The sequence below is a fragment of the Podarcis raffonei genome, chromosome 5 (genome assembly GCF_027172205.1).
Source record: "Podarcis raffonei isolate rPodRaf1 chromosome 5, rPodRaf1.pri, whole genome shotgun sequence".
NCBI lineage: Eukaryota > Metazoa > Chordata > Lepidosauria > Squamata > Lacertidae > Podarcis > Podarcis raffonei.
The window spans coordinates 38,940,088-39,084,266 of NC_070606.1; the positions used below are offsets into that span (position 1 = coordinate 38,940,088).

General features: G+C 42.3%; 2 protein-coding genes and 1 long non-coding RNA gene across 9 annotated transcripts; 1 reads left to right on the plus strand and 2 right to left on the minus strand.

Moving 5' to 3' along the window:
* Nucleotides 1–857: 857 nt before the first annotated feature.
* LOC128414061 (cytochrome P450 26C1) lies at nucleotides 858–14,199 on the minus strand. 2 transcript variants are annotated; one of them, XM_053388741.1, is made up of 8 exons: nucleotides 13,758–14,199; nucleotides 13,492–13,634; nucleotides 13,113–13,385; nucleotides 12,115–12,339; nucleotides 11,207–11,482; nucleotides 8,775–8,930; nucleotides 5,224–5,787; nucleotides 858–3,020 (listed from the first exon to the last, which is right to left on the minus strand). In XM_053388741.1, exons 2-8 carry the CDS (start codon nucleotides 13,492–13,494, stop codon nucleotides 2,622–2,624), a joined length of 1,896 nt encoding a protein of 631 aa, XP_053244716.1. In that variant the 5' UTR covers nucleotides 13,495–13,634; nucleotides 13,758–14,199; the 3' UTR covers nucleotides 858–2,621. The 2 variants fall into 2 exon arrangements, with proteins under 2 accessions (XP_053244716.1, XP_053244717.1); XM_053388742.1 differs by lacking the exon at nucleotides 13,492–13,634 and having other exon boundaries at nucleotides 13,758–14,193.
* Nucleotides 14,200–18,246: 4,047 nt separating this feature from the next.
* LOC128414062 (uncharacterized) lies at nucleotides 18,247–20,167 on the plus strand. The gene is made up of 2 exons (XR_008330570.1): nucleotides 18,247–18,368; nucleotides 19,365–20,167. It is a non-coding gene; the product is annotated as an uncharacterized LOC128414062 (long non-coding RNA).
* EXOC6 (exocyst complex component 6) lies at nucleotides 18,370–116,039 on the minus strand. Of its 6 annotated transcripts, XM_053388734.1 has the most exons (24): nucleotides 115,759–116,039; nucleotides 91,720–91,891; nucleotides 90,588–90,635; nucleotides 90,403–90,493; nucleotides 89,132–89,177; nucleotides 86,486–86,690; nucleotides 85,942–86,100; nucleotides 85,160–85,228; nucleotides 81,177–81,260; nucleotides 81,025–81,071; nucleotides 80,227–80,347; nucleotides 78,636–78,707; nucleotides 77,914–78,011; nucleotides 77,231–77,336; nucleotides 76,090–76,199; nucleotides 73,821–73,932; nucleotides 73,300–73,434; nucleotides 65,463–65,642; nucleotides 60,107–60,136; nucleotides 53,450–53,591; nucleotides 48,727–48,800; nucleotides 21,466–21,578; nucleotides 20,308–20,319; nucleotides 18,370–19,608 (listed from the first exon to the last, which is right to left on the minus strand). In XM_053388734.1, the coding sequence occupies exons 1-24, from the start codon at nucleotides 115,878–115,880 to the stop codon at nucleotides 19,479–19,481; spliced, it is 2,478 nt and encodes an 825-aa protein (XP_053244709.1). In that variant the 5' UTR covers nucleotides 115,881–116,039; the 3' UTR covers nucleotides 18,370–19,478. The 6 variants fall into 6 exon arrangements, with proteins under 6 accessions (XP_053244709.1, XP_053244711.1, XP_053244710.1 ...); XM_053388736.1 differs by lacking the exon at nucleotides 60,107–60,136 and having other exon boundaries at nucleotides 76,090–76,196; XM_053388735.1 differs by lacking the exon at nucleotides 60,107–60,136 and having other exon boundaries at nucleotides 115,759–116,038.
* Between the last annotated feature and the right edge of the window lie 28,140 nt (nucleotides 116,040–144,179).

The following is a 144,179-nucleotide window of genomic DNA, read 5'->3' on the forward strand; positions in this document are numbered from 1 at the left end:
TCTGACACGGTTCATTCCTGAAAGATCTTGTCCCTGGTGAAAACTTGTACAGAATTTCACCTGGGGGCTATGTTCTCTACAGCAAAGTTACCTCAAACGTTTATTGCTAGTCTGTAGCAGCATGGTGGTCACCACAGTACAATGTTGAACACACAACACCACTATACAACATCTGATGCATCTAGGCTACTTGAGGTGTATACATCCTAAGGGAAGACAGAATTACAAGGACACCTTTGAAGTGCTGCTTATAAGGAAGGCCTTGTTCTCAAGGAGGTGGCAAACATGTGCCTGGAATGCACTACTTCAGACTGCTGGCAGGGGGAGCCCACATGATTCCTCAATTCAAAAAAGTCATGTGCACAAAAAATTGACATGTCAAAAACAAGCGTTCTAGGCTAGCTTTCTATCAGGCATGCCAGTTTTTTGCTTTGCTTTGTTTTTGTATGGAATAGCATTTAATCAAGTAACCCCCCCTGAAACGTGAAGTGTATACAGGTGTACAGCAAGAACTAAACCCCTAACAATACAGTATTTCTTGCTGTCTACAAGTACAGTGGTACCTCGGTTTAAGAACAGCCCTTTTTACGAACGATTCGGTTTATGAACTCCACAAAACCAGAAGTAGTGTCCTGGTTTGAGAACTTAACTCGGTCTAAGAACATAATCTGAATGGTGGAAGGGCACTGGCGGCATGAGGCCTCATTAGGGAAAGTACACCTCGGTTTAAGAACGGTTTCGGTTTAAGAATGGGCTTCTGGAATGGATTAAGTTTGTAAACCAAGGTACCACTGTAATAGGAATGCCCATTGCAGCTCTGCACATTGTAGATTCATACCGCCTGCATGTTTCCTTAAAAAAATCATCTTCTTTCTGAGTTTCTAATTCACAGCCAGCAGCCTGGTTTTCTTCTTCTCAAATCATCCTAAATGCCACAATCCGCGGGCCACTAGAGATGGCAATTCCTAGCAGCAGCTTTAAGCAGATCTCCATCGGAAACGGAAGATGCTATTGCAATATTGTAAGCTACCAAGACATCTTGTCCAACCCATGTCACTAAAGCAGCATCCTACACGCTTGGACATTTGCATGGGAGCTGTCCACAGGTTGAAATTAACCACATATACCGCTTCTACAATTCCACTATCCACTCCTCCTTGGCTCACACCAGCAGCATAACCCACTCACTTTTTTTTTTTCATTTCTATGAAGTGCTTTCATAATCAGCTGGAGAGGGGCACTAAAAGTACTCTTGAGCCAAAAGATTTCCAGAGGACTTCAGAAACACCACTCAGGAATAAGAGATTTTATACAATACACAGCATTGGCCTATAATGAACAGGGGTACAGAATTAAAGGTATGTGCTCATAAGCCACGATCTACAAACCAGTTGCTTTGTGAGTTGGAACTAATTTAAACCCAACCACTGCTATTTGAACTGGGGAGGGGTTTTGGGGGGGCAGAGTGCCATCATTGTGGGAGCTGTACCCTGTTGGCAGTTTGGTCTGAGCTTCTAGAGAGCATCTTGAGCAGACCAATGACCAAGTGAAGCTTGATTAAGTGCATGATCATTGTCTAATGACTTGAATTTACCAAGGAGCCATCACAGGTCAGAATGCCAGAAATAGGATCTATATATCACCTCAATGTTTTCAATGGAGTTGGCTCATACATTCAGCTATGAAGTATGAAGAAATAAGAAATCGAATAACATATATGCATGATGCAAACCATACCTAAGAAATCCTCCCCATATTTCTCCTAAAAGCCTAGCATCCCAGGTCCATAACTAGTCTGCATTTCTAAATGGTGTGAAATTAAGACCAGTCCACAGCAATGCAGTCTGGCAGATGAATCAGGCTGCAATCCCAGGCACACTTAACCTGAGAGTCAGTGCCATTGAACTCCACCTGAGTAGACCTGTATATGTATCCACATACCATCTCCTTCACCTGCCCTCTGATAGGCACTACCACCACCACTCATCTGACAGTTCCCATGCCTGCCTTCCAATATACTTACAGCATATCTATTTGGCAGGCAAGTGGTTGATTGACTTTCCTTCCCATCAGGAACAGACCCACCACTACATTGTGATAACAGAGGAGCGATCTTGTCCTAAGCTGCGAGGAGCTCTGAAGACTCTTTTCCAGGAGCACGTTAGGTCTACTATCAATGCAGAACACTCTCAGGTAACAAACCCTCTACTTGACCTACACAAGACCTACTTGACCTACACATCCTTTGCTTCTCCTAATAGAAAACTGACAACAATGTTTCCTAGGATTCCTTCTGAGACATCTAACTTTGGACCGTGATTTCTCTAACCAGATCCCAAAGTGGCATCGCACACACACACACACACACACACACACACACAAACACAAACAAAAAGTGCAACTAAGAAAGATGCATGTCTCTGAATGGATGCTAATAGGAAACTCACAGCCCATTAAGGACCACAGACAGGGACTTCATCCTTTCCCCTCCCACAACCAGCAGACAGGGAATGGGCTTGCACCAGCTGAAAAAACCTACACTGGGAGAGGACGGATGTTTTGTCCTGGAAACATGTTCTGCCATGATCCTCAGCTGGAAATGCGTGTGAAGTTTATGGTTCTCAAGTCTCTGTCTTGCTGCTTCCGCTGCTTTCTCTTCCCTGCTTCAGAGGATGGAAATAGAGCTGCAAGCCATCCACTGGGTGCACAATAGGCACCGTTTGCATCTTAGGGAAGTGTGCTGTGGCCAGCTCCCAGCGGGCTGTGCTGACCAGTTCAATAGCAAGCAACTTGAGGACCATCTGGGCCAGTTCTTTGCCTATGCAATTTCGGACTCCCCCACCAAAGGGGATATAGTGAAAGCGGACAGGGCCAGCTCCTTTGTGCTCTTCCCGCTCCTCCGGTGGCACCCAAAACCGCTCCGGGTCAAACATGTCTGGTGGAGTCTGATGGATGCTGGCGGTCTCGTGCGTGTCCCGAATACTGTACATCACGCTCCAGCCCTTGGGAATCTGGCAGCCCTGCAGGAGGGAGACAGAACAAAATCAGCACCAGAGACAGCAACCTGCAGAGGGCAGCCTGCAAAGGGAAGGAGAAAGGAAGCGACTTCTAGACTAGAGCATCCACAAAGACAGACCCCCATCTTTGAGGAAGCCTCACAAATTCAACTCACCCGTACCATTACCCTTGAGCAGAAACTCAAGCCTATTAAGATGTTAAGAGACCTATAATGGGCGGTGCAGAAATACCATGGTATCAGTGATGTGTGAATCACAACTTCAGGGAATGTACACTGAAGTATTCAAAATCCCGTTTAACAGTCGAATAGAAATGGGTATGCAACAAATATTTGACAGAAAACCTGTTAATTTCACCCCGCCACATCGACCTCTATCTTTGATGAAGGGTGTGGGTCTTGCAACACCTTGAGAGCATGCTAATCCTAAGAGCCAGGCAAGAATAAATCTAGCTGACACAGCACCTAAAGACTACTCTGCAGCAATGCTTACAATATTTGGCACATAATTTAATTCTTATGCAGTGTGACAGCTCCCATTATTGGTGAGGCATAACTAAAAAGTGATTTCAGGCAGCAGGGCTGGGGAAGACCTCTGCTTGAAGCCCAACTAGATGGGTCTTCAGGCTATGTTAATATTCAAGGGGTGTACAACTTTCGGATGCACATTATCACACTTTCTCTACTATCTGCACATATGCAGGCAGCCAAAGGCAACTTAACAAGCATGTGGTGCTATTTATTGCTTTGAGGTTTTGTGACAATCAAGTCGTATGTACATTTTGCTAAATAAATGCATACTGGACGGCACCTTCTATTTAATGCTATAACAACAACAAGATAAGGCTTGATCCAGAGCCCACACTTTTCTGGGAGTTTATTTAAATATATAAATGAGACTACTACTCCATGTCCTGCACAAGAGGTCATTGATTTGGCATGAATGTTTTGGGGGGGGGTTGTAATGGGAGCAATTTCCTCTTTAAGGCCTGCAATCAAGTTTATTTGAAATGGTATCTGAGCTGATTAAAAGAGCAGTTTAGTAGTTCTGTGAGCCACAGCTTTAGGCGGAATCACCTAGAAAATTATAACTATGAGGAGTTTGTTGCAGCTATGGAGAGTTAGGTCCCTTTTAACCCTGATGTTAAATCAAGTACTTTGCAGGGAACACACTTGCAGCAATCTTTCAGTTTATGAATCTTTAAACATTCTTCAAGCACAGCTTCCATCGCCGACCACTACTCTCCCCAGTAGATGCTCCAATTGCAATACTTGTAATGGCAGCAATCATGCTAATTGGTCTAATGAACATCCAGTGTGGCCATATTCATTTTGGTAAAAGGTAAAGGTAAAGGACCCCTGACAGTTAAGTCCAGTCGTAGACGACTCTGGGGTTGCAGCACTCATCTCGCTTCCAGGCTGAGGGAGCCAGCGTTTGTCCGCAGACAGTTTTTCTGGGTCATGTGGCCAGCATGACTAAGCCACTTCTGGGAAAACCAGAGCAGCGCATAGAAACACCATTTACCTTCCTGCCAGAGTGGTACCTATTTATCTACTTGCACTTTTGGCATGCTTTCAAACTGCTAGGTTGGCAGGAGCTGGGACCAAGCAATGGGAGCTGAACCATGTCGCAGGGATTCAAACTGCCGACCTTCTGATTGGCAAGCCCAAGAGCCTCAGTGGTTTAGACCACAGCACCACCCGAGACCTGAACAATTGCACCCTACCAATCCCCAGCTGTCTGTCTCTTGAGGCACCTGTCTCAGTAATCGGTTCTATGGTTTATTCACTGAAATTTGATGGGACCTTCTTCACAACTCCTTTCATTCTCACAAGCCATCCCAGTTAGCTATCTACTACCAGGGTCTCATGTTCATTGTATCTCTCCCATGCTTCCCTGCCCAACCCCCCATTCCAGTTTCTGCACTCTATCAATCATACTTTCCCACAGCAAACCCCAGGGGCCATTAGGTTTTTAACTTGTGAACCCCAAGTGCCCCTGTTGTTTCTTGCAACATCTTTTGTCCCCAAGTAGGATAAACACATAGCATCACTGGGAAAGGAGGGTGTTTCCCATGATCCCTATAAAGGTGGCTGCCATGGCCCCTATGAAGTGGTCAGACTAACCTTGTCAAACCCAACTCAACCCAGCCCAAATTCCATGCACATCCACAAAAGCAACCCACGCAGCAAGCCGCACAACTCACATCCAGTTCAAAGGTTTGTAAGGCTGTCCTATAGCCTCCGGACACTGGGGGCAGCAAACGTAGCACTTCCTTGATGACGCAATCCAAGTACCGCAGGCGGCTCATGTTCTCCAGGGTCAAGTAAGACTGACAATAGTGCTCATGTCTTTCCAGCTCGCCGAGGACTTGGTTTGCTTCTTCTTGTTTGGCTGCTGAGCAAGGGCAGTTTGTAGTCTCATGGACAGTTCCTTGGGCTGCTGTAGCAATGGGACCCAACTTAGGGACTCTGACTTCCCTCTTTGTCTCTCTGTCTAGTTCTCCTTTCAGCCTGGGAGGAAGAGGCGGATTGGAATCCCTGTCTTTGTTCTCTTTTCCATGGGTGACCAGAGTCTCTGGGCAAGACTGATGGTTTCTCAGAGAATCTCCTGCAGCGCGGCAATGGCACTGCCCGGTGAGATCATGGGACACCAGCTCCTGCTGAATCTTTTTTATGACCAAGGGGTGTTTCAGCAACAGGAGGATCATGGAAGTAGTAGCACTGGCGGTGGTGAAGAAAGCAGCAAAGATCAGTTCAATCGCAGACTCCTGCAAGATAAGCCATTGGGAGAGAGATTAAATACTCTCTTTTTTGGCATGACACCCACAAGCTGTTTAAGACAGAGTCCACTTGTGCGTCCAAGTCAAGCAGGCACACACATTGTGATTAGAATTCAAGTATAACATTGTTAGAGCTTTCAAGCTGGGGGGGAACCAGAAAACTCACATCATTTTTTGATTCCAACCTGGCCTGGAAAACATGAGCATCCATAAGAAATTGTTGAGGTGACAGTTTTGGTGATCAGAGCCATGGGCATAGCCAGGATTTTTGTTGAGGTGGGACAGCCAAAGTTGTGGAGTTGTTGTTGTTTTTTAAAAAATAATAAAATAATAAATAATAATATTTGAGGATCTAGCTGTCCACCTTAGTTACATCATGATCAGAGCTACAGTAAGGGGTTAATTACTTATTAAAAAATGGCTCCTCATCCCAACTGTCTTGGGCTACCAATTGCATCAGTGAATCATTCCTTACAGGCTTGTGCAGTCCATACTTGTTACACATCCAAGCAGTGGTACAGCTGGGCCTAGGACCTTGGGGCAGAAGCTTGGGGCTCCACTCAGCAGAAGGAGGGAGTACAGCATTTTTAAGTGAATTGATGCATGTTACCATCTAAGGATGGTACCATCTAAGGATGCACGTTACCTCCATAAGACTATTAAATCCAGAATCAAGAGCCCCTCTCCATCCATTAAATCCAGAGTCTAACCTGTGACACTCTGGATGCTGTTGGACTACACCTCCCATCATCCCTGACTGTAATCCCTGGCCACTGGCCTCCTGGCTGAGGCTGATGGGAATTTGAGTTCAGGGCCAGACAACCCATGAGGCCAAGTGAGCTGACCACCTCAGGTGACAGGATCCATAGGGGCAGCATATCCCCATGTCAATCTTTCTTATATCATTGTTTAAGCCAGGCTTCCTCAAACTCAGCCCTCCAGATGTTTTGAGACTACAATTCCCACTGGTCCTGCTAGCTAGAGATCATGGGAGTTGTAGGCCAAAAACATCTGGAGGGGCGAGTTTGAGGGAGCCTGGTTTAAGCAACAAATGTTGAAAAGTTTCTCCTTATGCTGAAAAGAAAATATGAAAATTATGTGTGCTCCAATCAATCTCTTTTTGCATTCACAGGAGAAGTGGGGAACTTGTGGCCCTCCAGATGTTGCTGGGTGACACCTCCTATCACAGGAATTCCTAACATTTGGCCCTCCAGATGTTTTCGACTACAGTTCCCATCATCCCTGACCACTGGTCCTGTTAGCTAGGGATCATGGGAGTTGTAGGCCAAAACATCTAGAGGGCCAAAGGTTGGGGATGCCTGTCTTATCATCTCTGGACACACTGGCTGGGGAAGATGAGAGTCCAACAACATCTGGAAGCTGCAGGTTCCCCATCTCTGGCTTACAGAATAGACCGATTCACACACCATCCTAGCAAAGCCAATTTGCCAAAATAGCCATGCAGATGGGTAATCGTTGACTTCAGTGAAGTCACCACCTATTACAGCGGAGTCAGCATGGCATGGCACATACTTCATTGTCTGGAAAGAGGCCTTTCTAGTTTAGACAGCTGCTTATGTCATATGGAATCCCATCAACCAGCTCATGTGGTTCTGTTTATCGTTTGGATCCTGGAAACACTTACTCTGACCATTCCAATCAATTTCAATTGTCAAAACAAGAATGACTTAAAATTAAAATAAAAACAGCACAATCCCCAACTCTATTCTGTGCTTTAAAGATTACTCCTATTGATGTGGTTCCTGATGGGTGATCAGAGGCACAGAAAGAAGTCTCACTTCTTTGAAACTGATTTTTTACCTCTTCCCCTAAAGTGTGTTTGGGACTGTACTGAATTGGCCCTATTTTCAAGAAAAAATAGCTTCTGCTCAAGGCTGCTATTTATAATAATTCAGTTCAATATGATACATGGAGAAAGAGATCTGGTGTAGAGCAATCAAATAAACTCCACTTCAAACCATTTGCTGCAAAAATCTCCACACCCAGCCTTGCAGGGCTGCCATGAGTCCTGATTTTCCAGGCCATGTCCAGGATTTTGCCTCCAAAAATTGCATCTGGATTTTTTTCCCGGAAATCAGTCAAATGTCCTGGAAAACTGTCAATGGGGGTTAAACTGTGCCAAAAATGCCATCAAAAAAGCTTGGGGTGTCCTGGTTTTCACTTTTTGAAATATGGCAACCCTAAGCCCTGGATTCTATTCAGGATAAGTGCAGGAGGCCATATCAGATCTCCAGACACCAGATTCAGCACTCAATATATCCTCTTCCTTAGCTGAAATTAGGAAAGTTTTCCTTCTGTCAGTCCCACCCAGTGAAACCCATCTGTCCCTGTGGCAAGTGGGAGAGGACCGCAGTCACCACAATGACTTCTGGGTGCAGTACTGACATTCATCGGCTTGAGGTAACAGGATGCTGTCACAGTGCTAGAGCTCAGCAACCCATTTCTCCCTCACAAAGAATCCTGGAGGCTGTAATTTGTCAAGGGTGCTGGGAATTGTAGTTTTGTGAAAGGTGAAAAACCACAATTCCTAGGATGCTTTGTGTGTACTGCCAAGAAACCACTTCGAATTTCCCCAAGGAAAAGCGTAATACAACCATAATAAACAAATGGGCATGATCCTGATCCATGCCTGGTTCAAAGTCAATGTGAGTTAACTGAACACCACAGAAAAGATGCAGAGCAAAGATCATGCCAGAAGGAGTGGGAATAATTATTTCATCATATGTGGTTATTATTTCCATAATATGGTTGGAACTAACTTGGAAAGGTGCTTGGAAGTCCTGTGTCTTGCTTGTAGACTGTGTGGGATGGACCTAGAGAAATGACCTTTGCACATGGTCAGAGGCACTTACACCTTTACTACTTCTTTACATGGTCATTTTGGAAAGGACCATGTTTGGTTGTGTGAGCAAGGGGACAACTGTGGCCACTCCAGGCGGCTTAAAGGAAGTTACCTTCAGCTCCTGCATCGTAAATTCTTTGCCATGCTCCTTGGCACTGTTGATAATGAAATCCAGAGCGTCGCTGTGAGCCTCAGGATCCTTCTGCTTCAGTTTCTCCGAGATGGCTTTCTCCATGTACTCGTGTAGCAGATTCCTGGCCTTTATTCCCTGAAGGGTTCAGAGAAAAAACAGCAATGGCTAAAGAGAAAGGCACAGACGCAGACACACACACACACACACACACACACACACAGGTCTAGCCCCTTTGGAGGCCGAAGAAGTCAGAAGTCGCTTATTGCTTGGAACGTTCAGGCAATTTTTTACCGTACTTCTCCAGGTAGAAGCTCATTATAATTAGAAGCGGTGCTTAATATATCCTCTTCCTTCGCTGAAACGGGGAAAGTTCCTGTCAATCCCGCCCAACGTAACCCATAATCAGTGCAGTGAGAAAGGAAATCCCGAGGACTACAAAGCCTTCAGCCGCTGAGCTGCCAAATTTTGAAAAGGTGAACAATAAGAGGAAGCCGGGAACTCCAGCGGTGGGGGGTGGAGGAATCCGAGATCCTGAAAGTCCACTGGTTGCTAAAGAAAAACCCAAATGAATGGCACCACACCTCGCCCAAACTTACGCAAGACTTGCGTGTGTTTATGTGAATAATCCCAAATTATACCAGGAAGGGAATCGTTTAAAGCCTTAAATCGTAAGGCGTCGCAGCCGGTGCAATGGGAGCACGGATGAGACAGTGTTTAAATGGATCAGGCATGAACGACTTTCTGGAAGCAAAAAAAGGAGAAAGGGGAAGATATTCGAGGAGATCTCAATGCCTTTTCCTCCGCCACCAGGCAGCCACCGTGACCGTACAAAGGCACTCTGCATTGACAACGCCTTTACGCCGCAGGACTCAACTTGTTCCTGCCTTTTGTGCAATGCGAATGCGATCGTCTTAACTCCGAAGGAAAGAGTTCAAATGGGATTTCCCTCCAACTCAAAGAATGCTGTTTTGGATTATTGCTTTACTTGTCGGGAGAACCCAATGGATTTCTACGAAACTCGCTCGGGTGTGGGGGTGTGGGGGTGATGAGAGAGCCTTAGGCGATCCTATGGACCTGGGAAATCAATAAATAAGCCCCAATGAGCAGTGAAACTTGGTGCAGGTCTACTCAGAAATAAGTCCTGTTGAATTCAACAGGGTCCTTAGGCTGCAGTCATAAATCTCTGTTTACCTGGGAGTAAGACCCAGTGAATTCAAAGAGACCAAGACGCATTTAATTCAAAGGGACCTAGTTTTAGAGGAGAGGTGGTCGGCACTGCGCGACCCGCGGCCCGCGTCCACGGGCGCCGCCAAAATCCCTTCACAGCCAATAAAGGTCTTGAGCAGAAGCCGCAGAAAGTGCTCCGTTGCAAGGAACCGGGTGGCTTCGACCAGGCTTTGAATCTGGACCAGTAAAGAGCTCAGCCTGCCCAGTATCCTGTCGCTCAGGTTAGAATTGGCACCTGTGCTTTATGGGCTCCGCTGGGTTCCGAATCGTTTGGGGGCTAAATGCAAGGCTCTGCTCAGGTCAGGCAGCGCTCTCCCCTGACCTTTCCGATCTGGGAATGAGAACCAATTTGCGGTTCTGCCGCTTGTCAGGCAGAAAGAGCCTTTTTTGCGGTGGCCCCCTAAGCGTTGCGATCAGTGTTCCAGCACTGCCGCAGTTTGTCCCTTTTAAGCTGGACACCTTGGGCAATTCAGACTTTTCCAACTGAATTTCGCACCGTTCATTCTATATTAGAGTCAGTGTGCAACTCAACATATGTTGCAACGCGTGTGAATATTAAATCCATTTTTTTAAAAAAAAAACCCTTCCTTTTCAAAGGCTTTAGAATAGGCAGGTATTTTGTTTTAATTGGGATTTTGTGCCTTTAAAGTTTGGTTGCTGTCTCATTTGTGCTATAAAACTTAATTGCGTCCTGCTTGGGGGGAAAGCGGGGGGGGGGTTAAAATAGCCTACACAAACAAATAAGCAAGAGGTGCAAGGTGCCTCTGAGCATGTGCAGAATACCTTTCCAGCAGAAAATTATTCCAGCTGCTTGGTCTGAATAGAGGATGGGGCTCCCGAGAGCTCAAAGCCAGAACCTCACCCCACCTCCGACCCCCCAAATGGGCCAGAAAGGGGTCTTTCACTCACTCTAATACTTGCTATTGAGGAAAGCCGCCTTGGGACACCCATAGTCTTGAAAGGCGGCCTACAAAGATGTGAAATATAGTAATAAATAAGGTCTATCCGATGCAAAGGGTAGGGATACAGCCATAAACACACTTTAGACCGGGGGGTCTAGGATTGCGCTCATCAGTGGCATTAGCGGGACTTCAGAACGGATAGGGGTAAGTGATCATGGTCGGAATTAGTTCTTTGGATGGCGATGAGGATGGGGACACACACACATGCGCACGCAGCCCTACCTTCCGCAGCCCGCTGAAGGGGATGTTGAGCGGCAAGGAGAAGAGATTCTCCACCAGCTGCTCAAAGGTCCGAGCCAGCTCCTTGAACTGCTTCTCCTCCAGGCTGAGTCCCAGCAGGATCCGCGCGGCGATGCGGAAGGTCAAGGTCTTGGCGGAAGAATAGACGGCGACGGGGCCCGGCTGCCGGCACCAGCCGCGCAGTTCCCAGCGCACCACCTTCTGGATGCGGGGCAGGTAGCTCTCCAGGGCGGCGCGGCTGAAGACTCTGACCAGGATCTGACGCGGCGAAAAGAGAAGGGAGATAATCGCCGCGGGCGATGTAAAATTAATTGGGGGAGCGGAGCGGTCGCTACTAGGGACATCGTGCCCCAAAGCCCCAGGGCCATTTTTTCCCTTCACCAGTCCCCCAATTCTTTCCCCCATTCTGGTCTCTTGAATGGGCCAGTCGGTACAAACACGAGAACCGCCGAGATTCTTCCCCGGACTATACCACTTTGCGCCAGTTTGAATGCTGAGGTATGGGGTGGGGAAACTTTCCTAAGCTGGGAGACGTTACCTGTGTTCACTTATATGAGAGAGAGAGAGAGAGAGAGAGAGAGAGAGAGAGAGATTGTAAGAATGGGGGGTTGCAACCCCGGCCACCAGCAGTAGCCCTAAGTGGTATAGTCCTAGCAACAACCAAGAGAATTGCGTAATGCGTGGGTCCAAGGAGTGGCTACTGGAATCTGCGACAGCGCCCAGCACAAACTTCGACAGCCAGCTTTTAGCTATAGGGCTCCCCACCCCTAGATATTGCTGGACCGCATCTCTCATGGTTCCTTACCATTGGCCCAGAGGGCGCCTAGGCTCGGTTTCAGGCTCGGCGGCCAAGGTTTCCCTCCCCAGCGACGCGCCCCTCGGCCTCCTACCTTCCTGCGCTGGCGGTGCGCCTCGGCGCTGGCGTTGAGGAGGGTGTGCGAGCCCAGCAGGATCTGGGTGCTGAGCGGCCACTGGGCGCTGACCAGGCTGTGCTCTCCCAGCAGGATCTTGCGCACGTTGTCGGCGCCGCTCACACGGATCACCGGCTTGCCCAGCAGGTGCGTCTTGAACACGGCGCCGTATCTCTGCCGCCGGGAGCTGTGGAAGCTGGAACCCTGCACAGCCAGTCAGATAAAGAGAGGGATGGAGACCCAGGCCTGGACTCAAGCTTCGCAGACAGTTTGCGAAGAAAGTCGACGGTGTCTCTGAGGTAGTGAAGAGCGCTTTCCCCACTGGGCTGAGTCCTCGCAGCTGCTTCTTTGTGTCAAACATATCCTGGTCCCCCAGAAAGAGCACCAGCGGCCCGAGATCGCCTCCGAGGGGACTCAGAGTGCCTTTTCAAAGGCGGAATCGGTTTACTATGATTCCTAAATTTCAACCCTGGGACATGTGAAGAGTGTCTCTGAGCCTCACAAAAGTGCTTTCCTCCCTGCATTGAGGAACACCTCTGGAAGTGATACAGCCTTAGGCGCACCTGCTTGGGAATAAATCCCACTGAACTGACAGCTGGGCAAATGCGTCGTCAAATCATGCAATTGTAGAGTTGGAAGGGACCACAAAGGCCATGTAGTCAGATTCCCTGCAATGTCGGAACCCACGACCAGGAGATTAAGAGTCTCATGCTCTACCGACTGAGCTACCCCTGATTTGCCCAGCCCCCGTCCCCTCCAATTCGAGGGCTTTTGTTTTCCCAATCTGAGAAATGGGCGACTAGCGGTAGGACCTTCCTTTGAGCGGGACACCCTCGCTAGAACTCTTTTTCGGCGCCCTGATCATGTGCAGAGTGCCTCTGGGCTGAGCCCCGGCCCGCAGCCCTGGCTGCGCTAAGCCCAGGAGGCTCATCCTTTACCTGCCCCGCCCTGCCCTGGCCCGTCGCCCCGGTGCTCACCTGGACCAGCCAATGCAGCGTCTCGCCGAAGAAGGGCCAACCCATGGAGCCCTTGGGCAGTGGCAGGGCGCTGGCGCGGTCTCGGCTCAGGCTCCAGCGCAGCGCCCACAGGTGCCGCGCCAGCGCCAGCAGCAAGGCCACCGCCAGGCAGGTGGCCAGCGCAGCCTCCAGCCAGGAGAGCGCATCCTCAGAGGTTGCCACCGGCGGCAGCATCTTCGTGCTCGGGCTGGGCAGCATCGCCCGGAGGAATTCACTGGCAGACTGTGGCTTCAGCTGGAGAGGGAGAGAGAAGGGGAATATTGGAGAGGGGAAATCTGCTACCAGATGCCAGGGCATCCTACTCCGGATTAGGATTCCCATAGAGGTGGGTTCAACTCACCATACTGGAAGCAAAGAAGCCAACCCATCCCCAAAATGCCACTTTTTATTCAAAGATGCTTTTCCTCGCCACCCATCCATTAAAGTCCCCAAAGGAATCTTGCGCAAAGCTTGCGATCCAAAGCGAGTGAGCCCGCGCAAAACCTGAGGTTCAAACCGGGAGGGAGGTGTCAAGGAGACATCCAAGACACCTCTCCTGATGTGTCTCCCCCCGCCCCCCAAAAAAACATAAAAGGAAACCCAGCAGCGCAGCCACTTTGCTCTCACCTCGGCGGGGGTCTTTTCCCGTTTCCACTGCGCGTCTGAAAGAATCGCAACCTCCTTTGAAAGGATCGGGGGAACTACAGCGCACCGTCGTTTCCTTTTGCGGTCAGGGAGCGAGAGGGGGCCATTCTGCTCAGAACCGGCGTGCCTGGGATCGGGATCCCTCGGACCCACTTGCAAGCACCACGAGCCCCATCCTCGACGGTCAGCCCCTCGGCATCCAAAGAGGATTTGAGCGCCCAGGCTGCTCGCGCGTGGGGTGAGGACTCTGAAGAGGCTTCTTCTTCATCCCCCTCGGCCTTTCCCCTTCTCTGCCGAGCTGTCAAAAACCGCCGGCGCTCGGACGCTCCTTCTCCCACCCTTTGGGAGCATCCTTCGCGCACACCCCTTTTAACTATTCTCTGCCTTGCACAGATTTATATAGATATTGGCCAGCCACCTTCGCTGGGGGGGGGGGTGCGCCTGCTGACGTCTCCGCTGCATATTTAAAACGGGGGGCCGAAAGCGCTGCGATTGGCGCCTGAGAGGGTCCGCAATGAAAGGGGGGAGGAGGAGGAGGAGGAAAGCGCTGCTGGGACGGACCTCTCCTGTCTGGGGAGGGGGAGACTCGCCTCGCAGGTAACCCAAGAGCAGCCCACTGGGACCCTACCCGCCCCGCCTGGATTTGGAAAACCAGGCGTCTCATTGGAAGCAGAAGGCGCTGCTTGGACTGGCTCCGGGAGCGATGCAGGACTTTATGCCAGGAGAGCTGAGACCTGGGAATAAGCCCCCCGCCCCTACTGAGCAGGTTAAGGCAATCCTAGACAGGTCCACTCAGAAATGAGAAATGAGCCTTCCCCCCCGCCCTTGAATTCAGTGGGGCTTACTCCCAGGTAAGCGGGCTTAGGGTCGCCACAGGTTAGCTCTGTAATAGTGATTCAGAGCAGGGGCGCGCAGAAAGATCTGTGGGTAATAAGACTTCTTGATAACAAAGCAGTTAATTCACTTCAGTCAGCCCTTTCTAAATCAGCAACCTGGGAATCTGCCTTATACCAAACCAGACCACTGGTATATCTAGGTCATTTTGTCTACACTGACAGGCAGGCGCTCTCCAGAAGGCCAGAAGTCCCAGGCCTACCCGGATTGAACCCGCGACCTGTAAAGCGGATGTTCTATCACGAAGCTACAAAGGTTGTTACCTGGTGGGAGGAATTTGCACTTTCAGAAGCAGTGCGTCCCAAGGTGCTGTGGGGAGTTGCCTCTAGCTTCCTGGCTCCAGTTGGCGTATCTCCGGGTTTAAAAACTCTAAGCAGATCCCACCAGCCTGAAGTCTGTCAACATCTGGTTTACAGAAGATCAGACAGGAACACTCAGCTCGACGCCTAGGTGGCCTTGGGCCAATCATTCTTTCCCAAAGCTACATTGCAGGGTTGTTCGGAGGATTAAATGAGGGGAGGCTGGGGGAGCGGTGCCTCTATCGATCACCCCTCAGCTACTTGGAGGACAAGCGCAATGTACATGGAATAAACCAACTGGGTTTCTTCTGCCGCCCCAAAGAGGATGGCTAGGTGTTTTGTGGATTGGAAGCCGCAGGCGGCAAGCCACGCGTCTCTCCCCGTCACCCCCTGCAATAACCCCTCTGGGCCTACTTTGGTGGGGTGTAAAAGTTCCCTCCGTGGGCAACGGCGAAGCAGAGCTACTTCAGTCCGACGGAGTTGGGTCCTGTCGTTCCAGGAGAAGCGGGACTGCCATTTCAAGCAATATTAAAGAGAGAGGCGAAGACAGGGAGATGAAAGCCTTTGCTTGCTAACTCCCAAATATCACCCACAGGTAGCAATGGGGCGAGGCGCCCACGAGCTGCCCTGCAATCTGTGCTTCTTCTCTCTCACTTTAGTACGCGGATTGTAGCTTGTCGATTCCGGCCCCATCTCCATTTACGCGGGCCGGACTTCCAGCTACCTTAGCTTGGAGGTAGTGAGTAGGGTGAGTCCCGGGGAAGGCTTAGTAACTACACAACCCGCCCCAATCCACACAGCTTTCGACAGGGGGAAGTTTCTACTACCAACTCTGCACCGCTAATACAACGAATGCTAGTGATTCCTATTAGCAAATATTAATAATATGCACCCATGAAGTTCGCAAGGTTCTCTAATGCCTGTGGTTTGCGCCGCTTTCCTAAACATTTGCAGCCAAGTTCTGGGTGGGATGACGCCGAAGCCACGCATCTCTTTTGCAGAGATTCTCTTGGAAGGCGGCAATTGCTCAGCAAATTTATCTCGGGTGCAGCCGGCAAAATTCCTTCAAGGAACCGGCAACGGCAGGGGAACAGCTCTCCTGGAGGGATTAGCGAAGCAAATGCCGCTGCTTTCCAAGCCGCGTTTTGAAGTCACCTTCCAGCTAATTTGCGTCTGCTTTATTGAACATAAAGTTAGGAAATTACACGACACACGTGCTCTTGCGTGGGCGAAGGTCTTAGGTTGCATTTGTGGCAACAGTAGCGGTAAGGGAATTGAACGCTGATAAGTTCATGTAAGCAGCTTGGTGACCCCCCCCCCATTGTATCTCGCCTTTACTGCATATTGTAGAGGTTTATTGCACTTGCTTTTGTATTATTATTATTATTATTATTATTATTATTATTATTATTATGTCCCTCAACGAAAAGACCACAAAGACATGGCCTGCGGAGAGAAGACCCGAAGGCCACAAGCGACGAGCGAAATGCCATCTTAGACGGTGACAAGAACCTCAGGCTGAAAGACCTGAACGACTAGTTTTGAACCCTAAGGCACAGTCGGTTTTTCTTTTCCTGTTCAATCCAAGCGGGACCAGAAACATGCGGGTCCATTCCGCACACCCCATCCTCTCTCCTAATAGCCCAGTTCCGTACTCACTGAACTTGCTGAGTTCTGTCCTCTCCGTCCCCGTTTTTTGCACTTATTTATAATACTTAGACCCTGGCTTCGTCCCGCTAAGAGGCTCTATCTCAAATCACCTTCCTAGCCCCAGTGGTGCCCATAAGAATGGCTAACGAGTGACATTAGCGGAAAAAGCTACAGGATTTTCTCAATAATGGTCCTTTTAAAAAAAAAGCGTCTTTTCTACTTCCCAGATAGGGCTGCCCCTTAGAGATCCAGATCACAGAAGCATCTGTCCTTTGTGCTGGAGCGTGCGGGGCGGGGGGGGGGGGGCTGAAGAAGTGAAGCTGCACCACTTTCCCACCGAGGTGCATAAGTGCGTGGTGCCTCTTTCCCCGCTGCAGCGCCTGCCAGCTCCTGTGGATGCATAAAGCCCGGGTCTGCGCCTTCATTCAAAGTTCTTGCAGGATGTCAAGATCAGAGGACACCTTTCCCTGTTTCCCCTAATGTCAAGGGGACTCTCTGGCTCTCCAGCCATCTATCCTACACCCCAGTTTCCCTGCTGCATTTGTCAAGAAATGATTCCAGGTGCCCGGCTTGGCGCAAAGCAAGCGCGCGGGGCGCTCATCACGTCTCCCAAGACTGTGAAGGCCAAATTCCCGTCGTTCTGAGCTGCTCTGTTGGCTCGCTGAGTCTTTGCAAAGCCAAGATTGTTACAGGCGCGTCCTTAGCATGTAAGAGCAATTAGGGGCCTGGTCGAAAGCCTGTTCTCACAGTGGCCAACCAGATGCCTGTGGGAAACCAGTAAGCAGTATTCGAGCACAAGAACCCTCTCTGTGGTTTCCAGTAACTGGTATTCAGAAGCATTGCTACAGCCATCGTGGGTAGTAGCCATCGGCAACTTAGAATTTGTCTAGTCCTCTTTTAAAGCCATAGAGGTCACCGCTGCCTCCTGAGGAAGCGAGTTCCATAGCTCATCCTTGCGCGGCGTGAAGAGGCGCTTTCTTTGATCTGCCCTGAATAGCTTCGTTGTCCATTCGACCCTCTCATTCCCAATTCCGCCCCCCAATTGCTGGAACTTCAGCAGCAAGCTACCGGCCCCCTTTTTAGCCAGATCTGCAGGCCTCCCTCGCTAAGAAGCAAAAGAACTTACCCGGCTGCCTCATGAGGAAAGGTGGGCTGCAAAGGCCTTGTCGCAGGGCAGATCAAACCCTCCGAGGATGAGGCCAGGCTGGCCCCGTCCATGCCCTTTGGGGGCCATCGGTCTTGGCCAGCAAACCCGAAGCGACAGCTCTCTGTCTTCGGCTCCGATTGATCCTCCCGGCAGCTGCCCCCATCCCTTCCTTAAAAAAAAAAGGCACAACCCAACACCCCCAGAGTTCCTCCCTAAACAATGCACGATTGAATGCAGCTTCAATCTTGTCTCCTCTAATGAGAAAAGAGTGGGAAGAAAAGAGAGAGAGAAAATAAGCAAGATGCTCCGAGGTGCCCTGACTTTCCGGTCGCATCTCCAAGGCTGGTGGACTTGGCTGGGAGGGGGGGGGAATCTTCCCCGGTTGCACACTCCTTGAAATCGCGGCGGCTGCTCCCACAAACCGTAGAGGCCGCCTGGACAGGCAGGAAGATCCGAGGGCGCGGACGATCTCGACTGTGCCTGAGCCGAAGTCAGAAGGAGAGATTCGTTTGATCGAAACCCCGATGAGAGAAGGTCCAGCAGGCTGAGACGCAGCATTCCCCCATTAGAAAAAAAAATGAAACAAGCCACACCAAAGGGAGGGTAAGGTTTATATTACTATATTCGGGACTGTCCAAATAACTTAATACACGGAGCGCATGAAAAAAAGGAAAGAAAGATACATTCTTGATGCAAGTCCCTCGGTTCATTTGTTTTTTTGGAATTTAGGATACATTCGCTTTGCGTTTCGAACGAGGCTGCTCCAGTGCAGAAGTTGAAAATTGAGGGGGACGGAGTGGGGTGGGGAATAGCTAGTCCTAGAAACACCCAGATGGACACACACACACACAGACCTACCTACACAACTACACGCACAACATTGGCATCGCGCTGCCTTATCCCTTACCAGGCAGAGGAAACTTTGGGGGGGCGGCGCCGCGGGGGGTTTAAGAATTGTATATAAAAGTCCCGTCGCTCAAATACCCGAGAAAAGTCCAGTTGTTCAAAGACCACCAAGCCCGGAGTTTTGATTCAGGTAGTTTGGAAAGGCTCTCTACAAAAAAAGGAAAACCCTCTCCTTTTTTGCCCCCCACTACAAAAAAAGAAAAGAAAAGAAAAGAAGAAAATCTGGTATAGAAAACCTGTTGGATCTCACTTAAGGCTAATAATTTACAAATAATACAGGAGAGTGTGTGTAAATATATATATATATCATATTTATATTTATATTTAGAGAGACAGGCAACTATTGAAACAGAAAAAGTTCCTTGTTTTGGGAAATATGACCTCGGGGTTAGTGTAAGGAGCAGCAGAGGCGGATTGCGTGGCAATCTCACCCCCACCAAGTCATTTGGAAAAGGGGAGGGGGGAATCTTGAGGCGTTGCCCGCAGACCGCAAAGAAAGTTATTTACAATCCCTCTGTTGCATGTACAATTTGGCATTTTGCCTTGGTAAATTTACAGCCCTATTCCACCCCTACTAATGTGTGTGTGTGTGTGGTTGTTGTTGTTGTTTTCCTTTTTACAAGTTGTTGTTGTTAAGATAGCATTAATTGACAGCAATGCAGACGCTCAGGTTCTCTCCGGCTGTTTCCCTAGGCCGGTCCCTTTCACAGCATCTTTTCCAGTTGTCCATGGAGCAAGGACCCTAACCGGGGAGAGGCAGGCTTAGTTGTCGGCCTGCGCCCGCCGGTCTCCAGAAACGCCCGGCGTTCAGGAGTGCTGGGACATCCCGTTCACCAAGCCTCGCAGCTGCCTCACCACCGTCTCGATGAGCTTCTGCTTGTCGCGGTCGTTCTTCCTGAACTGGGCGAAGATGTTGTTCTTCTTCACGTCTTTCATTCTGAAAGCAGAACGGGAGAAAAGGAAAGAAACAGAATTTAAGTTAGTTCGTTCGTTTTCAAAAGAAACCCAAATTTCCTCCTTATTTGCGTTCGTTCCCAACGCAAAGGGCTTAATGCCCGCAGCCTCCCCCCCAAATGCGCAAAAAACGGCGCGCTCGGAACCTTTGAGGTTCTCAAGCAGCCGAGTTTATGGCACCAGCTTAATCCGATTTTCTTCCAATCGGAACGGCGGAAAGAGCAGTCTAGGCGAAAACAACAGAGAGACGCGTGAACTTCAAAGGCTAAAATATTTTAGGGTGGCATAAACTTTCCGGGACCCGAGTTCATTTTCCAAATCTGAAAATTCTGAGCTGGGATGACAAAGCAGGATTTTCCAGTGCAAACAAGACTTTTTTTTAAATGGGGGATGGAGGCTACCCTAAATATTATAGATGTGTGGAAGTATCCATGGAATCAAAGGGAATTCTGTTACAATCAGCTGGTTTTTAAGTTACTTGTACAAGGAACAGAATGCAGTTCATTGTAATTCGTATATGGGCCACTTCTTGTAACCATTAAGACACTTTAGTTTGGCTTGAGTTGTTTTTTGTTTGTTTGTTTTTTTAGTCAGCCTTCCTATTAATCTCTTCGAAAGGGAACCTTGGAATAAATTCGGAGTGACAGTAGAAGTAAAACCAAAAAAGTACAAAAATACATACCCTCTGTGGACTCTGCAAAACGTTGGGGCGTTGCGAGGGGGAAAGAAAGAAAACGAATCAACAGTTAGAAAGGAAGGGGGTAGTTTAAGGCGCAGCTAAATATTTATAACGCCTTTACATTTCAGGGTGTAGCTGCAAGCGGTGTGCCTTGACTCCTAAACGCTCTTTCCTATTCCGCATTTGCCGCGAGGCTGAAGCTTCCAGAGAGCCTCGCTGCTTCAACCTAAAGAGGTTTGCTCAGACATAAGTACCATTCAGCTCAGAGGGACTTCGTCCCAGGTGAAGCCTGCCCAGGACTGCACCTTCCTCACTCTTTTCCCCATTTTCAAGGCAGCTGCCGCGATCCTTGGAACAACTAGACTGTAGAGGCATCCATCTTTCTCCCTCTCTCTCTCGATCAAGGTTAGATCCTCAGCCAAGGCCTGCCTGCACTGGGGGGCACACTGGATCAAATGGATCAACTTTTTTGTAGCAATCTGATCTACTACACGGTTAAATCAAAGCACGTGGACTCCTTGAAGGGGGGGGGTGATGTGAATTTTGCATAGCGCAACGCAAGCAAAGACCCCATACTGAAAAGAATCATTTTTAATACTGCAGTTTAGTCACATTTGTGTTGGCGTTTTTGCTGCAGGTTTCTCTCTCTCTCTCTCTGTCTGTCTGTCTGTTTGTTTCTCTCTCTCTCTCTCTCTCTCTCTCTCTCTCTCTCTCTCTCTCTCTCAAAAAGAGTAATTACATCTTTTGGAATAATTTTAAACCAAAAGGTCCTGAAAATCAGGACGTTTACCAATTGCTCCGAGATCCATCCCACACTTTGCCATCTTGCGTGGGCTTCTTTTGGGGGCGCCAATGAAAGGGGACTCGTCCGTCCAAGGAAATTTAGGATGGGCAAATTTCCTAAGCGGGAAGATGCAGATAGTGTCCAGTCCTAATCACGAGAGATCCGGATGGAGCTGTTCAAACTAAAAGAAGTATTTCCCTGTTTGCAAAGGGACAGGCGGCACCTAAGCGCTCGCATTTGGGTTACAACCTAATCTTTCCCTATGCGTGTCCCGGAGGGGGGGTGCCCTAGCATTCGCTCTCCCGCAAGGCATTGGTCTCCTGATAGCGCCTGCAGAGATGGCTAGATGAGGAGGAGGAGGGCTGTGTGTGACTCACTTCTCCAGGAGGGCCAAGGCGGTGGTTGGATTGACGCGCAGGTACTTGGAGCTGGGCTGCCCGTAGTCTGCTAGGTAAGTCGACCAATCCCACACCATGAAGAGATCCAGAAGCTGAAGTGGGGAGGGGGGAGAGGGGGACACACACAAAGTGACGTTAAGGGCCTCTGGGGTGTGGAGTTTCCTCTCGCTCCCAATGGACGTGGCGATTTTACCCCGTCTCCTTCGACCACCAACTTTCATCCCGCGTTAGGAAGAGCTCAAGATGCACAAAACGACACCCCCCCCGGGGGGAGGAGGAAAGAAGCAAACGAAAAAATGGAAATATGCTTCTTTCCTCATTTTAAAGCAAGCCATTAAAAAAAATTAATCCCCCGTTTTTTCAAGGCAGAGAGCCCCTCGGGGCCGCCTAAAGACGAACCAATTTCTAATGGTATGAGATTCATCAAATGTAACATCCACTAATGCTAACCCACCCTCCCTGCTGAAGGGCGCGAAATAAATAAGTAAATAGGCAAAATCGAGCATAGAAGGAAGTCAATCACAGAAAACAGGCACGAAGGCGGGACCTAGAGGGGGCCGAGAGACTTCAGAAATGCACTCCAGACTTTCGATAAAATACGGAGACGTTATAAAACATGTCTATACAAATAAAAACCCCACTGGCATGGATACCCCACATTTTCCAGGGGGAGATGAGCTGCATTTCCAGAGAACCTTCGTTTGTAAAGCTCTGCCTCTATTTCTATTTCATCGTATTTTCCACAGCTATTCATGGAGGGCGGGAGATTGTCTATGCTCTGTGTCATTAATGTGAACAACAATAAAATCACACCAAATAGAAAGAAATTGGTTCTTATTTTGTGGACCTCTTGCGGTTCTAAATTTATATGTCCATTTTTCACGTAGGATCGATTCCCACACCTTCGTGCGCCATTAAGAAATATCTTCGTTTGTTGAGTACTTTTAAGCTTGCCACAAGGCACTGCTGTGTTTTTCTGTTGCAACACAGAACACAGCTTAGTACCCCTTTTGGGGAAGGGTGAATTTCAGCGCTCCGCCTTACAAAGCCTCCGTTTACAAACGCTGTTCTTACACCTTAAAGCGGGGAAAAGTGATCACTCAAGTTCCACAGATAATGCAATCGAAATACTTGTCAATCAGAAAAAATTGTTGGGCACCTCTTCCTCGTTTTGACGGGGGTATGCTTTTCATACCAAAATTAAAACGCGTCTGAGTGGACTAGGAATGTTCGTTCCAATGCCTCTGTACGCCCTGCTCTTCCCACAACACGCTTCAAAAGTAGCCTTTATGAAAAGTACCGGCACAAGGAAACTGGAGGCGAGGAACAGAAGGAGCCGGGTTAAAATAAAATAAAATGGGATAAAATAAAATAAAATCCCTCGGGAGGGACCTCCACCCCCGCTCCTTCCAGCTGCCTTTGCTCGGCTCATAATATCCAGCCGGAGCTGCTGTCAAATCTGCGCGTAATCTTTTAAAAGGCGGCGTGACTCTCGCAGGAAAGCGCCGGGCCCCGCCGCCAATTTGAAGCCCTAATCCCCTCTAAGCCACTTAAACCCAACTTCCGATCCACGTTTCTCATTGTTTCAAAACTGCCAAGCCCTTCACTCGCTACTTGGGGCGCGGATCGTCTTCCTTCCAGCCCCGGCGGTTTCTGGAGAGCAGGTTGTTTTGGCGTCTTTGAAGGAGCCAAGGAGAAGGTGGGGAGGGGTGGCGGGGTGGCCAAGAGGAGTTTCTCGCACGTTTATTCATCTGCTCGTTATCAGGGCTCGGTTTGCCATTTCCTTTTCGTCTTAACCTGGAGACCGTGGGGCAAAAGGAAGGCGCGCGTAGGGGAGGAACGGCGGGGTCCCCCCAGCCACCTACACTTGCGCCGCCTCCGGGGGCTTTTTGACACTCCCAGAGAGAGATTTGCAAGGAGGTCCGGTCTCTCGGCTTCCCAGCGAGAAGGGCCATCCGGGTTTTCCCACGGTGGCCCTCCCAAGTCGAGCGGAATCTTCTTCAGCCACCTAAACTCGAAACCAGTTCCCTCCGGAGGAGGAGGAGTGGGAAGGATGAGCGGCGCTGGATGCCCAGCAGACAGCGGCCGGGGACGTGGGAAGGCTGAAGCTAGAACTGTCTCACTAAACCAGGGATGCTCAAGTCCCATCAGCCCCAGCCAGCGTGGTCCAACAGCTAAGGGTAGAGGCAGGCTAGAGGTTACCCTTTCCCGTTACACTTAGCAAAGGCTTTCCTCCTTCCACGCCTCCAGTCCCAAGGCTGGGACTTTCCTTCTTAACTTACACCTGGAGTTTCATGGGAGCCCAGGCAGGGATGAAGGAGGAGTGGGTCAAAGCGGTCCTGGGACCTGTTTAGGGTGCCATCTTCCCTTGTCACTGACTGCAAAGCCTGAGTGCACTGCAGGGGTGCCAATTTGAATAAAATATTGTGGGGGCCCAGGTAACCCCCACCACACATAACCGATCACATGATGCAGTGCACAGATATCATTTGAATGGGAATGCCCATCAACTGTGGGGGCCAAGCCCCCTCAAATATTTTATTGTGGGGGCCAAAGCCCACACGGCCCCTAGGAGTTGGCTCCTATAGTCCACCATAGATGGCAAGGATGAAGGACAAGAGGTTGCTTCCAGCTAGACTTGAGGCCCGGCTTCTCCTTTGCTTAGAAATTAAAGCACTGCCTGTCCCTCATCAGGTCCAGAGTCAGGGGAGAGGAGATTTCACAAGCCTCCTCCAGCTCATCTCCCACTGGAGGCCGCTTATTTCCATGTTTTCCTAAAAACAGGCCATTCCATAGATTATTGTCACAAGTCACACTTCAGTCCGGCAGACACTACCTAAAAAGCCAGAGTCTCACATCTCTCTCTTGCTATTTGTGCCCTGTGTGGTAGGACAGATGGAACTTCAAGCCAGTGCAGTTTTTCCACATCTGCCTCATAGACCAATTTATAAAAATAAGAGATGTCCCAAATTATGAGTGGGGTCAGAGGACAACATAGGGGAGCACCTCAGCTGGGCAGAGCCATCTGCAACCTTCTTTGAGCCATTTGAATTCTCTTGGCCACAGTGGGCAACTCCTCATTCCTGATCACCTCCCCCATCCTACCCTATAACCTCTTGGCTTTAGAAACTGTAGGGAAAACGAGCCCTGCATTTCCATAGCATGCCAACCCTACCCTTTTCTGCAAGGTCTGAAGGGAAGACACATGTATGCAAACATGTTTTAACTGGTATGAATGTGGGCACTTGGGAGGTGGTGATGATGGAAGGAGGGGGAAGCCGACACCTGAGCAGTAACACTGCAAGCTCTGAAATGTCATTACACCACCCCAAATAAACCTTTAAGTCTGATTGCTACATACCTGGTCTAATTCACAGACCCTGGTTTCTTACCCATCATTACTATTCTTACCCATCATTGCACCCCTATTCTACTCTTAGAAAACAGAAGTAGGAGAGTGTAGTTAAAGTGTCAGAAGGGGTAAATAAATCATGTTTGGTGTCCTTGGATTTTGCTTTAAGAAGAGCAAAATCCAGGACTAATCTGGATTCGTCCATGACCCTACAGAACAGCAATTTCATGTGTAGGACATTTCTTCTGCTGAGCAGCAAGACCCGTAAGTGTAGCATCATTCACCACATGCTAAACAGGTTTCTTGACACTATTCATCTTTGTCGGACTACTCAGTCTATGATAGTAAGCACATTGACTTGGAAGTGAGCATTGGGATTAATGGGTCTTTACTTCCAAATAAGGTGCTTATGACTCAGGAGTTCATTTTTGTTGGTAGTGCATCTTCTTATTTAAAATTAAAGAAAAACAAGCAAGAAAAACAAACAAAATGGCCAGAAGAAGCAAAGCGTGGCATGCTGATGAATCAAAAACCCTCAAGAAAACTGTTGGTATACATCAGTAAAAATAAAATAAAATCATATTCAGGATTTGGAAGAAGAAAGCAAGTTCAGAGGCATACATCTTACTTAACATGCAATTTTTCACCAAAGCTACCCAAAGGGGAAATAAAGGAAAGTTTTATTCAGTACAGTAATATTTGTCCAAGAATCAATTTATGGTAACGTCTTTTTATCTATCACCAAAACCAATATTTTGCCCACAGAAGCTCCATACAAAACTCTCAGCCATGAAACCCTTCTGAAATTTGGTGACGCTCACTTTACTAGCATCACTTTCCAATTTTAAACTGATGTAGGCTATCCTACATAAATGGTTCGCATGCTGCTCATATACATTTGGCTCAGTTTACAGTACAAAGTTCTGGAATAACTTTCTGTGTAAGCTTACAGCAGGAGCATAAAGAGCAAAATCGTACAGGCATCAATGTTTCTGTCCTACAAACCGTATTAAGAGCATGCTGCATTGGAAAGCAATATGACTTGCTCCTAGGTAAACATTAATTCAACAGCAAATCTGAAAATCCCCGCTGTGGAATTAAAATTTCTGTTCTTGCAATGCATCTCAGACTTCATAGTCTCTCCATTTAGCAATCCAGGTATGAGACAGCAAAATAAGATGTTTCCATTTTCTAATGCAGGTTGATTAATGTAGTGGGTTTCTGTATTTGTCATCATTCAGATAGATCAAATCAGTGCACTGGATAATGGAAAGCTTTGGCATAGCAAATGACCTCCCCCTGTTTTCAGTTCTTCCCTTGACAATCTCTAAATTAAAACATTACTCATCTAGTCTCAGAGATGCACAATCTGGTAACGAGCACAACAGGCCACCCATTCTTGCACCTCAACCAATTCGCCTGACCCACCCTTTAATGTGTTTCTTGGTGTGTTTTTATAGTAGACTAATTAGCGCAGTGACAGTTTTTTTCTGGAGCGCCTTCTGACAGTGCAGCTAATTAGGCTCAACCAAACACCAGATTTATTTTGGTGAGGTATACTGAAGTGCCTGTGCTCTTTTTGTTTTCAAACGGAGAAAATTAAAACAGAACCTGCCATGCAGGGCCATCCCTGCCACTAGGCATAACTGAAATGAGGCAACTGCATCAGGTGGCAGATACAGGAAGCAATGGGCGCCCCGCGCACTCATAACTAGCCTGTTGCACCCTCGTGTTTGGCAAAGAGCACCATCTCATTGCCAGTATCAAAATAAAATACAACTGCTAGTCCAGTTGGCTTCTGTAAATGGAAAAGTGGGGAGGGGGGCATTTTGCCCTTTGCCTCAAGAAGCAAAATGTCTTGGGGTAGTGCTGTCTGCCTAGTTATAGCCCCATCCAAAGAGGGTACCATTCGCAGTGTGTGACGTTTCCTGGGATACTGATGCAGCATATTCCCATATACTTTATCATGCCTCTATGGTTGTGTTAGCTACTGCACCACCTCTGCAAGTATCCAAGCAGATATTGGCAAAATGTTTTGCAGAAGGCTGATTAATCAAATTTGGTGTGTGGGTGTGGATGTCACACTTCAGACTATCCTGGTGTATCATCCTTGGATATTCTTGAAAGAAAACTACACATATCCATTCAGATATAATGCAGGCCGACTGTGCAGGGTGGATATTTGAAGAGTAATGCGGGTTCCACTCCTCAGATTTACCATGATCTATGCAAGAAACATTAAAGCTGAACTACTCAAAATACTTCAGATAGTTCCACTGTTTAAAATGACAATGACTTTCACATCCAGTTCAAAGACAACCAAGGATCCTATGCATGTTTACCCAGAAGTCTCCCTCTGTTCCTTAGAGTTTACACTCTTAGGAATGTAGAATGTACAACACGTAGGAGAGGCATACAAAAACCATCAAGAGAAGCAGAACACATTCTGTAAAATGGGCATATTTTTGCACAATTCTGTTTTCATTAGTAATGGGAGAGAGCAGGGAGCTAGGCAGGATGCTGAAGCTTTGCCCCCGGACCACAGAAAAGACCAATTATCCCCACATGCTTTCAAGAAAATTTCTGCAACCACACAAAATGGGGAAATTGCTTTAAAAAGAAAAAGGAAATTGGGAATTCTCAGGGTGCCGAGTGTGCATCCTGCATCTCCCCTTCGTGGAGAACAACCAAACAGACCATATAAATATTGAAAACATAAATAGATTAGCAAAATAGATGTACTTGAATGGCATGCATGGGCCACTGTATTTTCTGCTTTTGGTACATATCCTATATGAGCAGGAACAACTTTCAACGCCATCACATCAGCTCCAGCCTCAAAGAGGAGCAGCAGCAGGAGTGTAAGCGACGGCAGAGGATGTAATCACATCCTATGCTCAGCTGAAAGGTTACACAGCAGCCTCATTAATTCTAGAAAGTTTCTTTTTTTCTGAACGCCACAGCTTTACATGCTGCGGAAGACCAACACGCACAAGCAAATTACATAAGCAGTCCAATTATAAACTTCCCTCTCCCCTCCGGAGGGCAGGTTCAGGGGTTATGTTGGGACAACTCCCGGGTGAAGATGGTGCAGATAGAACAGCGAGCTGCAGCGACAGCAGGATGGCTGTTTGGTGCTATTACACACTTATTCTTTGTCTCACTCGCAGCTTCGCACCTTGCTGTGCGTAATGGACTTTGACAGCATGTATACTGTATGCTGTGGGTGGGCAAGAGCTGCCTTTTGGCCTAGTCTTTGCAACCGTGTCCTGGTCACCTGCATATGATTTGGCACTCAGGCGATGCACCGTCAATACAAGCAATTGGATAGGAGTCAGCATCACTCCCATATGTGCCTGTAAGCCTTTTCAAGGAACATTCGTATGGTGGGAATTGCATCTGATACGAAGAACCTTTCCATCAGTTCAGCTTACATTAATACACACAGAAAGACAGGGTATTAACCATCCTTCACAGCTTCTCAAAAAACAAACAAACAAAAGATTTGATCCACTTTACTCACTATTAACATGACTATTTCATGCCTTCCTGTTTATGGTATGAGGTTTCAAAGGCAGCTGGCAGTAACGTTAGTTATTTTGTCCACACAAGGCTGCAGAAGATAATCAAAGTGGTTTACTGGTACATATATATCATTTGAACTCTCAAGTCCTTGAAATGTGGGTTGACACCTGCAATTGCTATTAGCTTTCCGACTTCCTATGTAGTTGTCATCTGATTAGACTTCAGAGTCAATAGTAAATACAGTGGTTTAAAAATATGTCATATGTTTTAGCCCTAGGCACAATAAAACCCAGGTATTAAAATATCTCTTTAAAAGTATAGTTCTGGGAGTTAAGATGAGGGGGACTGGGCATGCAGGATTTCAAAGAATTGTAATCAGGCTCTAATGCAGCTACTGTGGGGGCGCGCTAGCCGGGTTTTTTTTGCCCCGGTGAATCCTTCAGAGGGGCACCATTGAGGCTCCCAGTCTGTGTGTGCACATGCAAGTGTGTGTGTGTGTGTGTGTGTGTGTGTGTGTGTGTGACCCAAGTGTAATAAAGCCTAGATTCACTCATCGAATGCATAGACTTAATTTAGAAAATGAAGCAGAACTATTTCTATTCCTTTGCTATATGGAATAGGGAAAATACACTTTACCAGTACATTCGTATGCATGCTTAATCAGAAGTCAGTCCCATTACATTCAATAGAGCTTACTCACAAGTGAATAGGCATATACATCTAGGGCATCTAGTATTCTCATTTCAATGAGCAGCTTTCACAGTTAGATCTAGTATTGGTGTGACATTTTGCAGTTATGTCCGTGGAAAGGTCCAGGTTACAGGATCCAAGTAAAAAGATCAATCCTATCCATTCTTAAGGAAATCAGCTCTGAGTGCTCACTGGAAGGACAGATCGTGAAGCTGAGGCTCCAATACTTTGGCCACCTCATGAGAAGAGAAGACTCCCTGGAAAAGACCCTGATGTTGGGAAAGATGGAGGAGAAGGGGATGACAGAGGATGAGGTGGTTGGACAGTGTTCTCGAAGCTACCAGCATGAGTTTGACCAAAATGCGGGAGGCAGTGGAAGACAGGAGTGCCTGGCGTGCTCTGGTCCATGGGGTCACGAAGAGTCTGACACGACTAAACGACTAAACAACAAAGCAAGTTGTTAACTCGCTTCACTTTTTACCTTGCTTAAAACAAAAATAAAAATGAGAGAATTGTGTATAGTCTCTAGTTCAACATTGTTCAGGAGGGTCAGCACTCAGACTTAAATTACAATCTATGCTAATGAATGTCCTATATATTAAAAAAAATCAAGTTATGGACAACATTTGCTTAAATCTAACAACACAAAGGAAAAGATAAAGTGGTAAGTATGCTATATACTGCATCTGAATGAATTAAGGATCAGAAATTTAAAAACCAGCAGGACTGATATCGCTACTATACAGTAATCCATTATACAAGTGACTGGGGAAACCCCGCCAGAAGGGCGGGGTATAAATAATAAATTATTATTATTATATATACAAGATGCTAGAAAGTCACACACTCAGTTTGCTTATGACTGGATATGTATAGCAATCTATTTAAAAAGACTGTCAGTAGGGGCAGGGAACAGGGGAGGCCATTGAAATATATATATTAATATTTATTGGCCATCTTTGGGGGTAAAAACTTGATCGAGTTTCCATAATAAGATAACCAAAGATTTTTTTGTTTTTTAAAGTTATAAAACCATCAATAACATAAACATACATCAATATAGGAGTGTCTGTGTAAGAGAGAATGTGTGGGAATATGCATACGAGTGTGTGTGTGTTTATATATTTGTAAATTAGACACCGTGTGTGTGTGTGTGTGTGTGTGGTTGTGTTCTCGAAGATGTACATGACGTAATGCCTGTACTCTTTTCTGATTTGACTCAAGATGCTACTGTGACTCAGAATTCATCAGAGGAAACAGAGTGCACATGATCATTTCCACTGAAACAGTAGAGGCATATAATCCTAGGAGATTTAAGTCCTGTAATTAATATAAAGGTGGAACAGGAAAAGAATTTGAGGGCAAGTCCAATCATAAGGCAGATACCTCTGCCAAAAATATATTCACCAGCTTACAATTGTTTATGGGGATGTCAGTGTTTTGAACTTTTGTCTTAATTGTTTCCCAGACTGCGGCACACAGATCTAGTTGGTGTGAATACAGGTGCTATTAACATGGTTGTGCTCTACACTAGTTCTCAGTTTTGAGCCTTTCCACATTAGCAAATGTTGGCTCTGGGACACAGTGTTAACCTTAAAGTATTTACTTGGAGTTGCTTTTTCAAAAAGTGGTTGCCCTTTACTGCCTAAATGTATGCTAAATGTATTGGGTTGGATCTAGAGGAAGTTAGTTATGCACTACTCATAACAACTTGAGTCCCAGTGATTTTGGAAGAACTAAAGCATGACTAACTTCCTCTGGATCCAACCACTGATGACTTGCTAGATGTGCAGGTTAAGACCATCATTTTCCATAGATGGAAGGAGCCTGCTGCAACTTCATTACCCCTCTCAAATTCAATGCATTTCTCAGGAAAGCAACTGCATTAATGGTATGTCAGACAAAGAAAAGATGGGGGGAAATTAAGACAATTAATGGGAAATTAATGTTATCTGTCCTCTCAGGATTCATTTTCTTATTGCACCTAACAAAACAGACAGCTAGAGAAGGACAAGAATAGAGGGGCAAGTAATATCATAGTAAAGGAAACACACAGAATCTATACATACTTTAAAAGACGCTAGAAAAAAAGGCATTATATGCAGGCATGTTTTGCATAATCAAAGAATGAGGTTTTAGGATGTCCATCTTTCCTAAGCAATGCTTAGCTAAACCTGAAAGGCACATTCGCGTGCATTTATTCTTTTAAGACACCAAAAAGGTAACAGAAGTGTGAAGTCCAATTTAATGCAACAAAAGTGGCAGATAATGCTACATAATGTAGAAGGAATTGGAAATAATGGGCTAAATTACTAAACCACAGGTACACATTCTCTGACCACATTCGTCTTAGAGTTACTGAAGATTTCAGAGTCTGAAATCGAAATAAGGAAGAGATTTCCTGGATTTCAAGATCTCTCACATTCAGCTGCATCTGAAATGGTCTTCCAAAAGTCCCAGGTCTGCATGAAACAAAATTATGGCTAAATCTGCTTTTGTTACTGTGTCTTTGCTGCTCTGGGAGAAGGGTTCTCTGTCGGCCCTTGGATTATTCATAAGCAGAGCAAACAATTTTGCTGAACGAATTTATAAGCTTGCCATAATCATGAGCTTTTCAGCAATCCTGGTGGTGTTATTTTTTGTTTTGTTTTTGGATTTGCTCCATCAAAACACAGCTTGTCAACCTTGCGAACAGTTCCTGGCATGTTCTTAATCCCAACGGTCAGAGCTTTGCTATGAGCTTCCATTTTAAGAACCTACCTTATATACCAAGATAGTTCATTGGTCCATTTGGCTCAATTACGCTCACACTGACTGGCAGCAGCCCTCAGACAAGGAGACTGTCTCTTCCAGCTCTACCTCCTGGAGATGTCAGGGATGTTTCCTGTCCAGTTCCTCTCCTCTCACTAAAAAGGCTGGTATAATACTTGGAAGAGAGGGGACTCATTCTCTTACTTTCCAGTGGTTTGACATTCTCACCACCCTCTCGCCTTAAATGCAGAACTCTTTAATGCTGAGCGGAGGGAGGGGGATTAGCTTCCAACATTTTACAGCTGCCACCCTAACCTCTCCCGTATTCTGTTCCTCCCCACCATAAGCTTAGCATAGGTAAACAGACTGAACTTTCAATAATAATAATAATTTATGACAAGTTGCTCACCTACACAAGGAAGTGCCCAAGACTTCCAGGCAGGCATCTGATGCCTGTTGGCGAATGGGACACTACAATCATATCGTCGGCATGAATTCAAAGTAGCCTAAGAGAAAACAGGTAGGAAATGAAGCCCTTCTAAATTGACTACTATACTATCGATATAAATGTCAAATGGAAAAAGAGCAATAACTCAAGCTACCGCCTCCTCCTATGGAAAAAGATATGCCATCTGTAAATAATCCCTTTTGACCGTATCATGGGAGGGAAATTTCTTGCAACAGGTCTGGGGTATAGTTGAACTATCAACAGAAGCATGGCTATGAAATGGAGGAGGATCATATGCAGTGGGAGAGGGAGCTCCTTCCATGCACCACCCATGATTGTACTAGTAGCAATGGTGGGGGCTTCCGGTCCCGCCTGCCTTAATGGAGGTAGCTCCCATGACAGGGGCAGGGGATCGTCGGTGAACAGAAAGCAAGGATGGCAGAGGGTAAATCACCCTTGCAAATTCCCCCCAGGGACTGGGGGGAATGGGCTTCACTCACAGTTTGTCTCGGTACCCGGCCCTTGCTCTGGCATGGAATGTGGGAGGCAGGGAGGTGCTGAGTGCAAAAGCACTTCGCCCGGCGAAAAGCCTCCTATGCCACCATTAAGGAACAGAGGTGCTCTGTTTAATTGACATTTTAAATGACTTTAAAGTACCAGTGTGTGATGGAAAACGGTTGCAGCAGCACATTATGGAACATATCAGCTACATACATTCTAAAAAAATGTTTAGGGGTACTCTCATTTTCCTACTCATATTGAAATACTGCCCCTCAATGAGGGCAAACTTAGATTCACAAAATGTTTAGGGGTATGCATCCCCCCAGAAAAAAAGTGCTGGCTACATGGATCAAAGGATCAAAGGTTTGAATCGAGATAAGATTTTATTCAGTGTGAGAGTCAGTTGGGGAGAGGGAAGCCCACGGTTTGTTTATTCCAAGTCTCTTTTATATATTTAGGATTCAGCAACCCTCTCCAGAATACAAGACAAAAATATATGTACAAGTGAGGAAGGAACGTTGGAGTAATATTGATATGAACTGTGGGAAAACTGTGTGTGATCTGAAATGAAGAAAGGAGGGGAAGCTCAAGTATGACTGTTGGAAAGACAGCATAATTCCCCTCACCTCCAATTAAAAACAAAAGACAAGGAAAAAGAGACTGAGATTTGTTTGTGCTACTGATGGAAAGCAATCCAAAATAATGTTTAATTGGGCCATAAATCTCTAGCTGAAGGAAAAGAATTTGGGGGCTGTGATAAGAATGCTGCAGAGATTCTGGGAGTTGGAAAGGAGTATTAAATCTTCAGTGCGTTCGAAAACTGCCCACCTTTTCCTAGGCTGAGGGGGAAATGATGAAGATCTGTGACATGTTTTACTAGTGAGACAGAATGGTTTATAAAGGTCGCCTGTTCTGAGACATTGAAGCAAGGGATGGAGAGACAAGACCTCTGAAAAACTTCAAGATTCAGTTCCTCTCCAAGTCATGATTGGAGAAAACAACAGCTGGGAAGTGAAAGAGACACCATACAGGTTTACGAACAGGTTTACGAACTTAAACCGTACTGGAAGTCCGTTCTTAAACCAAGCCGTGCTTTCCCATTGCAGCGGGGGACTCAATTTACAAATGGAACACACTCAACGGGAAGCGAAACATGTTCTTATTCCAAGGCAAAGTTCACAAACCAAAACACCTACTTCGGGTTTGCAGCGTTCTAAATCCAAGTTGTTCGTAAACTAAGCTGTTCTTACCACTGTATGTGGACAGAAAGAATCTCCATGAACATAACAGTTTTCACACACAGGGGAGAATGAAGATAATAGTTTGAGTTCCTCACTTGAAGCTATAGATTTACATATTGTAACATGACAAATGGAAATCATTAAATATGTAGCTGTTGACTAATGGATTATTGTTTTAACTGAAATGTAATTGACATGGAACACAGTGATATAAGATCGGAAATGCACCCAAACCATCATACAAGAGTCACTTTAACTAAAATGTATTAATTGGAAGTTGATTGGCATTTTGATAATTATATAATTTAGGAATTAATTGTTATTGTTATAATTTGGCTATTGGGTGTATATTGGAAAATAATTATTAAAATATATATATAAAAGTAATGAATGGTGGGGTGGGGAGTGGTGGTGGTTCTTATTTGACCTTCTGCGGACAGGGAGCTCAGCACTGTGCAAACATACCAGCAGGAACACGATGTTAGCTCTACCTAGGTGTTCGCACAGCGCCACCTTCCTTGTTGCCTTGCGCCTCCCACTCTCACTTCCTGCAAGCTTCGCGCTTCCTGCAAGCAGCGACTCCACCATTTGACTGTACCAGTCTTTAGCTATGCTGCCAGTGTAAGTTTGCTGGCAGAGCTATTCCAGCTCTGCCAACAGAGCACTATGCCAGCAACTGTTCCACAAGATGGAGATGCACCACTGGCCAGCACAGTAGGTACCTGCAGGTAAAGTCCTTCAGCTAGTGGACCTCAATTATAAGATTGTGCCTTTAATGTAACGTATTATTTTCTCAGTGGCTAACTGGAGCCACCCAGGTGTCTTAATTGTTTTAAATGGTCATTGTCATGGTTTTTATGTTTTTAAGTTGGTGGATTTGTTTCAATCTGCTCCTAATATAATTTGCCACATTTGTAATTGGAGTTGTTTTTTTTCAAAGATTAATGCAAGTTCCCTTGAGTGCTACAATACAATGGTCCTATATAAACTAACTAAATAAAAAAGTATTAAAAAATAGTGTAATAAATGTAATAAATGTTTTTAACAAAAGTCTAAGTACATTAAACCTCTATTAAAAGACTTATTATTTTCTATACATCTCTCCTTATAACTTGTTTGCCCTAGATCTGATCAAAATCATTTTTCCTTTATAAAAGTTCCTCTAAAGTTTCTGATTTTAATACCATTAAAATTTTAACAAACGTTTTGTTGTCTTCATTGCATTATGCTTAGTACTGTAAGTATTATTCACTGCAAAGGTCCTGGTGTGCCTATTAATTTATAACAATAAATAAAAATACAATCAAATACTCTCCGTGAGAGAACATCTACAAAGAATTGTACATGGCTTTTATACATAGGATTTGAACACAACTGTATTTTAAAATAATATTTTCTAATAATGATTCGTTCCCAATGCACTGGTTGAAATCAGTGGCAATTGTTTCCCTGTAATATGCTTAGGACTGACATTCTGCTAGTCTTTCTATATTATAAGAATAGTTATCTCAGCTACTGGATGGTCAAGAGACAATCTGGTAAACCTGATCCCATAAATTAAAAAGGCATCTTCATGCAAGGCATGAGGGTAAGTGCTAGATCCAAGAGAAGTCTTTGAATTAGCTATATTTTTAAAAGTTCTGTTCCTTTCTAACATATGGGTGCTTGGAAATCCATTTGTTGTATCGGCTGCCCAATAATGAGTTAACTCCCTGCTATTTGAACCCTCAAAGAGCTAAGGCTGAACCCTGCAGCCTGACTAGTATCAAAAGAACAAAAGAATATGTGGGAAGACATTTGTGTGAGGAATTCCTATAGCTGACCCCAAGTTATGTGCCCCACTATTTGAACCTAATTCACATCTTCAAATACACCACTCAGCGATTTAGTTGCAAGATAAAAAGGACATTTGTTGCTTGCTTTGAATAACCTTTGTGGTTTAGGATTTTCTTTCCTGTCACTAGATTCCTTTAGGTTCAGTTTGAAGACTGTAGGTACAAGGCTGAATTTTTATCCAGATTATTTGTTAACTCTCATTGTCCTTAAGTGATTTTGGCCAACATTTCAGCTATTCTTCAGACATAGGTGACCTTGGACTGAATGTCAATTTTTTAATGTATAAATGAGAAACTCACTGTGATGCATTATATAGGAACACAGTCATGTGCAAGCTACTCCACATATAGTGATGTCCCACTAGCCTGCTCTTTCAGGTATATTCAAGTCCCACACATAAAAGCCATACAGTATTCTTTGTAGATAGTCCTTTGAGGAGTACAGCTCCTTCAAGACAGTTGGCTGAGAAAGAAAAGCAACAATGGAAATGCCATATGTGCTGGATTCATTCATGATCAAACTCCAAAATAATTAAAGAAGATAAGGTTCTATATACAGCGAGAAGCTCATTTGCAGATTAATTTTAATTAACAGAAATGGACTGAAATGTCCACAAAGAAGTTGTCCAATAGAAGTTGTAAGTTGAATATCTGTTGTTGTTGTTGTTTAAAAAGGTTATGAGTTAAAGTCCACATACCAAAATATTTATACCCTTGAGTACTAGTTATTCAGATTTACACAACTTTCCTCCAACCAAAAAATTGTACCCAATGCTAAACAGTTTTATTATTAACCTGTAATCAATCAGATACTTCTAGACCTCATTGCATGTGTAATTACCTTTTGTCAGATACAATTTGCCTGATAAACATGTCAGAACACTTGCTGCTTAGTCTGTTTCAACAGGTAAATGCTGCCTTTCCACAGCCTCTGGGCGTAATTAACAGAGGGGGGAAAAGGCTGTTATAAAAACACACAGAAGCTGATTCACTGAGCCAGGAGTTCACAGCATGCAACCTGCCAAGGCCTATTTCATGGCCCTCCATGCTTGCCTGAGCACTTATTGAGTTCCAGCCTGCTGTGACAGGGCAGTGGTGGCAAGCTCTGAAGGACGACAATGTTTGATGGGGGGGGCGGGATTTCCACATGAACTTCAGGAAGGGACAGGACTAGGCCTCTAATGAATTCTTTGAAAGAATGGATGATAATATCAGCTAGTCCCCTCCAGAAGCAAAGGAAGCCCATGTTAAAGCGGAACCATTTTCAAGGGGCAGAAAACATGTATGTTTGGCACTCCAATCCTAAACTCAGGTACTTGTATAAATATGCACACACATTCCCCTCTGTGTTCATTAATGGAACAGGGTTTCTGCCGCTTAACTTAACATAATAAAGGAGGATAAAAATTGCCCATTAGTTGTGGGGTGAATGCATCCTTTGCATGCAAAAGGGGGGGTGCATGTTCAGGGGTAACTAAATGCACACCAAAGTTGAGACCCAAGGTGCACTTTTATTTGGAAACAAGCTCCATTAAAATAAACGGGGCTTTACTTGCGGTGCTCAGGGATAAACATGCTGTTTTCCTTGGCAGATAACCGGGACTCATCAGGGTAGGGAAGATTTGGGCCTCAGCCCAACAAAGCTTGTAAAAGTGTATAGCCCTGCACTATGGGGAGCGAGGAAAGAAATCCCTACCTGACCTCTGGATAACCCAAACAGGAGATTAGCCCATTTCCAAGCAAAGTAAGTTGTCACACTGTTAGGCCAATTGCTTCTATTGACATTTTGCATAAACATCTTACACAGGATGACCAGAAAGGACTGTTATGCCATTAACGTCTCCCCCCTTTTTTCACTCTTCTTTCTTTCTTTCTTTTTTAATACCTAAGCTTTTACAGAATAAAGGCCTTTCTGAATTAGGGATAACAAAAGGGTCAAAAGGTCACAAACATTCTTTTAAGTAGGTACAAATCTAGAAAGTTTAAATTCATTGGAAAGTGCAAATTAGAACTTTTTTTTAAAAAAAAGTACAAAACTCGGCACATACCCTAGATTGTTGAAAGAACCCATCAATTCAGCTTACTTTAACTTCGATGACATGAATACTTATGTCAAAAACTTTAGGTTACCGTAGACTGCATTTTTATTATTTACTTTAAAATATTCAAAGCTATTCACATACTCTTTTTAAAAAAAGGAAAAAGGAAAAGGCCAAATTGCTCCACTTGCTTAACGGAACAGATAAGTTGTCACCATTCATGAAGTACTGGCCCCTACACATAAAATGTTAAAAAATAAATCAAACCAAAAGATAGCATTAAAAAATAAAAGAAAACCCCGATCACTAACACAGCGGTATAGTGTGCTGCATAAGACACACAAAATATTTTATAATCTTGTTAGTTTTATTTTGGCTTTGATCAGAGATGGAAACAATCTCTTTTTAATAGTATGAAAGCCTCCCGCTGGGAACTGCAGATTACAGCTAATTGCTAAATTCTTTGAAATTCAGCTATAATTGATTGTGACCTTCTTAATTAAAAACCTAAAAGGCTGGCCAACGTTTCCTCCTAAAGTAACCGCTGCTAAACATATGCAATTGTGAACTATGTTCACTATGAGACTTTATGTCTTTATATGCAAGACAATTTTATAATTTTTTTGGCCAACAACGGATATGACTAGCATCCTTGCTTTAATCAGAAAACATTTCAGAGTTATTACATACAGAATTTGACAGAGAGCTGAATATGGGATTACCGCTGTCTCAAACACGGCACCACACAAACCCATTCAAAACTGTAGTCAATGAACAAGGAAACCAGCAGCACTCAAGTAAAAGAGTCTTTCAACTACCTGTTCAGCCCTGTAGGTTTAGATTGCTAAATGTTTCAGAATATTTATACACCATTTACTAACCAAGGTTCTTGAAGCATCTGACAACAAAACAGACAAGGGTTACTAGAGAGGGGCAAAGGCATTCATAAGATTTCAGATGTTCCAGCTGCTGTTCTGCACTGGACGCTCTGGGTCACTGTAGCAGACAGATGTTAGTCTAGGGGTAGGGAACCTCAGGTCCAGGGGATTTGGCTCTCCAAACCTCTCTATCTGTTAACCTGAATGGCTTATGACAGGTGTAGGGAGCTTCTGGTCCTCCAGATGTTGCTGAACTCAAACTCCCATCATCCTTGGCCAATGGCTGTATTTACTGCGGCTGGTGGATGTTCAACAACTTCTGGAGGGCTAAAGGTTCCCCATTCATGCCTTAGAATGAAGGGCAGGCAAGAAATGTAAATGAGTAAAAGGGAAAAGTCCCTCCCTCTCCAAAGGAACAGGTCTATGGAATGATGAAGATAATGTTTTAGAAACAGAGAGAAAGGGCGTATGTGTGTTCTGTCCAGTTTCTTCATTGTTTCTTTATGTACGTTCAGATACATCAGTCTTACTAAAATCCAGATATTCTCCCTGACAATATGTAATTTATAACAAGGACAAATTGTTCCTATGCATAAAGCACAACTAAAACAATGTTAATTGGGGTGGGATACGTCAAATGTATCAGGAGGGATGTATTTTCCAAGATATATTTCATCAGACTTTGTAGTTTCATCTTAAGTGTCAATAGAGTCTTAAACCGATCTACTAAACACTGTGAGGTACATTAGCTATAAATATCAGAACAGGACAATCACATTAACAGGAATGCATTTTTTTTTAAAAAAATCAATAGTAAAATCTATTTAGATACTGCAGTTAAAGTCTGAACATTAACAATAGATTGCCCTTACTTTCCTTTTAAGATATGTACATCTGTTTCAAATTGACATCCTTAAGTGAAGATATTAGCTGTCACTATAATGGGGATATAATCTCTCACACATTTGTAAGTGTATATAAATACATAAACTCAGGGGTTATGACAGCTGAACCACAGGGAATTGTTCTGCTCTGAAAAAGTCAAAAGTTATTTGGGTTCATACTAATCCTTAACAACCTAAATTCCCCCAAAGGGCAGAGTGCTTTCTTTAAATCTAGACCTTGAGGTAAATTCTGAGAGATGCCTGGTCTTGTTATATTATATACTGCTAATTCCTTAGGACTTCAAATGAACTGAGGACCGTATGCAAGGGGTGGGGGAGAATGCAGGATGTTAGGTAGGAATTGTGCAAACAAGGCGGTTGCTCTGCTAGAATACCCAGAAAATATTTTGATGCTACAACTTTTGCTAATCCTGTTTTAGAAGTCAAGCATTATTATTTTTTTCTAAAGAAAGGTCATAGAAAGTCGCAAGGTTGATAAAATCGAGTAAGGCAGTCACCACTTATGCTATAGCAACCCTGAATACAAACACAAAGAAACATTGTTTAATTGTAGTGCCTCCTTTCTCATCATTAAAGAATAAGCTGGACCGGTGGCAAAAGAACTGTCTTTTTGAGTTTACAGCTTGAAAAGGAGCCGTCTGGCAGACAGTTTTCAAAGGGCAAGGGGTCTGGACAAGTTGTTTCTGTGTAGCCCGTTAGCCTGTACACAGAGTCCTTTTGCACAAAGCAACAAAACAATTTTAGAGGTAAAAGCTGGTTGGATTAGTAGTGTTTTAGGTCACCATTTTCCAGAACTTACAACACAATGTTTAAAACAGTGCATGGACAAATTCCAAACATATTTCACTCTCTACTCATCAGAAGAGTTGCAATAATCCACAACTGTTGGGGAGGGGAAATGTTGCTGCAAAGTCACATCTTTATTTAATTTTGTGTTAATTAACACAATTTATATCCCTTTGCTGTTATGTTTGACAAATAAATGGGTAATGTAACAAACTGGGGTTTAAATCAGTTTAGACAAATTGCTGGGAAAACCACAGACAGTGCAATCTTATACATGTTGACTTAGAAGGATGTCCTATTGAGTTCCACAATGTTTATTCCCAGGTAGAAGTAGATATAGTATTCCAGCCCCAAAAACGTCAGGTTTAAGCTTCAAATGCTCATTTGGAATATAGTATGAACACTTGACAGGGACTAAATCCCACTGAATTCAACAGGGCTTACTTCCAGGTAGACATTATAGGCTTTACACTGTAAAAGTTTTTCACACACACACACACACACACACACACAACTCAGCAAAAACTTTGCCTATAAAAAACTTAATGAAAGAAATGGGTTCTTTCACAACATGGATGCCTGATGTTTGGGTCCTTACACTGGAGTTGCTGTGGCCTATTAGTGGCCATGTGAATTGCAACATGACAACAGCATTACAATTTTATTATATAGTTGTAAACCACTTAGAAGACATTTTGGCATATACACAGTATATAAATAAAAAGAAATAAAGTAATAATAAAAAGTAACTTTTGAGACTACAATGTTTTATTGAAGCAGTTCCTACAATATATCAAATTATTAAAACTTTGATCAAACCTATTTGATTGCAGGCTTGCAAGCAGCATTACAATCTTCAGTGACTAATATTAATACCTCAAAAACTACTGAATATTTTCCACATTTAGTCAGTCTGTCTTCAGTATAGTAACAAAAAAAAGATAGCAAACAGTAGTTAGTTTTCTTTATTTATTAAATTTCTAGCCTGCTCTTTCTTCCAAAGGAGCCCAAGGCAGCAAACGGTTATTCATTCACTCATTCAGCCTTTATTGGCATAATGAGGCAAACATCATGTTTTTTGTTTTTAAAGGCGGTCACTGGCAGTGGGTCTCCAGGGTTTCTGCCAATGAACTCTCCCAGCCCCACCTGAAGATGCCAGGGATTGAACATCTACAGCAAAGTAGATGGCTCTATTAGTCAAAGCTCTTCTGCTAACAATTAAAAATGAAACAAAAACATGTAAAAAAACACACTAACAAACCACATACCCTCACAGTCAACAACTTCAAGATTACCATTCAGCCATCAAAGGCCTGGGTAAACAGGAATGTTTATAAGTTGCTCCTAAACATTAATAATGTGAAGGACAGATATAGGCCAATGCCAAATGGGCAGCACTCAGGGATGACACCACCAACAGTGCCTTCCTTGCTCATTGTAAGGCCCAAGATGGTTGAGACTGCTTTATAAAGAACATGGGCCCAGAGCCCTTTAGCTGACAGTACAGTACAGTAAGCCTGCAACTTAAGTGGGTACAGTAAGCCTGCAACTTACAGGCATTTAGGTAAGTTGCAATCCCACTTGCCATTGCACCCATTGTGTTTTGACTACACACCATTTTGGTTTTAAGCACTATCCCCAGAACGTTGCTATACTAACGTTTTGGACCCAGTAGCCACTTGTTGTGCTTTCAGGACTGGTGACACAAAGTCCTATCAGGCTGCTCTGCTTAACAACCCACCAGCTAGGTTCTGCAACTAGCTGCTGCCTCTGGGCTGCCTTCAAGAGCTGCCCCACACAGAGCACATTACGGCGCTCCAGACGGGAGGTCACCAAAATGTGGACAACTGGGGCCAGGCTATCCTGGTCCACGAACAGCCATTGCTGGTGAACCAGCCTAAACTGGTCGTAAGCACTCCCAACCACACAGAAGTCACTTGAGACTCCAGCAACTTCAGTAAGTAGAGCAGCATAAGCAGACAGTAGAGACTGTTATTTTCCAGCACCACTAATAGCAAACCTTGAATTAGGAACACTAAAACTTGATAGCATGATTAGCCAGCTGGCACTAGATTGAATTCAGTGGCCATTAAGCCCAGTATGAGTGGTTTGAGAAAGAACAGGGATTCAGCACATCTGGTATTTAGTAAGTCCTGGCAATTCCTCTGAGGCATCTTGTGCTGACTGATATACCAAAGCACTGAAACCAGATGTTTTGACACACTGTAGTCCTCCCTACAATCTATGGCAGATACAGAAAGCCTCTCCAGAAGGTGGGTGAAGTGCTAAGATCCAACAGCTTCCAAGGCAATGAACCTGAGTGACAGGGAAAGGTGACCCAGTATGAGGGGAACTGCAATCTCCCTGAGGTAACAGGGCTGGTCAGTCAACATGACTTCCATCTTATCATGATTGGGTTGGGTTGGATTTCTCCTGTGCAGCTCACAATTGCAGTTCAGTTACTTGGTAACCACTGTCACTATAGGAACTTTGTCTGGAGAAGAGTCAACAGCAAATATTGATAGGGTGGATCCCTGCAGATACCACGCAAGCGGTCCGTGGAATCTCTTTGCTTCCACCTTTAGAAACAAAAAGGAACACTTAGGTGCGCAGTCGTGACTGGCTGTGTTCCGTTAATACTTTCAGGTGAACAAATGCTTGAAATTTAGCATGCAATCTTAATGGCTATAAATTTTAAATGGTTAAATTGTAAGATTGAATTGCTACTTTTCACTCTAGAACTCTGTACCTGCTGTCTTCCCTACGCAGTACATTTTCAAAATATGTAAATGACACTTCCATATACAGGTAGTTGATTATTTAATTTCCCCATATCTTTCCAATATTGACTTCATGAATGAGTTGCCTTTGGCATCCTGTCAGCTAAAGCTATTAGGGATTGATAAATTCAGTTATTTTTGCTTTTGTTGAACTGTGCCAAAAAGAGAAATATTTTGCCCTCACAATGGAGAGATAATTTCTTTCCCTCATTCAAGCCTGCTGCGATTTAAGGGGAAAAACACACATCACTTATGACCTGCCTCTACTTTGAAATAGCATCCATTCCTGGCAAGTAATCCTTTGGTAGATTCTTGTGTTCCCTAAAACCATATTATTCTAACCCACTATTGATGGACTCCATCCATTATCACTTGGAAGTAGTGTTAATCCCTCAGTAATTAACACCTTCATTAAAGTAATTTGAGCTCAAAAGAAGTTTAAGGTGTATTATTGGCTTAGTTAAATTAAGCTTACTGGGAATAATTTCTAACGGTCATTTGAACTTTCAGCTCTTTTCAGTTGAGTATTTCTAGTTTGTACATTATTCTGGATTTATTTGAAAGTGGGTCTAGCTACACAGAACAAGTTCCATTAATTGTAAGGTTAGAATGCTTCCAGTTACAGGAAGTATCTATGATTTAGGCTGCTTCCCAAGCTTATTAGAAGAGCAATGAGATGCAAGTCAGCAAGAATGCAAAAATAGAGACCAAACTTTATATTGGACAAAGGAAACAGAGTTGATCTTATCTTCTGTGCCTTTAAGCAAAGTATACAGCACAGTATCCGACAGCAAATTACTTCTTAAATTGAAAAACAAGCATATCAGTATAAGTATAAGATGGGCAAATGGGGGGGGGGGCATGAAGTTTAGAAGCCAAGGCAGAAACCTCCTCAGAGCAACCAGTAGCCAAAGCCATTAACCAATACATAGAATCATAGAACTGCAGAGTTGGAAGGGAGCCTGAAGATCATCTAGTTCAACCCCCTGCAATGCAGTTATATCCATATGGAAATTGAACCTGCAGCCTTGGTGTTATCAGCACCATGCTCTAATCAACTGACTATGAGAGAGCCAGTGTGGTGTAGTGGTTAAGAGCGGTAGACTCGTAATCTGGTGGACCGGGTTCACGTCTCTGCTCCTCTACATGCAGCTGCTGGGTGACCTTGGGCCAGTCACACTTCTTTGAAGTCTCTCAGCCCCACTCACCCCACAGAGTGTTTGTTGTGGGGGGGGGGGAAGGGAAAGGAGAATGTTAGCCGCTTTGAGACTCCTTCGGGTAGTGATAAAGTGGGATATCAAGTCCAAATCCAAACTATCAGTACAAAGACCACAGTATCTGGCAAGCATGTGAACACTTAGGCAGTGAGCTATTTAGCATGTTTCAGCATGTGTTAATATTTCTATTCAACATTAGAATTACACGACGGAATGCACCTACAAAAATGTACACTTGTTCATAACCTTTCGGCCCTCTGATAAACAGTTGGATTTCACAAAGCCACTGTACCTTTTTCTCACATTAGCTACCCTGAAGAGGAGTATACATCATACTGAGTGAATGGATAACAGGTCTTAACCGCAGCTGTTTTGAACAGCTTCTAGAACCCAGTACAGCCAAGTGGATAATAATTGGCCCTTGATGCCAAATACCTGGCTACTTAAGGAAATCCTGCTGACTCTAGAAGGACAGCAGATGGGTAAGAAAATAAGAAGAGATCTCCTGAACCTGCATAATCTGGTTTACCACAGTGGCCAAGCTCAAGAACACTGCATGAGGGCAATAGCTTTCTCCCGCTGTTGAGAGGCATTCTGCCTGTGATATTGGAGGTGTCGTGATGGCCATTTGCTTCATTGATAGCCTTATCCTTCATTAACTAGTCTAAACCTCTTTTAAAGTCAACTAAGTTGGACCATCCCCATCACATCTTGTGGGACAGCAAATTCCACAGTTTAACTACGTTAAGTAGCACTTCCCTTTTGTTTGTTCTCACTCTTTCAGCTTCAGTTGATGATCCCAATGGCTTCTAGTATTGTGAGGGAGGCAAACTTGTTTCTTTCCAGTTTTTCCACACCACAGATAACTTCATAAACCTCTATCATGTCTCCTCACCTTTTACTCTTTTTTTTCGACGTTAAAAAGTCATGACCATTGTAATCTCTGAAGAGTTGCCTCAGTCTCTTAATCATTTCGGTTGCCAGTAATTTCCTGCACCTCTTTTTTTAAAACATGTTGTTACCTTGGGCACTTCCCAGTCTTCAGGTAGGAAGGCCAATCTATGGGACAATATATGCTTTTTTTAATGTTAGGTCAACTATTTTACATTTGAGTTGAGCAGGAGTTTGACAGTCACAGGTAGGTCCATTTGTGGCCTTCTAGCTCTGAACATCTAGGCTTTAGTGTCTGTGTGGCACCAACAACAATTATACCAGCCTTCTCCTTCTAACACCTATTTGCATAATCACAGTTTCCAATCCTGGCAAGCAGTTCCTATGAATTTCAGTCTGTTAAAATCGAAGGCCTGCCTACCAAATCAATTCATTGTGCTATATAGCCTTTTGGTCACTTTTGGATATTTAAGGAACCAGGCTTTGAAAAACAAAGCATTGTGCATCTCTGTACATCAAGTCATAAATCACAAGTCAGTCAGCACTGGGTTCAGTTGTGCAGCACTAGATCATTTTAGACCCTGGACTTAATGGTTTTATAGAGATTCCCCCTTTAGAGTACCAGAATGTTACCAGTTGTGAAGCATACAATTTTCTTTCCCTCCCACCGCACAACCAACATTCCATGTTATCCAACTGTTTTGACATTCCTAATCTGTTACAGCAGAAAAAACAACAACAGCAGCACACTTTTAAAAAACAGAGTTGGCAAATTCACAACATTGAGTATGTGCAGTTTCACATTATAAAAATTCACTTAAAACTTGCTACCATAGCTACAGGAACAAAATGGTGTTTGCTTCTGCCTCCCTGATACTAAAATACATTTACTTAGGAATAACTGATTTTTCCATCATCCAATCCCACCCATACAAACAACTCTGGGCAAAGTATTTATTTAGGATGCATATATATATATATATATATATATATATATATATATATATATACACACACACACACACACACACACACACATACACATTTCTGCAAGAATATGTCTGGAACTGGAACACCTTTGCAATAGTCATTCCATAAAGAATTACCAATTAATTTCTACTTCTCACTTTAGTCGTTCTAGATCAGCTATGGAGGAATATATTCGGTGCAACAGTTAAATTATTATTACAGCAGGTTGCTGAGAGCAAAGGAGCATGTTTCATTTGGTTCTTTAGAGGCAGCCATTTTCACTTTTGGATGCTTGCCCCAGTTTTCAGTCACTATGAGGCCCATGTCCACTCTGACAAAATTTCTAAATGAAAATAGCATGCAAAATGGCATGCAAAACAACAGTGTCAGTCAGCTGTGCTAGCTGGTGCTGATGGGAGTTGTAGTCTAAAACACTTGGAGGGCACCCAGTTAGCAAAAGCTGATATAGGTAGTCGTGTATGTTACGGCACATACATGCTGATCTACACAGCTGTTTCATGCTATTTCCTATACAGAAGTGCTATCTACATCAAGCCTGAAACAGCCCTGAACGTGTCTTCAAAGCACCAAAATTTACAGTTAACTGCAGTGCGTGCTACGTTTATTAATTTGTGTCAGAAATAACCAGCGAAGGCTACCCCACGCTCCTACTAATCTTGCCCGTTGCCATGAAATCACACAGAAAAGAGTAAGCTGTTGTTGAGATAACTGGCTTCCATTAGTAAGCATGTGATTGGCAGGACGATAAAGTCTTTTCCCTCACAGGTCAGCTACTTTTTAAAAAGAGGGCAACCCTGCTGATCCATCTTTTAGCTACAGTCTCTCACTGAGTCCCAATTCTCTTGCCTTTTAGCTTTGATATGGTTCAAGCTTTCCCCCTTGTATCAGCCCCTACCTGTCATCAGCTCCTCTGTACCAAACAGCAAATATCAGGAGTTTGACCTCAGGGCACAGTCCGGGTGGGCAGGTAAAACCTGACCACTGGACCCACTTCCTTATCTTTCATATCCTGCAATTCATGAAACAGTATCGAATTCAAACTAAAAAACAGAAGCATGACCTCTTTCTGAAAAAGGCTCTGTTGCCTTTCTAAGTATGCTTGAAAAGAACTGTCATTTGGCCTATTAAGAAAGAAATGGATCATAAATAGAAGGGAGAGGAAGAGTGTTAAATCCTTACTAAAAGCTAAATGTTGCTCTTTGTAAGGATTGACATCACTGCAATGAGCCGCTAGTAGATGAGGAAGAAAACAAAAAGGGACTGGTCTTCATTTACGTTCTGTATTCAGAAGCAAAGCAAAAATGATTGCAACAAATTGTATTAAAATAGTTGTTGCTTAAATACCTGGAAGGCATTCCACTTTTAATACATAATGGTGCACCTGGAACTCTGAATGAACCTAATGAAAATATTATGTCATACTTAGGAGAGACACAACTGAGTTCAGCTTTTTCTTACGTAAACTAGGATTTATCATAATGGTCTACCTTCACTGGGGAGTTGTGAAAATGAATTGGGTAATGATTTTAAAGCAAACGATAGACTAGTTATATAAAAGAGATTACTAATAACAATAAAAATTAGAAATCCTATGATGTGAGGAAATGCAAAAGGTGCGCCCCACAAAAGGTAAATAAAGGAGAATATATATAATTTTCATTTCCCTCTCTCCTCATAAGGCCCTACTAGAATCAAGCAGTCTCAAATATGATTTCAGCCTAAAGTAAAAGATCGACAAGAGATAATATTCTACAGAATAAAATGTTGCTTTTAATTATGATGCATGATAACTCTAGCCTTAAACATGTTTAAAAAACAAACAAACCCACACGAAAGCCATCATTTGAACTTACTTACCAATTAACTATGGTATTTCACATAGCACCACACAGAAATATGGGTCAAGGTTGTACTCATTATGAGATCAGCATATATTAAAACAGCCTTTTCATTCAAATTTACAACTCTGCAAATACATTAGAATTCAACCTCACACCCTGACAACTGAATAGCTATACCCTTTTGCTTGTTACACATGAAGTAGTGGGATAGTCATTTCCCCAAATTTCCCAAAATGTCAGAGGGGTAGTCGTGTTATGTCTGTTGCAACAAAATCAAGAGTCTTGCGGGACCAACAAACACATTTATAGCATAAGCATCTGATGATGTGGCTCAGAAGCACCAGGGTTTCCCCAGCCCGGATTCCTGCAGCGGCATCTTGCTTCTCCCAAGCCACCCTCTAGCGAACCTACAGAGCAGCATGCAATGCAGCCGGGGATGGAGGGTCAACAAGTCATTGTGTGAGTGGACTTCATGTCATCTGCTAACACATACGGTTGCTTGGACTATGAATCAAAGGCTTGGTGTTCAGTAAAATGTGACCATTAACAGGCATATAAATAATGTCTTACTTGTCTGAGGTCGATGAATGCTAACTGTAAGGTTTCTCCGTGGAACCCAGGCACAGGCTCAGAGCTGGCGAACACTGTAATAACAATAACAATAAATCCTTTCAATCCAGAATCCAGAATTTCTTTTCACTATAACATGCATCACCAAGCACTGGGATATTGACATTTTTAAGATCAATGATCTGGAAACACACCTTCATTGGCATATCCTCCCAACATTTCACCTCTGTCCTACAGTGCAGAATTCCTGTGTCCCAAATAGCACGAAAAGGAGGCAGCTTTCCTTTGTTTTGCATGGTGAATTTATCAGAAAAGCCTTTCAAAATTATTATCAGTTCCAAAGCTGTCAGCATCTAATTTTGTCATTATAGCATTTGCTCTATAAAATCTTCTTAGCCTAACCAGAGGCAGCACCCTGCCTGCCCAATCGCTTCCACCACTAGCAGAATATCCCCTTCTCGCCAAATTTTGGAGGGAGGAGAGGCGTTCTGGTGTGCCACACTGCCGCTCATTTTCTCGGACCTGGGGCAGAGAAGATGAGCAGGAACACATTGCAGAATGTCCCTTCACTCAACAGCTGTGGCAAGGGGAGAGGCATTGTGGCAGCAGTGGAAGGGGGGGTGGCATGGCTGAAGGAAGGCAGTGGCACATTCCCATTTCACTTCTGGTGGCAAAATGGGATGATTAGTCCTTAAGCCTAACCATGGTAGAAGACTGACAGTAAGTAGGAGGGAGCATAAAGATCCAAACAGGCAGAATAATCTAAGCAGAGTTACAGAAAAGATAGAACGTTGTGTTTATGCCTTTAACAAGTTGTTCGTAATGGAATTCTACTCTTGAAATTCAAAAGAGTGTAAAAGCTATGTAAGAAGACCATACATTAAAATGCAAACCATACAGAAGCTGAGCAATTACAGTGGTACCTCTGGTTATGTACTTAATTCGTTCTGAAGGTCTGTTCTTAACCTGAAACTGTTCTTAACCTGAAGCACCACTTTAGCTAATGAGACCTCCTGCTGCTGCCGCGCCGCCGCACAATTTCTGTTCTCATGCTGAAGCAAAGTTCTTAACCTGAGGTACTATTTCTGGGTTAGCGGAGTCTGTAACCTGAAGCGTATGTAACCTGAGGTACCACTATAGTATGCAGGCTATGTTATAGACCAGGTAAAGGGAATAAGCAGACAAGCTGCAATATGCCCATTTTTACATCACAGTCCTAACTATGCCACTTGAAAATCAGTCCCATTGATTTCCAATGGATCTTACTTTCAAGAAACATGGTGTAGACTCAGGTATTTGAATTTAAATGCGCTTCATCCAAATGTAATAAAATTTTATTATTTGAGGCTTCACAGTAAGCATTGCTTTTATGTCATACTGTAGTTACAAACAGATCTCCCTGTTTTGATCCATATTTGGAGTTGATCCAGTTCAATCTGAGACAGAGTCCCCAAACTCAGAGGTATCTCCATAAGATATCTCCATAAGACAAGTTTCTCTCTCTCTCTCTCTCTCTCTCTCTCTCTCTCTCTCTCTCTCTGTGTGTGTGTGTGTGTGTGTGTGAGAGAGAGAGAGAGAGAGAGAGAGAACAAGTGCATTTGTCCATACCATCTCAAGCAATTTCTATCGGTTAATCAGACCCTGACTGAGTATTGATAGATGTTCTTCATGGTCTAAAGCAAGCCCTTGGTGCATGTGTATAATGGAGACACTGTCTAAATACATTGGGCACCTGCTTTAGCCAAGATCTAGGCAAGGGCAGCAATATCAAAGGGGGGCTACTTTAGGTGAGTCTATGGAGTATGGGATTGATTTTCCTCACAGACCACCACTGAGTTTCAAATATAGTCTGCCACATGGAATAAGGTGTTGGGATTCAAGAAAATCAATTCTACACCCTTATGGTTCATGGTTTGGTTTCAAGGAAAAAATATCACATCAAGGATTCTCTAATTATTCCAATGGGTTTTCACATACACATAGATGTCACTGCTATTATGCTACCAGAACTCGCCTCTTTAGCAAAGGGCTCAACCTTTGAGGAATTGTCCACTACACTGTGCTTTGTTCAACACCAGGTTAAGAAGCTGGCTTTTTCAGTAGGCTGTTGGTCAGTGTTTTGTTTTGTTTTTTTACTTGTCTGGCTTCTGACTGTAACCTGAATATTGTAAACTATTTGTAATTTTATTCTGCTGCTATGTTTTCTGATATATCACTTGGTTGAGGAATAATGATCAGCTGTCATGTTTATGATACAGTTGCTTGGTCCACTTCAGCTTGTGAGACAAAAGGAAAAACTGAATTCGCTGTAGCAAGCTGCAGTATCGCATCTAGGATATTACCTCCCTGCAAAGCTGCCATTCAGAAGTTCAGAATGACAAAATGAGTATTAGCCTAAAACATGAACATCTGCTGCTAAAGTGAACACATAATCTATGAATCACTCTGAATGGTTTTAAAGGCAGAAAGCAGTTTACACATTTCTTAAAGAAAATAGCCACCACACTGCATGTGTGGATTTGTTAAGTTATAATGCTATACCTTAAACCAACAGAAAGCCTTTCCCATATTGTTTGGTCTGCTAAGACATCCCTATGATACGAAAACCAGGAATGTTGCAGAGGACACTAGGTGATGCTTCAGATTCAGTTCACATGGCATTCTGGTAACTGGCCAGGTCTATCATCCTGTGTAAACTGAGACTGCATTGTGTAATACTTCCAAAACTCTCCTGTGGTTGCACCTTGCAGGGAAAGGGTTGGGAACAGTGCATAAGCTGCCTTTCAGGCAACTTCTACCAGTTGTCTCGTTGGACATTTCAGTGATGCATAATGGTGAAATCAGGTAGCAGCTAGAACGCTGAAAGTCAATTAACAATTCCAAAAGGTTTCTCCATCAGATGAGAGAGTGCTCATGGAATCACATCTTGGTATATTGGCTACTTCCTTTTTCCACATAATCTAATTGCATACAGTAGCAAGACACTTCCTAGTGTAAATGGCACTGTCACCAATTACCAAGCTCAAAATGTTGACCTAGGAGGGGCGAAGCTGAAGGGAGTGGGTGGTAAGATCATAAATCACAGCTGGCACAGTGATTCGTGGAATGTGCCTATGGCACAGCTTGTGAAAGAAATGTCAGAAAGAAAGCAGATTCAGCACATTCTGGAGTGTGTGTGTGTGTGTGTGTGTGTGTGTGTGTGTGTGTAGCACACCCGTTAAGCAAGACTGCCTGTGTTTTAGTTGAATTTTTCAGGGAACAGCTCAAGTTTACAAATGTTGAATCACCTATTTTGAACTTCTTGAAGTGAACTTAGACCTTCTTTTTAATACCTTAAGTAATGAGTCAGTAACACTTGTATGAGTGACCTGAAACAATGACATTTCCTACCAAGCAAAGATTCCGGCTGAATTTGAAGCAAGAACATATTTTACTTGTGGAGTGAGGTCCTACCACCTTCACTCCTCATTACTATTTTTTCCTTTAAAATAGTATCAAAGCACTTGCTTTAATATAGCCAGTAACAGCTGACTGACTTATCTTACTGAACATGTTCCAGTATTAAAGTCATGGTTTTACTTTCTCCTTCCAGTACAGTATAATCTGTAGACCCAAGGTTACATTTTTCTACAACAATGTAAATATTATAAGGTTGGAAGGAATTCAAAGCCATTATGTAATGGTTCCAGCCACACAAGATATTCTGTAACAGAAGCATTGCAACAGATGCCAGACTACTATGTTATGAAAAACAAAAAACCCACAATGATCTCTTAGTTGTTTAATATGTCAAACAGGAAATGTGTGTTTGTGGGGTGGTTTACAAACTGAGCAAATTTAATATAGCTTTATAAAATAGATTAAGGACATTTTAGTATATGAGAAGCAAAGAGTTGGTTTTACTGCAACTCATGGCAGCCAAAAATGGAAATGTCCAGTTGTTTGCTTTAAATTTTTTTTTTAAATTAGTTTTTATTACAGATCTTATTTTGTGTTATAAAACAAACAAATAACAGGAGAAAAATACAATGGGGGGTGAGAGAGATGGGGGCAGGGCATTGTGTGCTTACAATTTTGAAGAACTGAGATTCCCTATTCCATTTGCTCCACTGCTGAATTAGTATAATATATTTATAAACTTTTTAAATGTTAAGACCTCTCAATTGGTTCTTTTAGAGTTCTGTTGAAAAGAAACTCACCAGAACAGTTTCTGAAAGACAAATACTAACAAATTTAAAATGACTGGCAAATAAAACTCTCTTTTTTCAGTTGCTTAAGTTTCAAGTGATTTACAGATTGATCCTAAGACTTTCTCTTTTAGGAATTAAATACTATCAGAAGACATTGCCTACAACTGCAAATGTTAGAACCTATAATGTTTTGACTGCAGTTCAGAGGAGAAACGAACACATATTAGTGTAAATGTTGATAAGGATTTTAAATGGTTACAAATCTATTAAGTTACTGTCTCTTATTCCAATGAATTAAACCACTAGTCTTCTAGAAGGTATCCAACCAATGTTGTGAACTTCAGATGAAGGTGGCATACAAATTTAATAAACAAACAACTCTTGAACCATTGCTTGAATAAACAGAAAGATCTCATTGATCCCCAGTTTCCACATTTATTTATTACAATAATGCACATATAATGGATATTTACATCCTCCCACTGTACAAGAATGACTGTCTCTTAACTTATAGCTCAGAATCTCATACTTACATTCACACTGTATGACATCTAAATTAAACTGCTGAATGGCTCCCATGCTAATTTGTTTTAAATCATTATCCAACAGCATCTGCATCAGGGAAGTTGACAGATGCTGGCAAGCTGACATACAAGCAGTCTGCGCCACTTTTCCCTATTAAAAAAAAAAAAGGCAAGACGTTGTAAGAATAGGTAAGTATGTTTTGTCAGAATGGTCATTTTCTCCCACATTTACAAAGCCCAAGAACAAACAGACAGACAGTAAACGCTACATCTTCCTGTTTTACAGTAATTTTTTAAAATTCTGTTTACGAATAGTAGCTTTATTTAGAATAGTATTTTCAAATGACAATGTTAATATGTAAACACAAAACTGAAACCAACAAGTTATATACATTCAGCAACATACATCATAAAACAGGTTTACAGAAAACACTTGCCTTAACACTATTAAAATGAATTTCCTGAAATGCTACACATTTCAAGCTTGACAATTCAAATATTCCCCTCTCTATCTATGCACCTATACATCTGGGAGAACAAGAATTCTAAAAATAATTAATCTATGAAGTCATATGCAGCCCTCTGCTGTTCAAGTATACATACATGTTTCATGGTAAACATTTCTGCTCCAGTAATTATAGCATAAATGTCAGTGCCAGTGATGGAAAAGGCAGGTTAAACACGCCAACACAACAGCTTATACACATTTCCAGAGAAGCAAGTCTCATTGATTTTAATGGAAATTATTTCTAAATAAGTGGCTAGATCAAAGCACAGGTATGAATTCTAATCTAATCAGAAGGAATAGTTAAAGAATGTTAACAAAAGTTACTGCTAACATTTTAGGGCTCCTCCTCATTTCTAAATTAAATACGTTGGAAAATATAAGAATTTGCTTTAATACTTGGTAATTTGTGAGTTTAAACACTAGTATGCTCGACAGTGTAATCCCGTGCATGTTTACTCAGAAGTAACTCCCCTGGGTTCAATCAAGTTTACTCTTAGGTAAGAATCACTGGGTTTCATCTTAAGACTGCAATCCTACACACGCCCTATTGAATACAATAGGATTTACTTCTCTGGAAACATGCACAGAATTGTGCTATATAATAATGATGATGCCATTCCTAAATAAAGCATTAAATTGCATTATATGTCCAGATTCGTGTGTAACGCTAGGCCATACTGAAGGTAACGTCAGTAAGCCAAGAACAAACGATTGCATTTTTTTCACTAACAAACCACAGTAACAGGGGCATAGTTCACATATAATGTTAAGCATGGTTTATTAACAAAGGCTTACTTAAACCATGGTTTGATGTTACATGCAAACCAGGCCTATATATTGTTGCATACCAAACATACTGATTCAAAAGGAGAGAAATGACAACCCCTCACAGAAGATAAAATAAGTTTCTTTAGTTTCTATAAACAGGTTAAGCTGTTCATTATAGATTTGAACTACGACTTAAAGTTTAAGGTTATTTGGGGCACATAACCTACTTAGCATCTGTATGTGTTCAGCTACCTTTAGAACCAAACAGACAGAAAAAGACTCAATTTTGAAAATTCTCCTATTTTTGGTTTGTATTTATTATTACTGGATACTAAAGTATATGTTCTGTTCATGGTCCATGACACATCCTCTTTGGTGGACATTTAAAAACTGAAAGCTTTTATGAAACTAACATTTGGCAGGTACAAACCAAGTGTCAACAGAAAAAGAAATAAATGAACACACACCGGAACATGCTTGAAATGTCTGAAACCCAGCAGTGACCAGACTGGGGGACATGCAGTTCTAATTCCCCAAATGGAACAATATCAATATGAATGGGGGGGAAAGGGGAGAATTGGGGCGGGGAGGAGGAGAGAAGAATCAATGGGCTTAATTTAATTATGATGTAGCTGATTTAAGATACTTGATGGAAATATCACTTTGATTTAATGGAGCAACTGCATTTTGATTTAATGCAGCACCCCATCAAATCAGCTCCATGTCCTATTTTACATAATTTTTTTGATGCCACTGTAATGTAGTAACAGTAAGCATATTAGTGAAGTTATCAAAAAACATAAAATCCAATTAAATCCAAAATGCAATTATATTATGGACTATATTGTTATACAAATACTCCATTTCACATTTCTCACCAAACCTATGCATTCAGTTGTTTAAAATTGGTTACAATAGTACTGGAGCACAAGGTAATGGTTACAATACACAGCATGATCGTTTGTGTGGCTTTTTAAGAGTTAGGTTTCATACAGATACATTAAATGTTTGTTATAATGGTAGACAAATGCTAACCCCCTAAAATGAATTTTTAAAATTGCTTTCAACTATGCACTCGGACTACAGGCTTATTGCTCTCATGGCAAGGTAAAAAAAAAAGCAGAAGAGGGAAAAGGAACATGTTATAACCATTTGAGATCATGTAGGTTTTCATTTTGGACCAAGATAAAGAAGCCAAGTCTAAACATTTGAACTTTTAACTCTAAGTCATAGGTACCTGAATCTGTTTTTTACTGCTCAGTTAACCAGAAACTTTTAAATTGTTGTAAGTATACAGGTCTTCCAAATTGAAAATGCACAAAACTGGCAAATGAGGGCAGGTTAAAAGGAGGTATTTGTTCAAATTCATCTTGAGCAAGTGAGCTCATGTCTCTAGACTTAACAGGGCAGTTTGAAGCATCTTTTGTTACCCAACGCTTTCATTTTCTTACATGCAAGAAACTATAACATCATTGCATTGATTCTGAATGAATGTTCATTATGGGCCTTAAAAATCATCTTTAATCTTCAGCATTGGATCCCTGTTTGATGCTCTTACATCCATTATGTATATTTAATTTAAGGGGGGGGACGGTTTTATTTTGGTTCCCTACAATTACTACTACCCAACAACTACTAACACCTTTGTCTTGATTCATCAATTACAGCTATCCATATTTTGTATACCATCACGGCAAAGTTCAAGAAATGAGTATTCTCTTACATTAAAAAAGAAACCACCAATAACACCTGCTAGAAGATAGGACACCTTCAGCTTACCCACCCGTCACATTTGCTGAAATACAAGTTTGGGAGAAAAAGAAAACCCTTAGACAAACGTCTTAGATTTCAAAGGAACTTGTAAAAGAGAATCTGCTGACATGTTAAATCCTTTCTGTAGTATCCGAAAGCTTTTCTCTTAAGAACAATTGCTGTAAAGAGACATTTGGCTCCTAGGAAATTCCCAAAGGGTCAGCCATATGCATCCTTCTTGCATGGCACCTTCACGGTGCTGCTTTCTAGACTCATAGCTAGCTGTCTCAAAAGCAGCTTTCATCATTCAGTAGTGTGTCAGTCAATATGATTTATGGACTGCATTCAACAAAGTCAAAGCATATAGGATGAGAAATATGACTACAATCTGCTAATTTGTTTTGTATTGAGCCACTTAAGAGTCAAAGACCTGATGTCAGACTGAGACCGGCAACACAATTAACCAGCCGGTGACAGATTCATCCATCCTCCCTGCCAGGCTATGCCAATCAAGGACAGCATGAGACGACATTTGGAAGAATCAGTAAGAAACTCCATTCTCTAAGTAGCCTACGTGGGCTTTTGATTGACAGTTTTTGAATATAGCTTGTGGAGCGCCACCACCCTTTATCCAATAGCTCCTCGCTGCAAGCTGTGAAATAAGGCTTTTACTGCCAATCAAGGGAACAATAAAACACAATCCACAACCCCCCAAGCAAACAGGGAACAACAAGACTTGTCTGTTACATCTGAAAGTCTAGCTTCATAATTAGTTTAACAATATTAAATCACACATTAAGCAGAAGCTTTCTTTTCAATGTATCGAATCTAAAGGGTAACTCACATATTTAAGAATGCTAAATCAAGTATTCTCCCGATAGCAAGAATTGAATCTTCCTGTTGCTCTAATAGCAGCACTAAATTACACCTTCTCATAAAAATATCAGAAACAACAACAATCATAATAATAGGTGTGTTTACAACTGTGTCTCTTAAAAACTGATCTAAAAGGCATGCTGGGAATATTTGCAATTTCTATAACACAGAAGCAATTGATTAAGATGGGCAAACTAACGTCCACATGGCAATAGCTGCTAAGAAAGTAATTAGGATGCTTTATACGAGCACATCATAAGCAAATATGCTAGCAGCTTTTTAGGATCATGATACATGATTGTGATCTTAAAACAAAGGTCTGAATTCTGTGATAATGGTTTCTGAATATATGTTATGAACATAAAGACTCTTGGAAAGGCTTAGTTATCAGACAAACTTTAACCATTTTCATTCCACCAACATCTAATTTTGCCAGTGATTTTTTACATATAATCGTTGAGGGGAAAACAGCATATCCTACATTTTTTTCCAGAATATTCAAAGTCTGTTTTAGACCACACAAGAATTGGATTACGATAATTCAGTTGTTCACCTCATTTGTGTTACCTCCACCATTGATAACTGTTAAATTAAGGCATCTGCAAATGTTTTTTTCTGAGGAACTCCAAGGTGAAAGCAAACACATAACAGCAAAATCCTTAGCAGAGCCAGGGGAAGCCAAATGGCTCTGGAAAGATAAGGCCAATTAGCTCTTAGCAAATCAAGGTGACTGTAAGTTTTACTTGAGAAAATGGAGAAGGCTGCTAGGAAATCAGTTGAAGATCAGTTTCTAACTCCCGGCATATTGACTTCCTCTGCAATGTTGGGAAAACGACCCAATTTCTTTTTTCTTAGTGAAGAAATTATAAATAAACAATCTAATAATACTTTCCCATTCTCCCCATCTGAAACCCTGTAGAGCCACTGCAAGTCAATGTAGTTCTGAGCTAGGTAGACCAGTGGCTTGATGTAGTACAAAGCAATTCCCTATGTTCATAACTATCACCAGTACAGCTGGAAGGTGGTTGTAAGTAAGCCTGGACTTCTTCCATACATTAATCCTGTTGCATGTGATCATGGGGACTGTAGTTCATGACAGCTTGTGCTATAACGTCTTTCTGTAGTCTATAAGGTAAAAGAAGACCCGTTTTCATTGCAACAGACTAACATGACTAAGTCACTGGAAAACATCCATCCCTTCAGTGCCTCTATCTGCTGTTTTAGAGATGGGTCTCAATATCAAGGACATACATTAGTGTCAGAGGGCATTTTTCCAGTTGTCCTCTCTAAGCAAGTTAGGACACACACTGCATTCTTTCTACATGTTTAAAATGTACAGAAATTAAAACAGGGGCAGGGCATAGGGAGGAACAGATTTGCATGAACAACTGAATAAAATTTGAATCAAACAACAGAAGCAATGACTTAGAAGCACACTTTTTCAACTAGATCACGAATGGTAAGAATTATCAATACGTGACTGAAGGATAAATATTCCGCTGAGCTGGATATAAGGTTTCAAACTATACTCCACATACCAATATGCTATTTTACAGAGAGACAACCAAATGCAGCTTTGCAACATGCTTTAATGGTGAATATGCATTGAAATAAAATACATGTGTATGCTTCAGACAAGTGAAGCTTTATGATGTATAACTGGGATCTACTCATGTTATAGTTTTCATGCATGAAGCAGCCCTGACCAGCAAATGAAATATTGTGTTATCTAGAGATAACTGGAGAAGGCATGGCTGCCATATGGTAGACATTTGGGGGACTGCTTTGCACTTAGGACATCAGATTTCCTTATGGCTGCCATCGTGACTGTCAGCCAGAATTGCCTTTCATGTTATCAATAGTTCCATGAGCTTTTTACCCCGGCATTATCTGCAACAATATCTTTAAGCATTTTTATTGTCCTCTAAATTTGTCTTCAGAAAGTCAGATGTCACAGTGGAATGAGTTGATCCCTTGCAACTATTTATGCTTATAGCACAACACGCGTGGAACTAACATGATCATCATATCTCGTTTGTTGCATACTTTTTCTACCGAAGTGTTGATGCAAAATCATTATAAAATAGGGAAAGTGTCCTGTGCGTAAATGAGTAGAACACAATTCTGCATCAGCCTTTAAAAAAAAATAATAAAGGACGAAGCTTTCCAATCGCTAGCAAATCTGAAAGTAGCAGTTATTCATTATAATGCAAATATTTATGTTGGACCAAAGTAAACTACTCAGAATGAGTCGGTGACCTGAAAATAATTGGGGCATGAATCTTTTAAAGCAATCCATCATCTTTTAAGAAATACATTTGGGTGCAGACATTCTCCTCACTTCAAAAAGTATGTTTTTGAAAGAGACTGTCTAAAACTTTCACCAGCTCTTTATTCTCAGCCACTATCTAGCCATTTTAACCTTATTTCGTATGCACATCCCCATAGCTGCATTCTGACACCTGACCTCCCATCCAAGAGGTCTTATGGTCTCCTTTGAATGATCTCATTTCAGATGCAACACATGCCCTATCATGTTTCTATGAGGCTTTAAAAGGTTCCTTCTGCCTTGATGTCCAAAAACCAAGGTTAGTCTTCAACTTGGATTCTGCATGCAACTACACAATTTAGTATAGAGTCAGATCGGTATAAATAGAGGGGTTTTAAATAAAGTCACTCAGAATTGAAGCAATAAGCCTGCAGGCAGTTCATAGTTTAAATTTTCCATGTGCATGCTTTTTCTTCAGCTTGCATCTACTTACCGACATAGCTGCATGGTCATTGTTGTTATTCTGAGAAGGAAACCAGTAAGGCAATCAAAACAAAACAAAAAATAAAAATGCACTGTCAACATTAAATTGCATTTGGTAGCAGTCAGAGGGGGTAGGGGAGGACTCTTGAGAAAATAGACTTTCTTTCCTGAAGATGGGAATGGTTCGAAATTATTATTTGAGATTGATCTGCCATGGTTCAGCCAAATTAGTCTTCTGTTTGCAGCTGTAAGGGCCAAATAGACACAATTTTTAAGTGATATTCTGAAAGTGTAATGAATTAATACACAGCACAGTGCTAGAAGCCAGAGAAATAAAATATCCTGCATAAGCAGTATTTTCCGGCAGACAGGCTGGGTAGATTTCGTTTCAAGTGCTATTTGAAGAGCTTTGGGAACGTATAATTTCAAAACTCCTTGGATTAATCCAAATCTCTGCAGATTGTCTACTACTGTGTACTGGGGCTTCTGGGATGCCCCTTTATAGCAGCAGCAGATCCCTGTAACACCCCTTGCCCCGGCAAAATGTTGTTCTCCAAGATCAGTGCTTCTCCAGAGCAGCATCCCTTGAGTCATGAGAAGCCACTGACAGAAGGAAGCATCAACCCTTGTCTGTGTGAATGGAGAAGTGCTTTCAGCTCACACATGGGGGAAATGTTACATCGCAGCCATCATCAATCTGTTATTTTGCTACTTTGCTAAAAGTATGTGTAAGGAATAGTAACAGACAGTGTTTAAAAAGAAATACATCCATCCGTTAAATGGATCAGAAATGTAAAAAGGCTTGTTTTCAGTACAAATACAAAAAAAAGTGCCCTAAAAAACAACAACAATGCTGTTGCTATCAAGTGGCAACACAGACAAATATAATACAAAGACACTTTTAGGGAAACGAAGCTAAAGAAACATATCTAGCAACCAGATGACACCACAGTAGCTACAAGCAATAAGGATAATTGTGCAGATATCTCATAGCTTTATTGTGGGCTGCAGATGTACTTTATAGTTAAACGCTATGAGGCTGGAGTCAGAGTTGTGCTCAGTTGTGTTCCACTCATTCTGGAGGAAGAAGATCGGGAGACAAACTTCACCTAGTCTTCCTTTCCTTTGCAGCCTCCAGAGCAGTGTGAGAGATGGAATAGGGAGCCTCAATAGGAAGGAGGGGTCAGCAAAGATCACCTGCCTAGGTGCCTCAGGCAGGAAATCTCCACTCCAGGCACTCATGTGCCCAGAGAAACCTCTCCTGGTGTGCATGGAATCCACTCCCTTGACCAAAATTAGCCTCAAAAGAAGCATTAAGTTGATGTGTACTTCATTGCAGTGGATCTGTGTGTAGTGCCAACCACAGTTTCTCCAGTTTCCAAAAAAGTGTCAGTGGCTCCTATTCTACTCTACTGGATCTCAGTGCCTTCCATATACGGAAAGAGCATTTCCATCCATAGACTAGCTAAACCGGATCAAATCCATTCATTGTATGCGAAAAGGTGCTAAGATATTAAGAAACTGACCAAGCTACACACTTATGACTAAAAGGCTTTCACAGGCAAGTGTAAAACACACACACCTTACATTGCTGCCTCTACATTAGTGTCTGTTTTAGATGTTTTCATCCCTGAAGTCAAAAGTAAATAAGTGACACTTGCTTGAAAAATGATATTATAGAAATTCTGGAGAAAGACTCCTCTGGAATCTGTTGTCCAATGAGACCATGCCAGGTCACTTCATGGTTATGCTTCTGGTCGTGTTCTATAGTAAAGATGTAGCCAAGCACAAGTCAAAGAGCATGGCTGCATAATATATTGTGTTCACTAAGGACACTACAAACTCACAACTACTACAACCCTACAGAAGTGACATATATATGGGGAGATTTCCCCTACAGCCTTGTGGCCTAGGAACTTACAATCTGATCCTAGAAACACACTTGCTTCAAGTGTCAATGGACATAGTATTTAATAGTTTAAGATACATTTCCCTACTGAATAAGTGGGGAACGTCCACACCATGGGCTAAATTAGGCCTGCCAGGCCTCTCAATTTGGCCTGCAAGTCCATTTCCCCCATGCCAAGCCTACCTGTCACTCACGTGACGGCATATGATGTCGGGTGCAGGACAGTAAAGGAACAATTGGGAATCTTAGAAAATACTCCCAAATTGTTCCTTCACAAGAGCAGCTTACATTCACAGCTGTTGAAAATTGGCATTAAATGCAAACCCAGGCTGCTTTTAGCATAAATCAGACACACCGAGAAGCTACCAATTGGAGCCTATTGGACCAACAAGGTTTGGCCACTCCTGCACTAAAACAAAGCCACCTTTATCTCTCTGATAACCTTCTTGATAACAACCTACGAATCGCACTTTCCAGATTAGGAGGCAATGGGTACTTGCAGACCCTGGACAGTCACAGGTGGACTAGATGGACCAATTATCTGATTCAGCTAGAGCAACATCATATGGTCACTCCATCTCTCAGCAATAAAAGAAGCTTTCCCCCTACCTGCAACTACCTGGGAAGTGCAGAGCATGGTGCGGATGCTGTCTACAAACTTGGCTTCTATCAGCATCTCTGCAGGAGGGTGTTTTTGTTTGCTTGCTTTTTGGCGGGGAGGAAAAGGTTTTTTCTAAGGAAACTTCACCCCACCCCCATCAACTCCCAAACAAAAACTTTTCAAGAGATATAGATTTGCCCTCACCCCTCTGTACACACACAGCTGCTTCAGGTGTAAAACTCGCCCGGCACCTAAGTCTTCTCAGTGCCAGATGAAGGCCTTTTTGTTTTTACAGGCATTTTAAGATCTTTCTTTTTGTGCTCTGGAGCACTAATGTATGTTTTCCTGCTATAGGTTTCCATTTATTTATTTATTTGGTTTCCTAATGCAGTTGATTTCTCACTGTATGATTTTTAGAGCTCTCCCTGTTTTCATGGATTCAAACTTCTATCGTTAGCCACCAGAAGACATTGTTCATTGGGCAGTATACGAATGATGTTGTAAGTAAAATTTCCTTTACTTACCAACCAAATGTCAAGACCTTCACCTAAGGCTTCTCATTGATCTAGTCAGCCAAGCCTTTCCATGAATTGAAATCCTGATTCTCTTGGAACCAAGTCTTGCTACCCCCATCTTTTCAAGAAGGCAACCCTCCTTCATACCTTCAGCATGGTATGCCAGTCCAGAATACATCTGGAAACTCCCTGCAAATTGAAAATCAGCACAGCAGGCAAAGGCCTGGAACAGAACTGTGAATCCTCATGAGCTAGCTTTCTTAACGCAGGAAAGATTCATCAGCAATGTGATGTAAAGTGACTGTCTATAATCTTGCTGCAAGTGAAGGTCCAGGCAAGGCCTGCCAAATAATTCTTAGAAGGAACTGTCCAGCATCCATCTCCTCCTTCTCAACTGCCCTTGTTGCTCTCAGTCCCTACTAAAGTGCATTCAGCTACAACCTGATATTTGACATACTGACTTCTCTTGCATTGCACAACATCTGCAGGCTAGCCATGGTTGAATATGTGTCACTAAACATCTGGAGAAAGCCAACTTGTGAGAAACTCTTAGTATAAACATGGCCATGGTGAATCACATTGGTTAAATGTATCTAGTCTCTGTCAATTGCCAATGCAGCCAAACACAAGCCACTGAGGAATTCTAACATGTGTGCACTGTGCCAGATCATAGCACAGAATTATAGATTTCGAATGAATCTCAGAAGTTTTCCAGCTTAACTTCTTTGATTCAGTACCGTCTAGATATAGTGTAAAACACTCTCACACAAAACAAGAAAACAAGTTGTACTGGACGGGATGGATCACAGAGACCAGACATAATTTTTATTCTTGAAGCACTCCTGTAATATAAGGAGTCCATTGCCTTCAATGAAATAAAATTTAAGTCAAACTCGAGCAGGTTAACTTATATTTATTTTCATAAATATAACCAGCCAATTAATAAGCAGCCAAAATAACAACTAGAACATAAAATAGACAATGACCACATAACTTGAAGCAAAGGAATATTTGACTTGATAACAACAGTTTATATACTTCTTATATTTTAGGGGGAAGAAACTCAAAGTGGTTTTCAACATAGTTTAAAACTTTTTTTTAAAAAAAATCTTAGTCTGGGTACAATTTAAAAAACAAAACAAAATACAAGATTCAGAGAAGAAGTTTAAAATCTTCTATGTAAACATTGTGTTGCACTGTTACAGTCGTTTTACACCATGTTTCCCAAAAGCTCTGTAAGCACTAAACACTTTCCTGTTGTAGCAAGGTAGGCAGTGGAAGAACAAAATGTAGAAAACGTTATTGTGTGCAAACGTCCATTTTTAAAAGAACTTAATTGTGCAGTAGCTATTTCACTTGCAAAACCATTCACAATATGGGAAATTGTGCTGGTTTTATGCTATCCTATAGTTTATTTTATTTGTATATACCGTTGGACACAACCTTGATACTTTATATGAGGGATCAGCAGATTAATATTTTTTATAAACAAAGCAACGCATCACACAGCAAGTTATTATAAACCTCAAATCGACAGATTTATAGAAAAGCAGTCAATGTTTATGAACTTCTGGAATGAGAATTTTCATAACATGCAGTGTTTTCCCCCAATGCTGTAAGGAATTATTATTGGTTCTCTTATCTTCTCGCAATTATATGTGAATAAGTACTGGTTTACGGTGCATTTAAAAATGAATTTCTTAAACAGAAGAAAACAAGAACCAAGCTTTATTTCATTACTGTTGTGGATTCAAATGAAATATAGCAAGTTTGTAGTTTCATTGTTAGATGTGGAATAGAATAATGTTGGCACTGGCACCATGATTAACACTAGCCTGGGCTCTTTAAAAAAAGAGGAGAAGCAAAAAAGAAGACAGGACTGGAATCTCATTTGCTAATTCCAGATAAAGCAAATTCTGGTTAGCTCCAGTGCAGATGAAACACTACAGCATGGTTAATTCTGGCAAGGGAAAGGAGGGAGTGGACCAACTTCTGCTTAGAATATCACAGTGGCCCAGCTAAGATGGAAACAAACCACAACAAGCCTTGGGTTTGCACTTTCCCTGTAAACAGACAGTGTGCTTAATTATTATTAATTGCAAATAGAAAGCGGAAACTTCTGCTACTCTCCAGCGGCCAGACCAGAGAAGGGCTTGGGTGGGGAATGCATAATCCTGAGACTAAGCAAGAGTTCAGCCCATTTCTGAACTGGGTCTATCTGTGATCGAAGCAAGTTTGATACAGGTCCCAGGACTGTTGTTTCTTCCACCATGTGTGTCATTCGCACCCTTAGACTGTATTACAAATAAAACCTGCAATGACTTGCAATTTGTATACTTACAGGCAAGTGAGTGAAAACCTGAAAGGTGCTCCTCAAGAAATTAATAAGATCCATTAAATAGCCACTGGCTCTCCCATCTGGCTCACTCATTGTCCAATCATAGTCAGCAAGCTGTATGAATTCATCAATCTTTTGGTTAAGTTTGGTATAAATTTCTCCTTCAGCAGCATGTCTCGCATCCTGGGGAGTGGGGAACAACAGAAGTATGCTGAAGTTTTAGTATCCTAGAGATAGTTTCTTCAAATGTAGCAAATGAGGGTCAAGAAGTGAGGGGGGAGAGTCAATCATTGTTATCGTAATCCAGATCTATCTATATATGGAGTCCATGTCTAAACCACTGTTTTATTTTTCTGTTCATAGCATAGAGACATGCTATCCCTCTACTGTGAAGAGAAAAAATAAAACCGGCAACTCAAGGAACAACAAACGTTACAAAAACGTGCCATCGTTTCATATATAAATGTAACATTAATACATATTACTAATATAGAGAGACTGGTTTTGGTTTTTTCTTCTGACACACTTCCCCTCTCAGCCTACTTGCTCCCAGCCAGAACTCTGCACATGCACCTTGGCTCTCACACCCAGGGCCCAAACAAACTCATGGTTTGTAAGGAAAGTGCTTTTGCAGTCCGATTTTCCCTGGGCACCCAGATATCTACTGTGGGAAAGCGTGTTCTCCCTAACAGAGAGCACGTGTTGCGGTTGGGGGAACAGGCCACCCTGTCATGACTAGGCAAATTTGGTATGGAACCCTAGCCTTAAGGGGTTAATTGGGTTGCTGGGGAATTTTGGTTGTTGCCAATTCGGAGGAGGGGTCAGAGGCTTTAAATATAGGGGCCAGACGATGGGACGTCCTCTTGGCTGTTTTGCACCGGATCACATGGAGCACTTGGACAATCTTCTCATTGTCTGGTTACATTTCTTTATTTCTGTATTTCCCCTTTCTTTTTAATCCTCTCTAGTCCCTTAAATAATTTAATTCCCCCCTTTTCCTGTTCAATTTCTCACCCCACCCCTTACCCTGCCCTGTGGGAAGATTCTCCCTGTATCTATGGCTTGCCTTTCCCAATAGGGAGAGAGCCCCCGTTAGGGGCTTTCTTTCACAAAAAGGTTTCCCCCATTTCTCTTGTTGAAATTGTGGGGCTAGTCAGGGCTGTTCCCAGCTTAGCTGGAATCACTTTCGTTTATAGTATCCCCAAAGGTTGGCTTTATTTTGAGTGTGTGCAGCGCTGTTGGCCAAATTTTAATGTACACTAGGCTGGCAAGCATGATGATGAGTTTGGACTGGGGCGCCATCTCAGTCTTCCTGCCCATGTGAACATATACTGGATGTCCAGATGGGGAATGCTTTGTGAGGAGATGCTTCCTTTGGTGCGGTCGAGTGTGACCTGTGCAGGTCCTCCCGCAGTGCTGGTAGTACAGCTGGGCGAGAATGTTTGCTGTCTTCCTCCAGCGTAAGTCTGCATCCCTGCATGCAAGAGGGCTTGGATTGAGTTGATGGCAGCTCTCCCTGGACTCAAAATAATTTAAGGCATTGGTTCAAGGTGGTCTGGAGGGGGGGATTGGAGCACCTGTTCCCTCCAATGCGCAAAGATATTCCATTAAGGGAATCCAAGGATTCGCCATGCTTTTGTCGACCCCTTTCGAGGGGTAGGGCCACGCAAGAGTCCCTGGGAGCATTTGGGGGTGAGCTGGAGTCTGATCCTGGTTCATTGCTCCCCCACGCTGTTTATTTGTACTGACGATATGGTGGGGCCCAGTCGTCAGTGCTGCCCTGCTGAGGTCAGGTGCAGCTAGTCGGGAACCAATGCCTAGACAAACTACCACCGAGCAGGCCAGAAAGCATGTTAATAAGGTGGTGGACAATAGAATAAAATAAATAAAGTAAATAAAATAAAATAACAAAATAAAATAGGTCCTTGCTTTAGGTGGTTCTGTAATATTGCACCCTGCTATTTTCTTCAAGGCTGTTGCCCTCTTTAGGGCAGATGGGGCGCATCTTTCCCCTATGGGGAACGACACCTGGCGGGATGCGATTGCCTTGGGATTCATTGCTCCCCCACAATGTTTGCTGGTACTGACGATATGGTGGGGCCCAGTCGTCAGTGCTGCCCTGCTGAGGTCAGGTGCAGCTGGTCGGGAACCAATGCCTAGACAAACTACCACCGTGAAGGCCGGAAAGCGTGTTAATAAGGCAGTGGAAATAAAATACAGGTCGTTGGAAATTGAATGCATTCAAAGGTTATGTTCGTTAACATTATTGGTGTCTTGTTTTATCTTAGGTTTAGCAGCTGTCCGCATCTGGATGGTGGGGCACAGCCTCATGCATTGGGCTGGCATCAGTGCACGGCAGTCCGGATTGGGACCGGGTCTTGGCCTTCCTCCACATGTGCAGTTGCCTTGGCTGTCCAGACGGGGAATGCGCCGGCCAGAATTCCTGCCAATGATTCGGAGGCAGGTGCTGCTGGAAGGGCCGCCCACTGCTGTTGGGGTGCAGCTGGGTGAGAACGACCTGGTTTCCATGGACTGTTTTTTCACCACGTGCTGCAATTTTGGGTGACCTGGAGAAGCTGCGGGCAGTGGTGCCGACAGCAAAAATATTTTGGTCAAAGCTTTTGCAATGGCGCATTTGGAGGGGCAGTCGTGCCCAGCCGCCACTGAAAGGCCAGAAAACGCATCAACTCCGCTGTATTTAAAAAGATCATTGAGCTGGGTGGAGATGTGATTTTTCACCCTGAGATTCTTTTTCAGGCGCCATCCTTTTTCCAAGCTGATGGCGTGCACCTTTCTGCTTCTGGGAATGAGGCTTGGATAGGTGCGGTGGTGGCCAAGCTGAGGTCTTGGCTGGGGCTGTGAGTGGTTTGGCGGTGAGCTGTGGGCTCCATGGCGGTTAGGCATTGGTTAAATTGGTGCTTGGAGGGGTAAGTGCCTATCCCTCCAAATGATGCGGAAAGGGAATTCCGTTAAAGGAATCCAGGGGCTTGCCATTCTTTTCGTCCTTGTCCGTGGAGCCGGACTTGGGCCGTGCAAGCCCCACAGGAACATGAGGGTGAGAGGTGAGGGACTGTTGCCCAGCTTCATTTTCTCACCCAATACTTGTTTCCCACGCTGGCTTCCGTTGGTGTCCGGAAGGCCAGCTCTGTCCCTGAGGGCAAGGACAGATAGTCATAACCAATGCCTAAGCAACCACTCACATTTTTTGTATTTGAATAAAGTTGTGGCCAAAAATTATGCCAAAAACCTTAAACAAAAATTGAAGTGTGAAGTGTGAATTATTTTGGGGGGTGGCACTGTGGGACTCAACACGCAAAGCGTGTTCTCCCTAACAGAGAGCACGTGTTGCGGTTGGGGGAACAGGCCACCCTGTCATGACTAGGCAAATTTGGTATGGAACCCTAGCCTTAAGGGGTTAATTGGGTTGCTGGGGAATTTTGGTTGTTGCCAATTCGGAGGAGGGGTCAGAGGCTTTAAATATAGGGGCCAGACGATGGGACGTCCTCTTGGCTGTTTTGCACCGGATCACCCGCCCTCCCTCCCTTTCATAGGGTGGTTTTTTGCTCGCTTGACCTTGCTATGCCTGTCATGGGGTCGTCCGCCTTGGAGCGGGGGCCTGGTAGGAATTTTGCCATTTGGCTGATTGGCTGGTGCCATTTGGTTTTCGCCTACTGCGTAGCAAATCGTCACAACTTGTAAGGTTGGCGGTTAGGCATTGGTTAAATTGGTGCTTGGAGGGGTAAGTGCCTATCCCTCCAAATGATGCGGAAAGGGAATTCCGTTAAAGGAATCCAGGGGCTTGCCATTCTTTTCGTCCTTGTCCGTGGAGCCGGACTTGGGCCGTGCAAGCCCCACAGGAACATGAGGGTGAGGGACTGTTGCCCAGCTTCATTTTCTCACCCAATACTTGTTTCCCACGCTGGCTTCCGTTGGTGTCCGGAAGGCCAGCTCTGTCCCTGAGGGCAAGGACAGATAGTCATAACCAATGCCTAAGCAACCACTCACATTTTTTGTATTTGAATAAAGTTGTGGCCAAAAATTATGCCAAAAACCTTAAACAAAAATTGAAGTGTGAAGTGTGAATTATTTTGGGGGGTGGCACTGTGGGACTCAACACGCAATAGGATGCTGCATTAGGGCAGCCTAATCGAGCAGGGCTCTCCTTGTGTTTAATTTGATTAAACTGACAAACTTTGTGAGAGGACGGTAATTGTTACATGTTTTTAATGTTTTGGAATGATAAACTTCAAATAATACACATATTCTTATTGGTAAGGATGTATTTTAGACTAAATCTTGATTGCTATAGTTATTTATGTAGAGCATCTAGACACTTCACTAATAATTTTTTTTAAAAAAAGACACTGGAAACCAATAAATTTGAAATCTACGAGCCTTCTGCTATAAGAAGTCACAAAACACTATTTTGCATAAGGTGTATCATTTTTTTAAAAAAACAGAATGGCAAGAGAGAAATCCAAGTTGTTTTTTTAAAACATATTAAGACTGATACAATTTGCCTCCAGGAGATGCAGTTAACAAGAGCAGAGCATGCCAAACGGCAGGATAGCTAGGCTGATGAGATGTATTCAGCTTTCCATAAGAAGGTACACAAGGATTAATAAAAAAAGGATTTTCCATCACAAGTGAAGCGTATGCATTGGTGTGATTCTCTGGGGTAAAAATAATACGTTTTTAGTAATATAGAGAGCAGGAGGTGGGGGAAGAATCTACAAAGGGGTATGCCTTTATAACCTGGCTGGGCTTTGTTTGCAATTAATTTTGGATTTTTGTTTTGTTTTGTTCCAGGAGCTTAGGTACTGCAAATGACAGTCACAGCATGGTCCCACAGACAATTAGATAATGTGCATATAGCTTGATATAGAGGCCCTTCATTAATACTTTTACTTAATCCCAGAGTGAAAATAGAAAGAAAGAAAAGGTTAAGCCAAAGCACAGAAGACAGGCTAGTACATTCCTTTCTTGAGTATACACAAGATGCAGCATACACATAGGCAGCAAACTGTGAACTCTCACAGAACATAATAACGAGGGCGACAGACATTTTTATCTGACACAGGAACAAAAAACAGCTGTTGCTACAACTGGTTTCACATGGAATATCCATTAAAACTTTCACTAAAACTGTCTTTGGGTTCCAGAGTTCCACTTAACCAACTTCTAGACCGTGGTAGTCAACCTTTTTATACCTAACGCCCACTAATGCATCTTTCTTGTTGGTAAATTTTCATTACTGCCCACCAGTGCTGCAGTAATATGTGCCCTGTTCCTATGACCTGTTGGGCTTCCTAGTCCTAATGTCAACATTAAACATGGCACATGGGAAACCATAATGAATTTGTCTGAGCAAAAGAGTGAAAACTGATGACTGTCAGGAGGATGGGAAGGGAGAGCCAAAGACTCTCTTCTCTTTCGTCTACCTTCTCTCTGCATCAAACCCAAAAAACCAGGATCCATGGGAGGGAAGAATAGCTCTGAGATCTTTGCAGCGGCAAAGGGGTAACCCCTCCATCCATGAACAAAACTTTTCTCAACGATCATAGAAAATAAGAGTCCATTAGCTTCTTGAAAGCAGTCTCGCCTGACAGCTCCTTGCATCATCTGAAGAGAAGAAGGCAGTGCCTGCTTCCTTTCGGCAGGCACAATTTTACCAATTCTGCCCCCCACCTGCCACCACTCTAATTCCGGGCCCAGGTCTAGCAATGTTGAGTCCTGTGCTGCTGGATTCCCTGATGGCCCAAAGGAAGTTTGCCATGTGTATCCTTTTCTATTTGGGGGGTGTTTGAGACACATAGCTACAGAGACAGCCACTATTTTTATGCATGGCAGATTCCCAGTAAGAAACAGTTATAATAAATATTCGTATTATGCAGATACAGCAATCAGTAGGATTCTGATGATTTCTCCAGTGCCCTGCTAAGCAAAGGCTGGATGGCTGTCTGACATGTATGATGATCTAGTTGCAGGGGGTTGGACTAGATGGTCCTTGAAGTCCCTTCCAACTCTGCAGTTCTATGATTCTGCTATATATATGAAAATAAGATTCTGTTTGGAAGTTCATAAAATGTGGTTCCATATTTCAACAGAACCAACCCATGGGATCAAAGCTACAATGCAGCAAATCCTGTAGGAAGATAATGCACCCATGGAAAATGTCATCTTTGCCATTTGCCCTGGTTATAAAATTCATAATAGTGCAACTCCTCAAATTAAGTGTTCCCAAGGCTGAAAATTCAGGAGCATGGTATTAATTCCTTTGAGCTTGCCTTTATCCTTCTTATGTCCTCCGTTAACCTTGACAACAGAGATTAACATTGGAATTTGATAGGTTTATTTTAAGATTTAGTTACAAAATTAAAAGTACCGAAGACAGAACTAGCCTCAGTAGGAATAATCCTGTTTAGTTTGTTGGTCTGTGAAATCCTGTTGCATTTGCGTGTATACACAATAAGGCAATTATTTGAAATGGAAGATATAGCTGTCATGGAACCAACCAATGCCTGTTTTTGTGTGTTCGTCACTTATTTTACAAAATGCAACAAATTTATAGGACTAAATAAATCAACTTTGAACCTATGCTACGCTTTACATTACCAGTCCACATATTTTATTGGCCTGAATATAAGCCTCACTTTTCCCCAAAATTCCGACCATGAAAAGTTAAAGTGCGGCTTATATTCGCGACCTTACAGTATGCAGCCAGGAGCGCAGGGCAAACAGCGCCAGGAGCGGGGCAAAGCGGCACCCGCCCCATGCGTAGTAACCCGTCCTCTCCCCCAAGGCCAGGAAGGGAGAGAGCGAGGAAGGGGAAAGGCCGCCGGCAACGCAACGCAACGCGACTCCCCCCTCCCCCCCCCAGTATGCAGCCAGGATCAGCGAGGAAGAGAGCAGCTGATATTCAAGTATTTTTTCTCTCCCCCCCTCCAATTTTAAAGGGGTGGCTTATATTCGGGTGCAGCTTATATTCAGGCCAATATGGTAGATTTGCTCTGAGTAAAACTCGATGCTAATCATTGTGCATACAATAAGGATATCAGACGTCCCCGTTTCCTGGGGACAGTCCCCGGATTTACAAATCAGTGCCCTGACAAAATCCTATCATTTCTACCGAAGTTGAAAAGTGTCCCCAGATTCATTGAAAAAAATCTGGTAACCTTAGCATAGAATTAGAATGAGAATGAGAATGAGAAACTGCTTCTTATTCCAAGTCCTAATGGCAGAAGAAGTTTGTTTGTGGCTTTCAAACTTCCAGAGCAGAGGGCAAATCAGAGGGTGATCAGGGACCACTATGATGTATGGAAGGCATGTGATGCCAGTGCAATAATTCTAGCCAGGCAACCTGATTAAAACATTCTTTCACATGTGCTTCCTTGGGAAACAATGGCATGCTTTTGCTAATTAAAAACAGTCTGAGATAACTACCAACATGTATGATCAAGTTTGAGAAATCTGTAGGTGTAGCTTTGACAATATTGGGCACAAACATGTTCCAGTTTTGCCTCCTTCCCAATACGACCCCATCAAGACCTATATGGCACACAGTTCATCATGGATTAACTTTAATGAGATTATCCCAATTTAAATTAAGACAACCATCGAAAAACAATGACATCTGCCCCACAATAATAATGAACTAAAGCCACAGTAGTGTTGCATAATATTTTTGGTGGAGTTACACATTCCTGGCTGTTACATTCATAACCTGCCTCCCAAAACAGAGAACTAAACCAAGCTATACCCAGAAAAGAATAATTGTCTTCCCTGGTTAGGACCTGTGTATTTAAAAATGTTAACCAAAAGATGGTAACTCTTTGCATACCTTAAACGTTGATAGACCATAGAGTCTTGCAGTATGGAGAGTTTCTTGTGAAATATTTGTAATGTTGGTTATAAAGTCCTCAAGGTATTTACATGCTTGTTCCAAATGCGTTGTGTTTATGATAATTTGCACCAGCTTTAACAACAACAGAAAACACAGAAAAGGGACAAATTCTGATAAAATACATTTGCAATACACAACTGAACTTGAATCGACTATAGCAGAAGAGACACAACTCATTTAAAGTAGATTATTCAGAATGCTTATTAGCAATACTGACTGATGCTTGTTAAGTGCTGCCATTATCCTGGGTGAACCCAAGAGAGGGTTCTAGATTGAATGTGCCCCAAACTCCCCTTTGTAACTGCAGAGTGCAAGCAAAGAATAGTTATACTGGTGGGCATGTTCCCTTTCAGGAGCTTCTAGCTGAGGACATGCATGGCTCTTAGGGAAAGTCTGAAGAATCAGAGAACTACGCACAAGAGCACCCAGAACACTGAAGCATGCATTTCAAAACTTACCTCCGTCAAACCTATGTGAGGCTTTTTTATGAGGTTCTGTAAACAACTGCTTAAAGTTCGAGTCAGCAGCAAATTTGTCGATTTTCTAAGCATATCATCTATCTCTGTTGAACTGAAATGCAAAAATTTAAGATGCTTTGAAAACAAATAATTAAACCACTGATGAAACTTTAAATTTAAATTGTGCAGCCTTTTTTCTCCTTTCCCGGATAACTAAGTAGAAATCTGTTCAGCTCCAATAGAGGACAGGCCATCAGTCAAGCAACTGCTTTGTTAAAAGTTTAACAAACTTTTAAGATATGCATTTATGTAAAACTTGAACTATGTTTATAGCATAATTGGGAAAGAGTAATCATCTGCATAGTTTAAAAGTTCCTGGTTAGAGATGAGGACCCAGAAGTCTTATTTATTAGTTCAGTATGTGTGAAGGGAGAGCAATTTACAGTTGTCAACAGTGCACAAAGCTTGATGACAAACTGGAAATAGCTTCCAGATTTCTGAACGCAAAAGGGAACTGCACATTTTATCCAGTTAGAACCAAGCAGTATTTTTCAGACTGGCTTAAATGGAAGCCTTTTTTTGTAATGAATTTCTGTAATGAATTTCTCCCATCTATTAGAACCTGAATGTCTTACTATTTTGAATGGTTCTTGAAGTAAAATGTAAAGCTGACGGATGGGGGAGGGGGGAGAGAGAATAAAGGTGGTCCCTAATAAGGAGACATACAGAAGCTACTCAGGTTTGCCCCAACTTTCCCAAATTGTATCTGTCTCTATGAATAGCCTTAGATGATCTTCTGCCCTTCAGAGCCCTGCTTTTCCAGGTGGAGGCTGACTCATTTTGTGCCCCAAGTAGGTCAGCTTTTAACCAACATGGTATGGTATATTACTCAGGGTTACCATAAGAGAAGAGAGTACGTTGTGGCATTTCTTAGTCACTTTGGAACTGACATGGTTGAATACGATGCTATGGGTTTCACAAAACTCACTTTGCTACTGATGTGGAAAGGATTTTACTTCCCGGTTCACACTGACCTGCCGCTCTGTTTTCCTTGGGACCAGCCAACATTAAAGTTTCAATCTGTCTATCACTTCACTAACAGTGGAGGGCTCTATTCCCAGGCCCATAAAAACTTTCCCTATAGTCCATGTTGGGATGGCAGTGAGATGGCCCACAGAGCAAATTCCAGAAAATCCCATGAGGATTTGGGTGCTAGCCATATTTCCATATCATAGTCCATCCTGGCTGTTTCATGGCCAGGTCATCAAGTCTGGCTTCTGCAGCCACCTCCCTGCCGTCAACCACTACTAGCGGGATTGGCAGCAACAGCAACAGATATGTTCTATACTTATTTTTATTTTTCATTTAAATTTTATACCACTTTAAATAGTTATGGAACGAAATATCAAAGCGGCTTACAACCTACATTAAAACACCAAACAATCCAGAAGAAAACATTACAGAAGGAAGTAAAATATACATTCAAAACAACATAATTATGACAATCCTTTGTTCTTTCGATAATTGTGCTGCTCTAAATGTAGATTTTATATTTGACTTCATTTAGTAATGTTTTCTTTTGAAATGTTCAAGATATTTTTTTTGTTAACTTGGCAGCATTAAATGTGCATTCTGTAGTTGCATTAAATGCTTTAAACGTGCATTCTGTAGTTGACCTCCTTCAGAATGTTTTATTTTGAACTCCTTTAAGATAATATTTTCATTTCCTGTTAATTACATAGCTTTGAATGTATACTTTGTATTTGCCTTTTTTTCTGAAGAGCATAGCCAAAATAAGTATAAAGTCAGAAACAGGAGTTCTGTGTACAGCTACCTGATCGGATACTAGTTAATACATTTCAGCACCTCTATATGTTCATAACCAGACTGCAACACCAGCAATGACCCCACATGCTCCCTAGTTGCAAGGAGACTGCCAGCTGTTTGATTTTGATGCAACTTGCAGATTCCTTATCTGGTAATGCAGCCATCTACATACATGCATTGTTGTACTGCATCTTACCATATTCACAATTGCTCCATCTAGCTCAGCATTGCCTAAGCTGACTGACAGCAGCTCCCAGGGGTTTCGGAGAGGAGCCTTACCTTTACCTACCTGGGATACAATTGAATCTGGGACCTTTAGATAGCACACCTTGTGTTCTGAGTTCCAACCCTTTCTTTTTGTATATATATAGGTCCTACATGTCTTTTACACACACACACACACACACACACACACACACACACAGCTTTTGTAAATGCTTACCTGCGATGAAGTGACTCTGAAAATTTAAGGCTTGCATAAATGAATTCTTTGACCTGGATATAAATCTGAGGCACTGACTGAGACATTGGAAGTTTCTTTGGAAAACCCTGCTGCGGAAACAAAACACATATGTGCCACGTTACGCTGCATTTCAAAGTGACTAAAGCTAAGCAGGTTGGAGAAAAGGACCTTAATATCATATGCTAAGCCAGGCATCCCCAACCTGTGGCCCTCCAGATGTTTTGGCCTACAACTCCCATGATCCCTAGCTAACCAGTGGACAGGGATGATGGGAATTGTAGTCCAAAACATCTGGAGGGCCAAAGGTTGGGGGTCCCTGTGCTAAGCTGTATTTGGCTGTGATATCTCTATAGTCATAAGAGTTTCCCTGCCTCTCTGCATAGGGAGAGGCATGCCATTCCTAATTTCTGATGGGCAAAGCCGCAAGAGACTGACAACACAATTCATCATATAAAAATATGCTACAGTATTCAGATCTCTCCTAGTTGGGACCACAAATACGGCCATACATTCCAAGCTGTATAAATTGAATTTTAAAAGGCGAGGGAGGCTATAAGTATGTTAAGTTTTGCTTTTTTAAAACAAAACAAAAAAACACACTAATTCATCAGGTTATCTCTCCATTTACAGGATTCTACAAGTGTGTACTGCTGTCTTAGTGGATTAATGCCCAGAACACCTAAGGACTGAAAAAGAGGATTGGGTAGTAAGAGGAAATCTACACACAAAAGAAGATGAGCTGAGAGGACAATCCCATTGTCCTCGCCTTAATCTCTAATTAATTGTTACATCTGCATTGAGACAATAATATTTACTTATTATTTATTTTAAGTAGGTATACTTCACCCCAAAGTCCCAGGGTGGAAATACATACACTTCAAAAACAAAATTGTGCATATACACCAGACACATATTGAAAATTGATCCTAGCTTGCAGGCAAACTAGGATTTGAGCAAACCAGTTTGCCACATTCAGACAAAATTACAATGGTTTGCCACTAACTGGAAGAAGCCTCCTCTTCTATGTGCACATGGAAAAGAGGAAAGAGGGAGTACACTTGATTTGGAGGATCATCAGAATGCCTCCCCAGGTGCTTTTGCACAGTGTGTGTTTTCTTACCTTATCAAGTTCCGGATCTTGAAAGGGAAATTTGCTAATGACAATTTTGTACTCTTCTTCATTGGAGACGGGAATTGGGCTGCAATTATCTGCTTCAAAAATATCCCTGTGCAATCAAATGAGCATATTAGAAACATAAATACTAAAGCACACGGCAAACGTATATGGGCACAATCTAGCCAAAGTGAAGCACTTCTACAGCTTTCAACGCTGAGAGCTAAGCATGTGCTGAGCTCTGGCGTCACAGACTGCTCCTGAACCATCTAATTGCTAGCGCTCAAAGTCTGGGGACAGGAGCAGCTGTGAACCGCTGGTGGGAAGGAATACATAGAAGCAGAGGCAACACTATTTAAAAGTGATTGCCTGTTAGGCAGAGTGTCCAAGGGTAGGAAATAGAAACCCGTGGGACTTCAGGTATTTGTTTATTTTGTGTAATTTAGACAGCTTCTGTTAGCCATGGAGATAAACAAAGACTATGTAGGACACTGTAGTCCTGCTCCATCTTTCACACATTTCAGACACACTTTCAATTGTAACTTTGACAATAATTATAAAGAGCTAGAATTTTTATCTTTAAGTGAAATCCCCTGGCTGGATATATGCAACTATATAGCCATCGAAAGAACAACCAAAACTGGTTAACATTACTTTGAAACAGGATCTTCATATTCTGTGATACTAACCTGAACAATACAGCCCATTTTTTAAGCAGCGTTTCATTGTACTGGTCCCTTATTTCAAATAAAAGATCAAAGAGCCTGTTCACAGGAAACCCGTAGCCCTAGGAAAACAGTGTTTAAAAACAGTATTTTAAAGGATGCTATCGCTGCAAGTGAGTATAAGTGAGAATATGATACTGCAAAATTTTAAGAGTTGATGCCTGCAATCAATACATAAAGGCATCCTTGGTATATAAAGGTAAAGGGACCCCTGACCATTAGGTCCAGTCGTGACCGACTCTGGGGTTGCGGCGCTCATCTCGCTTTATTGGCCGAGGGAGCCGGCGTACAGCTTCCGGGTCATGTGGCCAGCATGACGAAGCCGCTTCTGGCAAACCAGAGCAGTGCACGGAAACACCGTTTACCTTCCCGCTGGAGCGATACCTATTTATCTACTTGCACTTTGACGTGCTTTCGAACTGCTAGGTTGGCAGGAGCAGGGACCGAGCAACAGGAGCTCACCCCATCACGGGGATTCGAACCGCTGACCTTCTGATCAGCAAGTCCTAGGCTCTGTGGTTTAACCCACAGCGCCACCCGCGTCCCTTCCTTGGTATATATATGTCCTTAAATAATACATTTCCTTGGCCTACTCTTTAGACATTGAATTGAATTGAGTTGGCCAACAGAAGCACTGCAAATGGACACCCAATGAAATGCTTACAGCAAAGTATTTTACCACCAACCTGCAAGGTGTCAGCAAACACGACAATCAGATTCTTCAGCTCCAAAACAAGATCAGGATCAGTGCAATAGGACTGAAAGGTAAAAACCACATACTGTGTTTCAAAAATCGAATTTTAACCAATGGAAGGCTTGAAGTAGATGATCCTTGCGGTCCTTTTCAACCCTACAATTCTATGAGTCTATAATTCTAACTATTCAAAATGATCCATCTACAAAACAGTCATGCAACAAAATGGCATGAATGAATGAAGGCAAAGGGCCTTCTCGGTAGTGGCACCCACCCTCTAGAACGCCCTCCCATCAGATATCAAGGAAATAAACAACCACCTGACTTTCAGAAGGCAACTGAAGGCAGCTATGTTTAGGGAAGTTTTTAATGTTTGACGTTTATTGTGCTTTTAATATTCTGTTGGGAGCCGTTCAGAGTGGCTGGGGAAATAATAAATAAATAAATTATTATTATTATTATTATTATTATTATTATTATTATTATTATTGGAATGTCCTTATATTGATGGATTTGTTTTTGAAATAACAATGTTGTGTTTTAAATTGTTGTTTTGTGCCCTGGGATCTTTGGATGAAGAGTGGGTAATAAATGAATTCTATTACTACTATTTTTGTGAGGTGGTGTGAATATTATTTTTTAATCACAACGGACACCACACAGGTTGCCACAGTCCCATTCTGTCAGCAACGGTTAGAGAATCTGCTTTGCATGCAGAATGTCCCAGATTCAATCTCTGGCATCGCCAGGTAAGGCTGAGAGAGACCCAAATCTGAAACCCTGGACAGCTGCTGCCAGTCAGTGTAAACAATACTGAACTAGATGGACCAATGGCTTGACTCATATTATAGGGCAGTTTCCCCAATTTGAATGCTCCTAAGCAACTGAAGCTATTCCACTCTTTCTCATGCAGGTATTCAGCTGGGCAAATTGAGCAAAAATAACTTTGCATTAAATGACACACATTCTATAGTGATTAATTATCCCTCAGCCAAATAAAACAGATATTAAATTAACAACACTGTTCCAGTTTCAAGTAGCTGGAAAGAGATCCAAGGCATTGTGTCTATGTTGCAACAGAAGTACCAAAAAAAAAGAGGGCAGCTCTAAGGGTTCCGCTGGTGAAGTTTATTTTGGAAACAGGGGTTTTGGAATGATAATTAGGAACTATTTCCTGGTGCTGCTTTCAGCACTAAACTAATTCAATCTGATCTAATGAAGAGGTCAGTTGAAACTAATTAGGACGGATTGCAATAATAACAGCAGATTAACTCTGCATATTCTAAACTGCCGGACTAAGGCCACAGTTTGGAAGACCCAGGGAGTTGTAAATCAGCAAAGGATTATGCAGATAGCCCAGGGCTGTGGCTCACAGCCTGAGACTGGTGGGACAAACAAAAGCTTGGCAGGCTCTCCCCCCAATCTGAGCAATTTTTAATTACAAAAAAACCCACAACACCCTCCCAATAATGGACCTGGATTCCCCACCCCCTTACTTTGACATTATCCTTCCTTTAAACACACTCAGAAGTTCTTTAAGTAAATAAACCTAAAGGGCATCTTCGCAACACCTTCTCACTTACCGAATGAGTTCTAAGGACCGCAATAATCTTTGAAAGCGCCATGTTCCAAAGTTCATCAGTGTAAGCTCTCGTTATCAATCCTTGGGTTACGTGTAAAATGTGGTCTTCTACTACAAAAAAACTGAACACATAGAAAATAGTTAAGAGGAATAATCGCTGTTAAAATCATAAATAACCAAACAACAACCCGCTTCTTGTTTGTTTCTTGCTCTTTCTCTCAGGTTTAAACCAGTGTTACCAATTTTTATGGGGTTTGCTGCTAGAGGGTGTTTAACAGGATTACACAAACCAGCTTGAGGGTGAAAGCCACCCTTTGTCATTTGCCTTGAAACTAGTAACTGAGTTGCAATAGCAGTCATAAAGCTAATTTGTGACCCCAGCAGTGGGGGCAAGGTTGTGGGACAGAACCAATTTCTCCTATCCGAACAGACAGTCAATGAGTTTACGGTACACATACACTGATGAGAGTGACAATTCTCTGTGGGGCCAGGGAAAAGAGAAGGGGGCGGGGGTGCACTGGAAACCCCATTCCGAGAGTAAGCACAAGATTTGCTTTCAAGCAAGCTTAAGCTATTTTGGGATGGAGGTTGAGCATGAGTTATTTGCTCTCCCCCCCCCCCCCCACACTGCCTCCCAGGCATCTGGCAACATCTGAAGCAGGCAGCAGTTAACAGGTTAGGCAAAAATGCAGTTAGCATTGCTGCAAATCAACACTGAACAAGCTGAAGAGTCAAAAGCCAACACAAAGAAAGGCCTATAAAGGAGGAGAGCAACATACATCCATGTTTTGGAACTCACCCTACAATCTGACTGAAGTATCTTCTGTAACCTTCCACTGTTTCATGCTTTAAGAAAAGAACACAATATATATTAATATAAACAGTTTAAGTTATCTGATATCTTAAATATTTTAAAACAGACCATTCTCCATTAAAAGGAAAATTAAGTACCATGTTTGACTGTGGCTGCAACACTAGTCTTGCTTGTTTCCTTCTTTGTTTTCTATAGTAATTTTCAAATGTCTCTGCATCGCCCTAAAGGGGAAAATAAATATATACATACATCTTTTTTAAAAAAAATAATCTTGTGAAAGTACACAGACAAAAATGTATGTTACGTTTCTGGAATGGCAATATTCTAAACACACCCAAAAGCACTTCATTTGAGACATTCATTTGTAACATCAGGTGACTGACAGGAGTGTGGACCCGCCCAAATGTCAAAGTGGTCCACTAGGGGTGATGGAGTTCAGGATCCAGCCTACTAGATAGAACCTATTCCTGACCCCTAATTTCACATTTAGTTCAACAAACTCATTTTGACAATACTATTGAACAGCAAGTTGACATTCAACAACTCCTTACTTAGAACAAAAAGAACATTTTCTTTTCCAATTTGCATCCTTTATGAGAAAACTTACAATGCTGATTTGTGTCATTTCAATAGCCATGGGAGGAATATCTTGCCTCTCAAGGATTTGTTCACTGTTAGGTTTCCACCACCAATTGATGAAATTTAAAACAACATGAAAAGCTGACAATTATTCCTGATGTCTTGGGCTTGGAAGGGTATCAACTTTATTGAAGGATGCTTTACCAAGAATCTTAAATTTAGTTGAAAATGTAAAATGGTGGTGGTGGTGTTACTATGTTGAAAGGTCGGCCAAAAGTACTGACTGTTTTTCTACAGGTAATAAGAAATCAAGGCTAGCTCTTACAGCATTAAAGAAACCCATTTATGATGTTTGAAGTTTAAAGTTTCCATATATGATTTTCATATATATATGAATATATATATATATATATATGAATATATATATATATATATATATATATATATATATGATTTTCAGATATGCAGATGACACAACCTTGATGGCAGAAAGTGAGGAGGAATTAAAGAACCTTTTATTGAGGGTGAAAGAGGAGAGCGTAAAATATGGTCTGAAGCTCAACATCAAAAAAACGAAGATCATGGCCACTGGTCCCATCACCTCCTGGCAAATAGAAGGGGAAGAAATGGAGGCAGTAAGAGATTTTACTTTCTTGGGCTCCATGATCACTGCAGATGGTGACAGCAGTCACGAAATTAAAAGACGCCTGCTCCTTGGGAGAAAGGCGATGGCAAACCTAGACAACATCTTAAAAAGCAGAGACATCACCTTGCCAACAAAGGTCCGTATATGGAAGTGAGAGCTGGACCATAAAGAAGGCTGATCGCCGAAGAATTGATGCTTTTGAATTATGGTGCTGGAGGAGACTCTTGTGAGTCCCATGGACTGCAAGAAGATCAAACCTCTCCATTCTTAAGGAAATCAACCCTGAGTGCTCACTGGAAGGACAGATCCTGAAGCTGAGGCTCCAATACTTTGGCCACCTCATGAGAAGAGAAGACTCCCTGGAAAAGACCCTGATGTTGGGAAAGATGGAGGGCACAAGGAGAAGGGGACGACAGAGGATGAGATGGTTGGATGGTGTTCTTGAAGCTACCAGCATGAGTTTGATCAAACTGCGGGAGGCAGTGGAGGACAGAAGTGCCTGGCGTGCTCTGGTCCATGGGGTCACGAAGAGTCGGACACGACTAAACGACTAAACAACAAATATGATTTACTACTATTCTGCAACATGGTTAGAGTTGATTATATTTTGCTATGAAAAAGGAAATGGGTACCCTTTGGTATATAAATTGAGCAGAGTTGTGTTCTCATCCACCTGCATCTAGCACCAAAGCCATATTCTTGCAAAGTACTTTAGAAATTCAGCACTCAAGAAATCTATCCAGATCATGCATAAGTGCAGTTTTGAAAGTGTGGGACCGGGGGTGGGGTGGGGGTGGGAGGAGGATAGAGAGAAAGGAAAGAAAAAAGAATCCAGCTATTTCTCCCTTACATCGTGCTAAATTTTAATTAGATAGTTATATTCAGGTTTGGAAACATCATAGCGTGCCCAGATTTAAAGATGTCACACAGATTGGGGCTACCGTAAATAGAGTAGGTATTGCTGTTAAGGGCATTATCTTCCTTAATAGTTTCAGTATGTTCAGTAGTATAGTTATGTGGTGTGGAATATCAGTTTGAGTAAAATGAGAACAAACCTTTTTCTGGTGTGCTTTTCACTCTCCTTGATTAACATCGCTAAGACTTCATTTAATATTTAAAATAAACATCTATTTGTGGCACATATTTAATGGCCACCCTCTATACTTCATTGGTTTTTATTTTCTATGAAATGGGAAAAATATGGTCCCCTGACTCTCAGAGCTCTTCATAATGTAGGGGGGGGAAATCTATGTAGATCTTTTTTATCATGATGATTCATTCAGAAAGAACCATCTGTCTACTTAAAAACCACAACAAAAATTGACTCATCTGTATATACTGAAATTAATGTAATTTGCATGTAAGCAGAATTTAAAAAACAAAACAAAAAAACCCTCTTAAACTGCTCAAGTTCAGCTTTACTACTCTTGCGGTTAGCTTAGCTTACTTATTTAGGTTTCCATTAATTAGTAAATTCAAAGCAGAAAGATATATTGGGTAGCGTAATAAGAAATTGCAGACATGGAAATACCCACTACACTCAGATGGCTTTCTCAAAGTGCAAAGCTGAAAGATTATTTAAAAATACAAGATCTGTAAACTAAGCTGGTGGTTTACATTATCAGATCAAGAGAACTATACAGTACTTTCTATTACTCTAAAAATTGATTCAGTGAACGGACACCTACGTATGTAAGTACTTACCATGCCATGTGAGTTTTCAACTTCAGCCAAGAGCAACATGTAATTCTGAAACAACTACTGTAGCATAATTGCAAGTACAGCACAGTATTTACCTAGTGGGAGCATTTCCAGTTTTCAAAGTAAATAGCAGCTGTGGGGGTGGGTGGTCCAGATCAGTTCCACAGCAGGGGGGAAAGGGTTAAATCCCTTCCCCTGCCATGGTCCCAGTCCTGACCATTGCTCCCCATCACCATGACTATTCAAGAAACAAAGCACACAAAAACTAGTTTCCAACCAGTGAAAAGGCTTGTGATGCCTAATCAGCAACAGTAGTACAGTATTTTTACTGTATCAAAGCTACTAGTTACAATTTTATCTTTGGAAAGCTCTAAAGTTTCCATTTTGCCACTCGAGTTGTTCGTGGTGTGTCCCCCCCCCCCCCCGCCGCCATATGAGTCATATTTGTCAAATCAGTTACATGAGCAAGATCTTGCAACTATCCAACAGAACACACACTTTTTCACTCCCGTACCTTTCAATGGGAGCGACTTAAGCTTATGCTTAATTCTCCCACTGAAATTACATCTGAATTTAGGTATATTTAACTCATTTGCTGGAGTGTGCTCTTTACCCTACATCAGGAATAGGCAAACTCGGCCCTCCAGATGTTTTGGGACTACAAATCCCATCATCCCATACCACTGGTCCTGTTAGCTAGGGATGATGGGAGTTGTAGTCCCAAAACATCTGGGAAACCGAGTTTGCCTTGGCCTGCCTTACATAGTGAGCATATTCTTATCTAAAACAACACAAGAACCATAATTAATTTGATACGAAGGATGCTCTGTTGGGATAGTAATTATGGTAGCTCTTTTGCTACCAAGAAACAGGTTCTCTCTCTCCTGATCACCCAATAACAAAAACTGGAAATCTCTCATGAATTCCTACCCTGGATGGAAGGTGCATATTTGGACACAATCTTATAAATATCCAGTTACAGATATTAATGGATATAAACTAAAGGATGTCAACAGAGTCTGGCAGAAACAGCACACTCACATTATTTTTAGAACACAGGTGGATTTCTGTTAAGGTAGCTGCAATGGTCTTACGAAAACTCATGTAGTTTTGAGACACAGAGAGAAAACAGACAAAAGGATAAGAGGAATGTAAAAATAAAAAATCCCCACAAAAAAAGAATGATATACGTACCAGAACTGAGTAAATATGCAAGCATCGATAAACAGGAGAAAAATCTACCAGATCGTGAGCTGTCAAAACCTGTAGGAAGGGATCCAAACCAAAACACATTCAGCTACAGCATGACATTCATAAATCAAATGGGCATTAGAAACTAATAACAGTAAGCCAAATAGGATGCCAGCATTTAGATAGGAGGCAGACTCTGCCATGATCAGTTATCCAGCCATTTTGGTAGTTGTACAGGTGCCCTTGACAGATAAAGGCCTGATAAAAGTATGATTCCCTTCTACAAATATTTAAGTCAAATCACAATTGCCTGAATAATATTCAGTGAGCACTTATTTCTCCACTCTTTCCTCATGGGATAAAAATAATGGTTATAATCTGTGCTTTATTTAGTAAAAAATAATAATGTAGTGCTGGGACTCTCATATATTGATAAAAGTGTCATGGCTGTCAGCACAAAATGGCTGCCGGGGCAGCAAAAAAGATGTGCCAGTACTTTGTACAAGTGAGTATTGTAAAAAATGATAATCCAAAAACCACTTTCCTCAACCAGTAGCTTTCTCCCCGTACCCCATTTGATGTGGCAAATTGCTTTTTTAAAACTGAGGGCTTTTTCATGTGGAAAACTGCTGTTCAAGATGAAAAGAAAGCTAGATGGTCTAATGGGTTACCACAAGCCCCCTGAAGGACTCCAAAATTCACTGCCACCTATTTCAGGATTGTTTCCTAAAGGCTGAACAATAAGAACAAGTAAAATGAAAGGAAATTATTTGAGATCAAAATACCTCATCTTCATGTTCTTCCTCTTCCTCTTCAAGGTTTTGTTTTGAAACAATTTTATTCCTTGGCTCTGGAATGCCATCATTATTTATATATGCACTCTTCCCATAACGGAAATTGTTTTGCTTCTGGAGACCAGTATTAAAGGTTTTCTGCTGCTGTGCCTGTAATAGCAAAACATGCCACTGAACGCACACACAAAAAGATCGCATGCAATTCATTTATGGTCCTACGAAAGCAAAGACAAGTAATGGCCAAGGGAGCAGAAGGAGGGGTGTGGCTTATCTCTTCAGGTGGATCCCACAAAGTCACGCAAGACCGAAATATTTCCCAGTGTAGTAGACTGACACAGGTTGGATTCATGCAATTCCTACATTTTGAAAATGTGAGGGAAAGTTTGCACAAGTCAGGCACCCATGGGTGTGCAGAGGGAAGGAAGGTGTTTGTGTAGCACCTCTTGTCATGTAAGGCCTTGTAAGCAGATGAATTGAGGCTAAATTACGATTGGTTTAGTCAAGCTTGAATATGCTTAGATTTCAGCAAACATACCTGTTTCATCGCTGTTTCACCAATTTTATCCGAATGCTTCCGAATACTCTCTAGGAAGTCCTTCAGATCCGACATGGAAATCTCTTTAATTTCCTCACGAAGTTTTGGAAGGTTTTCAATCATTATCTGACAAAACCGATACTGACTAACTCTAGGAAAGTAGATGTTTTCTAGCTGTTCCATAGTCTTTAAAGCAGAATAATATCTGGAGGAAAGAAGGGGGGAGTTGTTGTTGTTGTTTACCATCTGAACGTAATCCTAACAAAACTGTAACAGTCTGAGCAGTTTCGTGCAAATAAGATTAGGGTCTCTAAAGGAGCAAATGGGGAGATGAGAAGCTGCCCTAGTACATGTTTGGCCACCTTTGTGGAGAGTTCTACACCATATGCCCTCTAGCTGCTGTTCATCCTTAGCTATAATATCTGCTAAGAATCCTGGCCATAAATGGCTTATTTAGGCTAGCGCAGGCTTTGCCAGGGACGCGGGTGGCGCTGTGGGTAAAACCTCAGTACCTAGGACTTGCCGATCGCATGGTCGGCGGTTCGAATCCCCACGGCGGGGTGAGGTCCCGTCATTCGGTCCCAGCTCCTGCCCACCTAGCAGTTCGAAAGCACCCTTAAGTGCAAGTAGATAAATAGGTACCGCTTTATAGCGGGAAGGTAAACGGCGTTTCCATGTGCTGCTCTGGTGCTGGTTCGCCAGAGCAGCTTCGTCATGCTGGCCACGTGACCCGGAAGTGTCTGCGAACAGTGCTGGCTCCCGGCCTCTAGAGTGAGATGAGCGCACAACCCTAGAGTCTGTAAAGACTGGCCCGTACGGGCAGGGGTACCTTTACCTTTACCTTTAGGCTTTGCCAACCTGGCACCCTCCAGATGTTTTTGACTACAACTCCTATCAGCTCTGCTGAATGGGGCTGATGGGAGTTGCAGTTCAAAACACCTTGATGGCACCAGGCTGGCAAAGATTGGGCTAATCCCTTTGCTTTGCTTCAGTAAATTCTCCAAAAAGACGTAAATGCAATGCAGTGAATATATGTGTATTTCATGTATCGCCATGTGATGCATGCAGCTTGCCTCGCTACTTTGGCAATCTGGAGCTAGCTGTCTGCTTGCAGACTTCACTCCTCTTTTGGCACGTTTTGAGTTTGAGTTGTGTTTGCTCCACCATTTTCCAGCCGGCCACATCACCCAACTCCACCCCTGGCTCCACCCACTCATGCTCAGGACTGTACGTAGTTTCATCTGTGAAACATTTGCAGTTGTGCAAATAATGAAGTGCAATCTCCTGGCTAGAGTGCTGAATTGCGGTTATGCATAATGCATAGATGCAGCCTAACAAGCTGAGATGCTTTCCCTGGCTCTTCATTGCTTAACTTTTAATCAGTGGCATAGAAGAAAAATGCATGATCAGCAGAAGTGACCATCGTATGCAATGATGATCAGGCTCCTCCCCCTGCTGTCATCTACAGTCGCTATCCTGCGGGACAGGGAGAGAGTTGGGCTTGCAGGACCTCTCCATCAATTCTTCAGAAAGACCAGAAATTTTTTGCTCCTCCTCTTACTGAACTTTTTCTAGGAGCTAGTCATTACAGGAACTCTAACTAAAAAATAGCACCAGCATTTTCTTTTTTTACTCTCCATGTCAAACCCCTTTCCCTTTGTGCCATGTCATAGTCCTTGCCTTCAGGCTTAGAATCTGTAACCTGCTATGCCCTCCCTTATTTTGCTGAAGAGAGGGGTTTAAAAGTTTTAAATAAATAGTCATAATTGTAAGAGTGTCAGAGACAAAAAGAGACAAGAGAGAGAGAGACTTGCAGGGACTAAATATTACAAAGTGCCAAATTAGCATTTTGATAAGTTGCCTTCATACCCATAACTACCTCGCACCAGAATTCATTCAGATTCTTCATGCAAATACACAAACACACACACACACACACACACACACACACACACACACATATTATATATATATATATATACCCCAAATTGACAGATGTAACAATGTGCTTTATTGCACAGCTCCACAGGAGTTATAATTATAGCAATTACATTAATACTAAACAGGGTAACAACAGACATAATGTATAAGTAGTAGAAAGGATTAACAACTTTTTCTTTCTTTTTTACAGTTATAATACTGCTTTGGAATGTGCTTTCAAAGAAAAAGTGCAACCCTAAGCATTCTTATTCAGAAGCCACTCCCATTGCATTCAATAGGATTTACACCTGTGTAACATGTTCAAAGGACTGCAGCCAAAAGCAAATTATGAGCAAGGAAAGCTTCTTTTCCGTTCCTACGCTGTATCAGTTATTTGTGGACTATTCTAAAACACTAAAGCAAATAAAGTGATAAATACCGTGACAATCAGAACTCAAAACGTTTTCGTTTCGTATTGCACAAGACAGGGCTTCTTTTCTCATTAAACCCTTCAAAAAGGTTAATTTTTCTCATAACATCTGTTCATTTGTAATGACAGGCATGAAACAAAGACATGAAAAGAGTACAAAGAGCAGACCACGATTCATTATATGTCTTGACCAGAGTAGTCTTTACCATCCCATCGGTAATTGCAGAAGACAAGTGGATGAACCCATTCATTAATAATAAAAAAGCAATACTTCGGCTTAAAAGAATTGTACTCACCTTTTCACATTCATCTGCTCTTTTAGTTTGCTGTACATCTCCAGTACTGTGTAAAACGAAGATATTAAAATACATAAATCCTACTACAAAAAAGTGCAAAGGTTCCAAAATACATATATGTCCTCCAGTTCTATATGCAAATGCACACTTGTCTCATGGATGCTTTACAATGAGAGGATGAAATAATACGGGGGGGGGAGGGATGTAAGGCAATGGAATGAATGGTGAAGGGGGTGGGGGAGTCCATGAACAATCAGAAAAGTAAAATCAAACAGTAAGTTCAAGCCAACATCAACACAAGCTTAACCTTCTTCTTTTTTAAGTTAAGCCATTGGAAGTACCCTAGGATCCATCACAAGCTACTGGGAGCAGCACACTGTATGCCAACAGTACCACCTACTGTAATCCTTGCAAGTTACAGGGCACACACACGACAAAAGAAGGTCATTGCCTTCTACCAGAACAGCTCTTAATAAGCAGCACACCACGTGGGACAACACTGGCATATTCAGAACGGCAATGTGCAAGGGTTCGGCAGCTAAAATATCCACAAACAGTGATTCAGGACAAGGGAGATGGTATTTATTTTAGCTTGCTCTAAAGCCTTTGCTGGTGCTTATTTCCAATATCCCACCCATTTTCAGTTGCATTTGTATGATGGCATTGCATTTTAATTCATGAGCTATATATATATATATATTACTTTGTTCATGGCCTCAAAGCTGTTGCGAGAGGAGGCATTAAAGTCTCCTAATAAACAATTTAAAATAGCTTCAGATTTCGGCTATTTTTATTTATATACCGCTTAATGCCAAAAAATAAACCTCTAAGCAGCTTACAAAATATAAAAGAAGCACGCAAATGTGAAAAATCCTGAAAACATGAAAACAAACATCCATCATTAAAACATGCAATAAAGCAGTCCCATTAAAACACAGCAATTAAAAACAGGAGACTTGGGTCAAGAGGTCAAGGGAATGCCTGTGTAAATAGAGGTCAAATGACATTGCAACAGCATGACAACATTATATATGCATTAAGCCATGATCATTAGCTTCATCCATACTATTTCACCAATAGCCTGGATATCAAACAGGAGCAGAGCTAAGTGAGCTACATCTCAGCTGAAATGTTCCGCCGAGGACCACAATGACAATAATTCCTTTTTAAAAATAAATAAACCACAATACATGGAGGTAATTTTAAACTAACCGTACTGAAATGCACATCCCTCTAATTTTGCCAAGTGCTGCACATGATTTGTAACTCACCCGGAAGACACAACTGCAGCTTCTCAACCACTGTTGTAATATTCCTCTGCTGAAGTCTACAGTGGATGATTTCTTCCGTCTCAGCAATCACCTTGGATATTTCCAAACATACTACAGTTAAATTGCGCACCTACGGTGTTTCCTGCAAGTATCCATTAAGCACATAGGAAGCGCCATTTTCTCACCTCTCTCCCAGCATCTTGAAGCCTTCGGTTGGTATCAGTAACTTGGACCTTAAAAATAATTTCACCTTTGTTAGACAAATATGCACATATTGCCCTGATGCAGCCGCTCACCCTTGTAATCAGATCATGCTTCATGAGAAACTTAGAACAAAGAAATGTAAATCCAAATTAACTCTACAGCTTGAACTTGAACTTTTGATCACCAAGGGTTTTTGTTAACTTCAATTAGTTATGACAGTTCTTTCTAACAGATTCTGTGGCAAACTTCTCAAATTTACTTGGGATTTTTGAACTTTTTTTGTTTCTGTAGGTCTGTCAAACAATTCAAATCATTGACCCAATTGACCACTGGTCCCTTTTTGATAACCTCAATGAGCTCTATGTTCCATTCATTGTCTGCAAGAAATGGTGATTGCATTTTACGGTAATTAAACATTCATACTTTGCTGAATGCAAACACTGGGTGGTTGATTAACATCAAACGTGGAAATCTCCAAGCCACAGCAACATTTTAATGCCGCAGGTGCAGGCAGTGTTCGACCTCAGACTTTCCCACATATTAAGTGACTCATTAGGTCATCATAATAAGGGAGCACATTCTAGTTTATTAAAAAACTCATTAATTTCTGAACAAAGATGCTCAATGACCTCATTGATGTTGTATTTGGTCTCTTGTTATCTGAATATCCTTTATATAATGCTGTTCTAATCATAACCTCTGGTGAACTATGCTCATTCTGTCTGGTGTGCATATTTTTCTTGCAAATGTGTAAAGAGAGCTAAAGGGACTAGTTATACCATTTACTTCGGAGGAAATCCCACAACAACTTTCTAAAGAATCCCAAAAATTCCAACTGCTCTTTGAGAAAGCAGAGAAGCATTTGCTTGAGAAAGGAGAAAGCCTGCTAAATTTTGGGTACTTGTTAGAAAAACAGATTAAATTGCTAAAATATTTACATCCACAATCTTGCTATGGAACTATATTATCCTGTCTTCACCACTGTGATACCTACACCAATTAAAATGTTCCAGGCACAGAAATGTATCAGTATATTCGAAAAAGAAATGTGTGATTATGAAGAATGTTTTTTTCACTACTTTGCAGTAATTGTAATCATAGCTAACACCTTACCTTGAGTTTTTCTGCATCAGCCCTTACTTTAAGAAGTTCTGTAATAGCATCTACAAAGCCTTGGTGGTGAAAATTGCACATCTTTTCAATCTCCTTGTCATGGTTACGTATACATCCATCTAGCTTTTCCATAAACTTTTGGTGTGCATTTGGTTGATCATCATATACAGACCTGTCAAGTATATATAAATAATTACATTTGAGTTAGCAATTAGCAGGCTTTTAGAATTTTACTAATAACAGTAACTTTTCCAAATTTGTTTTTAAAAATAATAATCCAAGATTACACATGAACTAATAAATTTGCCACTTAATTCAGTTATCAATACCGTCATAATTGCCTTTGGGAAGTGAAACACATAACCCAAGGCTTGAAGAATAAACTAAGACTTCATTTCATTAAGTCAGGTATTCAGCCAATCAAATCTCAGCTCTATTATTCATACCTTAGTGCTCTTCTCTTAGCATGCCAAAGAACAAAGATCTCCTAAATAGCCATTTATTAAAATAGACAAATTGCTGCTATACAAAATGTATGCCCTTCAACTATGCTAAATCATATTTCATCATTTTGCATGCCACTAGGCAAATACAGTTCAAAATCAGCTTGCACAATCAGCCCCCTAGTGGAGAATGAATGCCACCTGCTCAATGTCTAAAAGTTCAAAACTTGGCTCCATTGTACTGCCTCACTCCTTCCAGGAAAGCCTGCCTAGACAAACAGAAGTAAAATAACATAAATAATATAGGGCAATACCAATTTTTAGCACGGACATGCTCAAAACCCAGATATCAGATTCAGCATCACTTTCTTAGATGTTCTTATTTTACAACACTCTCTTTTCTACCCATTAAAAGGTACACATGGCTTATGGAATTTATATGTATATTTTTAATTGCATCAAAATGGAGCATTAACCACAGTGATTCCATTAGGCTGTAACCAAAGCTGTCTGATCTAGAGTGAACATGGCTTCTGCTTCCGGAGTGGGACTTCACCTTCCTCTCTTCAGTCCCCATGGCTCCCTGGCATACCCTCAAAATCTGCTCTGGCAATTTGAGGGACCTTCCAGTGAAGATTTTGGGGGTCCAATGCAGATTTTGGAATGAGCTTTTATTCCAGTTATGTATGTATAAAGCCCCAGATGGGAGTCAGCCAGTGTCCATGGAGACTGGTAGAACGGAAGGCATGAAATCAATAGCAGAGCAAACTAATTCTCGCTTTGTTCACATCCTCCACCCTGCTCATAGACTGACAGAATTTTAGAGTTGGAAAGGACCCTGGGGATCATCTAGTCCAACCCCCTGAAATGCATGAATATGCAGCTATCCCATTCAGGGATCAAACTTGCAACCTTGGGGTTGGTCAACACCACATTCGAACCAATGCTGAACTCTAGAAAAGCAACACTGAGACTAAGGAGGTAGACAGGGTGGAAGTAAGGTTAGTCAGGTGGGAGGTGACCTGCTGAAGACTGAGTTTGGTGGGGTAGGAGAGCCTCCGTTGGCCCCTAATCCAGGATATCTCAATAGACCTTCCTGTCAAGATAAAGGTAAAGGTACCCCTGACCGTTAGGTCCAGTCGCGGACGACTCTGGGGTTGCGGGGCTCATATCGCTCTATAGGCCAAGGGAGCCAGCATTTGTCTGCAGACAGCTTCCAGGTCATGTGGCCAGCATGACTAAGCCGCTTCTGGGGAACCAGAGCAGTGCACGGAGACGCCGTTTACCTTCCCGCCAGAGCGGTACCTATTTATCTACTTGTACTTTCACGTGCTTTCGAACTGCTAGGTTGGCAAGAGCAGGGACAGAGCAATGGGAGCTCACCCTGTCACAGGGATTCGAACCGCTGACCTTCTGATCAGCAAGCCCTAGGCTCTATGGTTTAGACCACAGCGCCACCCACGTCCCTTCCTGTCAAGATACCAGACACCAAATTACACATCTTCCCCTTTGCACCAGCAACAATGACTCAGGGAGTGTTGCCCGGCATTTGCTGTTCGCATCAGTTTGCAAATGTCTCTGGGTAAACATATACAAGCTTTTAAATGACATTGGCTCTGCTGCTGAGCAGAGGAGGGAAATCAACCAAGTGAGACTGGAAAAAACACTCTCACTCACAAGCCAATGTGTCTGTTGGCAGAGGGAAGCAGAACATATGCAGGAAGGGCATTGGTGGAAGAACAAAAGAGGAATGGAAGTGTGGCCGAGGAGCATGGGAAATGAGAACAAGCAGAGATTGGCAGGCACGGGAAATTCAAGTCAGGCCACTGGAAGCCAAAACACAGTAAGAGGCAAAACAACGCCAAACAATTACAGCTGCTGTCATGGGAGACTTAGAGGATGCACCAGTCAGAGAAGTAGGGGGGGAAACATTCCTTGTCTTCTCTGAAATAGAACAGGAAAAGATACAGGAAACTCACAACTCTACCCAAATACAATCAAGCCCACTGCCACCCAGTGACCGAACAATATAACACCACTATCCACAGTGAACGTTTGATGAAATGCAAGCTAATGTATTGCCCTCCAGATGTTTAGGACCACAACTTCCATAATCCCTTACCATTGCCAAGCCAGCTAGGGCTGATGGGAGTTGTAGTTCAACACATCTAGAGTGTGCCAGGTTGGTGATCTCTGGTTAAGAGGAGCCAACTTCAAAATGCGGTACAGGTATATGGTTCATTTTAAACGAACAGTGGTTAGTGTTAAACAAAATTTGCTGGTGCAGGGAATACAGGAAGTAATGGTTAGTGAAAACTGAGAGCCATACAGGAAAATAGAGGGATTCTGGAGAGGAGACTACAGTGGTACCTCGCAAGACGAATGCCTCGTAAGACGAAAAACTCGCAAGACGAAAGAGTTTTTCGTTTTTTGAGTTGCTTCGCAAGACGAATTTCCCTATGGGCTTGCTTCGCAAGATGAAAACGTCTTGCAAGTTTGTTTCCTTTTTCTTAAAACCGTTAATACCCAGGGAATCCGTGCTTCGCAAGACGAAAAAATCGCAAGACGAAAAAACTCGCAGAACGAATTAATTTCGTCTTGCGAGGTACCACTGTAGATTCACTCACATCAAGCTAAACCATGGTTTGCCATAACATTATCCATCCATAAATGACTTTGGCCCCAAATATCTGAAAGATTGCCTCCTTCCCTACAGACCCTCTCCAGTATTAAGAGCCACAGAAGGGTCTCTCTTGGTAGTTCCACTGTGCTCAGAAGTTCAGGGTGGTGGGGGCCCAGGAGAAGGCATCCTGCACCTAGGCAGCTCCTAGGCTGTGGAATTCCCTCCCCACAGAGGTGTGTCTGGCTTACATTACATAGTTTCTGCCATATACTAAAAACGAAAACGAAGACCACCACAGTCAACCACAAATAAATAACCACACCATTGGCCAACCCCAACCTCTCTCACCACCAAAGGAACACAAGTGAACAAGGAAGAACCTGCACAAGCAATGCTGACACCAAACCCTACATATAATAAGTAAAATAGAAACATCGCCACCCGACCTCATCCCCACACATCTTTATAATAATAATAATAAATAATAATAATACTAATAAAATTTTATTTATATCCCGCCCTCCCCAGCCAAAGCCGGGCTCAGAGCGGCTTTCCCCCCCCTCCACCTCTTTCCCCCTTTTCTTCCTAATGTCTCAACAAATGAAACTGATTTGTAAAAATGTTACATTGGGGGGAATACGAGAGAGAGACATTGCACACACTTTTGTAAATCAAGAAAATCTTTAAAATAAATAAATAAATAAATAAATAAATAAACGATACACCCCTGGCCTTTGACACATAAGGCCTTCTCTGTAGTCATGCCCACCCTGTGGAACACCCTCCCATCAGATGTAAGGAGATAAACAACTATCTGACTTTTAGAAGACATCTGAAGGCAGCCTTGTTTAGGGAAGTTTTTAATGTCTGATGTCTTACTGTGTTTCTTATTTATTGGAAACTGCCCAGAGTGGCTGAGGCATCTATCATCTATCTATCTATCTATCTATCTATCTATCTATCTATCTATCTATCTATCATTTTCAGGACCCACTCTATTTCTATGTCTGTAATTCATTAACTGTTCCTAATACTGAATTTTAATTTTAATTTGTAGAAACCCACCTTGGAACCTCATAGTGAAGGGTGAGTAATAAATTGAAAATAATGATGATGATATTGTAGATACTTATCTATAGAGGAATAATCAATTATGGAAACTAAGGGGGAATTATAAAACAGAGAACTCAACAGTGATTTACAGCAAAGGGAAGGCCAGCCAGAAAATTATTGGAAATACATACTAATAAAACTGATACAGCTTCCTGAATACAATTAGGTAAACCAGCTGTTTATGATCATTACCTATATGTGTACTTACAATGCAGCCCACCTTTCTCAAAGCATTATTGGCCCCATTTTGCTGGCAGAACACCAACACAGAAAAAGAAAAGAAAATGGGTTCCTGATAGCAAAAAGAAAAGTGAAAACCCACTATGTATAAACTGCAGGAGATCGTAGTTTTATACTGTATAATGAAGGTCCTCCAAGTTTTCATTACAGGTGTAATGTGTTGTCTCAAGGCATCCTGTCTTTCCAAAAAGATCATAATATACAATGCATAAAAGTGCCCACCCTTTCACAGGCCATTTGCTGTTCAATATGAAGGGAGTACAGAATAAAGCAATCAACTGTCCATAGCTGTTTTGTGCTACACATGGAAATAGCACCATCTTGTGGGAGTTATAATACATCATTTCTTGCAGTGTCTCATGAAACAAGATAACCTTTTGCCTAACAGCACACACAATAAAGTATTTCTTGTATTGTCGCAAATTCTGTGATCCGAGAGAAATATGAAACAATATTTAATGGGTATGAGTGAACACAAATTAGAAATTATATTTTCTTTAGTGAAAGAAGAAGCAAGAAGTTCACTAAACACTACCACTGTTCACCCTCCAGTCACTTAGAAGAATAAAGGGGTTTCTTAAAAGTCTGGTTTATGTTGGGTTCATTTGAATGCACTCTGCATATCTAGTGTGCTGTTGGCAAGGAGGCTTTTTTTAAAAAATCTTAAATTAAAATGAATTGTTGTGCATTACCCCATTCATAGCACACACAAGTTGTTGAAGTTACATATGATCAGTCTTAATGTTAAACTGCTGACCCATTTTCCTTTTCACGTGTTTTAAAACTCTTGTTAGGCAGTTTACTTATACACAACCTTTGTTTATACTTCTTTCTGTTGCGCATTTAAGCCTACTATGCAGTGATTTCTGAACAATGCCACATATTCTTTTCTGCTCCTTTTCCATTTGAATTAACAGATAATGCAGATAAGAACCCATGTTCTTAATGAATTTACCATTTCCTCCAAGCCTGTACTCCTGAGAAAAGAAAGACTTGCAGCATTTCAAATTCATAGGATTTGTTGTCTTTTCATCCAAATACTTCATTACCTATCCGTGCAAAATTCTGCTGATAAGAAAGCCCCACAATAGTAGGAATTCATGCAGTACAGTGATACCTCTGGTTACATACGCTTCAGGTTACATACGCTTCAGGTTACAGACTCTGCTAACCCAGAAATAGTGCTTCAGGTTAAGAACTTTGCTTCAGGATGAGAACAGAAATTGTGCTCCGGCAGCGCAGCGGCAACAGGAAGCCCCATTAGCTAAAGTGGTGCTTCAGGTTAAGAACAGTTTCAGGTTAAGAACGGACCTCCGGAACGAATTAAGTACTTAACCTGAGGTACCACTGTTCTATGCTTTTGTTTTATTATTCACTGAAGTTCATCAATATCATGTGAACACTAGAGGGCAGCACTCCTTCACACAAGGTGTGGCTTACTGAATAAAATGAATCAGCAACACTTAAGGGAACATATAAACTGCTTTATACCATTGGTCTGCCTAGCTCAGGGTTGAGTGACTGGCAGCAGCTACCATTTGTTTCAGTCACGACTCTTTCCCAGCCCTATGTGGAAATGCCAGGGATTAACAAGATCTTGGTTGGGATACTACAGATGCACATTAGGCCAGATTATGGGAGAAAGCACCACTTACATTAATACCTGCAGGGGTACAAGAAATTCTCCGAAAAGTTATTCATCATTGGCACATGTACCCTTGTTTATTTATTAATTTATTAAATAAAATAACTCAATCAGAAGATACGAAATGTGGGCAAATGCAGAGATTTGGGATCTCACTTTCACACAGTGATGGACCTCTCCTTAAACAGGTTCTGGGCAACTTTTTGGTTTTTTTAAGGCAACTGAACAAATCATTCTGCTGGACTCAAAGCTCAATCTCATCTCAATCCACAACTAGACAAGGAGATGGTCGCATAAAAACCCCAATTACATAAAAATCCCTCTTGACAGAAGCTGAACGTTTACCATCACTAAACACTGGAGGTCTTTAAAAGCTGACTTAATGGGAGTAAACTGGGAGAATACCAGAACACAAATAATTGTGGCCTGGCTATCCCAGTCCACAAACAGATGGAGCTAGTAAAGCCAACTGGTAAAGGTAAAGGTGAAGGACCCCTGAACGGTTAAGTCCAGTAAAGACGACTATGGGGTTGTGGCACTCATCTTGCTTTCAGGCCAAGGGAGCCGGCGTTTGTCCACAGACAACTTTCTGGGTTGTGCGGCCAGCACAACTAAACCACTTCTGGTGCAATGGAACACCATGGCGGAAGCCAAAGTGCACGGGAACGCTGTTTACCTTTCCGCCGCAGCAGTACCTATTTATCTACTTGCACTGGTATGCTTTCAAACTGCTAGGTTGGCAGGAGCTGGGACAGTACAATGGGAGCTCACTTTGTTGCGGGTATTCAAACCGCCGACCTTCCAATTGCCAAGCCCAAGAAGGTCAGTGGTTTAGACCACAACACCACCCGCATCACAAGGGCATGGGCACTCACATCACCAAGGCCACCTGGGCCTCCATACGCAAAGCTAGATCCAGGATATGCTCCTGCTCTTTCAGAGCAGTGCAACTTAGTCAAGAAGAGGACATCTTCCCAGTTCTTGAACATGAGAACAGCCCACCCCATCACCTCCTTCTTGTCAGATTGAGCCTCAAGTTATTGGCCCTCATCCAGCCCATCACTGCATAAGTTAAGCACCTGCATAGCCTCACCAAATTCAAACTGAGAGATACTGGGCCTCATCAGCATCCTAATGATGCTGTGTCCCGAATCCCCGGATGATTACTCCTAGTAGGTAAAGGTAAAGGGACCCCTGACCATTAGGTCCAGTCGCAGATGACTCTGGGGTTGCGGCACTCATCTCACTTTACTGGCCAAGGGAGTCGGCGTTTGTCCGCAGACAGCTTCCGGGTCATGTGGCCAGCATGACTAAGCCACTTCTGGGGAACCAGAGCAGCGCATGGAAGTGCTGTTTACCTTCCCGCCAGAGTGGTACCTATTTATCTACTTGCACGTTGACGTGCTTTCAAACTGCTAGGTGGGCAGGAGCAGGGACCAAGTAACGGGAGCTCACTCCGTCGTGGGGATTCGAACTGCCAACCTTCTGATTGGCAGGTCCCAAGCTCTGTGGTTTAGACCATGGTGCCACCCGCGTACCTAGTAGGTACATATAGATATTAAACAACATGAGTAACAGGACCCCACAGCATAAAAGCCAATGGGTCAAGCAGGAGTTTGGTAGCAGCCCTGATGAACAACCCTACCTCCATGCCTATCCTCAGGGCTGCTAACAAACTTTTGTTTGTTCTAATTACCAAATTCCCAATGTTGATCCAGCCTCCTCATATATACAACCAGTCTCTGCTGAAACACAGAAACAAAAGTAACAAAAGCTTATCAAAATGTGGTTCTAGTTCCATGCCTGTCTAACAAAACTGCTATTAGACCGTAACCTTGAATTGTGCATGCAAGGGGAAGTTTTCAGATATTCAAACAAAGCTCACTGGACCCTGAAACAAACACACAAGATACTGCATTTCAAATTGGATGCTGTCCAAACCATAATTAGCATAACCCAAATGTGACAGTACAAACAACAACAACAACATTACATTATTGCAGCAATTTCTCAGGAAGCCTTGCCACAGTTTCTACTCTAACAACCTACCAACATACATTTGTGACTAATCACCAGCGCCTGATGCTAATTTTCCCTGTATTTCATGTAGCTTTCTTAACACACACCCTTAAAATCTTTCCTAAAATGGTGCCCAGGTGCTTCCTGCAATTCAGCAACAGATTTAATATGGTCATATTCTCAATCCCTAAACAGACTTTCTACTTGCAGACATTATCTCTTCCATCCCTGTTAAAAAATAAGTCACTGCTCTACTTAGAAGACTACAACATGCCTAAAGAATGCTTAAATTTTGCAAACAGGGGAAGATAATTTATTAATCTTAGTTCTGCCTGATTTGGCACGTTTTCCTGTATGTGCAGTTTCTGTGAATTGTTCTCACTAATAGTATCCTGTTTCTATGAGCAGGAAAGGGCTGAGTACAGTTTGTTAGTTAACATTGCTTCCTATAACCAGGGTCAATATTCTGTAGTAGTGACACTACAGCAGTTATTGTTCAGTCTGGATAAGCATGTATCACACTGATGGCTGTTAATGGACATCCTTTGTAGTGAAATGTCAACGGATAATCAGTAAACCCAGATTTGCAATGGACTTCCTTCTTCCTGTTTTTACAGCGCAAAGCAAGGAGATGCCTCTTCCTGCAAAGCTTTTGTGCTACTTACCAATTTTATACAATAAGCCTTCCCAGTAATAAGCAAGTTTGCCATTTTGTAACAGAACAAGACATTGAAGCCCACATTCTGTTTGCAAAGATCTGTTTTCAACCGATTGCATCCAACATGAATCCTATTCATCGAGTAAATTCACTAAAATGAATGAACCTGAATTTCTCATGTCCGTTCATATCAGTGGGTTTGCTCTGAATCAGATTAATGTTGGTTACATCCCAAATGCAGCTCCACCTTTGCAGCAAGTTATCAAACTATTCCATTAACGGGAAAGCTGCTTACAAATTTAAGTGTTTGCTTTAAAATGTTCACAAATCTTAATTCCTCTTGCCACCACCCTTTCAACTTAACCCCTGTAAGAAATCAGGCCAGACAGAGAACACCCAAACACACCTAGCAATGTTGTGCTTAATGCTTAAGCTCCTTTTGATATGTCAATAAAAAATGAACAAGAAGTTTACGAATGGGAAACTGGTAGAATAGGTTCGTTCATATACTGCCAGAAAAATACCTGAAAATTGGCCTTGATTCTACACTAAAAGATCTACATTGGCTCCCAGTATGTTTCTGAGTACAGATCAAGGTGTTGGCATTGACCTTTAAAGTCCTAAATGGCCCCAGCCCTGTATACCTGAAGGAGCATCCCCATCCTTCAGCCCGGACACTGCGATCTAGCTGCGAAGGCCTTCTGGCAGTTCCCTCACTGCGAGAAGTGAAGTTACAGGGAACCAGGCAGAGGGCCTTCTCGGTAGTGGCACCTGCCCTGTGGAGCACCCTCCCATCAGACATCGAAGACGTAAACAATTATACTACTACTCAAGTGATTGGTTGGGAGATGTATTTTATATCCCAAACTCTCACTATTTCTGTTATCTCAACCTTGCAATGAATAGTAAGATTCACAAGAAACAGATAGGGTATTAAACTGTAATTTATGCTGTGACAACTAAGCTCATGCTCTTTTCTGGGCACAATGATGCAAATGCTGCAGATCAATACTTTAATAGTGACAGCATGGAAATCTTTCCAGCAAATGCAGTCACAGGATCCAGTAACATTCCTGAATGGACCTGGAAGCACACCCATTTCCACATAATTTACTTTCAACACAGAAACCCCAACACAAAGCAAGTTCCCATAACTTACACATTTACTTCTTACAGCAATCACTTTTTGTGGCTTATCTTACACTGCCACTTTTTTACTGGCTTCCTACATGAAAACAAGCATCCATGATATCATCGTTCAGGCATTAAGAGCAATATTACTTCCTAGCATTCTGCTGCAAAATGGACATTTTCCATTAGCATCCAGCAAGTAATACAGCAAGAAGAAAAAAGTGGACCTTAGGCCATTTAGCCTGCCCAGCTCTCTTTTGGCACAAGCCAGTAAACAAAAAGACCAACCTTTGAGAAAGGATGTATAGCAGGAACAGAGCTGTGTCAGGAACAGAGCAGTCGGTGTGCCCATTTGAGTCCTGCAGAACAGCCACTGCCTGCTACCCATTAGCGGCCCAGATTTCTACTTGTTTTATTTTAAAGCAAGCAATGAGATTTCAGAGCATCTTCTCCACCTGCCGCATGAGTGGGCTGGCCCCTGCAAGAAAGAGACACAGGCCTCTTTCCCACCTCGAGTCCTCTGATACACACAGGGGACTTGTTATCTATGTTTGGGAGCAGCCAGAAGCAGGAAGAGGCTATCACTAACTACCCCTAAAGGACAAGAAGAAAACAGTCCTTCTTCCAGGAGTCCTTTGGATTCCACAGAAGAAGAGAAACGCTTTCGTGCCGTGCTTTGGAGCACCTGAAAGTGGCCAACGAGACATTTGCTGTCTTAAATGTTTCATGAAATGAGAGGTTGACTAACCTAGCTCAACCCTAGTGCTGGAGGGGAAAGGAACCATTGAAGTGGAAAGGTAGGTGGCTTCGCCAACAATGAACATGAGGGTGCTTGGAGAGCAAGGGGAAACAGTCTATTTTCCATGCATTCAAGGACATCACCACCTATGCCACGTTTGCACATTACAATATTCATCCAGATCCAGGGTCAGCTGCTATCTAAATGTACATTCAGATGGAATGAGGGACACAGGAGGAGTGTGGGGTAAAAGACTGAACTGGTTTGGTGCAATGAAGAAGCATTTACTAGGATGCATGGAAAGTCAGAAAGATTGGAGCATTTGTTCACTATTTCACAATGCAGAATAAAAATCTATCAAGTTTAATTTTATCAGGTCTCTTTGATCTTTTTAAAAAGGATAATCAACATTTCATATTATTGGTTGGCAGCTCCACATTCCTCTGATGAAGTCTTTATAGCAAAAATAAAAACTTTCCGAAAGCACACGTGGAAAACACATAAAATATTATATGATTGTATAGGTATGATTATGCATATCACACCATGGCAAAAGCAAGTTTGCCCTACAACCAACAAGAGAAATATAGCCAGACATGACTTGCTTCCAGGTTAGTGTACACCCACCACTGCAAATCTTCACATTTACTCTTTACACTTTTAGACATGCACTTAAACAATGTTAGTTACACAGACCTAAAAAAACAAGTTATAAAGCTTCCTTTACCGTAAATAAATAAAAGTAATGTATGAATGAACTGGCAGGGGCAAAACTGAACCTTGTGCTCTTTCTGCTGGCAAAGAAAAACTAAGTTACTTTGTTAACATTTTGGTGACCAAATCTTAAAATCAACATTTATAACTGTGGGAATCAACTAACATCATCTCAGATCAAGATTTGGCCACAACTATTGAAACTATAGCAAAATAAAAAGCTTTTAAAGCACAGCACACAGCATGTTTAGACAGGACTTTCCCTAGCTGTTTGTGTGGAGTATATCAGCCATGCACTTGAACTTGCTATACTTGATCTCTAAAACTATTAATTTCGACTTAAGAGCTAGAGAACAGATTAGACTCTAGATACAACAGCTTTTAAGACTTACTAACAGCAACCCACTGACATCAAAGAGGCACCTGTAAAATTACAATTGTATACAATGTATTATCAGACCAAAACATTGAAGGCAGTGAACTTATTCTACATGATTTTCCCAAATACTAGTTACTTTCTAGATCTAACCAAGTGTTAAACACACCAGCCATGTCACACTACGTAGCCCTAACAAAAACTGCTTGCTGACTAGTCCCACCTCCTGACATCTGTGCATACAGTACAAACGTATGCAGCTCAGATGTTGGTCTTGCCCATAACACCATCAGGTAATTCAAGATTAGAGGGGTGTGTGTTATTGTACCAGTTTAGCAATGAGATTTATATCGCCTCCATCCCCCATGGTCATTGTAACCCGCTGGAGTTCTAGCTTCAAATGTTGGGTTGCAATTCTGTGCACAGTTATGCCTTAGTCACTTATTAAAAGGAAATTTACATACAGTGGTACCTCAGGTTACATACACTTCAGGTTACATATGCTTCAGGTTACACACTCCACTAAGCCAGAAATAGTGCTTCAGGTTAAGAACTTTACTTCAGGAAAAGAACAGAAATCCTGCTCCGGCACTGCGGTGGCAGTGGGAGGCCCCATTAGCTAAAGTGGTGCTTCAGGTTAAGAACAGTTTCAGGTTAAGTACGGACCTCTGGAACAAATTAAGTACTTAACCCAAGGTACCACTGTACATAAGACATTGCAAAACTTTAAGAGCTGAAATATCAGAGCTTGACAGAACTTGAGTATTTTGTGGAGGTCAGCAAGCTAAAGAAACCAAGAGACTGACAGTACCCAAACCACAGTAATTCTTAAAGGAAGCAATGACGACCTTATGTACACATTTGTACAAAGCAGAACCTAATCATATGCAGTTGAGCGAGAGTTCCATTGCACAGGGAGACATTTTTCCTCTTACTCTAGCACTGACAGAGGAAGCGATGGTAAATACACACTGCAGGGTTATTTATAGGCAATTGGGCTACTAGAACTAGACAGCTATACCTCGCTTGTCTGGTAGATGCCTCACTTACCTTGCCTAGGACAGTTTTAGCTATTCCATTACTCCAGGCAGAAAGGCAAACAACAGAATCTTGTGGCCCCTTAAGGACTAGCAGATTCACTGTGGCATAGGCTTTCACAGACCACACAGTCCACTAAGTTTGTGCCGTAATTTGGCTCAGTGGTACTCAGCTAAAATTGATGTTCACTGATTTCAATAGGTTGACTCTGCAAAAATCTTAGTTGAATGCCACCTTTTGTCTTTTAAGTTGCCCCAGGACTCCTGGTAGCTTGTGCTACCCTTCTGGAAATGGTTACAACAGAAAAGGAAATCCCTTACAAAAGAGATTTTCCTTCTACAGCAAGCAAGAGGCCTTGGGAAAATGTTCTTTATTTGAGTTCAACCCTAGCTGGTTTTAATATAAAAGGGCAGGGAGGAAGAAAGCCGAAGGCTCTGTAACAATATTGCTCAGCTTAATAATCTTTGAAATAAAGGAATATTTACAGAGCTTCAGCAAAAATCCTTTCTCCCCCCCCCCCCCGGTATTGCGAAGACTACCATTCAAGCAATATGATAGGACTTAATAAAAACTACAATTATTATTTTTAATTTCTTGCTCTTCCATTCTTAAGTTATTGGGTTATTATCAACGCCATGAGTCCAAAAAGGTTATGTTTCCATTCTAGAGATAACCTGAAAAGAAGAAAGGCTCCAATACCTTTCCTGTTTTGTATCTCTCACAAACAGCACGTTTACTTGAAAGTATATCCAAATGTATTCAATGGGATTTCTCCCAATACAAGTGTTTGTGTGTGGTTGTTCCTTCAGTTCTAAGCAATTGCTGAGAGAAGGAAGAACAAACAGGTAAATCATCTCCAGCTATTGACTGCTGAATCCTCTGCCAGTTCTATTACCAGCTTCTTATATTAAGTTATCTTAAACTGTGGAATTAGAAATTACACTCTTTCCCACTGCACATCTAAAGTTAATGTTTCTCCTATCAGCTCACTCCGCAACCTTTATTATTTCTGATGGTTGTCTCAGTTTCACTGAAGAAAGCAAAATGCAATGCTGAAATCTAAAGTGACTCCAGAGCTTAGCGTGGCTTAAATCCACCCAAAGAAGAGTCAAAGGAAAACATTGGCCCTGCACATATTTGATTCTATATGGTGCTGTGCCAATTCTGAGCAAAGCAGACATAAAACAGGCATAGGGAAAGCCTCAGAGGACACAATCAGCAAAGAGGCTACTGTGAAGCATATAGTAGCGAATGGTATACCGGGTGCTGTTAAGTGATGAAACCACCAGGAAAGAATCATAACAACATCCCTAGTGCCTGTTAGAACTGCTTGGTCTCCCTGAAAAACAAGCTTCGTGCAATCTCACTTTCTGGACCATTGTTTCTTGGGGCCCGAGGTAATGAATGTCCTTATACCATCCTTCTCAAGTTCACTGAACATCCAAACATCAACAAAGCAATGTGTACGCAGGTGCCTTAAGCACACACATGACTTTCTTTGAAGTTCTGTTGTGAAACTGAGAATTACAGAGCATTAAGTGAGGCATCGCCACATAATTTGAATGCAGTATTGTTGCAAGAATGTGCAGGTGTTTTTGACCTAGAAAACATGGGCCCATTGTCTAATGCTTCCATCTTTCACTAATAACCTAGAGTCAATGAGGCCCAGGTATCAAATACAGTTTTTTAGTGTGGAAAATGTCTTCAATAACTGTAACCTGAATTTAATTTAATTTAATTCACACAGCAGTAGCAAATATACAACTCTGCATGATTTCTTTTTTTAAAAAAAAGGATATTGGGGAGTTTTAGACTATGATATAAGAAAGAAAAAATAACTTTAAGGGAAAAAAATAACTGGGAGTGGTTAGTGTGTCAAAATAGGACCTGGGAGACCAGAGTTCAAACTACCACTCATACATGAAGTTCAATGGGCCAGTCGGAACATCTCAGCGTAATCTACCTCACAGGGTTGTTGTGGTGATTAAATGAGGCAGAGGAGACAGCAGCGTAGCAACCCCTGCCAGCACCTGGGGTGGACCAAAGGTGTTGATCTTTTTCCACATAGCTAGCATTTTTGAAGGATGAACAATGGCTCTGCCCCCCTGCAGCTCTCCTGCTGCCAGGCAGCCCCCCGATGCCCAGTAGCCACTGTGCCACCCTCCGCCCCTGCCCAGCTGCGCCACTGGGCGGAGAACCATGTACAGTGGTACCTCGGGTTAAGAACTTAATTTGTTCTGGAGGGCCGTTCTTAACCTGAAACTGTTCTTCACCTGAAGCACCACTTTAGCTAATGGGGCCTCCCGCTGCTGCCGCGCCGCCACTGCGCAATTTCTGTTCTCATCCTGAAGCAAAGTTCTTAACCTGAGGTACTTTTTCTGGGTTAGTGGAGTCTGTAACCTGAAGCGTCTGTAACCTGAGGTACCACTGTACTGCACTTTGAGCTCCTTGGGGAAAAGGTGAAGCATAAGTGCAACAAATAACATAAAAGGTATTCCAGCAGAGAAGTACGGGAGACAACAATATCAGATGCTTACTAGACATAAATTGGGGCAGGGGTGGAATGAAGGCCCTGAAATAGGCTCTCCAAAGAATTTAACCATTATCCAAGCTCCCGAAAGCTAAAGTTAGTTCCCCATCTCAGATCATCTTGTGTTAGACCCCTGCCTTATTTCACTACACTGTATAAAGTTGGTGAGTAGTAAATTGAAAACATGGATATACGCGGGTGGCAAAGTAATTTTCACTTGTTCAACTTCTTCCCAAAGCTACAGTTAAAAAATGTATCAGTATCTAGTTTTGCAAAGTCACTACTGTACATACTATGTCATTCTACCTGCAGACTTGCAATGCACTTTAGTGAAGAAGACTGTGTTTCAGTCTCTGCAAGCAACTTCTTATGACACAAGGTATACCGACTGTATTAGAAAACCAGGTCCTTATGTCTAAATGATATATCTGCTAAAGGCTGTTTGTACTAAAAAAAAAAGTGTGTGTGAGTGTGGGGGGGGGGAGAGAGTATACACACATGCACACACAAATCTGGTTCACAGTAAATATTTAGCCTAAGTTCCAATACACTTTTTGCCCTATAATGCAGAAAGTGCCTTAAATACTTTTCATACTGCAGTAGCGCATATATATATATAACCTTATTAAATACTGGTGGGAAGCAACAGGTTCAGCTTTGATAAATATCTATCTATTTCAAAAGTTTTAAGAGGGTTTCTACAAGCCTAGTTAAAACAGCCATAACACTGATAGGAACAAAATATATGTTTTAAATGCAACATAAGTTGTTCAACATATCCAGTGCTAGTAGCATAGTTGGTTGTAGCAAGATGTAACCCATTACTGTTTCAAATGCATTGTTACAATGGTTATATAATAAATTGTTGCACACACAAATCTGAAGTCGTAAACTTTACCAGGCAAAGAGTGGATTTCCTATCATATTGTGCAAGAATCTCTTCCACAGAAAATTTGCCTACACAGCTGACTTACGCACAGCATTTCCAGTGGTTCATAATTCTACAAGAGGCAAATAAGCAGTGTGCACAACATGAAACTCCTCTGGGCATATAGAACATTTGTTTCTCTTTTGTAGGAGAGAATGGGAAACCTAGATAGATAGGTATAGATAGATAGATAGATGATAGATAGATATAGATCAGGCATAGACAAAACTCCAGCCCTCCAGATGTTTGGGACTACAATTCCCATCATCCCTACCCATTGGTCCTGTTAGCTAGAGATGATGGGAATTGTAGTCCCAAACATCTGGAGGGCCTATGCCTGAGATGATAGATGATAGATAGATAGATGATAGATAGATAGATGATAGATAGATATGGCCAACAACTCAACAGACACTTCTAACCTCTATCTATTTCAAAAGTTTTAAGAGGGTTTCTACAAGCCTAGTTAAAACAGCCATAACACTGATAGGAACAAAATATATGTTTTAAATGCAACATAAGTTGTTCAACATATCCAGTGCTAGTAGCATAGTTGGTTGTAGCAAGATGTAACCCATTACTGTTTCAAATGCATTGTTACAATGGTTATATAATAAATTGTTGCACACACAAATCTGAAGTCGTAAACTTTACCAGGCAAAGAGTGGATTTCCTATCATATTGTGCAAGAATCTCTTCCACAGAAAATTTGCCTACACAGCTGACTTACGCACAGCATTTCCAGTGGTTCATAATTCTACAAGAGGCAAATAAGCAGTGTGCACAACATGAAACTCCTCTGGGCATATAGAACATTTGTTTCTCTTTTGTAGGAGAGAATGGGAAACCTAGATAGATAGGTATCGATAGATAGATAGATAGATATAGATAGATAGATGATAGATAGATATAGATCAGGCATAGGCAAAACTCCAGCCCTCCAGATGTTTGGGACTACAATTCCCATCATCCCTACCCATTGGTCCTGTTAGCTAGAGATGATGGGAATTGTAGTCCCAAACATCTGGAGGGCCTATGCCTGAGATGATAGATGATAGATAGATAGATAGATAGATAGATAGATAGATAGATAGATGATAGATAGATATGGCCAACAACTCAACAGACACTTTGCCTGTAGAAAACCTAATGAAAGAAATGGGTTTCTTTCAAACCTTGTGCAGCTGGTGTCCCTTCATCAATCCCTCCTACTGTAACGGGGAACTGAACGAATTGCTTTTGGGAGACTTGTCTACTCATAATGAAAATAAAAGTTTCATGAAGGCAAGTATTGATTTGTTTTTCAGCTTTAAGGAACTTCAGTTCTGGCGACAGAATGAGTGTGCTCACTTTTGTAATGGGCTTCCAACCTCAGTGGAGCTTGACAACTTGTTTAAGATTTTGACTGGATTCAGTATGCCAGAGCAGAAGAGAAAGAGCATAGAGCCTGCATGTAGCACAAATAGAGTACAGAAGCAGAGTTTTTGGAGAGGATCTTGCTGGCAATCTAGCCCCTTGCTGGATGCAGGAAATGCAGAGTTAGAGCACACACACACACACACACACCCAACAGCTGGCTGCCTAACCTCTACTTGAAGACCTCCAGCAAGAGAGATGCCTCTGCTCCCAAGTAATTGGTCCCAGTGCCAAATTTCTCCATTAAAAGTTTATCCTACTGTTCAACCAAAATCAAACGTCTTTTAACTTAATCCATTAGTTCTGGTCCTGTCCTCTGGGGAGCAGAGAGCAACTATTTGCCCTCTTTTCTGCAATGGTCCTTAGTTAAGTGAGGAGTCCTATCATGTAACACCCCCCCCCATCCTCTTCTCCAGCCTAACCATACCCAGTTCCTTCAACCTTTGCTAACAGGGAAAGCAAGCCCTATCTCTGAACATCACCCCACTTTTTCCTCATCCTTACACTCTTTCATTATTTCCCGATTTAATATTTCTTTTGTGAATTCAACAAGCAAGCACTGAGAAATGGGGCACAGCATCTTCTACCTGAACACAATATTAGAATCGAACATATCCTCAGTCTAGACCAGCCTTTCTCAACCTTGGGCTCCTGAGTGTTGTTGGACGACAACTCCCATCATCCCTTGCTAGCAGGACCAGTGGTCAGGGATGATGAAAGTTGTAGTCCAACAACAAGGTTGAGAATGACTGGTCTAGACAGATGACATAATGAAACATCAGAACCACTATGCGATGAAACATCTACCACCAAAATATATCCTAGCTTCATGCTGTAGAACTGTCTCATGGCACAAGAGAGGTGTGTTGCAAGCAAGATGAAAGGGGGAGGAAAATCACTAAGAACTAAAGTTATTCTAGCCACCAGAGAGCCACCTTTATCTTTGCGGAGATATGCCCACTGGATGGTGCAGCAATAACTAATTAGTAAAGATTTGCCCCAGTTCTTTGGCACAGGTTGCAACTATAAAGCATGTAATTAGGATCAGGACATTGTAGTGAGAAACAATAAGAGCAGCCTCGTTTCCACATAAGATTAGTGAACACAACACTTTCAAAGGAAGCCGATTTACAAGTCCAGTGACTACATAAATAGCAAGACACACCCACTGGCTTTCACAGGTCCAAAAAAAATACAAATATCCAAACTGTTCCTCCAACCACAATGGGTAATACGAAATCCAACTCTTATGTTCCTTCCAATATATTTCACAACTATTTCACACAAGATGAGGCAAGAACCAGAGTCTATCAGATGTAAGCTTTGCAAGTGCCAAGGAAAACAAAAAAACAAAAATGGCAGAAGAGAGCTACAAAAAAATTAAAAACAAACGTATTAGAGTATCTTCATGACAGCTACAGGGATACTCTAATTAAGCAAAACAAATACAGTGCCAGAAAAGGTCAGGCCAATATCAGTTGCAGAGGAACTTCAGTAATAAAACTAAAAGGTGGGGGCATTTGTCAGGACAAATGGATACCCATTTCACCCTAGCATTTCACCTAACAGGATTTTCCAAAAAGGTGTCTCCCCTCTTCATTTGATAGGTCATTGGTCTCCAAACACAGGCAATTAGTACAAATTCAGAACTCAGGAAACCCAAATGCAACTTCTCTAGAGGAGTGCATTTTCTCTCTCATTTCAAGGAGCACAGAACTGAATTTCTCAGACTATTGATTAACCCGATATGCCTGTCTTGGGAGGCCAGGTGAGCTGTCAGATAATGAGGAAGGAGGAGGAGGAAGGCAGACCTCTCCCCCTCCCCTTCTTTTCGGTTTAAAGAAGAGCGTGCAAAGGGCAGAGGTGAAGTGTCAGGCTGAAGTAGGTACAATAGACAAGACACACGAGAGAGAAAGACGACAGAGGAACGGGGGAGGGGGAACCAGCAAGACAGACCACCGCCCCAAGACGTTGGGAAGGGCAAGAAACTCCACAGTGGGGAAGACTTAAAAGGCTCGGAGGAATCTCCCTTCCTGAGACTTGGTAGGAAGGGGCACCTCTCCCGCGAGCCTGCTCCCCGCAACCAATGTGCGCGTGTGCCTGGGGAGGAGCTGTCATTGCTCTGGCTCCTGCTGTGGCAACCAGAGAGAGATGGGGGGAGCGCGCGGGGGGGGGAGCCTGGCACGTGCAGCCCCTGCGCCTGGCCGGGGACAGCCTCCCCCGCCCCCTCACCTCAAGGTGGGTCCCACACAGGCCGTCTCGGTGCTCTCAATCTCCTGCAGGATCCGCTCATGCTCCGGCAGGCTCTCCGCCATCTTGGATGGGAGGGAAGCGAGCGGAGGCGCGCAGAGGGAAAGGGCGAGAGCGAGGAAAGCGAGGCAGCCCGCGGGGGAGGGAGGGAGGCTCGAAGGGGCGGGGCGAGCCGCTGCGCAGAGGAAGCGAGCCAATCAGCGAGCCGGAAGGAGCCGTCGACCTTCGGAGGTGCCCGCCTCCTGCAGAACTCCCTCGGGCGCGCGTTGGCCCGGACTGGGGCGCGGGGCGCTCCTGCTGTGGCAGCCGGGGAGCTGGGGCAAGGAGCCTTCCCTCGCTGTGGGTCGGGGAGGCGCTGGAAGGCGCGGGGTTGCTGAGCACGAAGGAGCTCCTAATTTGGAGTCAGTGGCACAAAGTTCAAGGGGACGTCCTTCCCCGCCCACAAAGCCTGTTTCCAGCCAATGGGCTGGGGGCCTAACTTTGCGCATAGCGCTAGGCTCTGCCCAGCTCCACGCTTATTAATTCTCTCTCTCCAACCTGTCCCTGCAGCCCGATCCTATGCGTGCGTATTTGGAAGCAGGGGTGCTAACTTGAATAAAATATAAGGGGCAGGTAAGCCCCTTCCTGCACAATCGATCACGTAACGTGGTGCATGCACGCCATCTGAGTGGCAATGTGTATTAACTTGGGTGGGCGATCCCGTCAAATATTTTATTAGAGGGGGCGAAGGGGCTTCGGCCCCCAGGAGTTGGCTCCTATGCTTGGAAGTCTTGCTCGCGCTTACTTGGAGGTATTCGGCCAGAAGCCTGCTTACATGGAATTGCTGAGTCCAACGGGACTTACCCAGCCTGACAGCCCAGTCCTAGGCAGAAGTCGGCGCACCAAACCCCAACCGGGGTGGGAGGAGGGGCATCACATACTGAGATGCTCCTACCTCTGTACAGGACTGGTCTGTGCTCGTCTAAAACGACTTGGAGACGCTTCCAGACGACCTGTTCGTTGAGCATTCGTCCTGATTGGTCCGCAGAGATATTAGACGGACGATGCTGGCTGTTGAATGAGCGTTCCCTCTTGTTTGTTTACGGGGAGGTACCAAATTGCAAACATGCGCTGGATTATGGAGAAAGCTAGAGAGTTCCAGAAAGACATCTACTTCTGCTTCATTGACTATGCAAAAGCCTTTGACTGTGTCGACCACAGCAAACTATGGCAAGTTCTTAAAGAAATGGGAGTGCCTGATCACCTCATCTGTCTCCTGAGAAATCTCTATGTGGGACAAGAAGCTACAGTTAGAACTGGATATGGAACAACTGATTGGTTCAAAATTGGGAAAGGAGTAGGACAAGGCTGTATTTTGTCTCCCTGCTTATTTAATTTATATGCAGAATACATCATGCGAAAGGCTGGGCTGGATGAATCCCAAGCTGGAATTAAGATTGCCGGAAGAAATATCAACAACCTCAGATATGCAGAAGACACAACCTTGATGGCAGAAAGTGAGGAGGAATTAAAGAACCTTTTAATGAGGGAGAAAGAGGAGAGCGCAAAATATGGTCTGAAGCTCAACATCAAAAAAACGAAGATCATGGCCACTGGTCCCATCACCTCCTGGCAAATAGAAGGGGAAGAAATGGAGGTAGTGAGAGATTTTACTTTCTTGGGCTCCATGATCACTGCAGATGGTGACAGCAGCCACGAAATTAAAAGACGCCTGCTTCCTGGGAGAAGGGCAATGACAGGCCTAGACAGCATCTTGAGAAGTAGAGACGTCACCTTGCCAACAAAGGTCCGTATAGTTAAAGCCATGGTTTTCCCAGTAGTGATGTATGGAAGTGAGAGCTGGACCATAAAGAAGGCTGATCGCCGAAGAATTGATGCTTTTGAATTATGGTGCTGGAGAAGACTCTTGAGAGTCCCATGGACTGCAAGAAGATCAAATGCATCCATTCTTAAGGAAATCAGCCCTGAGTGCTCACTGGAAGGACAGATCGTGAAGCTGAGGCTCCAGTACTTTGGCCACCTCATGAGAAGTGAAGACTCCCTGGAGAAGACATTGATGCTGGGAAAGATGGAGGGCACAAGGAGAAGGGGGCGACAGAGGACAAGATGGTTGGATAGTGTTTTCGAGGTTACTAGCATGAGTTTGACCAAACTGCGGGAGGTAGTGGAGGACAGAGGTGCCTGGCGTGCTCTGGTCCATGGGGTCACGAAGAGTCGGACACGACTAAACGACTAAACAACAACAACAACTTTGCGTCGCTTTCCTTATCGCAAACTTCCGATCTTTGGAAGCAGGTTTGTGGCAGAAAAGCTTCCACTCCTCCACAACCTGGATTTGTCGGTATGTGGGCCGAATCCCACGTGGAAATATCGGCAGTCTGGGAACGCCCTCAGATGGTCGCTGAAGTTCTGTCTTTAGAAGAGGTGGGTGGGATAGGTGTCTAGTTATCCTACACTAAAACAGTACTCTGCACACTCTCAATGGGTCTCTCCTTTTTATAACAACACCTTCACATATCCCAGAGTAGAAAACTGACCAGGCAAACACTTTCTTGATAAATACTATTTGCATCTATCTAGCCACTGTATCTGGAAATGGGTCGGTAAATACCTCACAGGTGTAAGAAGGAGAGAGGGTAAGGCAGCACAAGCTCTTTGAACTGAAAAAGGCAGGGCCCAAAATAAAAAAAAATGTTGAATTGCTTTGGTTTCTCATAAAGCTAGGCCCAGTTGACATCCTCCTTACTTGCAGTTCAACCTGAAACACTATTCAGATGAGGAAAGGGCAACAGGAAGAAACAGGTCAACTGGATAGAGGGGTGTTAGGGTTGCCATATTTTGAAGAACAGACACATTTGCCAGCGCCTGGGGCCAGAGGAAAGGGGGAGCGGGTGCAATCTACAATGCCCCTTCAAAATATATCAAAACAAGGACCTGGTCCTTTCCTGCAGTGTTTGTGTGTGTGTGTGTGTGTATTTTGCACTTGGTTGTCTAGTACTATGTATGCAACATAAAAAGTAGCCTGCTCCCATACCCCCGGACAGTTTGGCAAATTCAAGAAATCTACCCAGACAGAAAATTTACCCCTTAAAAAGAGGACATGTCCTAGAAAAAGAGGACATATGGCAATCCAAGAAACATCCTCCTATCCTCGCAGAACCAGGAGGGAGGGAGGCAGTGTTGCTACTATAGTTCTTCCATAATTTTTAACAACGTTCTGCTTGGACTGAAATACAAATAGATATTTAAAAATTGCTTTTCCACTTTATTTACATTGAGTGAAGAACATATGAAACAGGGGGGAAGTTAAATTTGCTAAAACTGTGACATGAAAATAAAAATATCCTGGGTGATGTGCAATGTTTGTCCACTGCTTTCAGTGGGTCTACTCTGAGTATGACTTAGTTGGCTCTCTCTCATAGTTTTTCTAGCAGAATCATCTTTGTAAACTGATCCTTGTGGCAGCAGAGCCATGCTATTTTTAAAAAACCTCTGTCGGGTACTAAAAATAAACTTGAATATGATACCTTGTAATCAAATATATAATATGACCATGGAAACGCAAATGTATTTTCTTTCTTTTTTATTTGCTAATTGCTGCATTTTAGCCTATAGTAAGTTAATGTGCTACTATGAATGTCAGCGCTTTCTGTAATTCACTCTGCACTAGCTGCACAAATACCTTTTAATCATCAAAGCTATATCTGCATGGGTATGAAATGTAATCCACTCCCTGGGGGTTGGACGGGGGGAGGGACACACACCTATTTTTCAAATATAACATTTTCTTAGACTCCAAAAGCAGGGGAAATAAAGAGTATACATTCACAGAAACCAAACCAATACATCAGCAAATCATCTCCCCCAATGCAAAGCTGCTTCCAGCACAGAAATCCAAATAACACCACTAAACAGAAAAACTGAATCTTAGGAAGAATCTCGCCTTAACTTATGGAACCCAAATACTTTTCATGCAAATAACACATTTCATTAAAATCAAAGGATGTGTTTCAATTTCAGAGGTGTCAATTTTTACTGGTTGTTTTAGGAACAGCTAAACCTCTACGGAGGTCGGAAGGAATGACAGGATAGCTCTGTCTAACCAAACATAAATAAATAAAACCACCCCCCACAAGACAGAATAAAGTGCATTCTTCGCGATATGATGCTACTTACCCTAAAGTGATTCCTAGAGGCAGCTCCAAGTACTTTATCTCACCAAGAACAGTTTCATATATGTTATCTTTGTTTTCTTCTGCATAAAATCCTGCTGCATATGGGCTGGTATTTATAGCCATGGTCAAATATTGAACTGTTTCAGTGTTAAGGGAGGACCTTCTCCTCTCTTATTATTACCACTGAAATGAAAAATGGTCAGCAATGAGAAAGTTAGAGATGAGAAAACAAACCCTGGGTTGACTCTGGCAGTCCTGAAGACGTTCTGCCCGCAAGTGCTGTCACAGCTGTCGTTCCTCTGCCAGCGCTGGTAACCTTTTGCTTATGACTCCAGTCTCGGTCTTCTCCTTGAAGCCAGGTCTACTTAATACATACCCATTTTGATGTAACAGGCAATGTATTTGCTAAAACACTGCTAAAACATGTGCAAAATATTTTTATACATCCATAAAGTACAATAACAACCTTGTAAAGTATACAATTTTGGGGGGGTCCCTCCCCCCAACTTTATTTTCCCTTCTATACAGGTTCTGTTTCTCTTTCTTTCTTTCTTTCTTTCTTTCTCTCTCTCTCTCTCTCTCTCTCTCTTTCTCTTTTTTACAGTGGTACCTCAGGTTAAGAACTTAATTCGTTCTGGAGGTCCACTCTTAACCTGAAACTGTTCTTAACCTGAGGTACCACTTTAGCTAATGGGGCCTCCTGCTGCTGCCACGCGATTTCTGTTCTCATCCTGAAGCAAAGTTCTTAACCCGAGGTCCTATTTCTGGGTTAGCGGAGTCTGTAACCTGAAGCGTATGTAACCTGAAACGTATGTAACCCGAGGTACCACTGTATTTATGTCTCACCACGTTTAGTGCACATATAATTATGTACTTTTTGAACTTTCAATAAAGATATTTTTTAATTTAAAATAACACATCCATAAAATAGAAATATACCCCTAGGATAAGGCAAAGCAGAGGGTGCTTTAAAATCAAGGGCATTTTTAGCTTCTACATCAAGCTCAGTCTGACCACTACTGCCACCCATCCAAAGGCATACGGTCATATTTTCCATGCTTGGCTTTTTCCTGTTGCCTTACTAAAAGTCTGCACAAGTTGAGGAAGCAGATTACATTGGGGAAAATACTGCAACATGTACCAAGATCAATGTGCGTTGTTCTGGGAACTTTTCATAGTGATCTCAGAGATGCATCTTGGCAACTATTATGCTAAAAACCAGAGGGGCTGCAACAAAATGTTGCAGCAGGGGAGTGCTTATTTTCAGAATTCCAACCACTCCATTCTATTCTCGGTAGTGGTGCCCTTTCTGTGGAACACCCTCCCTTCAGATGTCAAGGAGATAAAGAACTATACAACTTTTAGAAGACACGTGAAGTCAGCCCTGTATCAGGAAGTTTTTAATGTTTGGTGATTTATGTATTCCGTTAGCTTCCCAGAGTAGCTGGGGAAACCCAGCCAGATGGGCAGGGTATTAATAATAATAATAATAATAATAATAATAATAATAATAATAATATTCCCCCTCCCATCCAGTTTTCTGTGTCTCCCCCCCCCATGCCAGTCAGATTACACGGCCATTAAAAAACGGCCAGATCTCACTGGGCTGGTTTTGTGGGGGGGTCCCCTTTGGGGAAATTTGCAGTCAAACACAACTGTAGAACTGTACTTCCTAGACTCTCCTCCAGTGAAGGAGGAAATGAAGCCTTATCTTCCTGTTCTTCTCTCTCTCTCTCTCTCTCTCTCTCTCTCTCTCTCTGCCTCATGTAACCAAAGAAGACAGACACGCTTAAGCTAGCTCTGAACTTAGAGCATGTGTCTGGAGATATCTTTGCTGTATTTTCTAACCAAGAGTATTTTGCCTGTATTATTCTTGCTGCTACATGGAACAATGCATTACTGAGACCTTGAATCTGTAAGTAATGCATTTTAAAGTTACTTAACAGTGTGGCATCTGTTCATTGCAAGAGGGATAGAAAGAGAGGTCAGCTGCTATCTGCAGATGTATGGGATAAAAACGGTATAGCAACCTATATTCCTAACACTATACTGCTGCTTAACTTTTGTGAGTTTAATCTTTGCTACTGGGGCTCTCTCCTTGCAGGAGAGTGTGCAAAGCCCCATGTTTATTAGTTCTCCACATACGTGGGTCACAGGGATTCATTTTTATTCCTCAACACCCTTTGAGGGTTTTAAAAATAAAAAACAAGTACTTCTTCAAACCTTGGGATCCCATCCACCCTGCTGCTGCCTCTCTCTTGTGTGTGGGTAGTTCTATTTGGGCTGCATGAGCAATGGCATTCAGGCTGAATATTATTTTTTTTAAAAAAACCCAAAAAAATAGATGGAACTATATGGAATTTAGAGTTTTTATTGCTTAAATGGATCTCAGAAAAATAAAAAGCCCAAATCCCATTATCATCCATGATGTTTTGCTATAAGCAAAACATTATTATTATTTTGGCTTATTATTTGCCATTCACCCCAAAGTCTCAGGGCAAGTTACTACAATTAAAAAACACCAACAACAACATGCTTGTTTGAGGCATAACTTCCCATCCTGCAGACTCCAAGAAACACCCTGACTTCTAATTATTATTTCAAACTGCAGGCAACAGTGAGAGACCTAGTTAACAAATTTAACAAAATAAGCATGCCCCATCTGCACTATACATCTATGCCACTTTAAACAGTCATGTCTTCCCCCTAGGAAACCTGGGAATTGTAGTTTGTTAAGGCTGCTGAGAGTTGTTGAGAGACCTTTATTCCTCTCCCAGAGCCACAATAACCAGAATGGTTTCCTGGGGAACTGTAGGAGCTATATACATTGTGAGAATGAAGAGGCCTCTGTCTACTCTCCCTGTGGGTTTAAGGTTGCTCCTTTCAGAATGATGCATACTTCAGTAGGACACAAGTAAGTTATCTTAGCCACATATGCTTGAATTCAGCTGTATGTGCACATCACAGACAACAAGGTGTTTTAACAAATGTAAGGGGGAAATAACCAGAGGAGCTACTGGTTTTGTGCAGAGAGAATGACCTCTTAAATCATTAACCGAAGACAGCATGCTTGTGGCTGATCCCGCCAGCCACTGGATGTCACACAAACACAGATGAAAGGATCGCTTGACAGCAACCGTTGCCATCTGGAGACTGAACATGAACATGCAAAAGATTAGGTATTAACTTCCAGCTTATTGGAGACACCTCTTGAAGTTCAATGATTATAAAATTATTAACCATAACAAAATAATGGCTTACTAAGGGCATGATTCAGTCATTGCAAACAAGAGTGAGAAACACAGGTAAGTAGCTCTGCTGTGACCCAATGCCAGTCACTGACTCCATCTCAGTCTCCTGCAAGCCTCTGGTACAGGGATGGAGAACCTGTGGACTACAAATGTGTTTCTGGACTACAAGTCCCATCATCCCTGACTATTGGCCATGCTTGCCAGGGCTGATGGGAGGGCATCTGACTTCAAATTCCTTCTCATCCATAATGCACATTGGACAATCAGGCCCAGACAGAGGGGGGGCCATATGGGTCACTTGGCCCGGGCCTCCAATTCCAAAGGGGGCCTCTGTCAGCATTTTCACAATCGCAGGGGATGCACTGGGGCGAACGTGGAGGCGTAAAGGTGGCAGTGGTGGTGGGTGGATTTCCTGGGGCCATGGCTGGCAGCGCAAGAGAAAAGCTTCCCTGGCGTCCGGGGTGGGGCCTGCGATTGACTGTGCAGAGGAGCACGGAATGGGCGCCGGGTGGGTGGAGGCAACGGGGGGGGAGGGCACATTATCTACCTAGCCTGGGCCTCTGCCTGGCTCTGCAAGGCCCTGTGGACAATCTTTGGCTAGTTTCACACACATTTTCTTGGCCCAGCCTATCACACAGGGTGGCTTTAAATATAAATGGGAGTAGCTTTCATGTACACTAACCTGACCTTCTAACAGGAAGGTTGAACTAGAAATGTCAGAAAGCAGTTGTGAGCCCTGTGTGTTAACCTGTAGTGTCCAAAGTGTTTTTCTCAGCTGCTTTGATCTGGCAGAAATGATGGTGCCCATACACAGATTATCATATTTTCCACTTGGTTCCTGGCTCCCTGCCTTATTTAATGCATGATTGCAAACCCAAATCGTTAAAACAGTGGTGATCATTTTGTTCCTGGATCAGTATTGTGTGAATGAACGGTTTTGCAGCTGTGAAGACATGTTGTTTTTCATTAATCTAGCATAACGGTGACAGACAAGCAAGCCCCCCAAAGGTCCAGTTACCAGACATGAGGCAAAATATGCACATAGGATGGAGCAGGTGACAAAAGTTGAAACTGCATGCCAAAATGGCACAAAACCTACCCACACAGCCAAAGGAAAACTGTTGCTTGTATAGCCTGGCAAAGGACTGGTGATGGATGTTCCCTTCTCTATACTCTCTGGGGAAGTAAAGAAGCACAACCTTTCCAACGTGAACATTGTTTACTGTAGAACATTGTTTACTGTTGGTAACAGCGTGGTGCTGATAACGCCAAGGTTGCATGTTCGATCCCCGTAAAGGGATAGCTGGATATTCCTGCATTGCAGGGGCTGGACTAGAGTTTCCTGAGGGTCCCTGATTCTATGTCTAGGTTTAATTCCTGCCATCAGTTTCACAATCTAAAAAGACATATCACAAGAGGAAAAAGGAATGGGAAGGAGGAGGGGAAAGCAAGCTCAAGCACACGTTCTGAAGTTTACAATTCTTAATGCTACAGTTTATGTCAGCCATGGTTCCGAACCTCCTCCAACCCTACAGATCCTTTTGGGGGTTACGTTCAGAAGAGGGGGCTCTCCGGGTAGTTTCACCACCCTCAGAAGTCAGGAGGGCAGAGTGGCAGCCTCTAAGCCATGGAATGCCCTCTCCCAGAGGTGTATCTGGCACCTTTGTTATGTTTTGGAATCAGATGCCCAAAACACACTTTACCCTGGCCCTTGACACCTACATATTTTAGCACCTATCCTATGGTCTTGTCTTGTAATTTGTTTTGAATTGATTTTCATATTGAATTTTTAAAGTGCTGTACCCAGACTTTATGGTGAAGGCCAGGTAAGAAAGTATAATAATAATAATTCCCTTGATAAAGAGCACTGCACTGAAGCACTGCTTCCTCCATATGAGATGCAGGAGTGGAGCTGGTGACCACATCCAAGCCAGGAAGACCAGGCAGCTCCTGCCACTCACTTCTTGCCTCAGGCAGCTCAGTTAGTATCCTCACAGGAAGGGGCTTGTTGGAACTGACTTCCTCCCTCACCAATAGCAAGTGGCAGTTCCATAATCCCAGTCCACAATCCTATACCCACTTACTTGGCAATAAGTCCAAAGGAACTCTATGAGATGGATGTCCAGGTAGACACATGTAGGATTGTGCAGATATTGTTGTATATGTTTTTGTGGACTAGGTGCCTCTTCACCAGATGTTGGTGGATAAGAGGGAACTGTAAACAGTGCAGGGAATGCCAATGAAACAGCAACCCCACAATTAACACTCCTTCATACCTGTGAGGGGTGTGCTTGTGTTTGTTTGTTTGTTTGTTTGCTTGCTTGCTTGCTTGCTTGTTTGTGTGCATGTGTCTGCCACTATCTAACTCTTCCTGCATTAAATGAAGGGACTTTTTAGTACAAAAAGGATTGGGCCATAAGAAATCTCACAATCCTTAAGGTGCCAGAAGACAGCTGTTGTTTTTGTTTTTGCTATAATAGTTCTGTTTGGTAAGAGTCCTGAAAGCATCTGTGAGAGATGTGTATTAGATCCTATGGGAAATGGGTCAGTGCAAATGTACTGTCAGCATGTGATTCCTCCCCTAGTTAATGGTATGTTTATTGCTACCACAACTTCTGAGTAATATAATGAGGGCTGGTGTATCATAGTAAAGTGGCAGCTTTATTCATTTTAAACCCCCCCCTTCTTTTTTTTTTGCCTCTTCGGACAGAACCCTTTCATACACACACCCCTCCTCAGCCAGGATGTTCACTAGGTGAGCTTCAGCCAGTCACTGTCTCTAGGGCCAACCTACCTCACATGGTTGTTGTGAAGATAGCTGGGGAGAACCATGTTCATCGCCTTGAGCTCCTTGATGGAAAGACTGGATATAAATACAATGAATAGATATAATTATATAGGCATTATTGGCTATAATTTGCAAGGTAGTAATCAGTGACTTGTTTGTTTTTTTTAAGTGGCTGTGTGTACCTCTAATGCATAACTGTGGAGTGCTTATTGCCTATTTAAATGTAAAAGGCAGCAAAGTTTTACATTCACGTTGCACTGCACATCTGATTTGGGAGCTTTGCTACACAAAGTCTGTGCTCCCTGTTAGGAAAGAAAGACAACAACAGTAGCCTGGCTTTCGCACTCAGAGAGACCCTGCCTGCCTACCCTCCACATTATAGAGTTAGCCCAAGACATTCAGCAAATGGCTGCCTGCTCCCCACTGCATTCAAGGTCCCCACCCCACCCCCAAAATTGATTCTTTCCCCATTTGTCTTGCTGGAAGAGCTCCATTTAGCAGCTCTGGTGGGCGTCTACATCTGGAACTGCTATTGTATAATGAGTAAATATGTTTTCTGCGGCCTTTTTTTGGAAATAGCATCCTGTATGGTGCCAGCCATATGGAACAATTTAAAAGGTCCTCTGCATATAATCTGCCACTCAAACAGGCAATGATGATCTCAAAGGGGGCAGATAAGGAGGTGGGAGAGATGGGTGTCGAGGTGATTGTGTTGCTCATTATCTATTAACATCCTGCATTAGCAGCTCTTCATTATTCAATTGGCGAGGCACTAAAGGAGATTTTCAGAAGAAGAACAGTCAACACTGAAGAAAATGTCTTTTAGCCTCTGCATTGTTCAGTTCTCACACATCACCTCAGAGAGGCTTTCTGACGGAAAAACAAATCCAGATGCTTACCAGATGCCAGGGTAGCTAGGGACCATTTAATGTATCACACAGGGCAACACTCTAGACAGGGAGTTGCAATCAGCGCTGCCTCCCTGATTGAGTCCCTGGTGTGATATTCGTGTTTGCAAACATATGTTTGTCACATGCATGTGTTATGTTTTAGGTGAAGTGGGCCTAAGCCATGAGGATCTTGAGACTCCAGATATTGCTGGACTTTAGCAATATCAGCCCCAGCCAGCACATTAGGGTTGATGGAAGGAGTAGGCTAGCAATATTTGGAGGGTCACAGATTCCCCACTCCCGCCCTATAATAAGGCCAACCTGGGAGAAGGTTTGTATTTAGGTAGCCACTATTTAGGCAGTCATACTGAAGCACCACTAAGAAGTGAATGCTTCTGCTAATCATTCTAAGAATTCCTCCTGAGTGAACACATTAGGGAGCTTATTGTCCTGCCAAACAAAATGCATGACAACGTGAAGCTCAAATGATTTTTCAAAAGCACTCCATCTACAGGTCAGGTTTTAGTTCCTCTTTATTACACACCACATAGCATGCTTCCGGCTTGCTTCATGCGTGATAATGAAGTAACCATGGAACTATAGTCATGCAAAATAAACATTGTTGTGGGAAATAAATGGGCTGTGTTGCTACACACAAGAATGCCAAAACATTGAGCAACGCCAATCACTTAAATGTCAGTTTAATGAGGGCATGACCAGATTGTGTGTTCCTCCTTCAAATTAATTTATAGCTTGGTGTAAGATGCTAAATTGACTCAGACTCAAGGTTTTACTGTTCTCTGAAAAAGTGAAAAGGAATCTTATTAATGAATGCAAGCATAAATATTTTCTCCAAAGTTTCAAAGCACCTATTCCCCCCCCCACATTATTATATTTATTATTTGCAGACAGAAACAGTTTTTGAAAACAAAAGTATCTGCAAGTAATTTCCCATGTTTTTTTTTAAACTATTGTGCACTTTGCCAGACTCAAAGGAAACTAAAATGGCACTGAAGGAAAAATAGGGACATATTGAAACTTCCACATATTCCACAGAAATAGCAGGGCTTCTCCTGTAAATATCTTCCTGAGAGAGAGAGAGAATGTTTACGGAAAGTGAACATCACATTTGTAAATATGTCTACAACAGTTCATTGAATTGTGTAAATTGGTGTATCAGCTTATTTTTTTAATAAAAAAAAACCCTAACCAAATCTTGAATTCAAAATGTTGGAATGGCAAACAGATAAGTGAAGTATGTGCCCATATTTTAACACACCTGTTAACTTTCTGCAAATGCATTTATTTAGTTCAGGTTTAGGGCTCGTGTCTGAGTGTCTGAGTCAAAAGCACAATACAAGCATCTATGTTCAGTGCAGGACGTTGGTGCCCAAGTCCAGGGCCAGCTCTCAGCAGAATGAGCAGCAGGGCCCCCTGCGCAACAGGGCTATGTTACCATATTTTGAGAAGTGCTTCAAATAATCCACATTGCCATCTAAAGAGTTTGGGGTGGAGAATGAGACCATTAACTACAACATCTAAGACTGCAGTCCCAAGCCCACTTACCTGGGAATAAGCCCTATTGAATTCAATATGAATTACTTAGAATCATCAAATTGTAGAGTTGGAAGGGACCCTGAGGACCATCTAGTCCACCCCTGCAATGCAGGGATATTCAGGTGTCCCATACGGGGATCAAACTTCTTAACAGACATGGTTAGGATTGCACTGTAAAACTGCCTAACGGAAGCAGTAGCTATATTTTCATTATCCTTGATCAGGGATTGCCAATGTGATACCTGCAGGCACATGTCCCCCCCACACACACACACACAAAGACCTTCGCTGTTGCTATAGGGTTTATGTTGTAGTCAATATAATATGCTAAAGTATCTGCTTGGTAATGGAGTGTGAATACTGCCTGAAACAGTTTGTCCTGTTTGACAATGTGCCATAGGCCCAAAATGTGCAGCACTGTGTAAGTTTAACAATTTGCTGTTGTCAAATTGCTTTTTACGTAGAATCATAGAATTGTAGAGTTGGAAGCGACCCTGAGGATCACCTAGTCCAACGCCCTGCAGTGCAGGGGTATGCAGCTGTCCCGTACGAGAAACGAACCTGCAACCTTGGAATTATCAGCACCACGCTCTAACCAACTGAGCTATGTTCTGCGGGAGAAGGGCAGGATACAGAATTGTTGGACAGTGTAATTCAGCTGTCTATACCACAAGAATCTGCAAGCATTTGAGTGAAATGTCCATATTCTGACCAACTAAGAGCTTTGTGTAACTCAAAAGCCTACTCATTCACCAGCAGAAGCCAGTTCTGTATTAAGTATCTCCCTGAGCTTATTCAAGGTAATATCCATCTGATGCCCATCCCCTAACAGAAGAAACGGGGCGGATCGTTTTTCCTGATTCCTCCTCAGCAAAATGTCTCCAAAATCGCTTCTGGAAGCTCCCCCAACCCTCCAAAACACATCAGGAAGGGCAGCTCTGAAGGCTGCAGAGGGAGTCAGCAAAATAAATACAACCCACCCACATTTCTTCCATTAGTGGATGCCTCTGCTGGAGGAACAGAGCAAGCAGCACCAAGTGGATTCCACCTTCTGTGTTTCTGGGTCTCCAGATATCGAGTGATTCCTTTTCAAAGCAGGTACTGAGGTTATATAGCACTTTAAACACTCAGCTGTGTCCTCGGTGTTTGGAGGAGATTAAGTTCAGAGTTCATTGTGCTGTCTGTCATTTTCAAGATTAGATAATTTAGCTAGGCTCCTACCGGCAGTGTAAAAGTCTCCGTATTTATTGACTGTCTGGAATTATTATCAAAGCTTCTAAACCCCATCAACACCTTGTAAACAAAAATCCCATTATTTTAGTGGGCCTGATAAGATTTTACACGGAGCTTACATTTGTGTTATGTTGGATGTTGCTGTTGAAGATGTTAGAATAATCTGCGGTCAATATGATGAATGGCTGAAGATTTCATTAGCAGCTATGGGTGCTTTCACACATGAGGCTTAAACTATTTATTTATTTATTTATTGATTGATTGATTGATTGATTGATTGCTTTAATTAGTTTATACAGTGTGAGACACACCTTACATTGCTTAGAGCAGCAATTCCCACACGGCAGTTGAATTAACTGATTCATTGAAGCCTGAGTACAGGACATTTTTCATTCCAACTGCCAGCTCTACTATTGGGCAGAGTGAGGTGGCTGCCCCAGACAGCAGATACTAGAGGGAATTGTGAGTTGCTGAAGCTATGTATGCAATGGGACCTGCCTTGCACCACCTAGGCCAGCCTGCTGCCCTCAAGTGCACTGTAGGATGCTGTCCCATCACACGTGTTGAAGTAAGATTCAACTGCCCGTCTGGTTGGCTTTTGTACAAAATGGGAGGGTGCACCATCTTTCATTTGCTTCAGGCAGCAAAGTGCCTTGGATCAGCCCTGGGACAAGTACATGCTCTGCATACAGATGATCCCTCATTCAGTCCCTGCCACCTCTACAAGGACCATACAGCAGGGCAAGACCATGTGCTTGTACAGTGGTACCTCAGGTTACAGATGCTTCAGGTTACAGACTCTGCTAACCCAGGAATAGTACCTTGGGTTAAGAACTTTACTTCAGGATGAGAACAGAAATCGTGTGGCGACGGTGTGGCAGCAGCAGGAGGCCCCATTAGCTAAAGTGGTACCTCAGGCTAGGAACAGTTTCAGGTTAAGAATGGACCTCCAGAACGAATTAAGTTCTTAATCTGAAGTATCACTGTAGTAGGTGTGCTTGGATCATTTTATTTATTCCTGATGATGATGATGGTGGTGGTGGTGGTGTCTGTACCCAAAGTATGGCTGTGGAATGGCCTCCTAATCAAGAGGCAACAGAGGCAGATACTATATTCCATGCAGGGTGAGTAATAGCTATGTCTAAACACGCTGACAGGACATGGCATGGTGCTCTCTAGATGTTATTGTGTCACATCTCCCATCATCCCTCATCATTGGCTATGCTGACTGGGGCTGATGGGAGTGAGAGTCCAACAAGATTAGAGTCCAGTGTGGTGTTGTGTTTACAGTGTTAGACCAAAACCTGGAAGACCAGGATTCAAATCCCCAATTATTCAGAAAGCTCACTGAGTGACCTTAGGTCAGTCACAGCCTAACCTGTCTCACAGGGTTGTAGTGAGGATAAAATGTGTGGCAGGTACCATGTATACAACCTTGAGCTCCTTGGAGGAACTGTGGAATAGATACGTAATAATAAACAAACATACATACATACATCTGGAGAGCACCAGCTGGTCACCCCTGCTTGAAAAGAAAACCCTTTAGGGTGTGAGATTTAAATGTGCCTCCAATTTTTATTACGAAAAAAATGTGGCTTAGATCCAAAGGTGTCTTTCTTTTGCTCTGACTCTGAATTTATGATTTGCAAGTAAAATTTATTTAAGTAAATTGAGTTATTTCAAGCTGAAAGGACTTGAAAACTAAGGTGTCGGTGGATTATGTTAGTTTGTAACTAAACCCCCACACACTCACAGAAATCTATGGATAAAGGAAACTTAAAAAAAATAAAAAATAAAGATCACTTCCAGGAAACACAGTCACTATAGGAGATAAAATGTTCTTTTTTATATATATTTCTTGATTGGTTGCATCAGGCATAGGCCAACTCTGGCCCTTCAGATTTTTTTGGGACTACAATTCCCATCATGCCTGGCCACTGGTCCTGTTAGCTAGGGATGATGGGAATTGTAGTCCCAAACACCGGAGTTTGCCCATGCCTGGGTTACATATTGAGTTCATTGTCTTGAGCAGATAAAAGGAAAACCACACTGTGAAGCCATAATGCTTGTTGAAAAAGAAGAAGAATCACATGGCGCTTTTTTTAGGTAGGTTGGGCTCTTTAATACCACGTCAATTGAAAATGACTTTTTAGAGAAGAGGTCACACTAAGTGTGCTGTACAAAGTAATTAAGCAAGACAACAAAGAAGCCCGTTACAGATTATTCATATCTGAGACCACAGGAGTTTCTGTGGTATGGAGGTTAAGCAGCTTGCAAGTACAAGACACATAACATCTACCGCACCTCCTGTTTAAAGTTTTCCACACCTGGGTAAGGCTTGGGTCCAGTTTTTCATCAGAGTGCAATGCACTAAATATCATTTATGAAGTTCTGCATGGCTTGGGTCCCAGTTGCTGTGGAACACGTTCTTCTTCATACATCCTCAGAAGTAAATCCCACTGGGGTCAATGGGGCTTCTTTAGATTTTGCTTAGAGAACATTGTAATTTTTACTTTGCTCTCAATAGATTCATGTCTTAGGAGGATATGTTAAGGCAATCTATAAAAGGACCCATATCTTTGGAACTTGTTGCCTGTCTGGTCCATCATAGTCCTCCCTCCTCCTTCCCTGGCTTTCAGAAATCACGCAAGTTTATAAGCACGTTAATTCTCCAGTTGAAACAGCTGCATTGGCCTCTTCCAACTCTAAGATTCTATGATTGTATGACTTGTTTCTAGACCCAATCTAAAGTGCTGGTGGTTGCATTTAAAGCTTTTTTTTTCCAGTTTGGCACACGTTAGCTGAAGGAACACCACCACCACCCAGCTTTCTCAGGTCATCAGCAGAGGGCACCCAGTTGAGGAAGTCTGACACAGGGACAGAATGCTCTGTTGATTAGCTTCAAAATATAATCAGTGTTTCTATTTAATTCCATTTTCCGTTTTCATTCTCATTTTATTCATTGTTTATGTTTTGTTTAGTTAATGTGTTTAAATGCTGCTAACGTTAATAGATCACCTTTAGTTAGTGTATGTTTGTTTTTTCCCTGTGACCACAGTTTAATATGTTGTGTTACAGTTTCATTACTGAGATTACTGGGCTTGATGGGTCAATGGTCTGACTCAGCATAAGACAGCCTTATATATTCAAGCATATTTTGACAGGGACAATTTCATCCTGGTAATGAATGTAGATTAAATGCATGCCAGATCCATCATTGTTTGCCAGAACCTCAAACCTGTCCATTCCTGTCTATATTCGCTAGCACTGACAAAATGGGAAGAAGATAAATCTACTCTGCCTTATGAATGTTGGGTTTATTTTTATTATAAGTAGACAAATCTTAGCATATAATATATATTTTTTTGCTTCTCAGCTTTAAATGTAATCATTTTTGTCAAAGCATTGGACTGTCTTAGACTTCAATCACTTTGCTTAGGTAGTAGTATCATTCCCTGCTATAATAACCTCTTAAACAATTTGTAGCATTCAATGCAAAGTCCTGTTTAATAGGATTGTAAGCCCACAGCATCATTAAGAGCACTTCAGCTACATTTACTTTTTTTTACTGCTTGGATTTATTGCAACCTAGTAAAAGTGCCGGTTTGGACAGCCACACACACAAAAAATCTTTACTTCAATTTATAGAGTAGCCTTTTCTTGAGAGAGATCAGAACTAGCATGATATGAGAGAGAACGAAAGAATTCCGTCTTCTTTAATTAGTCTGTAAAAGGTAGGAGCCCCTAATACAAATATTTAACTGTGCAGTTGTACACCAGCGCTCAAGTCATCAAGGAGAAATTTACAGGCAGCTCTAAAGCCACTTGACAATGATTTTCTTGGGTTACGACTTCTCAAATTGCTGTTTATTGCCAATAGTGCTACATCTGGACATAAATAAGGTTTGTGGGATTAAGGCACTGTCTACGTTAAAATGTTTAATCTTCACTTTACATGAGTTATGTTAATGGAAGGCTTTTCTTTGTGTTCAGGTAGAGTTTTCAAGTCAAGTTAGCTATTTTTACAGATACTAATGAATCACTAGTTAAACAGCCTTTTGGATTAGAAGCCAGATTTGTCTTGTTACCTGGTAGTTTCTTTCGGGGAAGAGAGTAGAGAGCATCAATCCTTTGTTGAAAGATGTTGTGAGGGGGAACCAGATTGGCTATTTAATTATACGGTGGCAAAGACATGCCTGATCACTATTGATTAAAACTTTTTAAACACTGAAGTGATAGACAAAAACAAACATTTTCTTTTCTATTTCCTGGCTGGTTCTTTCTAATGCAGGGTTGCTTGTTGTGGCTGAATGTTGCTTTGTTTCCTTGTTCAAAAAAAGCCTCACCCATTTAATAGGATCAACCAAATAGCAGCAGCAATAAGAGCATGCAAGTGATATTTGACATCGCGACCAAATAAAACACCCACTTGTCAGGAGCATACTTGGAGAAAGAGATATTACCAATCCCTAATGGAATTAACAAAGTTAATTTGGAATGTGGGGGGACTTGTTAACGCAATGGCAAATAGCACAGTTAAGCTTCACAATACAGAGAAGTTCTTAGTACATGAAAGCATTGGTTTAGCTAGGACTTTGTCACACAAACCCCCGCTCTGCGCCCACTTCATCCCAGAAGGTGACAGCCATGCTCATATTGAGGAGGAGGCTCCACGACATCACCACCCCACACCAGATCCCCCTGAGGGTGAATTAACTGAAGAACATTAGAAAAAAAATATTAAACAGACTTAGTATGTGAAGAAGAGAAAGGGCACTGAAGGGTTAAGAAGAGGGACTGCCGACACAATAGTTACTGGGGTGATGTTCTTAAACCCACAATAGAGAAGTGATTCTATGGCTTGTCAGTCATCTGTGGCACAATAAAGAACAACACCAACATAAGTGTTAAATTGCGTAAGACAGCCATACATGAGATGCATCATCACTTTTGTAGATAGAATGGCCACATTTACCAAACTGCGAAAGGAAGCACTTTGTGGATAGACCTTAGAACCGTGTGGTTTGCATCACACTTGGTTGTTCGACAACAAACCATAATCTCCAAACAAAATTTTTCTCTAAAGTCTTTGGTAGGCAATTTTGTAGGCTGTCATTTCAATTTTTCTGCCTATCACACATATGTCCCAGCCTTGCTTGTCTTCGCTGGGTTCAGCACAGTAGAGCAGCAGCTGGAAAGGTGGAGTAAGCCAATTCCATCTGCTGCAGTAGTGAACTCAGTTGACCAAATGAGTTAATTTTAAAATAATAATTTGAGTAGCACACATTTTACAAGACATCACACAAACTGAACTTCTCTGAATTTCATATACTAGGGTAAGTGGTGCATATAACTGCAGAGTGAAGACCAGTATACAAAAATGCATAAAATATGGGAAATTGTGTATACCAGGAGAAATTTGCACTAAAATACTGGTGAATTTTCACGAGGGCTTTTTTCCAAATGCAAACAGGTATGGAAATGTGGATCAATTAATTTAAGATTAGATTAGATTAGTGACATATTTGCCTGTTTCCACTGACAGGTGCCAAGCTCAACCCCACCTTACAAATCTCTGGCCAGAGGCAACACCCTTTGACCTGTTGGCAGCTGGCACATGGCATCATGCACCAAATGCCATCACCCAAAACAGACCAGTCCCTCTCAGTCCCAATCAATGCAGCATGCTGGCTCTTGCTGTATGGTTGCTACAATGGTGGACCTACACTTGGGGGGCCCCGAAGCTCAAACTTATGGAGAGCTCTTCTCGACCAGCAATGAGGTCTTAGTAACCCCTGTTACCTTCTTCAATTGGGTTGTTCCACAACAGATCACTGCATTAAACAAAAACAAAAACACAAATACATCTCAGATTTTGATTACAATGGCTGCCCTGGATTATCTCGCCTGTCAGAGTCATTGGGGTGAATAAAAATGTCCGATGCCTTATAGTTTTTGAGCCCCATGTTGGGCAAAAGGTTCCTGCATTGCAGGGGATTGGACTAGATACTCAGAGTCCCTTCCAACTCTATCATATAATTCTAGGATTCTCCCCCCCCCCCCGATTTTTTTAAGCAACATAATCACATCCAGTTTCATCAGTGGAGAGCTTCCTTGCAATGTCATTTTCTGGAGACAAGATGGGGAAAGAATTTAAGCGCTCTTCAGCAGAGCAGCCAACTTACTGCTCTGCCTTTGCAGCATCCGCGCCACTGACTCTCAAACTTCAAGATTGTCAAAATATATACCACATAAAAATTAGTAGATTTGAGTTACATGACTCTAATTGGGTCTACTGGTGGTCCTGGGGGGAGATTTCACTTTCTCCTAGACACGTTAGTTTCCTGCATGAAAGTAGATTTTGATGCGAGGACACTTTCAAAACCACAAGCCCCTGAGTACATTCTGATGTGGCAGATTTTCATGGAAAGATTGCATCGTTCAATTAGGTCATTTGACCAAAGTCGTACTGACAGGATCACATGACAAAAACATGCAGACTCAGAAAAGAAGTACCAAGCCAGCATTTATCGTCGTCGGTTTTTTACAGTGGCCAAGCACGGCTACACCATGAGGGCTTCAGACAGCTCCAACCAAGGGTCTTGAGTAACAGCACTGTGGGTTTTTTTTTCCTTTTCCAAGGAAGAGTTCAGAGTGGCTGTGCAGAGGTAACACTGCCACCACATGCACAGAAAAAGAAAAGGAAACCCCCAGAGTCAGCAGAGGAGGAGATGGGCCCCCTCACTTGAAGCAGAAGTATTGCTCCACTACACAATTGAATGGGTTTCCTGTGGCTGGCAATATAAGCTAGCATCTGGTAATGCAAGCCTGCGATAGGAAGAGAGAACTTCTCTAATAGAAGGAAAAGAAAATAGAAACAGCAACCACAAGGGGAGAACAGAAACTTTCTAAACCTTCCTACACGGGCCACAATTTTTGCACTGCTGAGCACAGAAGTAGGTAGATCTGAGTTTGAGAGAAGTTCTCTCAGTGAGACTACTCCTCATTCAGAATCAAAAGAAGAGTGCTTATTTTTCCAGCAGAACCAAGGTGGCAGCAAAAACGATTCAGAGTGAAAGCTCCTTTCTTTGCAAACGATAATAGTTAAGTATTTTGGTTTACATAGTAAAATCAGCCGAACCATATTTCTTTCCTTTTTTCTTTTTTTGAAAGGGGAAAAAACAAGGCTTATGAATGTATATAAAAAAAGAAGAAGTGAAACAGCACAGATACCTGAAGCCCTACCAACCAGCCGCCCCCACTTTCTGGGCCTGTCCTTTGCTGCACAAACCAACAGAAATAGCCCTGTCCTGTTGAGATATAATTTGTTTTGCTACATAGCCGCATATGCAGCAAAGTGATATCGAGGCCAGAGAGGGTCCGCTCCTTTGATGAGTTAAGCACACAAAGGCCCACATTTTGATGCAATCTGATCTCATATTTAAGTCCTAGGCAAACTGCAACTGAGAGGAAGTGATAAAGAGAACTTCCTGCACAAAACAGCCTGAGATAACACTTTCCATAGGCTTGGAGGGGGGAGTCCGGGAGGGGGGCGACGAGGACGAGAAGACAGACACAAATTGCCACATAACTAAAAGGGAACTCATTTTGCTCTTAATAAATGACCTTTACTTTTTTCACTTGGCTGTTGCAAAAGCCAGAAAGCACTAATTACCTACAGTGAGAAAAGTAAGAGCCATTCTCTAACATACTGCACAGCAACACTCGGGGGGGGGGGTTGTGTGGATATTTATTTAAAATGCACTATATATTTTATGCATTTTTACCCATCTCTTCAACATAAAAGGGGGAGTTCCCAGAGCAGATCAACAAAAACCAGTTTGTTCTTATAATGAATGACTGGTTAGAATCAGTGGAAAGAATTCAGAGTGAGGAGGAATCAAATGGCAACTGGTCTTTCTGCTGAGCCAATGGAATGGGCCCTCCTGCTCCCTCTCTCCCTCTCCTAGACCCACATTGAATTAGGTTGGCTGCTTTGGCATTGCCCGAAAAAGAGGAACCGCATCATCAAAAAAGAGGGAGGAGACAAGACACATATTTGCATAAAATTTGCATAAGTTGATGCCTGTGCTCAGGTGCAAGTTTACAAGTAATTGCTACAATGTAAATAGAAATGCAATTCGTCTCACTGTAGTGGTGTGGAATGTGGCTGTTCAGGTGCTAACTGCTAGTGAGCAATATCAAGGCCCCAAAGCTCTCTGTTCTTTGGGTTCTTTATCTTTAACCTGGACTTGGACCAGTCAGTCCTTCAAATAAGGATTGCCCTCTGCAAAGTAGGGCACACAGTCACCTTAGAAGCTGGAAGGGCTGCCTATAGCTGACGCTGCAGGAAGAGAGGAGTCAAATGGAGCTGGTCTCCCTGCAGAGCTGATAGAGTGGGACTCTTCCTCTGCTGCAGCCGCTTTAGTTTTGGATATGAATTTATGCTGCAGTTAAGTGTTGCATGTACAGAGTTGCAGCCCTTAATTTCAGGGTGTGCAATGAATTATTCACTTACTGTTCTTTTCTGTTCAACTAGAATTCAGTACAGCTAAGTGAGGTTGTGCTCATAGAATCATAGAAGGGACCCTGAGGATTATCTAGTTCAACCCCTTGCAGGAATATGCAGCTGTCCCATGTTTTGAAAATCTCAAAGGGTGAGCAACCTCCAGCAAATAGGCCAGTTTGTTTGGCCCACAAGGCCTTTCCCCCAAAAATCACACCCAGCCGTCAATCAGTTGGATCCAGATTTATCAGTGCCTTCCTTATGGGGAAAGCACTGGCCAAGCAGCCCCCTGCAGAGAGAAGGACTGAAGTCCCTGTGCGTCAGCTGATGAGTGGACAGTTCAGTCCTATTGGGTGCTGCTTACCAGGGGTGGGGAAATATTAAGATTACCCTGCCCCAAAGTATTGGAGATTAGAGTGCACAAAACAAGACAAAACACCAAGGTTTAATTTTAGCCTTTGCACCTCTAAGCTGAGCCCCACCAGATCTGTGACATGATGCAGTCTCGTAAAATCACAGCCTGCTTGAAATATGTTTTTTTAATCTGCTGCAACTTCAACAATGTATTTATATTTTAACATATAAATGCAAAAACTTGCTATTTTTAAATGATGTGTGCCTTATTAAGGTACCATACACAAAAACTCAATAAGTAAATAAATCTAATAAGTAAGGACATTTAAAACGTTGTTAGATAAGTAATACATTTTTAGAAACCTAAAAAGAAATAAGCACGTCTATAAAATCAGCATCTAAATAAAGCAGATCAATACAAAGTTTAGAAGTCTGGAAAATTAAAAAAATTATTCGGCTTCACCAGGTACCAGAAAAAGATGAGGAGGGCATTTCAAAATCAGGGTGCCACCCTTGAAAAGAGCATCTTCCCATTTGTTTTCTTTGTATTATTGTGGATTTTTCATCTCATTTATTCTAAGGCACCTAGAGTGTATTTTATACAGAATGACAGGATATAAACAAAACCAACAACTTTAAAGCAATGTGTCCATTTACTACTTCAGCTGTGAAGTAGTTTTGCTTGCAAAGAAATCATTGCCATTAGATTTATTGATAATAGATTCCAAGCTTGTTTTTGTAGGCATAGGAAATGTTGATGAGTTAATTCCCAGGTCTTCCCAGGCAATACAATGGTGCTTACTCATTTGGATTAAAACTAAATGCATTGCAAAATAGTGGAGAGAGACAGAGTGGAGAGAGTGCGAAGGAAATGTGATTTTTAAAATAAACATGCTTCTCATCTGTTGAATGGATTCCAATGAGTAAAATATACTTAACAAATAGCACAATTTCATTACATGTAAATACCCAGAGCAGATAACCAATGATGAGAGGCTTACTGGAGCAGCCTGTTGTGAAAAGCAAACAGTAGAGTACAGGATAGGAAACAAATGCATTCATGAATACAATTGAAAGATTTGGCAGTGGCAGTAATCTTGTAGTGGGTTTTTGAGCGTTTTATCTTAACCATGAATGACTTTTTGCTTTCTTCAGCTGCAAAAACAACACCGGTTTGCAGACTTTCTAAGAACTGCAAGGAGAGCCCTTATCCCATGCTAGACTGTGGACAGCAAAGTGCTGTCTGCGTCAGAACTTGATGCTTAAGGGAGCAAATCTAATGCTGAGGCCCTGCTAAGAAAATACGACTATAAGAGTTGCAGGAGCCTTTTCTTTTTACAGTAGAAGATAAGGGTGCTGTGGTTTTAGATGAAGGAAATGCACAAAAGACCTCTCGTCCTCCCATCATGCTTCTGATCATTTAGGTTGCCAGCTATGTCACCTATAGGTCAGTGGTAAACCACATACTTTGCATGCAGAATGCCCCAGGTACTATCTGTAATATCTCCGGTTGAAGGATGTCAGGTTAAAAAGAGAAAAAGAGAGAGTCTTGTGGCACCTTGTATGGTTACAAAAGCTTTTCTTGTGAACTGAAGCTGCCTACACGGAACATTTAATTCTAGAATCGATTCAGACACTTGTTTTCTCTAGAGCTATTGCATATTATTTTGTGTCCCTGAGAAACTGGTTTCCTTCTGAAAATAATAGCTCGTTGCAGTTTGTTTCTGCATCACCCCACAGTGTATCCATTTGAAAACAGATGTAGGTGGCAATAGGGGGTGTATCTACACCTGCCCAGTGACATCCTGGGTGGGGACATACCAAGATTGCAATCGCCACTTCCTTCTTCCTTCACCTGGGGCTTGTGCAGGGAGGAGAAGGCAGAGATAACCAAGCCAAGGGAAGGGTTCTCAAACAGTTTCTGCTGAGGAATAAGGTGGGAGAGGTTAAAGAGGCTGCTTAACCCTTCCCCTTGCCGCCGTTTCCTGCTCAAAATCACACTGCCACAAGATGCTTGTCGTCCCAATGAAGGCAATATGTTTCATTCTCCCATTGAAGCTCACAACCTCTGGAAGATGTTTTCCGATAAGATAAGAAAAACCCAGAGTGGGGGCAGATACACAACATGTGGTCCGGTCCTTGATGCCTGGCAGCATTATATTATAATTTACATTATATTATGTATTGTTGTTGTTTAGTTATTTAGTCGTGTCCGATTCTTCGTGACCCCATGGACCAGAGCACGCCAGGCACTCCTGTCTTCCACTGCCTCCCGCAGTTGGGTCAAATGTCCATGGAGTTTTCTTGGCAGGGATACTGGAGTGGCTTGCCAGTTCCTGGTCCAGGTGGATCACGTTTGGTCAAAATTCTCCACTATGACCTGTCCATCTTAGGTGGCCCTGCACGGCATAGCTCATAGCTTCTCTGAGTTATTCACTGCAAGGCAGTGATCCATGAAGGGGATATTATGTATATCATATCATAATTAGTGGGGAAATGGGGGAAACTGTGTATATCTAGATGGGGGGGCTCCATCAACCCCGGCTGATGATCAGAGATGATGGATATCAGCATCAGGAAGGTCACAGGTCCCCTATTCCTGGTATAGTGAGAAGGTGCGACAATTCTGCATAAAGTGTCTGATCTGTGGTGGTTCATTCACATAATGAAAGTCATCACTTGGACTGGACATGCATTTTTGACTGTGAACAAATCTCAGGTTCTAGTTCTGTAAGTACTTTGGTGATGGTCAGTAAGCAACTTGAAGTTATTTGCAAGTGGGTGCTTATGTCTAGAGCAGGCAGACAATTCTTTTATGGGGTTTTACCACCTCGGTGGGAAATGGAACTTCATCCTGTCAAACCATGTGCCACAGGGCAATGTCATGCAGGGGCAGCTGAAGATATTTGGCAGCTGAGGACAAGATGGTGCAGACAAAACGCCATTCCATCTAACGTAGTGGACCAGACTGACAGCTGAACCTTACTTCAGCACTGGAGATGAGAGAGGGCAACTAGGTTAGGAAGCACAGGTCAGGCATTGAGGCAGGTAGGCAAGAAGGAAGCTTCACTGCCACTGGGGTGCTGACTCAGAAGGACTGGAATGGCAGCTTCACAGAAATGGACAGGGAAAATGACTGCTACCCTCCAACATCTGCCACCTTGCTCTGCCTAATGTTAGGGCCAGCTCAATAATAATAACAATGCACACATATATAATGCTGCCCAATATTTCTGAGAATGATCCCACAACAAACACAGGCGTGTCTAAAGGAGAACAAGGAGGAGAAAATCCATTGCACTGATCCCTGCATACAAAGAGATAGTACAATTGTGCATGGAAGAGCAAAGGCCTTCTTATTACTCTTTCCAAACTTTTCTGTTTTCCCCTGAAGGCCCCATAGCCTCGCATTTCACAATTCTTGCCTGCCAAATGGAGCGAAACTAATAATGGAGCCCACAATTGACTCGTATATCCTTTAAAAAGCAGAACCATCATCCAGCACTCAGGCACACACACACAAAAAACTCGTGAAATTTGTTCATGGTGTCTCAAATGTAACTTCTGTTGATCTTCTCTGTTGACCCATATTGGGACGTTCTGCACATTAAGCATACAAAGTAGCACTTAGAGATCATTGAGGCAGACATCAGGTGCTTTATAAAGGAATGTCTATCATTTGTCTTGTATTATCCTTGGCTTCCCCGACTCTCTAATATCCAGAAGAGAACTTAAATAAATCTGTCACTCTTCTTGAACACTGCATTAGCTTGGTCAACAGCACAGTAGCCCCTCCACAGTGCAATTGACCATCATTAATGGCTGCTCACAGACATACTAATGGGCTTACTTTACGGTTAAAAAAAACGTTATCTCTGCCCAGGAGTTGTTTTGCAAATCCAGTGTCTGGAGTCAATTTTAACTAGCTCTTGGAAAGATACAGAATGGCATTACAAACAAAAGCTTAAGAGGAAGATGTTTGTAACATCGGATTGAATCCTTTCAAGTACAATTATTTCCAGAATATTGGTGCATAGGGACAACCTTTGGCAATTTAGGAGTCATGGGTAACATCTGTCTGAGATTAGAACAATTGCAAAATCAATCAACCTTATCCATTGTTAAAAGTTCTTAATCCCAATTCAATTTTAACCCTACAGACACATAGGCTTGGTCTTGACTGAATCATTAGCCCCCCAAATCATTGAGCAAGGCAATACTGAACATTTTAATGTGCATGCATCATCCACCTCATTTTGCTTACTAGAAAAGTTAGTAATCTCCTGCAGGTTCAGAAAACTTTGAAACTTGGTTCAGTGTTATATCAATGTTTAATAAGAGGCATGCTTTTAAAATCCAAAACCTTTAATTCTGTCAGCCAAGCTCTTGGCTTTACTTTAATGTGCAGAGTACCATCTTGTGTATGTTGGACCAAAAGTAAAACTAGCATTCCTTCTTGGGATTTTAACCAATGATATCCCAAAAGAAAGAACAAGATTATTTCTATATGCAGCTACAGCAGCTAGGGTACTGGTAGCCAAGTACTGGAAAAGTGAACAGATCCCTACTAGAGAAGAATGGGAATTAAAGTTAAGCAAGGAATTTGCAACAATGACCGAATCATTAAGGAATAAACCAATTGATGTGGCCCAAAAGGAGTTGGAATGCTTTAACACTTATCTAATGAGACAAGGTTCAACAAGCAAAATTTGGTTGTGGCTAGAATAAATCCGTAAATAGAAAAAATGTTTCCTTATACCAAGATGAGGACATTAATTGAAATACAGGGGGAAATCGTATCAGGTAGATAGAATGAATTGTGGTGAGGTAGATGGAAGTTGAAAATAAATAGAATAACAAAAGAGATCTATTCCAAAAGGTAAAGTATTTTGTTTGAGAATTGATGTTTTGGGATAGTATTGTATAGTTAATTTCACTTCATTTTTGTTCTTTTTTTTTTTTACTAATCTTTTTATTGATATTTTGGAAACGACATCAAACAATACAAAAAAGAAAAAAGACTGAAAAGAAGAAAAGCAAACAAACAAACAAACAACAACAACAAACAACGCCTATAAACATAAAACAAACAAACCAACATAACATCACTCAATTGACTTCCTTCCATCTCAGTTTAGGCAAAATAAACTCATTGCTTATCTGCAGATTGTATTATATCAGCTCTTTACATCGCAGGTTTTAGATTCCGCCCACTGTGATTTTGGTAATACCTAGATTGATTTCAATGTAACTTACAAATTTACTCCAGTCGTTCGTAAACTTAACGATTTTTTGATGCCTAATTTTTTGTGACATTCTAGCTAATTCTATATACTCATATAATTTCATTTGCCATTCTCTAATGGTGGGGATATTGGAAGTTTTCCAATTTGGCGCTAACAAAATCCTGGCGGCCACCATTGCATATTGAAAGAATGTTTGGTCTTCATTTTTGATCTCCTCTCCGATCATACCTAAAAGGAACGCTTCAGGTTTTTTGGGGAAGGTGTATTTCAGTATTCTTTTTAATTCATCGTAAATTTGTCCCCAAAATCTTTTCACTTCGTCACAGGTCCACCACATGTGAAAGAAATTACCCTCTTTAGTTTTACATTTCCAGCATGTGCTGTCTCCGGTCTTATACATCTTCCCCAGTTTTGCCGGGGTGATGTACCAACGATACATCATTTTCTCCATGTTTTCTCGGAGAGCAGCACATGCTGTGAACTTCATACCTTTCTTCCAAAGTTTTACCCATCTGTCAAACTCCAGATTATATCCAAGGTATCTGGCCCATTTGACCATGACTCCTTTCACCTCTTCATCTTTAGTATCCCAGTCTAACAGTTGGTTATACATTTTGGATAAAAGTTTAGTATTACTCTCTAAGATTTCCACCTGGTACCTGGACTTTTTTTCACTCATTCCTATTTTTTTATGATCGTACCATAACGCATTAATTTGGTGAAACTGTATCCATCCAGTTAATTTATCCTTTAGCTCTTCGTACGGTCTAATTTTCCACCCTCTTTCTGATTTAACTAGGAGATCTTCGTATGTCCATCTTTCACATTCCAGATTTAACTTTTTTGTTGTTAAGATATCAATTGGTGAAAGCCACCAAGGGGTGTCTCTTTCAATCAGCTTTTTGTTCCTGTTCCAAACTTCTAATAACGAGCCTCTAATGATATGATTAGAGAAGCCTCTGTGGATCTTTCCTTTATCATGCCACAAATAAGCATGCCAGCCGAATCTAATGTTAAATCCCTCTAGATCCAACAAATCCGTGTTTTTTAAAATGGCCCATTCTTTTATCCAACAAAGACAAGCGGCCTCATAATAAAGTTTTAAGTTCGGAACTGCAAAACCCCCTCTTTCTCTTAGATCCGTGAGGAGTTTGAATTTAATTCTTGCCCTTTTCCCTTGCCATATAAATTTAGCTAAAGTTCTTTGCCAATTCTTAAAACATGCCGTACCTCTAATTACCGGGATATTCTGGAATAAAAACAGTAGTCTCGGAAGAATGCTCATCTTAATCGCGGCCATCCTTCCTGTCCAGGACAATTTTAACCTATTCCAAGTATCTAAGTCTTTCTTAATTTCTCTCCAGACCTTAGTGTAGTTATCCTCCACTAAATTTATATTTTTCGGGGAGATCCATATTCCCAGGTATTTTACCCTTTTCACCACTTTAATACCTGTTTTTAGTTCTAGCTGGTTTTTTACATCTTCGGCCAAATTTTTTGTTAAGATCTTAGTTTTTATTTTATTTAACTTAAACCCAGACAATTTACCGAATTCCTCTAATAACTCCAGGGCATTACTGGCACTTTCTATTGGGTCCTCTAAAGACAATACCAAATCATCGGCGTAAGCCTTTAATTTATATTCTTTTTCTCCAATTCTTATACCTCTTATTTTTGGTGTTTTCCTTATTTTATTTGCGATTATTTCCAAAACCATAATAAATAAAAGGGGAGACAACGGGCACCCCTGTCTCGTGCCCTTTGCAATTGTAAAAGAATTAGTGAGATTATTGTTAATTATCAGTTTGGCCCTTTGGCTTGAGTATATTGCTTTAATACCTTCCAAAAATGGTCCTTCTATTCCTACTGTTTTCATACATTGTATTAAAAACCTCCAAGAAACGTTATCGAAAGCCTTTTCGGCATCGATAAAAATCATCGCCGCAGGAATGTCGGTCCTAAGATCCAAGTACTCAGTAATGTCCAGTATATGCCGAACGTTATCTTTTAATTGCCTGTTAGGGAGGAATCCCGCTTGATCTTTATGAATAGATTTTGTTAAGTATTTCCTGAGTCTGTTCGCCAAAATATCTGCGAAGATTTTGTAATCGCAGTTAAGTAACGATATCGGCCTGTAGTTACTTACGTCCATCTTTTCAGCATCCGCTTTTGGTATTAATGTGATGTGTGCCTCTCTCCATGAATCTGGAATCTTCCCTCCTTGTAGAACATCATTAATCACTTCACTAAGCACCGGAGCAAGATATTCCCTTAAAACCTTATAATACTTTGCTGACAGTCCATCCGGTCCGGGTGCTTTTCCGGGTTTCATCTTCTTAATAGCCTCATTAATCTCTTCCATTGTAATCTTCTTGTTTAATTGAGCTCTTTCTAAATCAGTTAAATCACTTCATTTTTGTTCATGATTTTGTTTTTCCTTTTTTCCTTTTCCTTTTTTTCTCTTTTTTTGCTTTGTTTCTTTGTTTTCTGTAGATTTGTCTGATATGTCAAGTCTTCTTTGTATTTGCACAAAACTATAAAAAAATTGAAACTAGCAAGTAACTGCTCAAGCTTCTCATATTTACAGACTTGCTCTGCTTGTCAATTCTAAAAAGCTAACTTACTGCAAAACATCCTGTGTCTGTTCTACCATAAATGTGGGACTTTCTATGTAGAAGGATCCTGGTTTGGTTCCTGGCATATCCAAATAGAACTAGAAGGGACTCCTACATGAAATAATGGAGAGCCACCACCAGTCAGCATTGACAAAACTGAACCAAACGGGCTGACTCAGTATAAGACGGCTTCCTCTGTTCTAAACAAGGGAAGGCAGAGACCAAATGAAGGACATCCACTCCCCCACTCCAGCCCAGAGCAGAAGAGGAGTAGCAGAGTGAGGCAGGCTGGCTTCGTCTGCTCTCTGTGCCTGCTGGCTCCAAGGGAATGGGACAGCAGCATATATTGGATAACATGAGCTTGGTAGAAATTAGCCATGGGTTGATCTGCTCCACAGGTCAGGGACTCCATATCCCATTGGTAAGTGTGCTCACCTAGTCGATCGACCACAGGACAAGAAGTACCGCAGAGCAGAAAATAAACTTGCTTGGCAAATCTCTTTTGACCTTTTAAATGATAGGTTTGCCAAAATGAAGACAAGAGAAAGAAGTCGTACAAGTAGATTTAAGCAGCAGGCGATTCACGAATTACCGTTTTATTAATTATGTGAACGTTCTATCATTTCTACTCTTGCTTTTTAGCAATTCTAAATAAGGTTTGGAATACAAAGATGATTTGTAATTTCCTGAGATTGCAAGGTATTCGTTTTGTAAAGCAGAATATATTTATTAATAGCCATGAATTTATTAATAGCTGTGAACTATTCACTAGATAAGCAAACCATTTGCCTATCTAGTGCATTGATAATGCATGGTTACGAATGAATTTTTCACCATTCAATACCTACAAGTTAAGCTGATATTCCATGTGCTACATTGCCTACTGACAGCATTTGGGGAGGGGGTGCAAGAGGAAGGCCCTCAAGATTATGTTCTGCCCCAGGTTACCTCTCTGTGGCCCTGTGTGGTATTCTGTGAGCTCCAAAAAGGTTATCTTGCCACTGTCATAGGAGCTTCCTATCATCTACAATCTAGTGGCAAACAAAGTAGATTTGAGAACCTGGGCAGGAGGGGGGGGAAACTTCAGTCAGACAGAAATGAGAGTAGCAGGATTAGTCAGCACGTAGCCTTCAGAAAGAACAAACACTGCAATGTTGAAAACAACTCCCATTGCCAAGTTGTTCCTAATGCTGATAGTTCTCCAGTACATATTTTCCTACTCCATGCTCTCTTAAAGGCAGCTATAGCCACAACTTACTTGCTTGCTTGCTTCCTCCACTAGCTTATTCAATATTTTTACAGTACTTTTCCATCCCGTCAATGGGTGAAATAAACAGCAGCCAACATCAAAAGTTTTAAACTACATAAAAGAAAAGAAATAGACAAATGCAGCAGCTAAAACAGTTTGCAAAAAAAAGGAAGAGGATAAATCTTCTATAATTGGTCATCCCTTAAGCAAGGGATGGGGAACCTGTGACATCACCTGCCAACTGCTGCTATTCCCCAAATCCCATCATTCTGGGCCATTGGCCATGCTGGCTGGGGCTGACGGGAGCTGGAATCAATAACATCTAAAGATTGTCAAACTTTTGGGAGAAACTGCAACGCGCGCACACACACCACCTCCAAGAATGCATCACAACCTAATCTATTGGCTACAACAGATTTTCACAAGGCGAAAAGGTGGAGGGAGTGGACCCTATGAAAGACAGGAAAGGCCTATGCACCCAGGAGTGCCACACTGGCAATTCCTGATCTAGAGGACCACAGATTCCCCCTATCCCTTCACTATACAATATTTTGGAGGATGGGTTGATAGGATCTAGTTGACTCTAATGTTGACTCCATTTGGATGGCAGGCGTCAAGGGCCAAACTACATGTTGTATGCAGTTGTGTGCACTTTTTCTCCTCCAGGAAGGAAAGAGCATCATCTGGAAATAATAATAATAATAATAATAATAATAATAATAATAATAATAAT

What these genes read in the sequence shown, in the direction of transcription:
- LOC128414061 (XM_053388741.1), bottom strand. An exon ending in TTACGATGCAGGAGCTGAAG is followed by an intron (nt 5,788 to 8,774) that starts GTAACTTCCTTT and finishes CTTATCTTGCAG; the next exon opens with GAGTCTGCGATTGAACTGAT. An exon ending in TACAAACCTTTGAACTGGAT is followed by an intron (nt 3,021 to 5,223) that starts GTGAGTTGTGCG and finishes TCCCTCCTGCAG; the next exon opens with GGCTGCCAGATTCCCAAGGG.
- EXOC6 (XM_053388734.1), bottom strand. Translation starts at nt 115,880, where the DNA reads ATGGCTATAAATACCAGCCCATATGCAGCAGGATTTTATGCAGAAGAA. An exon ending in CCTCTAGGAATCACTTTAGG is followed by an intron (nt 91,892 to 115,758) that starts GTAAGTAGCATC and finishes TATACTTGACAG; the next exon opens with GTCTGTATATGATGATCAAC. An exon ending in AAGATCCGGAACTTGATAAG is followed by an intron (nt 76,200 to 77,230) that starts GTAAGAAAACAC and finishes TTGTTTCCGCAG; the next exon opens with CAGGGTTTTCCAAAGAAACT.